General features: G+C 44.9%; 2 protein-coding genes, 1 long non-coding RNA gene and 1 pseudogene across 9 annotated transcripts; 2 read left to right on the top strand and 2 right to left on the bottom strand.

The window, feature by feature from the left end:
• Positions 1 to 13,103: 13,103 nt before the first annotated feature.
• On the top strand, positions 13,104 to 44,982 carry Spats1 (spermatogenesis associated, serine-rich 1). 5 transcript variants are annotated; one of them, NM_001357831.1, is made up of 8 exons: positions 13,274 to 13,413; positions 23,632 to 23,785; positions 26,902 to 27,050; positions 30,893 to 31,054; positions 34,001 to 34,121; positions 35,472 to 35,534; positions 38,662 to 38,777; positions 42,129 to 42,332. In NM_001357831.1, the coding sequence occupies exons 1-8, from the start codon at positions 13,398 to 13,400 to the stop codon at positions 42,329 to 42,331; spliced, it is 984 nt and encodes a 327-aa protein (NP_001344760.1). In that variant the 5' UTR covers positions 13,274 to 13,397; the 3' UTR covers position 42,332. The 5 variants fall into 5 exon arrangements, with proteins under 5 accessions (XP_006524981.1, NP_001344760.1, NP_081925.2 ...); NM_027649.3 differs by lacking the exon at positions 42,129 to 42,332 and adding an exon at positions 39,021 to 39,275; NM_001357832.1 differs by lacking the exon at positions 35,472 to 35,534.
• Positions 21,908 to 22,467, bottom strand: Gm9104 (predicted gene 9104; annotated as a pseudogene).
• Positions 44,983 to 45,667: 685 nt separating the features above from the next.
• B230354K17Rik (RIKEN cDNA B230354K17 gene) lies at positions 45,668 to 54,381 on the bottom strand. 2 transcript variants are annotated; one of them, NR_130960.1, is made up of 3 exons: positions 53,985 to 54,381; positions 51,023 to 52,129; positions 45,668 to 49,081 (listed from the first exon to the last, which is right to left on the bottom strand). It is a non-coding gene; the product is annotated as an RIKEN cDNA B230354K17 gene (long non-coding RNA). The 2 variants fall into 2 exon arrangements; NR_130961.1 differs by having other exon boundaries at positions 51,988 to 52,129.
• Positions 54,382 to 54,504: 123 nt separating this feature from the next.
• Positions 54,505 to 96,325, top strand: Cdc5l (cell division cycle 5-like (S. pombe)). 2 transcript variants are annotated; one of them, NM_152810.2, is made up of 16 exons: positions 54,505 to 54,821; positions 60,170 to 60,273; positions 61,531 to 61,692; positions 62,233 to 62,360; positions 63,612 to 63,711; positions 68,393 to 68,611; positions 71,123 to 71,267; positions 72,471 to 72,659; positions 74,942 to 75,090; positions 76,222 to 76,384; positions 77,274 to 77,438; positions 79,796 to 79,876; positions 80,174 to 80,416; positions 83,421 to 83,618; positions 95,007 to 95,219; positions 95,908 to 96,325. In NM_152810.2, the coding sequence occupies exons 1-16, from the start codon at positions 54,777 to 54,779 to the stop codon at positions 96,010 to 96,012; spliced, it is 2,409 nt and encodes an 802-aa protein (NP_690023.1). In that variant the 5' UTR covers positions 54,505 to 54,776; the 3' UTR covers positions 96,013 to 96,325. The 2 variants fall into 2 exon arrangements, with proteins under 2 accessions (NP_690023.1, XP_017173132.1); XM_017317643.2 differs by lacking the exons at positions 76,222 to 76,384; positions 77,274 to 77,438; positions 79,796 to 79,876; ... (2 more) ...; positions 95,007 to 95,219; positions 95,908 to 96,325 and adding an exon at positions 75,578 to 76,206 and having other exon boundaries at positions 54,513 to 54,821.
• The last annotated feature ends 32,677 nt before the right edge of the window (positions 96,326 to 129,002 follow it).

The following is a 129,002-nucleotide window of genomic DNA, read 5'->3' as shown; positions in this document are numbered from 1 at the left end:
GTGAGAGAGAGAGAGAGAGAGAGAGAGAGAGAGAGAGAAATAGAGAGAAAGATCACAACCATTCAGAACTCCAGCTCCTTATGATCTGGTACTCTCTTCTGGCATAACCACATAACACACACACACACACACATACACACACACACACACATACACACACACACACATACACACACACACACACACATACACACACACACACACATACACACACACACACACACATACATACACACACACACACACACACACATACACACACACACACACACACACACACACACACACACACACCTTATCTTAAAAATACACTTCGAGAGCCGGGCGTGGTGGTACACATGAGGCCAGCCTGGTCTACAAAGTGAGTTCCAGGACAGCCAGGGCTATGCAGAGAAACCCTGTCTCGAACCCCCTCCCCCACAAAATTCACTTCGAGCAGGTAGACCTGTTTCTTTTCTGTCATCACCTTTACCTGAAATCTGAAGTGCGTTTTGCTGGCCAGAATGAACACCGGGCTGTTTATGGGCTCATTTCATCTTCTGGAGAAAGATACTGAAAGGTCCTGAGCTTTTCTGGAAAATGAAGAAGCAGAATAAAGTTTGAGAGGACTGCAGTCTTTTAGCAGAATATGTCCCAGTCTATTCCAGGGCACAGGAATCGTGAAGACATTTTCTCTGATTCCCCCCTCCCCAAAGGTGGTGGAGGGAGCTGTCCAGCAGCCGTGACTGTGCACCACAAGATCTTTCTTGGGAGCTGGAGAAGACAGAAGAGGAACAAGGGATGTGTTGGGGGCACTGTTGAGAAAGGGTAAATCTCACTGGGTTATACAGCTGGAAACTCAGCACCGTTAGAGCTGAACAGCTGCGCCCTCTACCCTTGTGTGGGTGTGCCCCAGCCATGGAGACAGAGATGCTGACCCAATTGTTGCCCTCAGCAACCTGAAGAGTTCCCTTTAGAGATCCACGGAGGGAAAGCTGGATCCTTTGCAGAATGAATTTCAAGGCGAGCCAATATGACTCAGGATTAGACTTTATTAAGAGACCTCTGGAAACAGATTTAAGCCCAGGGCTTAATAGAGAGAGGCCCTTGGGGACAGAGGGAGCACGCCTGAGCGGCTGGGGGAGGGGGCGGGTGAGCCCCCACAGTCTTCACAGTAACTGTATATACAGTTTTGGTGAAATCTAGTTATTATTCCCAGAGGATTTCCTAGAAATTTGTGTACACGGGATGGTTCCTGTCAGGAGTATGATGGTTAAGGGGACACCCTAGATAGAGATGCAGGAAATGAAGATATTTTCACTCTGCTCCAAAGTTGATAGTCTTGTTTGTGAGATCTACAGAGAGTGTCTGGAGAGGAGGAAGGCCATATGTGAGATAGTATACACTTGCTTTAACTCCTGACTCATTGTTATTCTCTTTCTTTCTTTCTTTCTTTCTTTCTTTCTTTCTTTCTTTCTTTCTTTTTTCTCTTTTCTTTTTTCTTTTTCTTTTCTTTTTTTTCTTTCTTTCTTTCTTTCTTTCTTTCTTTCTTTTTTTTTTTTTTTTTTTTTTTTTTTTTGGTTTTCCGAGACAGGGTTTCTCTGTAGCCCTGGCTGTCCTGGAACTCACTCTGTAGACCAGGCTGGCTTTGAACTCAGAAATCTGCCTGCCTCTGCCTCCCAAGTGCTGTGTTATTCTTTTTCTTTTTTAAAAAATTATTTATTTCCTGTATATGAGTGCACTATAGCTGTCTTCAGACACACCAGAAGACACACATCATATCCCCATGGTGGTTGTGAGCCACCATGTGATGCTGGGAATTGAACTCAGGACCTCTGGAAGAGCAGTCAGTGCTCTAAACCTTTGAGCCATCTCTCCAGCTCCCTCAATGTTATTCTTATAGTCTTAAAAGAAATACTGTCTCTATGACTGGGAAGATGGCTCATTGGTTATAAGTGCTTGCTCTTCTTCTGGAAGACAGGAGTTCTATTCCCAGCATCCATGTGGAGATGGAGGGGTATGTGTTAAGAGATGGCTCACAACTGCCTGTAACTCCAGTTGCAGAGGATCTGCTATCCTCTCCTGATTACTAAGGGTGCAGGCACTCACATGTATGTGCATGCACAATAAATTGATAATGATGATGATGAAATACTATCTCTATGTCAGCGACCTTCACAGCAAATGTTTATTATATTGGAGTTGATTCTCAGCTTGTGAGAGGTCCCAGCCAGACTCCTTCCCTCTCCCTAAATTCCCTTAATTTTCTTCTTTCTACTTACCCTCAGATGGGACATATGTTCTCAACTCCCCAATTTGGGCTTTTCCCATGTGACTCTGAGTAACAGCACAGAGGGCGTGACAATGTGACATTTTCAGAAAGTTGAATCACTAGGCATCTTGTTCTCACTCACCTCCTGCCTTTGCCATCTGACATGAGAACACCCATTCTTGCTGTTTTCAGGAGAACGGAACAAATTGGGGGTGCGAGCCTGAGCCTGGCTGCATCCATCATCACCTTACCTGGAAGCTGATTGGGAGTCACCGACTCATCCAGACTCATGAACGAGAAAACAAGAACATCTCATGCTTGTTCTTGCAGGCAGCTGGTTTGGGGGCTGTTTGTTATGCAGCATTATTACGGCCAGCGTTGACTAATGCACAGAACAAATGACAGAAGCCAAAAGTAAAAGGATAAGGGAAGGAGAGGCTGGTGTGCGACACAAACAGCAAGTGGTGGTTGATGGTGCAGTTCACTCACAGGCTGGAAGAACAGCTGGAAAAGGAATCTCCCCCACATACAGACAGACACACAGACACATAAACACAGACATATACAGACACACATACACACAGACACATTCACAGACACACACAGATATACACATACACACACAGATACATAGACACAGACACACACATACACACAGAGACACAAACACACAGACATACAAACACAGATACACACACACACACACACACACACACACACACAGTCATACAGACACATACATACATACACACACACACACAGAGTGATGTTTGGCCCAGGAAGTGGCACTATTTGGAGGTATTGCCTTGTTGGACTAGGTGTGTCATGTGGGCATGGGCTTAAGACCTTTGTCCTAGCTGCCTGGAAACATGTCTTCACCTAGTGACCTTCAGTTGCAGATGTAGAACTCTCAGTTCCTCCTGCACTGTGCCTGCCTGGATGCTGTCATGCCCTCACCTTGATGATAATGGACTGAACCTCTGATACTGTAAGTCAGCCCCAATTAAATGTATAAGACTTGCCTTGGGGGCTGGAGAGATGGCTCAGAGGTTAAGAGCACCAACTGCTCTTCCAAAGGTCCTGAGTTCAAATCCCAGCAACCACATGGTGGCTCACAACCATCCGTAATGAGATCTGATGCCCTCTTCTGGTGTGTCTGAAGACAACTACAGTGTACTTAGATATATTAATAAATAAATCTAAAAAAAAAAAAAAGACTTGCCTTGGTCATGGTGTCAGTTCACAGCAGTAAAACCCTAACTAAGACACACACACACACACACACACACACACACACACACACACACTCATTTGTGAACACTGCCTGTCTGGTGTCTTTGACCAGTATTGCCAATGTCTGAGAGGTTTCCAAAGAGTGAAAGTTTGATTTCTTTTGTGCAGATTTCTCTTTAAAAAGAACAGAAAGAGCCAGAGGTGGTGGCGCACGCCTTTAATCCCAGCAGGTGGGAGGCAAAGGCGGGCGGATCTACCTGAGTTTGAGGCCAGTCTGGTCTACAGAGTGAGTTCCAGGACAGCCAGGGCTCTGTTACAGAGAAACCCTGTCTCAAAAAAAAAAAAAAAAAAAAAAAAAAACAAAAACAAAACAAAAAAAAAAAACCAAAACCAAAACAAAACAAAACAAAAAACACAAAAACAAGCAAACAAACAAACGAAAAACAAAAGCAACAAACAAAAAACCAGAAAGAGATGCAAAGTTTTTCTCTGCCTTTTTCCTTGCCTTGGCATTTAAGGAAAGCACAAGTCTGATCTAATAGAAGGCACCATGGTCTGAGCTCTCATTGGCTGAAGTCAGTGTCCCTTCAGCTTGTTTTCTCAGTTCTGTCAGCCAACCTGCTGGCCTTCCTTCTTCCTCTCTCAGGGGAATCTGCATATACTTCTGCTTGTTGTAGGAAGAGGTGGACAGGCCCTGGAGAAGCAGACAGCAGCGCTCAGCAGGCCATTCCATGCTACCACCAGCTTGGGCTGTGGACACACTCTCTTCTGGTCACTCTGTGGGTGGCTGGGTGACCACTCCGCTGCACCTTTAGTCACAGCATGAGCTGTATCATGTTTAGCTGGACAATGCCTTTACACTAATATATTGCTTTTCCCCTTCTGTTCTGGCTCAGCTTTGCACACGTGGTGAGGATATCCTACACTGGTGAGGTGGAGGATATCCTACACTGGTGAGGTGGAGGATATACCATGCTGGTGAGGTTGAGGATATCCTACACTGGTGAGGTGGAGGATATCCCACACTGGTGAAGTTGAGGATGTCCCACACTGGTGAGGTTGAGGATATCCCATGCTGGTGAGGTTGAGGATATCCCATGCTGGTGAGGTGGAGGATATCCCACACTGGTGAGGTCGAGGATATCCCATGCTGGTGAGGTGGAAGATATCCCACACTGGTGAGGTTGAGATTCTCCCATGCTGGTGAGGTTGAGGATATCCCATGCTGGTGAGGTTGAGGATATCCCATGCTGGTGAGGTGGAGGATATCCCACACTGGTGAGGTCGAGGATATCCCATGCTGGTGAGGTGGAAGATATCCCACACTGGTGAGGTTGAGATTCTCCCATGCTGGTGAGGTTGAGGATATCCCATGCTGGTGAGGTGGAGGATATCCCACACTGGTGAGGTGGAGGATATCCCACACTGGTGAAATTGAGGATATTCCACACTGGTGAGGTTGAAAATCTCCCATGCTGGTGAGGTTGAGGATATCCCATGCTGGTGAGGTTGAGGATATCCCACGCTGGTGAGGTTGAGGATATCCCACGCTGGTGAGGCCCTTGCCCAACCAGCTTTACAGTTTGTCTTAGTTTGTGTGGAGAACACTGTCTGTCCCAAGAAAGAATCTTTTCCCATCTCTTTCCTAAAGTCAACTCTTCTCAGGGGTTTTTGGTCCCTGGTTCTGGTTTGAAGGCCAGCAGAGAGGCAAACTGTTGCCCTGCTAATTAAGGTGAAGTCTACCATTGTCGGGACAGCCTTCTGAGCTCTGTGCAACATGGACGACTCCCTTCATTGGCAGGGCTTCTCCTTCTCTGACCTTGTCTGGGGAGTTCAATGCCCAGCCCCACCCCCCACCCCATGCCTCTACCTAAGGACTGTCACATAGCCTTGGCTAAGATTAAAGGTTCAGTTTTCCTTTTCCTGGTAAGAACCCGTCAACTAGCCCCTGAGATTCCCGAAATGCTTCCCCATGCTAATGATGCACGCTCAGATCCCAAACCTTCAGCCAAGGACCTTTGCCCAGCCTGGATGTTTCTACCCATGACTCTTCTCTTAGCTGTTACCAAATATCTGACAAGAAGTGAGATGACTTAAAGGAGATTTGTTTTAGAGTCAGGTTGAAGGGATGTCACCCGCTGTGGCAGAGGAAGCTGTGCTATCAGTGGGGGTGGGGGGCAAGACAGCACAGGTTCCTCCATCTTGGTCTTGCAGAGGCCATTTTAGGTTTAACTGGAGTTTGATTTCATCGTGTTAGTCCCACGTCTCACACTAATTAGATGGAACTACTGACCCAAATCATCGTGGCTAAATTAATTCAAGCAAGCAATTAACTAAAGCAAGTTTTAAAATTCATGTACATGGGTTTCAGACCTCAGCGTTGGATGTGAATAAGACAAGGTTTTTATAGCTCAGGGGTAGGGGCTGCCAAATGGGGGACCTGGAGGCTAAATAGGCGGGGTTAGAGGAGCCATCCATAAACATCACAAGTTCATCATAACAGCTTCCGGAAACAAAGATATGAAGGCAAGGTGGTCGTAACAGCAGGGAGTGAATGGTTTTGTAGGGGAAAGGGCATCTTGGTGACCAGCAGGCAAGGAACACCACAAGGTGACACCAAGCAGCAAACCTCACACAAGAGATTTACTGAGGATAAGGGGATACAAAATGGCCGGCTCTGAGCGAGGATGGAGAGTGGCAGGCCAGGTCAAGATGGCTGGCTTTATAGCCGGGTTACAGAGCATGCATGTAGGGGAACTACCGTGAGGGTGGCAATGGTGGAGACACGTTCCATTGGCTGTGAGTGATGGCAGGCTGTCCTCACTGAGCCAATGAAGGTCGTCTGGGGGGTGCTCTGAGGAACCTGGTTTTGGAATGTGGACCAACATATTAGACCATGTTACAACACAGTAGACCAATAGGAAGTCATACCAAGATAGCCATAACATCCATTTTGGAACAAAGGTAGGGTTGCAAAACTTGGCTATAAACAACTTTTTGAAACAAAGGCATGACTGCCATTCTTGAAACAGGCAGTCCAGTACCATTAGCAGTTATAGTTACAGGTAAGGTACAGCCCAGCTCTTGAAAAACAGGCTTAATCATAAAAGAAAGGAACCTAGTTTGTCTTTACTGTAAGCTGGCTTTTAAGCCTAAGATGGAGGCAGGGTTGTTCTTCACATGACGGGAAGCCCTGTGGAAAATTACCCAACCCCATTTTAGGAGCCGGCTAACTTATCTTAGTTTCTGTTAAACTGCCTGTGTGTGTGCAAACCTCCCTGCAGCTGCTGGCTTCTGTTAAACTGCCTGCTTGTGCAAACCTCCCTGCAGCTGCTGAGCGAGACACCAGGACGTTAATTTTGCCTTTAAAAAAAAAACACACCCCAAAACCTTATACTCAATACTCAATACTTGGGGCTACAGTTGGGTCCTCAATACCAGAGTATCGTCCCAGCTAGCTGAATTAAAGACTCTCATTTGGCTACAGACTGTGGTGTTCTCTGGTGGGCTTCCTGTAACAGCAGGAGGGTGGGGGAGTTAATTGTGTTACTTCTGAGTCTGAGAACAGAGAGGACAGGAGGGGTCTCGAAGCTTCAAGCCTCACCCTCAGTGACCCAGTTCCTCCAGTAGGGCTATATCTTCTGCATGTTCCACAACGTTCCCAAACAGCATTTCTACTTGGACGCCAACTGTTCCAACGCCCGTGCTTACTCAGGGCATGACAATGGGCGTGGGCATGGGGTGGAGGCGGATGTATGCTGACAGTTCATATGGCTTCCTCCAGAATGCCTGCTGAATGCCTGCTGAGCAGGGTTAGTGGGTAACCTGGGGTTGTGAGCCCTGCCACAGGCTCGAGCAAGTGGTGTTGGCTCTGCTCATATTCTGCCTCATAATTCAGGGGCCAGGCACATGGAAGGTTTTTTCTTTTTTCTTTTTTTCCCCTGGAGTCAGCATCTTGGTACCCATGTCACCATGTTAACTTTCAAAGGATTGGCTGGTTTGAAAGCCCCAATAACAGTTGTCTATATTTTCTTTTATATTTATTTATTTTATATGAGTACACTGCAGCTGTCAGACACACCAGAAGAGGGTATCAGATCCCGTTACTGATGGTTGTGCGCCACCATGTGGTTGCTGGGAATTGAACTCAGGACCTCTGGAAGAGCAGTCAGTGCTCATCTCTCCAGCCCTATACTTTCTTTTTTCTTTTTGGGAAAATGGATAAAGTCTTGCAGTGTTTGACTATTTATAGCTTCTTATTAGATCCCAGGAAGAGTCTGCCCCTGCTCTCTCTCTCTCCCTCCCCTCCCTCCCTCCCCTCCCCTCCCTCCTTCCTTCCTCTCTCTCTCTCTCTCTCTCTCTCTCTCTCTCTCCCTCTCTCTCTCCCTCCCTCTCTCTCTCCCTCCCTCCCTCCCCTCTCTCTCTCCCTCCCTTTCTCTCTCCCTCCCTCCCCTCTCTCCCTCCCTCCCCTCTCTCCCTCCCTCCCTCCCTCTCTCTCTCTCTGTTTTTCTTTTTTTTTTAATATTTATTTATTTGTTATATGTAAATACACTGTAGCTGTCTTCAGACACTCCAGAAGAGGACATCAGATTTTTGTTACGGATGGTTGTTAGCCACCATGTGGTTGCTGGGATTTGAACTCAGGACCTTTTTAAGAGCAGTCGGCACTCTTAACCTCTGAGCCATCTCACCAGCCCCTCTCTCTGTTTTTCGAGACAGAGTTTCTCTGTGTAGCCCTGGCTGTCCTGGAACTCACTCTGTAGACCAGGCTGGCCTTGAGCTCAGAAATCCGACTGCCTCTGCCTCCCAAGTGCTGGGACTAAAGGCGTGCGCCACCACTGCCACTGGACTGGATGTTCTCTTTAACACTGTGGGTCACTTCAGCACATCTGTCACCCCAGGACTTGGGAAGCAGAGACAGGAAGAACTTCTGCCTAAGTCTGAGATTAGCTTGCATTACACAGTCCCAGAGTCAAAACAAACTAAAACCAAGAACAATAATAAAACGCTATGGATTATGTGATACTTCTGTCCCGATCTGGAGGGTCAAGTACCAATTCCAGGCCACAGAGAAAGTCTCCTCTACTTTCCGTTAATATGTGATGTCAACTCTCGTCCTGCTTGAATCCAGCTTCGTGATCCCCCGTGATCTCTGCCCTTTCTAGCTTGCCCAGAGACGAACCTTCCTTTACATCTATTTTAAGGACATTTCCCCCAGTCACAGGTTTAGATGTTGTCTTTGTTGCCTATGGCTGGTTTCTCATATCCAGCACGTCCCTTCTGGCCCCATCTCCTCTTACCCGGCTTTTATCAGATTAATCTCCCTAGAGCTCTGGGGTCTGGTCTTAGGGTTTCTATTGCTGAGACGAGACACCGTGAGCAGGCAACTCTTATAAAGGAAAACTTTTAATTGGGGATGGCTTACAGTTTATAGGTTTAGTCCATTATCATCATGGAGGGAAACATGGCGGCATGCAGGCAGGCATGGTGCTGGAGAAGGAGCTGAGAGCTCTACATCTTGATCTGCAGGCAGCAGAAGGAGACTACTGTCTACAGACAGCCCGGAGAAGGTAATGAGGTGACAAACACAGCCCTCACTGCAAAGAGTGCTCATGTGAAGGCCTGGGACTGTGGGCTTGTAGTGAGGACCGAGGCTCACTACTAAAACGGTCTGTCTCCTGAAGTCAGAAGATAAACGCCTGCCTGGCTCTTTTATGGCGGTATGGTAAATTGAACTCGGGTTCTCATGCTTAGGGGACAGGCGCTTTACTTCCTGAGCCATCTTACCTGCTTCCAAGTCTGTTTTTTCTTCACCTTTGAGTCTTCCCTGAGCACTATTCTTGGAACACAAAAGGTCTCTCTAATTATGGATCCTGACCTAAGCTGACAGTAAGCTCCACTGTAGATCTGGGGCTGGCTGGCAGCGTTAGCTGGATCTGGGGTAACTTATAAGTTCTTACCCCACTGCAGGTTCAGCAGACTGTGTCATCCAGCACTGATTTCTCAGAGACTCCCAGGAGGCCTCAGCCTTCAGGTTGCGATAGAGGACGGGCATCTTCTTCCCCATGCCTGGGTTTACACTGCCCTCTGGTGGACACCGGTGGTATAGACAGGCCCAGCGATGAATGGCAGTGGGTTTCCTTTTTCTGATATTGAGGAGGGAAGGCTTGCTTTCCTGGAGGGGTTTTGGTGGAGCTGCGAGGCCTCCAACCCAATTTACCTTGCAGCTCTTTGGCGTTAACAAGCACACGGCCTTTTTACCAATGTATGACACTCCTCAGATAATGCCTGGCTCAACTTTCTTTTCCCAGCGTGCTTTGCTAAGACCCATGAGGGAAGAGGGAGAGTTTATCTGATATCTTTCTCCTCGGTGGCCCGGCCGGCTGCTTTTCTCTTATCCCCAGACACCTAATTCTTACTTCTGCCCCAGCTTCTCTCAAAAAGGGGATGGGATAGCAGGGGGTGTGGGAAAACAGAGAACACCATCTGTCTTGTGTTTTGTCTGTCTGTCTGTCCCTGTAGTCTCCCCCTCCCGCCCTGTTCTGTGACTGCCAGGGTCTCAGCTCTGCATGTGGTCCACAGCTCCTGCTTCTCTACCTCACCTGGAACCAAACTCCAGGTCACTGAACTGAGGAAAGCTGGGCCCCATAGAATAGAGGTCAGGGATGCAGGCTCAAGTCCAGTCTCTCTGTTTCTGATCAGATGGCAGGAGCTCCGTAGGAATCACTGAACAACGAGGCCAAGATCTTCCAGTCCTGGCAAACTGAGCCGAGTGGCCAAGCCCAGAGGTCTAGAGTTCTAAAGCTTTTAGAAGCCAGAGACTCACGGCTCTCGAGTTGGAGGTTTAACTTTAACATCAGCGGCTCTGACTGCAGTGGTGGCAGACCAGAGCAAGCAGCAGCAGATGGCTTGCTCCTTTTAGGGTTACAGTTCTTGTACAGGCCGCAGGTACTGGGACCCTTCCTCGTGCAGCAACCAGTGCCATGGGCATTGTTTAGGATGTTGTTATCTTAGCTCTTCATGGTGGGTTCTGTTACAGTTCTCTGGAAACTTGGCCCCTATGGCTTGGCAGCTCTCAGGAACTCTTGGGTTTTCTTTCTTGGTCTTTTGCTATAATCTCCAGTGCTGCTTGCGCCGCCATTGCAATCTTTCTGTTACTAGCTGAGTCTACTCTACTAAGGGAGTTAGGCGAGAAGACCTGGGAAGCTGGCTCAGTCTGTAAAGAGTGTGGAAGCCTGGGTTTGATCTTCAGAACCCATCTTTAAAAGCTAGGAGAAATGTACCTTTAATCCCAGCACTAGGGAGGCAGAGATAAATGGCTTCCTGGGGTCTGCTGACTAGATAGGTAAACTATTCAGTAAGAGACCCTCTATCAAAAAATAGGGCAGAGAGTGATTGAAGAAAATGTTTGCCTTTGACCACCGTCTCCACATGTATGCACACACACACACATGCACACATGCATACACACACATATGCACGCGCACACACAGAGTATGAAAAGATCATTTTCTATTGGCCCTACCAACCACTCCAATCCCAAGACGGTGCACAGAAGCATGTCTCGTACCTACTATGCTATACAAAGGGAGCTTTGTGAACTCTGCTTATATAGCCAGGGGTGCCTGCACCAATCACAGCAGACTCTCATGCAAATGAAGGACTATGTTTGCTCTAGTGGCAGGCTTTCTGCTGGGCTGCCAGGAAAGTGTTCCTCTTCCGATCAGGGGCAAGATCATTTAGAGTTCCCTAGAGCTTTTGAAGACAATGAGTGCCATGCAAGCGGCTGGAAGCAGTCATAGGTGGGGTTGCGCCTCCAAGAGCCAGAGAGCTGCGGTTGTTGGGTTGGTGTGTAACTTCCTCAGAGCGTTCCAGTGCCTGCCACCAGCATAAGGGCAGTCCCCTGGCTGTTTGGATGCCAGTCCTATCAGGGCACTCAGGGTGCCTGGGAAAGATGTAACACCTGTCAACTGGGGAGTCAAGCCACTTAATCTCAGCACTCAGGACACAGAGGCAGGGACAGGCAAATCTGTGAGGTTGAGGCCAGTGTGGTCTACATAGAGAGTTCCAGGCTAGCTGCAGCTACACAGAGAGACCCTGACTCAATAAAATAAAAGTCAAGCCACTCTGGCCCCAATGTCTTAGCTTTTTATAAAGGAAAAAAAATCACATTAAAAGGGATGCTTACAACAGGATTTATCACTATATAAAGGCACTTCAGCTGCAATTAACAGCACTTTAACAATGCTTTGCTCCTGCCCCAGAGAGAGATGGTGTCTTCTAATCTGTCAGTGCCTTTAACCTGTTGCAGTCCCTGATAGGAATACTACTATTTTACAATTAAAATTAATCCTGTGAAACTGACAATATTCAGCTGTTTGATCCCACCAGTGGCCATTCTGACATTACCACCTTCTCATTTTCTTTCTTCCTGAGACAGTTTCTGTGTATAGTTCTGGCTGTCCTAGAACTCGCTCTGTAGATCAGGCTGGCCTTAAACTCACAGAGACCCACCTGCCTTTGCCTCCAGAGTGCTGGGATTAAAAGTGTGTGCCACCACTGTCCAGCTCTGGCTTCTTTTTTATAACCCCAGTGGCCGTCTCCTATTGGATGACTCCTCAGTTAGGGCGTGGCCTGGAGAGGATCTACTCCGTCTAAGCAATATTTGGCTAGCTCAGTTTCAAGATTTCTATACTCCTTCTGTTGTTTCTTTTGCAATCAATGCAATTACTAACAACAGAACCACTCTGTGGAGAGGGTTCAGTGGGTAACGTGCTTTCTGCACAAGCCGAGGACCTGAGTTCAAACCCCAGGACCTACTAAAAGCCATATGGCACATCTATAAGCTGGTGGGACAGAGATAGGTAGTTCCCTGGGACTCCTTGCTGTAACAGTGAACTCCGGGTTCAGCAAGAACCTTATTTCAAAAATGTAAGGCAGAGAGCAACGGAGGAAGACACCTGACATATACAAATGCATGGGCAAGTGAGTCCCTGATACATGTGCACGCACATGCATACAGCACACAAGTAAATATGAATAATTATATTAATTACTCTCTCTCTTTTCCTCCTCCTCCTCCTCCTTCTTTTTTTGTTTTTTTTTTTTTTTTTGAGACAGGGTTTCTCTGTGTAGCCCTGGCTGTCCTGGAACTCACTCTGTAGACCAGGCTGGCCTCAAACTCAGAAATCTGCCTGCCTCAGCCAGCCTCCCAAGTGCTGGGATTAAAGGCGTGTGCCACCACTGCCCAGCCCCCAAACCAGGTCTCAATATAAATTTAGAGACTAAGCTTGGGATGGGGGGCGTTTCTATGTGAGATTTATTAGGGAAAGGGTTAGAAAGATAAATTTCAGTCTATACCATGGAGAGAAAGATAGCTTTGTAAGGGTGGAACTTGGGAGTGAATCTGTTTTCTGGATGACCTTGAACGAGCCTTTGTTCAAAGTCAGTTTTCTATTTTGAAAAACGCAGCTGGCTGCTGAGGCAAGACAGCATCCAGCAGGGCGCCTGGCCCAGAAAAAGGAGCGGTAAGTGGTGGGTGAATCCTGTCTAATCAGGATGCCAATTCTACACCGACATCTGCAAGCTCTGTAGAGGGTGCACCGCACACGGCCACCCGAGGTGACAGAAGTAGCAATGACAGTTGTTGGAAAAGAGCCGCAAACTAAAACAAAATCCTGAGGTTCTGCAGCTCTGAGGTCTGAGACCTCCATCCTCAACCCAGGCCGGAGCGCCGGGTGCAGGAAGATAGGTGCGTCAAGAGTAGCGCGCCAGCTCGCGGGAAGTGGCGCGTTGTCCTGGCAACCCTGGACCGAGCCTTGCAGGCGGTGGTAGACGCCCTTGCTTTCGCTTTGCATCCTGGTATTTGGCAGTTCCGCTGCCAGTTGGTGCGTTGATCTGGGCCACATCCTCCATGGAGTCTTCCAAGGGTAGATGAAGGGCTTCCCCCAGGGAAGTAGGGTGGGACTCAGAGGTGGAAAGGAGACCCAAGGACGGGGCGGGGCGAGTACTTTCGGGAGCCCTGAGTCAGGAGGAGGAGGAGTGGGCAGGACATTCAAACCCGTGAACACCGCTAGGAGGTCCAGTGAGATTTAGGTTTTTCCCTTGCGCTGCCTCTTGAATTTCAATGACTTATGGGGTCTGTTGGTTTTGAATGATAGCCTTTCTAACAAGCACCTTTTGGGTCCGATTGCTTTTCACTGTGTGAACTGGTGAGCCCATGAATACTGGATATGGCAATCCCGTCCGCCAACTTCCCTCTGTCTCAAGAGCGGCCTGTACTAGAGAGCGGCAGAAGGTTCCAGAGAAAAGCGACTTGGGCATGACTAAGGTGGAAAAGAAATACAATTGAGTTCTGGGAAATCAAAAGGTTGGATGGGTGTATAAGCTTATGGAGAGAAAAGGTTTATTGGACTCATAGCTTTATAGGTTTTTTTTTTTTTTTTTTTTTTAAAGACTAAGCACTGCTACCTCATATGTAGCCCAGAGTAGCCCGGAATTCTCCATCTTTTGCTTCACAGGCCCCCGACATTCCAGGTGTGGCTCATGGTCAAGGTCCTGTTGCTTTGGCCCTCTGGTGGCATATCATAGTGGCAATCATCAAAGCGTCTCCCTCTTAGTCAAGAAATAATGACGAGTAAAAGGGATGGCTGTGGTCCCACTCTTTCACTCAGAGGCACCCCAACGACCCAAGACTTCTTATTTTTTTAAAGTTGTCTTTATTTTATTTATGTATGTTTTGCCTGCCTGTTTGTATGTATGTATACTGAGTTTGCGTCTGGTGCCTGCAGAAGGTAGAAGAGGGCGTTGGATACCCGGGAACTGGAGTTATGGATGGCTGTGAACCACCACGTGGTGCTGGGGATAGAAGTCCCGCCCCCCCCTGCAAGAGCATCAAGGGTTCTAACTCTCTCCACCTCCATGCCCTCTGACTTTTAAAACAGTCCCATCATCCCAACAGTATGACAGACTGGGAGCTAAATCTTTAAAACATGGGTTTTTGGAGAGCATTGCAGATCCAAGCTAAGGCAGATAGTTAGGGGCTACACACAATGAGCTCATGTCTACATTTGAGATCTGATCAGTCAGAGACTTCCATCAAAAAGAGGAGCTAAGCTGGCGCTTGCACACGTGCAGTGCTTGTGCAGGACAGGCAGGCACGAGGATCGCAGTGTTCAAGGTCATTCTCATGGTATACAGCAACTTTGAGGCCAGTCTCGCCTGCGTGAGACCCTGTCCCAACAACAAGACAAGGCAGAGATCTGACTGTGTGGTTGCCTGGAGCTTCTAACAGCAGGGAAGTATATTGTAAACGAGTAAAGGGAGCCAGGGGTTTGAGCTGCCTCGTGCTTTGTTTAATAAGCACAGAGTCTGGGCTTTGCCCTAGGGTCTGTCCATATCCATGTTTTTGCTTGCTCAGATATTAGTAGAAATGCGGCATTACTTATGAGATTGGGGCACTTCAGGTGGAACTGAGCACTCCAAGGCAGGTTTGTGCAGGCCCATGCTCTTACTCCATAACTGGCTCTTAAGGAAGAGGAGAAAGAATGGGAGCATGTTTCTCTTGAGGGTACAGAGTCCAGACGATGGTACAGTTCCCCCAAACCCTTCGGGGTGAATCCAGGCTCAGGCTGTCATGACTGCAGGTCAGTAAGTAGCCAGTGTACTGCAAAAGGGGCTGGAGAAGTCTCAGCCTTGTTCCCAGTCTCCTAGGTCCCAGGTCTTCTTTTTCTTTCTTTTGTGTATATATATATATAATGTATTTTCCTCAATTACATTTCCAATGCTATCCCAAAAGTCCCCCATACCCTCCCCCCCCCCACTCCCCTACCCACCCATTCCCACTTTTTGGCCCTGGCGTTCCCCTGTACTGGGGCATATAAAGTTTGCCTGTCCAATGGGCATCTCTTTCCAGTGATGGCCGACTAGGCCATCTTTTGATACATATGCAGCTAGAGACAAGAGCTCCGGGGTACTGGTTAGTTCATATTGTTGTTGCACCTACAGGGTTGCAGATCCCTTTAGCTCCTTGGGTAATTTCTCTAGCTCCTCCATTGGGGGCCCTGTGATCCATCCAATAGCTGACTGTGAGCATCCACTTATGTGTTTGCTAGGCCCCGGCCTAGTCTCACAAGAGACAGCTATATCAGGGTACTTTCAGCAAACGCTTGCTAGTGTATGCAATGGTGTCATCGTTTGGAGGCTGATTATGGGATGGATCCCTGGATATGGCAGTCTCTAGATGGTCCATCCTTTTGTCTCAGCTCCAAACTTTGTCTCTGTAACTCCTGGTCCCAGGTCTTCTTATGTGATTCTCCTTAATAACAGATGTAGGAGCGGTTCCATCCTTGGCTGTAAACTGGGCTGGAAGTAGCTGGAGGACCTCAGCCCATTAACTGCCCATCATGGCCAAGATAGCAAGGAGATAGCGTGGGAATTCCAGCTGTCCTCAGCCGCCATTCCTTCCCCATCTCATGTGGTTCATTTTAACCTAAACCTGCCACGTAGCTAAGGATGACCTTGTATTCTGGTCCTTCTGCCCCCACCTCCCAGGTGTGCGCCATCATGTCTGGCCCCATGCATGGTGCATGCTCGGGCTTGAACCCCAGAGCCTCATGTATGTTAGGCAAATGCTCCACCAACTGAGCTGCATTTCCAGTCCTGGGAACCTAGCTTTAAGCTTCAGAACTTCCTGTTTCTCCAATCTGGTTTGGAGTAAGAAGGAAGCCACTTTAAGCTGGAGGGGTGGGGTGGGGAAATCCATGCTTTGTAATAGGGGATTCCTTTCAGGAGACATACTGAATGTTCAGTTTAACAGGGAGTCCAGGTCTTGGGGAACTGAGGAGCCTCACAAGCTAGCTCCTCGTACAATGTGTGGGTATCTGCCTTTTTTCAGCAGGGAGGGCCCATTACTTTCCTTACTGCTGTTGGGTTGATTTATCTTTTAAAAATCTTCTTCTTCTTCTTCTTCTTCTTCTTCTTCTTCTTCTTCTTCTTCTTTCACTTTACACCCCACTCATTAGCCCCCTCTCAATCATCCCGCACACACTGCTTCTCCCATTCCCTCTCCCTTTCTCCTTTGAGCAGGTGGACCCCCCCCCCACCCCGGTACCCCCTCACCCTGGAACATCAAGTCTCTTTGAGGCTAGACACATCCTCTCCTACTGAGGCCAGACAAGGCAGCCCAGCTAGTGGAACATATCCCACAGACAGGCAACAGCTTTTGGGATAGCCCCTACTCCACACGAAGACCAAGCTGCACATCTGCTACATATGTATGGGGAGGCCTAGGCTCAACCCGTGTATATTCTTTGGTTGTTGTTTCCGACTCTGAGAGCCCTGAGGGTCCAGGTAAGTTGACTCTTTTGGTCTTCCTGTGGAGTTCCTGTCCCCTTCTGGGGACTGTGATCCTTCCTCCTATTCTTTCATAAGAGTCCCCAAGCTCCATCCACTCTTTGGCTGTGGGGGTCAGCATCTGTCTGAGTCAGCTGCTGGGTGCAGCCTCTCAGAGGACAGCTATGCTAGACTTCTGAATGCAAGCATGGCAGTATCATTAATAGTGTCAGCGATTGGTGCTTGTCCATGGGATGGGTCTCAACTTGGGCTGGGGACTGATGTGTTTTAATAGTCACTCACCCTAGATCTTTAGCTTGCTTGTCGAGCAGATAAAGCAGGAAGTAGGTAAATGAGAGTTATTTAAAACTAAAAACACTCCATATTGAGCCAACATGGTTTGCTGCCTGCATTATTTTTCTCCCCGCCAGACAGAGGGTTTTGAGTTAGTCGAGGAGACAAGTATGAGAATGTACTGTTATGTAAGGCGTTGTTTCCACCCAAAGTAGTGCAGATCCTCTTGAGTATCACAGATGGCACCAAAGATACCGATTTCCTTCCAAATTCCATTTCCCTCGTGAATTCCTTTCTGATCTCTAGAATCTTCCATTGGCCTTAAAAAATGTTTACTAAAAAGTTAATATGGCAAGGCAGTAGTGGTGCACGCCTTTAATGCCAGCACTTGGGTGGCAGAAACAGGTGACTTTCTGACTTCAAGACCAGCATGGTCTAGAGAACAAATTCCAGGAGAGCCAAGGCTACACAGTGAGACCCTGTCTTGAAAAACAAACAAAAAATTGAATGTTATGTGTATGCATACATGAGTGCACTCAGCCACGGAGGCCAGAAGAGGGTGCTGGATCCCTTGGAGCTGGAGTTACAGGTGGTTCTGAGCCTGCAGAAGAGGGTACTGGAAAATGAACTCAGGTCCTCTGCAAGAGCAGCAAGGGCTCTTAACAGCTGGGCTATTTCTCCAGCCCCCTCTTTGTTTTTTAAGTTATCGTCATATTTTTTCATCTTACAGTGTTGTCGAGAGTCATAACTTACTTGGCATTTGTACCGGTTTCTGGAAAAATGGTGACCTTCTGGAGGCACATAGTCCTCCTCATCAGCCTTTGAGCTCAGCAGCAAAAGATGGCTGGGGCTGGGAGCTGGGAGAGCTGGGAGCTGGGAGAGCTGGGAGCTGGGAGCTGGGAGCTGGGAGCTGGGAGCTGGGAGCTGGGAGCTGGGAGCGTGGGAGGTGATTTGCTTCCCTAGAGCAAGGCCAACACCAGTGCCAGAAGGCATTCTTCCTCTGCCTGGGCAGTGGGAGGCATCTTGAGGCCATGTTTAATGCCTCCAGCCCTCGTTTGAGACAGGGGTATTCCTAGGGAGATCCTGTACTCAGCTTGAGATGGGGACTGTGACATTTAGCTTAGAGATGGCTCTGGCCACCCTTGCATTGGACAAGCTTTCCCATCCCAGAAGCCCTGGGCCACTATTTTATTAGAGTCTTGCTACTGTAAAACTTACTAAGAAAGCTAGTAAATATGCTAAAATCTTAGATATAACTCAGTGTTCACGGGTCAGGGTGATGTAGTACTTTAAAAATCTCCCAGAATCCCAACACAGACAAAATACTTATGAAGGGGCAAGACCCTCTGATACTATCCATAGGGGTCAACTACTGTGTGTGTGGTGAGTGTGTGTGTGTGTGTGTGTGTGATGTCCGCTGCACACATCTGGAGGTCAGAGAACAACTTTCAGAAGTTGATCCTCCTTCCAGGGTCTCTCATGTTTCTTTGTACTCCAGATTAACCTGGCCTGTGAGCTCACAGACAATTCCCTTGTCTCTATCTTCCATCTTACTGAATGGGTTCTACAATTACAAACGTACGTGCCACTACATCTGGCTTTGAAATATGTAGCTGTAGAATTGTTGTGTGTTTGCGTATGCAGGTGCATGCTTCTCCGTGCATATGTGGATGTTGGATGACAAGTCTGTGGTCTCAGTTCTTTCCTTCCAAGCTTATACGAGCTCTGGGGACGGGGCTCAGGTCACTTAGGCTTAAGGGACAAGTGCTTGTCCCTTGCTGAGCCACCTTGCAGTTGCGTTTTTGAAGTTAGAGCTGGTGTCACCAGCTCTCCAGGTATGGAGAGGAGTGCCACAGTCATGTCTTTGCTGTGTGAGCACTGAAGCATGTCAACTGCCTCCATGGCTTGGAGGAACATTCCGGAGACAGAGGAGAACAGTATGTGTTTTTAGTGCACGGAGTTCTCTATTGGTAGAAAATGCGGAGATCAGTGACTGGGCTGGAAAATGACTTAGTAGCCAGATTTTTGAACATAAATAAGGTGTAAGGATACCTTAATCAATTGTTCGTCCCTCCCTCCCTATTCCGTGTTGCCCTAGCTGTCCCGGAACTTGCTCTGTAGGGCAGGCTGGCCTCAAATTCACAAATATCCACCTGCCTCTGCCTCCAAGTGATGGGATTAAAGGTGTGTGCCATCACCAAACTTTTAATTTATTATTATTAATATTTTGAGACATAGTTTCTCTGTGTAACCCTGGCCATCCTGGAATTCACTCTTGAGACCAGGCTGGCCTCAAACTCATAGAGATCCATCTGCCTCTGCTTCTGGAATTCTGGTATTAAAGGCCTGTGCCACCACCACCCAGCCCCAATTATTATCTGTATGTGCATGTGTCAGTATGATTAAAACCTACACCCAGGTCTAAAAGACCTCTAAAATGCCTCAATGGGGACTAAAGTAAAAGTTCTAGGTCATCTGGACTGGAGAGATGGCTCGGTGGTCAAGAGTGTTTGCTGCTTTTGAAGAGGACCTGAATTAGATTCCTACACTGGGTGACTCACAACCACTTCTGTCTCGTTCCGGGGGATCTGATGCCCTCTCTGGCCTTCTCAGGAACTGCACTCACATGGTGCACATGAAATAAAACAAAATAAAGAATCCCAGGTCAGGAAGCATCATGTCGTCAACTGACAACCTTTGTTCTTTGTGGTGCATAAAACAATGTTGTTAAAATTGATAGTGTCTTCTACTCGGTGAAATACAGTATTTGCACTTAAGAATACCAGTTTCTAATTACTGTTTGGTTGAATCCCATAGGTTTGAGTGTTAATGTGATTTCCATCAAGATTTCTTTTTGGTGAATTATTCAGCAGTGTGGTTTGAGCTCCCAAGTTTATGGTGAGGTTTTGGCTTGGGACTGTCTTTTTTATTGATTTCTAATTGCATCCTGTTGAGTAGAGTCTGTATGCTTTTCTTTGGCTCTTTTGTGGCCGAGGAAAGATGGTTCATTCTCTGGATGCTGGAAACTGCCCTACCCTCCTCACACCTCTGTCCTTTTCCCATTCCTTTTGCTGGCTTTATCTCTGGTAACCACTTGGTTTCACTGTACCTATGGCTGCCCTGGGATCTGGCTCCCAAGGCTTTGGGAATCTGCCATGGTTACAAGTCTCCAGGTCTTGTGCCATATTCCAGAAACTCTGAAGGTGGAGTGGGGGATTTTGAAGACAGGATGCAGCTCAGCTGACCTTTGAAGTTTGTAATCACAAGCATACTCCTGTGAAGAGTATGATGTGTGTGTACCTCTTCTTTCCCTCCCCTCCCCTCCCCAACCCTCCCCTCCCCTCCCTCTCCTCCTCTCCATTTCCCTTTCCTCTTCCTCTTCTTTTCTTCTCATCCCTTTTTTCCTTCCTCCCCGTTCCCTCCCCCATTCTTATTCCCCCCCCCTCCTCCCTTAGTATCACTATGCTGCCCAGGCTAATCTTGAACTCGGGGCTCTTTCTGCCTCAGCTTCCATCCAAGTAGAACTGTGGGCGTGTGATACCACATCTGGCAGACATGAAGAGTTAGGCGATGGGTAAACACTTGATCAGAGTGGAGAGACGGAATCGCTCTGGGTATATGAATTTAAGAGGTGATGAAGACATTGTCTGCTCTGTAGTCCTGTTGACAGATAGTGGAGATTCATGGAGGAACTGTGTAGAGTGAGGTCCTGTGCAGGGGAACCAGGGCAGAGCCTAAGGATAGACTTCACACTCTGAGAGGATTCTTGATGTATGTAATTTTCTTACCACAATTACATTGTGTCTAGTGAGCTTTTGTGCTCTGTGAAGTTATTCACAAAGAAATACAGTAAAAAAAAGGGGGGGGGGCTGGAGAGATGGCTCAGTGGTTAAGAGCACCGACTGCTCTTCCGAAGGTCCTGAGTTCAAATCCCAGAAACCACATGGTGGCTCACAACCATCCGTAATGAGATCTGACGCCCTCTTCTGGTGCATCTGAAGACAGCTACAGTGTACTTAGATATAATAATAAATAAATCTTTTAAAAAAAAAGTAATTGGAGGGGTGGAGAGGAGGCTGGGCCAGTTAGAGCACTTGTTGCTCCTGCAGAGACTGGAGTTTGGTTCCCAGCACCCACATAAGGTGGCTCAACCATCTGTAACTCTAGTTCCAGGGGATCTGTCGCCCTCTTCTGGCCTCCATGAGCACTGCACACATGTAGTGCACATACAGGCATGCACACATACACATAATTTTAAAAAGCTCTTTAAAAAAAGTAACTGAACAGGCTAGAGAGATGGCTCCATGATTAAGAGCACTGACTGCTATTCCAGAGGTCCTGAGTTCAATTCCCAGCACCCACATGGTGGCTCACCACTATCTGTAATGGGATCCGGTGCCCTCTTCTGGTGTGTCTGAATTCAGCTACGGTGTACTCTTATACATAAAATAAATACATATTTTATTTTAAAAGTAACTGAACAGGGCACACACTGTTCTAAAATGATAAAGAACAGATCAACTTTTACAAAAACATAAATCATACAGCAAAATAAAAAAACAAACAACAGTTCATCTTTCCATGTGACAGTCTCAGACTTAAAGGACTCCTTTGTCATTAAGGGTGGCTGGGGGGGGTCTCCTTTTTTTTCCCCCTTTTTTTTCTCCTCCTTTTGATACAATGGCTGACCTTGAACACTTTATGTAGCTGAGGATGACCTTGAATTTCTGATTTTCCTGTCCCTACCTCCCAGGTGCTAGTATCACTGGCAAGGGCCACCATGACTTTTTTTTTTTCTTCCTGGTGCTGGTATTTTATTTCTTTGTGTACATTAGGCCATGAATTCGTATGGAATGGGCTCCAACAGCTCAGGCTCTTTTCCATTAGTCCTCACAAAGTGTGCTTCTCTGGGTGGCACAGGCTGGCGCTTCAGCTGCACCCAGGTGCCCTTCTCTTTGGCTTCCTTTTTCTTCTGGTAGTTCTCCTTCACCCGCTTTAGGAAGCTATCTCTGCTCTTTGAGTGCTTGATATGCTCAATCCGTACATTGATCCTCTTGGCCAGAATTTTGCCCTTAACCTGCTTGTTGACAATGATGCCCACGGCATGCTGGGTGACATTGTAGACTCTTCCGGTTTTGCCGTGGTAGCACTTATGGGGCATTCCTTTTTGAACAGTGCCCATTCCCTTGATGTCTACAATATCACCCTTCTTGTAGATTTGCATGTATGTGGCCAAAGGAACAACGCCGTGTTTCCTAAAAGGCCTAGAGAACATGTACCGGGTGCCTCTCCTCTTTCCCTTTGTGTTTGTCATTTTGGCGAGTTACTGGAAGATGGCTGTGGCGGCTGAAAGCCACCATGCCTTTTTTATGTCTGGGAATGGAACTCAGGGCTTCCTGCACACCAGGTGGGGAATTTCCAACTGACCTCCATCCCCAGCCCGTTGACCTCCATCCCCAGCCCACAGACCTCCACCCCCAGCCCACAGACCTCCCCCCCCCAGCACGCTGACCTCCACGCCCAGCCCGCTGACCTCCACCCCCAGCCTGCTGACTTCCATCCCCGGGCTGCTGACCTCTTTACATTTGTTCAAATACTGCTCGAGATCAGAGTCACGCCAGGCACTACTAGAGGTGCCACTGGAGGCAGTTATGTTTGCAAATGAGTGGCTTGGTTACGTTTGTGAATAATGGCTTGATAATTGGAGGTGACCTGTGGACACTTCTGAAGGCACTTCTTCAGGTCATGGCCACTGGTTGTGTTCATTTCATTCATTCTGACCTGAGCAAACATGCTGGAGAGTTGTACCAAGGTGTCCACACAGTGTACGGTGACACCTAGGTGCTCTGAGCGGTGTGGAGGCTCAAGCAGCCTGGCCTAGTGGCTGGGAGTCCAGACTCTGGCCTCGCAAGGCTTGTTGTTAAACTTGGAGTTAGATGTTTCCTTTCTGAGCCCAGGCAAGTGTATTGTATATATAACCTGAATCTGTTTCTGCACTGCGCTCAGTCTCTGTCTGTCGGTCTGTCTGTCTATCTGTCTGTCTGTCTGTCTCTGTCTCTGTCTCTGTCTCTCTCTCTCTCTCTCTCTCTCTCTCACACACACACACACACACACACACACACACACACACACACACACACACACAACTTATGAGAGCTGGATGGGATATTGGATATTGTGTGTGAGAGGCTAATATGATCCCCAGGACACAGTAAATACTAAATGCTAGCAGTTGTATGAACTTATTTATTGAGTGTGTGAGTACAGGCATGCTTGCGCCATGGTGCCATGGTGCCATGTAGAGATTAGAGGACAAACTCAGGGGTCAGCTCTTTCTTGCCACCTTGTGAGATCTGGGGATCGAACTCAGACTGTCAGGCTTGGCTCCAAGCACCTTTACCCACTAAGCCATCTCACCAGATCCCTGCCTTCCCCGACTTTTGATTATGATATAGGAAATAAAACAGACTGTCAAGTGATACCCCAGCAATATACTTAAGTGGTCGACATCTGTGTTGCAGATACCCAGCACGGTGATGCTCTAGAATCTAAAAGTTGCTTGGCTAACAGGACGTCCTCTCGTCAGAACAAAAGGACCAGCCTCTCGTCTTCTGACGGAACAGGTCCGAGAGTCACTGAGTCCCTAGGCCTTCCCAGGGTGTTGACTCCCTCTGAGTAAGTGTGTATGTCATGGTCGGGGGAGGAGACGACACTATTGGGTTGAACTGTGAGCCAGAAGCTGGTAGTGTGAGATCAGTGTGACCTGCTAGGCAAGAACATTAGAGCTAGGCTACACAGGTTCAAATCCCAAGTCTTCCACTAACAAACTGAGTGAATTCAGCAAATTGCATCGCTTCTCTTAGACTCTGGTGTTTTGCTTTTAAATATTTATTTATTTATTTATTTATTTATTTATTTCCCCTCCCACCCCCTGTGTGTTCATGCATATTGTTATGAATATATGGAGGTCAAAGGAGAACTTGAGAGAAACACACACACACACACACACACACACACACACAAAAGAAAAAGAAAGAAAAGTAAAGAGGGACTATTGTAAGAAATACAGTCAAGAGTATGATTACCTTTCTGGGTATGGGCTCACAGATGGTACCTGGGCATCGAGGGAGAGAAGGGGAAGAAAGATCTGGCATTGTTTTGTCTGTTGACCTGGAAATGTACTTAATTAAAAACCTCCATGACTTTGCAACATTGGTTTATTTATTTACTTGTTTTATGAGTGTGCCTGGCAGAGCAGCATGTGGCGGTCAGAAGATAACTTTTGGGAGTCATTTTTCTTCTTCCTCAACCCCAGGAACTGAACTCAGGTCCTCAGGCTTGGCAGCAAGCGCCTATACCTGATCTTGCCGTCCTGACACTGACATTGAATTTATAATTACGTAGAAAACTGTGTTTATATTTTAGGTACTTTTCTCCATTTGTATTTCTGCTAGCAGTAAAAACTTTTTCTAATTTTTTTGATATAATGAAAGTTTCTTATAGAAAAATTAAAAAGTATAAAACCACTTTTACAGCAAACAAAAGTCACAATTCCATACTGTAGAGAATAAATGTTAACATTTTGATGTTAGGTTTTGTTTTTCTTTGTTTTTGCTGTGAGGGGGGATCAAGCCCACAACACCATACCCAGGAGCCTCCGCCTGGCGCTGATGTCTGTAATACATCCAGCCCGATAAAAGCCCTTTCTTATGCATAAACACATTTTTATTTTATGTATCTTACTCTCCTATAAGACCTATTTTTTTTTTTTTTTTTTTTTTTTTTGGTTTTTCAAGACAGGGTTTCTCTGTATAGCCCTGGCTGTCCTGGAACTCACTCTGTAGACCAGGCTGTGCCTCGAACTCAGAAATCCACCTGCCTCTGCCTCCCAAGTGCTGGAATTAAAGGCTTGCGCCACCACGCCCAGCAAGACCTAATTTTAAATACTTCTTAAGTAGCTCAGGGTAGGACACTTACTTGTCAGAATGCCAAGGGGCTGGGTCTTTCTCGGTCCTGCATTATTAAAATGATGCAAGAAAAAAGATCAGAATTATAAAGAGGCATCCACATCCTCTTATGAAGACCACGAGCCTTCCAGTTTCACCTCCCTCCCCTTCTTCAGGCTCAGGCAACACAGGAAGATGGGAGAAAGTAAGAGAAGCAAGCCAGCCTGGGAGGGAACTGCCCTCACCTGCATGGACACTGGTTCGAGTCTCACAGCAGCTGAGAGGCTGGTGTGAATCGCAGCACAATAAAGCTGGAGAGGAGAGGTGGCTCAGTGGTTAAAAAATAAAGCGCGGGCTGCCCTTCTAGAGGACCCAGGTTTTGTTCCCAGCACCCACATGGAAGCCCACAGCTCACCAGGAGCCACCACAGCTCCAGTTCCAGGGGATTTTATGCCCTCTTCTGGCCTCCATGGGCACTGCATGTACATGGTACCCTTACAATGCAGGCAAACACACACACACACACACACACACACACACACACACTCACACACACATATACACACACACTCTCTCTCTCTCACACACACATGCACCCCCACACAACACACACACTCACATGAAATAAATCTTTAGGACACATATAATACGACAAAGGCATGTTGTCCCTTTGTAAGTGCACAGTAAAATGGCATTAAGTACATTCATGATGGCCTTAAGACCACCAGGGCTGCCTGTTTTCAAACCAATTCATCATCCCAAATGCAAACTCTGTATCCATTGAGCAGAGCAGTATTTTCCCTCTCCAGCTCTGGGAAACCTCTCATCTACTCTCTGCTCTCATAGTGATGGAGTCGTATTGATTTTTCCTTTTGTGGTTGGTTAATTTTTATTTCAAAGAATTCTTTCAAGGCTCACCTGAATTATAGCATGTTGCAAACTGCGCCCCTTTGTAGGCCGAGTTATACCCCTTTGTGTAAGTATACGCTGAACTTCACCTGATCACCTCCTGTTGGTGGATCGGCAGAGCTATTACTCTTCTGTATTGTCCATTCATACACAAGTGTCTGCCTGAGCTGCTGTTCTCTGTGCTTTGGGGCACACACCCAGGGGTAGGAGAGAACTGCTGGATCGTGTAGCAATTCTGTGATTGACTTCCGGAGGAGCTAGTGCCTTGTTTGTTTGTTTTTCTTATTTAATTTGTTTAAATATGGATGTATTTAAGTACCACATGCATGCCTGGTGCCCGTGGATGCCAGAAGAGGGCATCAGATTCCTTAGAGCCGTTGTTATAGGTGGTTGTGAGCTACCATGTAGGTGATGGGAATTGAACCAGGGCTCTCTGTAAGAATCGCAAGTGCTCCTAATTGATTAGCTATGTTTTCAGCTTGTTTTTAAAAAGATTTCTTTCTTTTTTTAAAATTATATGTATGAGTGCTCTATCTGCAGATACACCTACATGCCAGAAGAGGGCATCAGATCCCATTACCCACCCACCCACCCACCCATCCATCCATCCATCGTGTGACACAGTGTATGCCTGGAGGCTACAGGATATTCACAGGAGTTTGTTCTCTCCTTCTGCCACACATGTTACCAGGGATCAAACTCAGGTTCTCCGGCTGTGCAGCAAACACCTTTACCTGACTGTTTTAAAGTGCACATCTTTTGAATAGGAACCTCCAAGCTGTGAGTCAGTAAACCACACTCAGGGACTTTATAGAGAAGCGAGGCCAGTCCTGTTGGATGAGGACTCATGTACTATGAGTAGAAGATCAGAGTCTGGCTGGCACAGACTCTGGTTTGAGCACAGTGATGACTCTAACCCTTCCACTTGCCTTCCAGCACGGCTGCGGAGCTGGGTCAGAAGACCTCCTCCTCTTCGTCTTCCTCCTCTTCCTCTGCTCAGTCTAATCGTTCCTCAAAAGTTTCGCTGCCTGAAATCCCAAAGGAAAAATATCCCGAGGAATTCAGCCTGCTCAATTCACAGACAGGTGAGTGGCCCCGGGCCTTCTTTCACAGGTCTCTGCCCCCGGGACCTTTCAAGAAATCTGCCCTGATGTGGGACGAGTCACAGAAGACCTCCTCTGCCCAGTGCTAAGCATTTAGCATGTTTCTTCTCCGGTTCTCATGACAGCTGGGTGGGAGGTGTGGTCCTACGGTTTTCAAACCTGAAGTGCCTTCATGTGAGAGCCATAAAAGGTTCTAAAGAAATATAAAAGTGTATAGAATGCAAACCCTCTTACTCAGTATTCCCCAACAATATTCTGCTCTATAGCTGTGAAGAACTGAATTTTGAAATGTATATATGACCTGTGTATATACACACACACACACACACACACACACACACACACACACACACACACACAAAAGCATTCATATGTTGCATATGACCTGCATACATGGCAGTGGTTCTACCAAAATATGATGAAAACTTCCTATTGCCTAGTGATGTCATAGCTTTCCTAATGTTGTAACGCATACGTGACTTATGTCTATGGTGCTACTGCTGGCCAGTTATATAAAAGCATAGCACACACATCATATCTGATAATGATAAATAACTACACTATTGGTTCAGATATTTAGTACACTACACAATTCCATCATTATAAAGTATACTCTTTCTACTTAGCACAAGAAGTTAAGGGGCTGGGCAAGGCAGCTCAGTGGGCTAAGGTCCTCGTGGCTAAGTCTGACCACCCGGAGTCTTGATCCCCAGAACACACATGGTGGAGAGAACTGACTCCTGGAAGCTGTGCTCTGGCCCCCACCATGATGATGCAACACAAGAGCATGCACACACATGTACACAGAACATAAAGCTAACTGTTTGACACTGTGCTTGGCTAGCTTGCTCCCTCATACGGTGTGCATAGGACTAATTACTACTTACTTTTCACACCTGTGAAGAAACAACTTAAAATAGTTAAGGGTTTGTTTTGACTCAAAAGACCACACAGCAGACGGGAAGACATAGAGACAACTCACACTGTGTGTCCACATTCAGGAAATGGAGAGGGAGAGAGAGACAAAGAGACAGAGAGAGATAGACAGAGACACACACACAGACAGACAGAAGGACAGAGAAACACAGAGAGAGACAGACAGAGAGACAGAGATAGGCAGAGAGAGATAGGGAGAAACAGAGACACACAGAGAGACAGATAGAGGGACAGACAGAGGGACAGAGACAGATACGTTGGAGTCACAGAGACAGATTGACAGACACACATAGAGGAGACAGAAAGAAAGCTACAGATAGTTAGGTAGATAGGTAGGTAGATATATAGGTAGATATATAGATAGATGGATGGATGGATGGATGGATAGATAAGTAGTTAGGTAGATATACAGATAGATAGATGGATGGATGGATAGATTGATAGATAGGATGGCTGATGTTCAGCTTGCTTCTCTTTATTCAACCCAGGATTCTGTCTACATACCAGCCTTTCTACCTCAGTAAACCTAATCTAGAAGCCCTCACTGGTATGCTCAGAGATGTGTCCTAGGTGAATTGAGATCCCCTCAGTTGAGCCCATTGACCTCTCTGTGTAGGTCTGTGTCAGCATACAGCAGCATTCAGAGAAGAGTGAAGCAACCCAGTGACGCATTTCTCAAGTCATCCAGTGACACGCTAGAACAGCCGAGTTGCAGTATGCAGAGCATGTCCTCTCTAGTTGCATGGGTCCCAGACCTTCCCCTGTAACAGTGCTTCAGGCCTGTGTGGCTGTTCGCATTTGCTGTTTTTCTCGTCCTAAAGGACTGATGGTTTTTATTTCATGTATGAGTGTTTGTTTGCATCAGGTTGCCCAGAACTGGAGTTACAGATGGAAATGAAGTTACAGAGAGACTCAAGTCCTCCACACAAGCACTCGCAGTCAGGAAGCGGAGTGCAGGGAGCACCCCAAGCCCCCAGGCCTCCCATCAGAACACACCCCAAGCCCCCGGGCCTCCCATCAGAACACACCCCAAGCCCCCAGGCCTCTCATCAGAACACACCCCAAGCCCCCGGGCTTCCCATCAGAACACACCCCAAGCCCCCGGGCTTCCCATCAGAACACACCCCAAGCCCCCGGGCCTCCCATCAGAACACACCCCAAGCCCCCGGGCTTCCTATCAGAACACACCCCAAGCCCCCGGGCCTCCCATCTGACCTCTGCTCTTCGCTGGCTACCCAGGGGCTTCTCCTGCAGCTCTAGAACGACTGGATTCTTTTGTTGTTTAGTCACTTTAACTAGTTTTATAAGGACAGTTTCAAATGAACTGGGCACCCAAAGGGCCAGTATCTAGCCTGAGGAAGCACAGTGGTTTCCCTTCTTTGGTGGCTGTGTGTCCACAGGTCGCTGTGGTGCACCACACATGTGGGGCCAGGACCATGCTGCACCCAGATAGGCTGCCAGAACTGATCTATAGTGCGCATCCCCCCTCTCCCCACAGCCACTGGAGGGACGGCTGATCACAGGGAGGATGTTAGGACCCTTCCCAGCCTCTGTAGCATGTGTGAGCCTGTAACTTTGGTGAGTTCTGAAAGGGAAGGAAAACTACAACTGAGCAGCTTCTTGAATAACTTTCCTCCTCTTCCTCCCGTGCCTAGTTTCCCTGAGTTTGATGCTACCCCTGATGCAGAACCAAGGGCTTTTATGCACGGAGAAAGTCTCCAGTTTAGCTGGGTGTGGTGGTGCATACCTACAGTTAGGAGGCTGAAGATCAAGAGATCGAGGCTGGGGGCTGGGAAGATGGCTCAGTAGGTAAAGCTTACCTCACAAGCATGAGCATCTGAGTATAGACCCCAGCACCATGTAAGAAACGGTAGGCACGAGAGTATGTGCCCATAATCCCAGTGACGTCAGGGGTAAGAAGATCCCAGCGATCAAGTCAAATGAGTGAGCTCTTGGTCCAGTGTGAGATCCTGTCTCAAAAAGTAAGATGGACAGGGATGCAGAGGTAGTATGGCTGTTAAGAGCACTGATTGCTCTTCCAGAGGGCACAGGTTTTATTCCCAGTACCCACATGGTGGCTAACAGCTTAACTCCAGTTCCAGGGGAGTCAGTGCCCTTCTCTGACTTCCATGGGCACCAGGCAGACACATGGTACACAGACATACAAGCAGGCAAAGCACCCAAACATACAGAAGCAAAAGTAATTGTTTTAAAATAGGTGAAAAAGCAATTGAAGAAGACATTGATGCTGATTTTTGCTACATAATCCTACACTCACACATATGTACCTACCTGAACATACATGTATATACAGACGTGCACACACCTCACAAAAGTTCAGTCTAGCCTGGACTACATAGTGAAACTGCATACATGGTCAGGAGCACTGGCTGTTTTCCTTGAGGACCTGGGTTTCGTTCCTGGCACTGACATGGTGGTTCATAACCACCTGTAACTCCATGTCCAGGAAGACCCAAGGCCCTCTTCCGGCCTCTGTGGGTACTGCATGCATGTGTGGCGGACATGTGTACTTGCAGACAAAGGCTCATACACATTTTTTAAAAAAGTTTATGTGGGTTGGTGAGATGACTCAGCGGTTAAGAGGGCTGACTGCTCTTCCAGAGGTCTTGAGTTCAATCCCCAGCAACCACATGGTGGCTCACAACCATCTGTAATGGGATCTGATGCCCTCTTCCGCTGTGTCTGAAGAGAGTGACACTGTACTCATATACATAAAATAAATAAAATAAATCTAAAGAAAAAAATGTGTGTATGTGAGAGGGCTGTAAGCCGATAGGGCCTGAGGAGGGGTGGGTTTAACAGCTTGTCATCTAATTGTCTTGAGGGCCTGGAGCAGCGCTAACAGAAGGGTTTCTGATGTCTTGCAGAAGATGGGCAGCGTCCTGAGTGGACATTTTATCCAAGGTTCAGCAGCAACATCCACACCTACCACATTGGAAAGCAGTGCTTCTTCAATGGGGTCTTCCGGGGCAACAGGAGGTCTGTGGCAGAGAGGACAGTGGACAACAGCCTCGGGAAGAAGAAATACGGTAGTGTGTTTCCTCCATCAAAGGTGGAAAAAAAAAGAAAAGAAAAGAAAGAAAGAAAGAAAGAAAGAAAGAAAGAAAGAAAGAAAGAAAGCAAGCAAGTCCCAGCTGTGGAGCCTGCTTTCTCTGGCTGGGAACAGCTCTGCAGGGCCATCCTGTTTTCCCACAGTGCAGCCAGGAAGACAGGAAGGCAGAGAGCCTCGTTCCAGGTGGCAGGTTTTGATAAAGGGCCCAGAATGCATGCTGGTCCACTTTTGTTTTTCTCCGACTCTCATGAAATGCTAATGTGGCATTTAAGTCGCCAGATGAGTCCCTTCAGATTGTTAATAGCAGCCTCATTGAAGTCCGAAGGAAATAATGCATGTTTCAGTTGGAGGGCACCTGTCACTCACATACATCTAAAGTAAGCCTTGGCATGAAGTATAAAGTGCTATTTTTAAATTTACTACAACGAAAATATCTATACGTACGCCGTATCTAAATCCATGCAGCACCTTAGTTCGTAACTTGGTGAGTTCTCCCTCTCAACTCACTCTGAATTGGCTTCTCAAAAGATCCTCAGAGGGCGCTTCTTACAGAAATACCCATGGAGGAGGAGGCTGCCAACGCCTCAGTGATGAATAAGGTCTTTGTAGAAGCTGTGCAAAAAGAAGGAGCAACTTCTCTTGTAAAAACTCACGTGAAGGACAAAGATTTTCAAACCCAGGCTTTGATTTGTCTGGATAAAGAACACACACACACACACACACACCCCACCACCACCACCACCAATAACTTAAGACCCAGAGTGTACACAACTTGCTTTTTTTGTCACTCCAATGTTTTACTCCTTGTGTTAATTTGGAGTTGAAGCCAGAATGCTATACACACACACAGACTTGATGAACTAGCGAATCCAGTATCTTATGATAATCACGTCTGCCACAGACCTTCTGGGTCCCTGTGTCTGCGTGGAACGGGGTCTCTCGACGCGGGTGGGCAAAGCGTGGATGAATGACAGACAGACACACACGAAGGAGAGTTCGTGTGGAATCTGAGTGTAATTTTACAACTCGAGCATCAGACTTTTTATGCAGAGGACAATAAGGAAGTTGGGTGACATATTCGCAAGGTACAATTGAGGTAACCGGAATCTTACATAAAACAGAGGAACATAAACACAAAAGGTCTAACGGGAACCACCCAGGATAGAATACATTGATAACAGCTGGGATCAACAAGGGCTCCACCTAAAATTCACTAATCCTAGAAGCCAGGGTCAAGGGCTTTGCGTCCTTGCCACAGTTCCTATTTTAGTCTCTTGTATAGTCCACCTTCCCCTTAGGCCATTGTAAATACGTGTGTATGGGTGTAACTCTGCTATAGTATCTATTCTGGTTTCTCCTTTGGTCTGAAACTTCCTTCTTTTTAAGTGATGGTAAATTCCTGTGTAAGGGAGTGACTTAGCTTTTACAATCTTGCTGAATTCTAAACCCTTGATCTTGGTCAAGGACACCCTTGGACTGTTGGAACACTGGCGGAAGACTTTAGCCATGTCAGAGCACTTATAGGAAAATACTGAAAGAGAGCACGTGGATCCATACTCTAGACTAGCGCGGTAATGGAACTCGGGAATGAAAAATTAATGTATGGGTAGAGAACACTAGACTCCAGGAGAGCTTCCTTGAAACTCTTTTGCCTCATGAGTGACTTTTAAGCCTTTCGGCTTGTCCAGTTGACTCGACCGGAGAGCGTAGCACACGTCTCTGTTTTTAGTTTTTAAAATATCAATCATAGAATAAAATGGCACTCAGTTGGTAGTGTGCTTGCCTAGCATGCATGATGCCCTGGCACTCTCCCTTCCTTCTTGATTCAGAGTCTCTCACTGAACTCCCGTGGCTGTAGAGGCTGGCCAGCAAGCTCTAAGGATCTGCCCATCTCAGCCTGATGAGTTTTGGGGTTACAGAGGATACACTGCACCTGGCTTTTGCATGAGAACTGCGGATCTGACCTCAGGTCTTTATGCTTGTGCCATACCCTTCTTCCCACCCTGCATTTCCTCTTCATTTTTTTAAAAACATTTTTTATGTGTCTAAGTATTTTACCTACAGGTATGCCTACATGTGTAACTACATGTGTGCCTAGTGGAGGCCAGGAGCAGGTATCAGATCCCCTGGGGCTAGAATTATGGAGAGTTGTGAGTTTTCTTTGTGTAGCCCTGACTGCCCTGGAACTCAACTCTGTAGGCCAGGCTGGCCTTGAACAGAGATCTGCCTGCCTCTGCTTTCTGAATGCTGGGATTAAAGGCATACACCATTACCACTTGGTCACGTTTTTATTTCTTTTAACTTATATTTTTATTATTTGAAAATTTTATACATGTGCCCAGTGTACCTTGATTGTATCTGCACGTTGCTCCCCACCTCTGATCCTCTTGGAACCTTCACCCCTATCTCCTTCCCAACCTTAATCTTTCCTTTTTAAAAAAAAATTAGTGAATTTTTAACCTTCTACTGGGGCTGTCCATATGTGTATTGGTGTGAGGTGGTGTGGGGACCCTACCAGTGGCCATACTCTTAAATAAAAGTGACTGTCCCTCTCCTCGAGGGTATCAACTGCCAACAGATCCCCAGGGCCTCAGAAGCTACTCCCAACCAACCTATGCTGAAAAATGTAATTGGCAAATCTTGCACAGCCGCTGTGAGCCTGTGTGAGCAACAGCCACGCCTCATCCAGGGGATGGCTCTCCACAGCTGCTCTTCTGCGGCCCTCCATGTTTTTAAGTAATCATATCTGAGAACACAGCATGGGGAAAAAAGTCCCATGAACTTTAACTTCCTAAGGCGGGATAACAAATTTATCTTGCGATAAACATGAAGGGACCGGATTGTTCACTGTCAGGTTGTTGCTCACAGCAGACAGGGCATTGGCTTCAGCCTGATGTGTGATGTTTTCTGACATTTCCCACAGATATTGATCCCAGAAATGGAATCCCCAAATTGACACCAGGGGATAATCCGTACATGTTCCCAGAACAGAGTAAAGAGTTCTTCAAAGCGGGAGCAACTTTGCCTCCGGTGAACTTCTCACTGTGAGTCCATGCTCATTCCCCAGTTTTATTAACCGTCTCTGCTGAGTGTAAATTAACAGTACTTAGGTATTTTGTTACGTATCTTGGTGTGTCTGTGTGTGTTAAAAGCACCTATTTATGCAGGAGTGTATACTCACACACGTGTATGTGGAGGCCACAGGAGGATACACAGTGTTTTTCTCTATTGCTTTCTGCACTTATGTTTTTAGACTGGATTTCTCTGAACCTAGAGCTTGACATTTTGACCAGGTCAGTTGGCCTGTGAGTATCTAGGATCTGCCTGTCTCTGCCCCTATCGCTGGGGTCACAAGCATACCCAGTTGTGCCTGGCTTTTATGTGGGTGCTGGGAATTTGAAATCCAGATCCTGTTGGCTTCACAGCATCTCATACTCACTGAACCTTTTCCATAGTCTCTGTATAGGAACGATTTTTAAAGGGGTGGGTAGCAGTGAGATAGGATGCAAAAATCCCTTAAAGAGTTCATATTTACTTACTTTGTGCCTATAAGATGCAAGGAAGGCTGAGGATATAATTCATTGGTGGTGAACTTGCTTTGATGTGCAAGGTTTTAGTATTAACTCCCAGTACCACAAAAAAGGCACCATACTTTAAACACACACACACCACACACACATATATATACACATATACACATCACACACTCATACACACACACACACATATATATATACACACACACATCACATATATATACACACACACATATACACATCACACACTCATATACACACATCACACACATATATATTTATACACACACACACACACATACACACAAATATATACAGACACACATAATGTCACTGGGAGGGAGACTCTTTGGGGAAGAATTGCAATAGTTAGGAGGGCAGTGGGGGGATGCATATGAGTTAACTCCATTAATATACACGTATGGGAATGTCACAAAACCCATTACATTATCCTTTTAAAACCTGATAAAGCCAGAAATAGTAGTTACTCATTTTGCTTGATGTCTATTACCACACACTCGTGGACTTCGGAGCTTTCGCACCAAGTCTGATTGCTAGTGACTAGTTTGTGGGTTGACTTTAAAGGTGGGGGCAAACTTAGAACAATATGATTAGAGAGAAGAGTCATCAACTGAAAGAACAAACAGTGGTTGTATTATATTGAAAATATCTAGAAAACCCGTCTGGTGGGAGTCAATGATTTTGATGAAACATTGTTCTCTGTAGTCTTGAAGCTCATGTTTGAGAACTGATACCAGAAAATAGGACACATTCTGGACGTGATCATGTGTTGCTCTCTGTGCTTTTAGAAGCCATAGCAATTTTATGATTGTTTTTACTGTTTTGTTTTCCCCCCAGGGGACCTTACGAGAAAAAATTCGACACATTTATCCCACTTGAGCCACTTCCAAAAATTCCCAAGTGAGTTTTTCACCAGGTTGTTTATGATCCCTCTGTGGAAATGAAACACTTTTCTCCCATGGAGGGGCCTTCAGTCAGTGAAACCATGGGGACCTTTTGTGTCCCGCAACAGGGTCAGTGCAGAATATATATGGTGGACAGTTGGAGAGACCCATGGAAGTCAAAGGGTCTGTGGCATCTGGCCATGGGAGGGGGCCAAATTCTACATATGACACTGGCCAACTGCCAGATGCCATGGTGTGCTTGGGTATGCATGAGAAAGTAGTTTACATGGAGCAAAATCAATGATACCCTGTTTCCAGAATATTAGAGTGTTCTGGAAAAGAAACACACATTTAATGATTCCAACTGGGGGAACTTGGTTAGTGTTTCAAAACCAAACAGAAGGCCAATAGAATATCCTTGTACTTGAGGGAAATACTAGTCCTCTGTTTTTATACTAAAATTAAGAAAAAAGGGTGTGCATGTATAGAGGCACATATGCCTCGCCTTAGGAAGTTGGTTCTCTTTTCACTATGTGGGTCTCAAGGCTTGAACTCACGCTGTCATACTTGGCAGCAAGCCCTATTATCCACAGAGCCATCTCACTGGCCCCAATTCCATGCTTATAGAATTTTATTTTTTTTAATTAAAATTTATGTGTAGAGGTGTTTTGCTTGTACCATGTGTGTGCCAGTGCCCAGATATCCAGATAGTTTTAGATTCCCTGAAACTGAAGCTACAAATGGTTTCAAGCCATAGTGTAGGTGCTGGCAAGGCATTAAACCAGGGTCTTCTGGGAGAGCAGCCAATGCCCCTAACTACTGAGCTATATTCCCAGCCCCCTGATTTCAAACTTCTGCTCTGCCCATGAATTTATGTATTTATTTACCTCTTTTCCCTCTCAATTTTTGAATACAAATAGTCTCATGTAATATGGTGAGGTAGGCATGTATGCTCCCGAGTCTCACACACCAGGATTCAGAGCAGGGTGGGAATAAAAGCCTTTTATTTTAAACTTGGCACCTCTAATGCCTTCATTATGCCTCATTATTCCTTACAACACATAATTAAGCTTCTCGTGTCTGCACTTTCTTTTCAAATAAACATTATTCTAGAATATTCAAAATATTAGCCACTGCCTAATTTTACCATCCTACCCATTTTAGTTTTTGTAAACTGCCTCTTATAAATATATGAAAATAGTATGTATAAATCATAAAATGCCAAGCAGGATGGTTTTCCTATTGTGTTATGCTATACTGTATTATATATGTGTGTGTATGTATGTATATATACACATACATACATATATACACATACATACACATATATGAGTTTCTCTGTGTAGCCCTGGCTGTTTTGGAACTTGATTTGTAGACCAGGCTGGCCTTGAACTCAGTAATTTACTTACCTCTGCCTCCTGATTGCTAGGATTGAAAGTGTGTGTTACCACTGCCCAGCTTGGTCTTTAGTTTTTAAAGGTGTGATGCTTTTGAGTATATTTTGACTGTTGTTAGGACTTCTCTAAGGATAGTTTTATAGAGTACCTAACTACCCCCTTTGGAGTCTTTACCAAATGCTTGTAGTAATCAATGACGTTTTCCGCTTTGTTGGTGGGATTTAGAAGGATTTTTCAGTTTTCTGTGAGAGCCAGGAACAATGCAGCTCATACCTTAGGGCTTATTTGGTGTACACTTCCATATCACAGTTCATCAAGTCAGGACAAGAATTCAACAGGGCAGGAACCTGGAGACCTAAAGGCAGGAGCTGATGCAGACGTGGTGCTGCTTACTGGCTTGCTTCTCACAGCTTGCTCTCTTATAGAACCTAGGCCCACCAGCCCAAGGATGGTGCTACCCAGAATGGGCTAGGCTCTCTCACATCAGTTACCAACTAAGAAAATGTCTTACAGACCTGCCAACAACCTCCATTTTATGGAGGCATTTTCTTTTCTCTCTTTTTTTTTTCTTTTTTTTTTTTTTTTTTGGTTTTTTGAGACAGGGTTTCCTGCTGTTCTGGAACTCACTCTGTAGACAAGGCTGGCCTCGAATTCAGAAATCCGCCTGCCTCTGCCTCCCGAGTGCTGGGATTAAAGGCCTGCACCACCACTGCCCAGCATGGAGGCATTTTCTTGAGGTTCCCTGCTCAGATGGTGTTAGCTTGTGTCAAAATGACATAAAACTATCCAGCGCAGCCCATGATAGACTACATTATTGTCCTGTGGCACCCCACCCTATAATAAACGTCTTAACGTTCAGCAATACTCAAGGGAACTGGTATACAAATTTCGGAAGTTCATTTTCTGTGTAGCTCCCCGCCCCCAATTTTGCCCCGCCTTTTCTGTGCATCTAAGGTTTCCTGATGACATATCTCTGGCTCTTCAGACTTGTTGAGAACACTGTGCTCTGTCACTTGGACTGCCCACTTCCTCAATTATGAAGCCAAATATGCAGGTGGCCTTTTATTTCCCATGTTATTGGATGGGTAGGCTTTATACAATTGCATTACTCTCATCCATATCTATAAATCTTAAGATTACAACTCTCTGGGGCTGAAGAGAAGGGTCAGTGGTTAAAAGATTACAAATCTTGCTCTATTCCATTTGCATTTAGCTAAAATATCATAGGTCATTCTATTGCTTTGGAATCACTCTGTGTTTAGGTCTGTTTTTTAAAATCTACTTTTTTTTTTTTTCTTTTTCAAGATAGGGTTTCTCTGTATAGCCCTGGCTGTCCTGGAACTCACTTTGTAGACCAGGCTGGCCTTGAATTCAGAAATCCGCCTGCCTCTGCCTCCCAAGTTCTGGGATTATAGGCCTGCGCCACCACACCCGGCGTTAAATCCACATTTTTATGTTTACTTAGTGTGTTGGAATGTGTACGTGTCAAGGTCAGAGGTCAACCTTAGGTGCTATTCTTAGGTGCTGACCACACCCTGCCTTGTTGTGTGGGTTCTGGGGTTTGAACTCAGGTCCTTGGGGTTAACCGTACTCATTTTACTCACTGAGCAATCTCCCCAGCTCCTTAATGTGGAGGCCTCGTTCACTTTATGGTCATGTGGTCATGCAGTGCCTTTCCCATAGATGGTGTTTGTAAATTTAACACGGCATACGTTCAAACTCAGTGGGACTGTGTTCTTCCTGCAGTCTGCCTTTCTGGGAGAAGGAAAAAGCCAACAATTTGAAGAACGAGATAAAAGAAGTCGAGGAGCTTGACAACTGGCAGGTGCCGATGCCCTTCCTACATGGTTTCTTCTCCACTGGTAGGTTCACAAAATCTCACAAACCACCTACAGAAACTGGAGGAGTTCAGAAGAGCAGTCCTTTGGGAGGCTTCACGTGGAGCTCAGAGGTGGCAGGGCGTCTCCTAGAGTGGGTGTGCCTTCTGCCTCCAGAAGGTCCTCTGGGCAGAGGTCCTCACCGTGCTCTGAGGGTTGAATGTGTTGCTTGAGAGCTGTTGGGCTTGTGAGGGAACGCGCTCTTTAATGCTGTACCTCTATCCACAGGTGCTTCCAACTTTTCAAGACAACAATGAGCAGAGACATTGAGCCCCCAAGCATTCGCTGACTGCCCTCCCAGCCAGCCTCTGCCATTGCTGGGTGTTTTTATTCTTTGCTTTTGACATTGTCTCTGTCCTAAACCATTTGTTTGACTCGAATGAGGAATCACTATGTTTGGCCTTGTTGAACACTCAACTGTGAAAACTTTCAAGATGTGTAGAAAAGTTGCACTGATTATAAAGCAGACACCTGGGTGCCCTCATCTAGCCTCTCCCATGGTAGCATGTATGCCCGTGCTTTTGTTCCTCTCCCTCTATTTGCTGACCCACTTGCCAGCCAGTGACACACATCAGACTCCTTTACACCTTCAGACCTACTACCTTAAACATGTGTCTCTTGAAGTGGGGGATATTTTCTAACCACATGTAAACTTCCAATGCAAGCTTGGTATTTGCACTGACACTAATATACAGCTCATGTTTGGTTTTACTCAGACACTGCAGGTTAATGGTAGCAGGCAGGCATTATGGAAGTGTTTCTGTTTCCTCAGACTGCTATTACGGAATATTAGAGACCAGGTAGCTTATAAACAAGAAGAATTTCCTTCTTCTAGTTCTAGAGCCTGGAAATTCCAAGCCCAAGATGCTGGCAGATTTGGTATCTGGTGAGACACTGCCTTCCTGCTCTGCACTCATATAGGGGGAGGGGCAAAGTTGGATCTCTGAGGTCTTTTTCCTTTTGATATGGGGATTATGTTTGTGTGGTGTATGTGTGTGTGTTTTGCTGTGAAAAATACTCTAACAAAAGCAACTTAAAGAAGGAAAGGTTTAATTTGCCTCCCATTACCAGAGGGATGCAGTCGACCATGGTAGCGAAGACATGGCAGCAGGCATGAAAGGAATTGTGGTAGTAGGAGGTTGACTGCTCACATTGTATCTACAGTCCAAATATGAACAGGGAGAAGTACCAGGCTGTAGAGCCACAAGGCCTGCTCCCAGTAACCCACTTCCTACCCCAAAAGATCTAATTCACTCCTGAAAGACTCCTTGAAACCAGCATTACCTCTCATAGGGACAGTAAACACCAGATCACCTCTCATCAGGCTCTTCCTAATCAAAAGCCTATCAATTTTCTTCATTTTCTCCCACTCGTCCTACAGGATTTCTCCATGTAGTCCTATCCGCCCTGGAATTCACTCTGGAGACCAGGCTGGCCTTGAACTCAAGAGATCTGCCTGGCTCTGCCTTTCAAGTGCTGGGATTAGAGGCGCGTGCCATCAGCTAGTCAGTCCTATCAGTTTTCAATGTCACTGTATTGGGGACAGTATTTTTTTTTTTCCACTTCTCATTGCTGTATCAGATGAGAAGCAATTTCAGGGCTATTTTGGCTCTCCGTTTTAGGGTACATGGTCTATCACAGTCAGGGAAGGTACAACAGTAGCAATATGAAGCCTCTGGTCCCACTGGGTGCTCAGCTGGATTTCTCATTTTTATTTCATTTGTGACCCATGGGAAGAGTCTGTCCATATTGAGGGTGGGTCTTTCCTCCTCCATTACATGTCTCTGAGGAAAACACCCTCAGATACACAGAGTATGTTTCTTCTAAATCTAGTCAAGGTAACAGTAAAGGTCAATCACCAGAGGGACCAAGCCATATCCAAACTATAGCAATAGGAAACTTAACAATTCCCTAAGAGATGCATCCCACAGTTTTATTTTGAGAGATTTACTTTGGTTGGACTGTTTCCTTTTGATCTTGAGCAATTGGCTCCCAAAACTTAGCTCAGTGGTGGCACTGACTGACAAGGCAAAGTACTATCCAGTTTTACTCTCAAGGTCACGCAGCAGGTCTGTGAGGCTTTTCTTGCTTGGTCTGACAATCAAAGACAGTGTATCTGCACTTCCACTTTGACTGGGGAATGTGCCAGACAGGGGTGGTGCACTTTTTAGTGACCCTATGGGCCAAGTTCCCAGTGGATTTGGAACGGGACAGGGAACTCAGAGAGATGGCTGGTGTCCTTCCAATGCAGGATGATCCCACAGTAAGCATCCAGGAGGCTACCACTGCCTTGAGAACCTCAACACTGAGGTTCCTCTACTTGAACTCTGTAAGAATCTGTATGTGAAAGGCAAACATTTCTGCGTGTGTACAAAGGAACCCAGCCTATGAATCTCTTAAACTATCAGCCAAATAGCCCAATGCCTAAAAGTGCCTATCTCTAACAAACTTAAGAGTGTGTTCAGGGGGCAACAGATAGTTCTATCCCAATAGTAAAGGCAGTAGTGTGGCATGGTTATTTGGCTACAAATATGAATGATAGTAATTCTGCTATGGATAGTCAGAGCACAGCTACACTAAAATGAGTTCTTCAATGGGATTTCAAATAAACTCAGAATTCTACATTTGAGCCAGACTCAGAAACTTACAGTGACCATAAGGGAGAGAACATAAGGAGATGCAGAGACTAAGTGAGCCTTCAGGATGATGTAGCTCTTCGTGAAGGAAATACAAGTGGTCCCAGAGAGATGTTGGTGCTGTCTATAGGACTCCTTAAAGCCCACATGGCATTATCACATAATTAGAAAACAAAACAAACCTCCCTCTAATGGATATAGCTGAGGGATGTACAAGTGAGCTGTTTGTCAGGCAGATTTCAACCCCTATTTACCTATGTTCAGTAAACTTCCTATACATCCATACAGATCAACCTGTACTATTTCCTGGAAAAAGAAATTCACATGAAACTACAGGTTTTACAGATGCTGATGAAAAGGCCTATGATGTAATTGGCATAAAAGTCTGGGGCATAAATATATTCATGTGACAAAAGAAAACCTCTCTGAGACATAACATGAGACCTGTGCATTCAGGGTCTGGGGGATACTGGTCCCAAACAGAGCAGTGAACTTATATGACTCTTGAACCCTGGGGCCTGAGGAAAAGCAGATTCTCTTTGGGAACAGTGTCCCACCTCAGGGCACAGGAGACTCTCGAGAAAGGAGACCCACAAAGATGAATTCCTGAGGAAAAAAGATTAAAAACCACAATTGGATCCACCACAAAGAGCTGGTAGTTGGACTCCAGCCACATTAGGTGACTAAGACTGTTTTGCAGGGACTGGGGAGATGGCTCCACGGTTAAAGGTGCTCGCTGCTCTTCCAGAAGGAACAAGTTCAGTTCTCAGCACCCAAGGGAGGCTCACAACCCCCTGTAGTTCCAGCATCAGAGGGTCTCAAACCCTCTTCCTGCCTCACCGGACATCCTCTCATGTGTTGCGTACATATACACGAACGTTACATATAAATAAAAAGCCTTAAAGAATGTTTTTGTAATATGGTATTGATTACTGTGGTAGGGTGCATGCAATTCATTTTGAAGTAAAGATGCTAGGTCATCAGTTTTCTCAGTGCTGGCAAGTGTGTAAATGAGAGGGGTGTTGGGGGTGGAGCTAGAGGGCTTGTCTTTAATTGAGTACATTTATTTGGGGAACATTATAAGGAATGACTAACACTCTTCCCACCCATGTCCTGATGTTGCTGTTGACTTTCATCCCTAATCTTGGGATTAAGTTTTTTTTGTGGAGTCTCTTGGTGTTAAAAGATAGGTGAGGGCTGGCAACACCAGGTAAAAGCACTTAGTGAGCAAGCCCAGTGATGTGGGTTTGATCTCTATAGCCCTCTGTGGAAGGGAAGAACTGACTCCTGAAAGCTGTCTTCTGACCTCCATGTGTATGCTGTGGTTTTCAGCGCTCCCTCTCCAGGAATAAATAAAACGAGAAGGTACAAAAACAAAACCAGTGAGCTAGAAGTTGATATTTAAGTATTTTCCTCAGGTAAGTAAATGTCAGCTCAGTCAGATCCAGTTCCAGAAGGTGATTATGGTGGCAAAATGGAGAATGGCACAGCTTAAAGTTCCCTTCGTAAGCTAGATAGACCACTGCTGTCCTTCTGGAGCCAGATTCCCCGAGACTGTGCTTCTTGCATACCAATAGCTACTATGTGAAAAAGGGTCTCTGTGTCAGATCAACTTGGAATTTTTAAAAAAGATCTTTTATATATTTTAGGGCTTTATTTGCATGGATGTCTGCACACCAGAAGAGGGCATCAGATCCCTTAATAGATAGATGGTTGTTAGCTGCCGTGTGGGTGCTGGGAATTGAACTCAGAACCTCTGGAAGGACAGGCAGTGTTCATTACCACTGAGTCATCTCTCCAGACCCCAATTTAGAAATTCTTTAAAACAAAACAAACAAGGACGGGTGGGGGAGATGGTTCAGTACTTAAGAGTATGTACCACTCCTGTAGAGGGTGGTGGGCTTGGTTCCCAGCTCCCATCTGGTGGCTCCCAACCATCTGTAATTCCAGTTCAAAGGCATCCAACATACATACAGGCAAGACACTCATATGCATCAAAAAAAAAAAAAAAATCTAAAAAGGAAAAGAAAAATGTATTAGCTTCTAGAGCTACCATGGTGTAGGAAATAGAAATGGGGTCTGGGCTGGAGAGGTGGCACAGTCAGTATAATCACTGGTGGAGCTAGAGGATACAGGTTTGCTTCCCAGAACCTGCAGAGTAGCTCCTAACTGCATGTTACTTCAGTTCAAAGGGTCTAAAACTGCCATCTGGCCTCCTCAGGCACCATACAAATGTGCACAGACATACACGCAAGCAGAACACCCATACATAGTAAAGAAAAAAAAAGTAAACGTCTTTGATAAGAGAAGTGGGTTCTCTTCTGACTTCAGAAGCAGAGGTAGGAGGACAAGTTGCTCCCAGGGTCGGGTCCTTGGAGGTTCAGGGGAAAGAGTGCACCTCATGTCTTTCTTTACCTCTAGCACAGCAGTTCTCAGCCTGTGAGTTGCAACTCCTTTGGGGTTACTGAATGACCCTTTCACAGGGGTGACTCACCTGTGACCATCGGAAAACACAGATATTTATAGTATGCTTTCATTAACAGTAGCAAAATTATAGTCATGAAGTAGCAATGAAATAATTGTATGATTGGGGGGGGGGTCACCATAACCTGAGGAACTATATTAAAGGGTTGAAGAATGAGAACTACAGCTCTAGATCTGTCTGCGAACCATCACCCCCCCACCATGCCTCATTCTGTGTACACACTGTTCATACTGTGTATCCATGTCACTTCACTCTGCCCCTTTTAAAGACCAGATTTCAGGCTATTCGCTGTTTCCAGCAAATGATTATCATAACATATGTATAAGCACACATGCATCACTCTTGGGTCAGAGGCATGGAAGAGTAGATAACTCAAGATTATAGCTATGGGAATAGATAACTCAAGATTATAGCTATGCATTAGTCGAATCTGAAAAAGCTGATCATATGGGCTGGGCATGGTGGTACACACTTTTTTTTTTTTTTTTTTTCGAGACAGGTTTTCTCTGTATAGCCCTGGCTGTCTTGGAACTCACTCTGTAGACCAGTCTAGCCTCAAACTCAGAAATCCGCCTGCCTCTGCCTCCCGAATGCTGGGATTAAAGGCGTGCGCCGCCACCACCTGGCGTGGTTCACACTTTTAATCCCACACTTGTGAGGCAGGAGTAGGAGGATTTCTGTGAGTTGGAGGCCAGTCTGGTCTACATACCAAGTTCCAGGTCAGCCAGGACCACAAAGACCTAGTCTCAAAAACAGTAACAACAGCAGCAGCAGCAACAACAACAATAGCAGCAACAACCACCCAAACCCAAAACAAACAAAAACCCCAACAAAACAAAACAATCCCAAAAGTTGACCCAAGGCAGGTAAAGCTGGTTTTAATATTGTTCTCTTAAAGGCAGATTAAAAAACAGGCAGAGTACATAGTAGCATAGCAATAGTAAGTGACCTCAGGGTGTATTATTAACTCTGCCCGTGAGAGCTAGTCAAAAGTTCCAGCCTCCTAGGATGTAAGAGATATTTTTATCACAATGCATTGCCACAGTTCCTCCTTTTTTGTTTTATCAAAGGAAAAAAAAATCCATGTGGATGGAGGTGGTCACTGGTGAAGACATGGTATACTACAGCGATAGCCTGAATGCACCACTTCATTCTAGGAGGTCCTTTTGAAAAGTTGGCAAAGACATACCAGGACTTTGAGAAGGAAAACAGAATGGTGTTATCTGTAAAAGACCATACCTTAAGAGTTAGTCCTGTACTAGTCAGTGTTCTCTAGAGTCAGAGAACCTAAAGAATGAATTAATCTCCCCCCAACAGTCCCCTCTCAAGATGATTTGTTGGAATGATTTACAGGCCACAGTCTAGCTGATCCAACAATGGCTAGCTGTGAACAGAGAGAGTCCAAGAATGTAGTAGTTGCTCAGTCCCACTAAGGTGCAAGTCTCAGCTGGTCTTCAGTATATGCTGCAATGCAGAAGTAGGCTTTAATGCCAGTGAGGGAATGGATGTGCTAGCAAGGCAAGAGCAAGTAGACAAAGAGCAAAAGCTTCCTTCTTCTACGTCCTTATATAGATGTCCAGCTGAAGTTATGGCCCAGATTAAACGGATTGAGTCTTACTACCTCAAGATTTGGATTAAATGCCTGTGTCTTCCTACCTTAAAATTCAGATCAAAGATGTATGCCTTCTACCTTAGAGGTCTAGACTGGAAGTAGATTCACCCACTTCAAATGAAGCAGAAAAACAATCACAAATGTGGTCTCCATTACTGGATTGTAGTTTATTCCAGATATAGTCAAGTTGACAACCAAGAATAGCCATCACAAGTCCACCTCTTTTCAACTTGATACACAATCATAGCTTCTTATGTCATAATTTCCAAATGAAAACAATTATCAGGTCATGATAATGCTTGAACATAATATAACCATTCCATGTAAAATCACAGATGCGTTATATATTTAACCAGGTCATAATTACACCTAACATGATATAACTCGTACAACCCTGGTCCAACTAAAAACAAATTATAAATTTAGACTAAGTGGCAATGTCCTTTAGGGGACATCCTTTTAGTATCTTAAACTTAAATAATGATAATTACTGTTATTCTCTCTCTTTTTTCTTTCCAGATAGTGTTTCTCTGTGTGTCATCCTGGCTATCCTGGAACTTACTCTGTAGACTAGGCTGGCCTCGAACTCAGAAATCCGCCTGCTGCCTCTGCCTCCCGAGTGCTGGGATTAAAGGCGTGTGCCACCACCACCCGGCATTTTTTTTTTTTTTTCCTTTTTTGCAACTGCAACTGGTCACATCACCTTGGCTGGTATTTGTAACTACCATCCTCTACTACCTATTAAGTATTTTGTCCATCCTCAGCAAGCACCTCAGCAGGTCTTGGCTCTTTCCCTGGAGAAGTGACCCATACCTTCATTCCTGAAGGGTCTGTGCCCTTTGTCATCTTGCCTGGATTAGGTTGTTGTAGTTTCCCATTGACTTTAATTCATGTTATAATAGTACGTTGAGACATCCTAAAGAATCTCCTGCATTCCAGACATAGTCTTTTGTACCTCTGTGGGAGAAGCAATCCAATATCCCCATAGTAATCTGGATCAATTACTCCTCCTAACACTGCTATTCCTTTGTTAACCTGTAGGTTTAAGGGCACTAGAAGCCCAAAGTTGCCAGGGGTTAAGTCTGAGCTTCTAGTTCAATGGATTTTTTTTTTTTTTTTTTGTTGCAGCTCCTGGCAGGAGACTTCTCCCTCTGGAACCAAAGAACTTAGGGTTGCAGGAACAGAAAGCATTTTTTCCCTAGGGTTCATTAGGGGTGATGGCGTGTGAAAATATTCCCTTTTCCAGCCCTTGATTCCTGGACCCATGGATCCTAGCTATGGGAGAAATTGTACCTTACACTGGATGCTGACTCAAAGTATATACTGTCTTCTGAAGAACCCTACCTCAGCCCTCTAGGCTGCTGCTACTTAACTGGCACTGTAACTGTGTCTTTAAAAGGCCATTCCATATTTCTATCTGGCCAGCTGCTTTAGGATGGTGGAGAACATGGTAAGACCAGTGGATTCCATGATCATGGGTCCACTGTCACACTTCTCTCTGGCTGTGAAGTGAGTACCTTGGTCAGAAGCAATACTTTGTGGAATACTATGATGATGGATAAGGCAATCTGTAAGTTCATAAATTGTGGTTTTGGCAGAAGCATTATGGTGCAGGAAATGCAAATCTGTAACCAGACTATTTACTCCAGTAAAGATAAAGCACTGTCCTTTCCGTGGAGGAAATGGTCCAATGTGGTCAGCCTCCCACCAGGTTGCTGGATGATCACCCCAGGTAATGGCATCATATCTGGGTTTCAATGTTGGTCTCTGATGTTGGCATGGCAGATTTGGCACTCAGAACAGCTGTAGCCAGGTCAGTCTTGATGAGTGAAAGTCTGTATCATTGAGCCCATGCATAACCCCCACCTATGCCACCATGGCCATTTTGTTCATGTGGACATTGGGCAATGACAGGAATGGCTAGGGAAAGAGGTTGACTGTCCCCAGAATAGGTCATCCTATCTACTTGATTAATGAACTCCTTAGCTGAAGTCACCTTTTGAAGAGCATTTACTTGGGACACAAATATCTTCACATCCTCTGTACATCTACATATGTCTTCCTCAGATGTTTTTCTCACCAATTTTCCAATCATGATCTTTCCATGTCCGTGACTATTCAGCCAATCCATTTTACAGCACGTGAATCAGTGAACAATCATTCATTTGGCCAAGTTCTGCCCACTGTGAAGAATTCCCTTTGTCAGCATCTTTTAGAGTTGTCCCAAAAAGGGTTTTTAATGCTCCAGCTGTCTACTTCTGGGCGGTGACTGTATAAAGTGCACAACCATCAGTAAACCAGGCCCTAGCTGTCTCCTTCTCAGTACGCTGATTGTAGGGAACACCCCATGAAACTATAGGTGTATGCTTGGCAGTAAGACTGCACTGTAACAAGAGCAGAAATCATAGGCATTTGGGCAACTTCTTCATGTGACTCACTTGTGCCATCAGGACCTGGTCAGGTTCAATCATGCATATACCACTTCCATTTTAAAAAAGATTTATTTGTTTTGTGTATACGAGTATACTATAGCTGTCTTCAGACACATCAGAAATGGGCATCAGATCCCATTGCAGATGGTTGTGAGCCACCATGTAGTTGCTGGGAATTGAACTTAGGACCTCTGGAAGAGCAGTCAGTGCTCTTAACTGCTGAGCTTTCTCTCCAGCTCTATACCACTTCCATTTGATAATGGATTGCTGCTGTGCATGTCCTACTTTATGATTTGGTGGTCCAATAATACTTAGCTCATGATGGGCAGCTCTGGTCGCATGGTAACTTGCTGGCTCATTGTCAAATGTTCAGTTTCCACTGAGGCCCAATAGCAGGCCAAGAGCTGTCTTTAAAGGGAGAATAGTTGTCTGCAGATGACGGTAGAGCCTTGTTCCAAAATCTCAAAGGTCTTTTCTGTGATTCACCTATTGGTATGCCAAAGCTCCAAACAGCATTCCCGTTCTGTCACTGACACCTCAAGTACCATTGGGTCTGCTGGATCATGTCATCCAAGTGGTAGAACAGCCTGCACAGTAGCCTGGATCTGTTGAGCCTTCTCCTGTCCCAGGCCCCACACAAAACTAACAGCTTTCCAAGTCACTTAGTATATGGCCTGGAGTAACAAACCCATGTGAGAGTTGTAATGCTTCCAGAAGCCAAATAGGCCCACTAAACATTATGCTTCTTTCTTGGTGGGGGGTGGGGTCAACTGCAATTATTTATTCTTCACCTTACAAGGAATATCTCTGCATTCCCCACACCACTGGACTCCTAAGGATTTCACTGTTGTAGACAGTTCTTGAATTTTTCCTATCTTCTGATTCATATCTGTTGTTACCAATGAGTAGCTACATCCAGTTCACTTGGTCCAGTCAGCATAATATCGTCAATATAGTGCACCAATGTGATATTTTGTGGAAGAGTCAGACAATCAAGTTCCCTTCTAACTAAGTTATGACACAGAACAGGAGAGTCTATATATCCTTGAGGTAAAACTGTAAAGGTATACTGCTGGCCTTCCATCTGAAAGGGAACTGCATCTGGTAGTCCTTACGAACAGGTTCTGAGAAAAAGGCATTTGCATGATCAGTAGCTGAAGACCATGTACCAGATGTGTTAATTTGCTCAAGTAAGGACACTACATCTGGTACAGAAGCTGCAATTGGAGTTAATACTTGATTGAGGTTTTGATGGTCAACTGTCACTTAACTGGGCAGATAGCATAGTTAAATGGAGATGTAGTAGAAACCACCACCCTTGCATCTTTCAAGAACTTGATGGTGGCACTAATTTCTGCAGTTCCTCTAGGGATATGATACTGTTTTTGATTCACTATTTTCTTTGGCAGAGGCAACTCTAAAGGCTTCCATTTAGCCTTTCCAGCCATAATAGCTCTACTCCACAGGTCAGGGAATCAATGTGAGAATTCTGCCTTCTAAATATATGTATCTCAATTAAAAACTCTGGAACTGGGGGAATAACCACAGGATGAGTTTAGGGACCTACTTTGAGTAGGACTTCAGCCAAAACTCCAATAATTACCTGGCCTACAGAAGTCCCACCTCTAACTGGAGGGTTACAGTGTTACTTGGGATCTCCCAGATTCAGTGTCAATTCAGAACCAATATCCAATAGACCCTGGAAAGTCTAATTGTTTCCTTTCCTCCAGTGTACAGTTCCCCTTGTAAAAAGCCCTATCTCCCTCTGGGGAAAGACTGGAGAATGATTAACAGTAAAACTTTAAGGTATTTTATTAAGGTCCTTCCTCAGGGGAACTTGGTTACTCCTTTATTCAAGGGGGTTCTGGGTCTGCAAACTGGCTCACATCTGAAAATTGATTCAGTGACTGAGATTGCCTTGTGCCATGATTCAAAGTAGCCTTTCTTTCATTTGTTTGAGAATTTTTCCACTTATATAGATCAAATATTCAGTAGGCTTCTTATCCACTTCATGCCTGGAAACACCATGACTGATGAGCCAGTACCAAAGGTCCATACAAGTCATGCCATTATGAACATTGTGTTGTCTATGCTGCTCATACAATAGTTATGATCGCCTTACTTTTGTCAATTCAGTGCTGCCACTGGGCTCCTGCTACCCCGGGGCCCAATTAAGCCCATTGCATTTAATTCATCCAATTGAGTAGCAGCATCTCCAACCCTAAGGTTTGGCACAAGCAAAAGGGAGAGAACAAAACTCTTCAAATGTGCTGGTGCCCCTCTCACCATTTTGCGTCTTATTGGATTAGTGAAGGGCATGTCTTCTGGGCCTTCCCATTGTTGAGCACTAGGTTTTACACAATATATCCACTCTAGCATTGCAATTTCCCTGAGCCTTAAAATCCCTTCATCAACACTAAGCCAAGGGATATCAGGCATCTCCAATTCCTTCTCAGTAGGCCATCTTTTGACAAACACTTCAGCCAACCATTCAAACAAACTTTTGACACCTTTTTGAACTGTGCGAGCTTCCATATTGAACCTAGAATCTCCACTCAGAGGGCCCATGTCAATAAACTTAGCCGAATCCAGTTTTATGTTCCTTCCACCATTATCCCACACCCTTAAAATCCATTCCCACACATATTCCCCAGACTTCTGCTTGAATGAATTAGTAAACTCATTAAGCTCCTTAGTAGTATAGCACACTTCCTCATGCACCACACTCTCTATGTCCCCTCTAGGAGCCTGCTTTGCCTTAAGTCTGGTTGTAGGTCTAAAGGCAACTATTTTGAGGCTCTCAGGGACATCAGTATTGTCTTGCTTGGCATTTCCTTTAGAGATAGCCACTGCTGGTTTAATAGATAACAAAGGATTAATTTCCTCAGTGAAAGGTGAAAAAGGCAGTATTTCAAGGGGTGGGGCTGAGGGTACTACTTCCTCAGGTGAGATAAACACTTGAGAATCTGAAGATTCAAAGTTCTCAGATTCAATAGGGTCCTCCCACACATCTCCATCCCAAGTTATAGGATCCCATTCTTTACCAATTAATGCTCTTACTTTACCTGCTGACACTTTCCGAGGCTGGGACTTGAATTTTCCCTGTAACTCGGCTAACCGAATAATGAGAGCTTCAGTTTGGTTTTCCATAAACTGAGCTTTGTGGCTGCTGGAGAGAAGATTCTTTTCCAGGGCACACTTAGAAACCTTTAGATTGTTTATGAGCATCTGAAGATGGTCAATTTTATCATTAAGTTCTTTGTTGTCCTTCACCATATTCTGCAGTTGGTTAATTTTATCCCGGAGCTCATTCCTATCCTTTATCAGTTTATCCAGAGATGCTAAAAGCAACCAACCAGCAGCATCATTTTCCTTATTTTCCCCCAAACTGTCAAAAGTTTCATATACAGGGTCACCTAATCCATTGTCGCTCACAATTGGTGAGCCAGGATAATCAAATTCATTTATCTCTTTAAGTTTGTAATACAGTTCATACCATGGGCCTTCAGTACTCTCCAAGCTCCCAGGAGAGGGGGTGACTGGAGAGACTTCAGTAGCTGAAGGTGCCGGCGAATTGAAATGCCTATTCCAGATACTTAAAAGATTCATCCTTATACTTCTGCTTCTCTAGAACCACTTCTGGTACCAAAATCTGTATTAGTCAGGGTTCTTTAGAGTCACAGAACTTATGGAATCAATCTCTCTCTCCTTCCTCTGTAGTCCAGCTAATCCAACAATAAAAAGTCTAAAAATCTAGTGGTTGCTCAGTCCCACAAGGCTGCATGTCTCAGGTGGTCTTCAGTATATGCTGCAATCCAGAAGTAGGTTGTAATACCAGTGAGGGAATGGATGTGCTAGCAAGGCAAGAGCAGATAGACAAAGAGTAAAAGCTTCCTTCTTTTACGTCCTTATACAGACATCCAGCTGAAAGTATGGCTCATATGTTCACAAAAGACATCTCTTAAGATTTGGATTAAAGACTTGTGTCTTCCCACCTCGAGATTGAGATTAAAAATGTGTGTCTTCCTACCTCAAAGGTCTGGACTAGAAGTGGATTCATCCACTTTAAGCAGACAATCTCTCACAGGTGTGCTCTTCTCCATTTCTGGGTTGTAGGTGATTCCAGATATAGTCAAGTTGACAACGAAGAATAGTCATCACAGTCCTGAAAACTATAGAAGGGAGTTATCAAACATCATTTTCAAGTGTTTATTTTGAATAGTGTAACTGTGTGTGACAACTATGACAGCTCCAAAATCATTCCAATGAATCCTTTTGTATATGTGTATTCTGGAGCATAACTAACTTGTTTTAAAGCAGATCCCCACGCCACGGATCAGTCAGATATACAGGAATCCAGGCATGATCAGCGCAGTAAGAGGAACTGTGGTGAATGGCTCAGAATTAAAAGTACACACCACTTTCCTTAGATAGCTGGCTGGAGAGTTCACACTAGTATGGTCTCATCTTAACCCAATCACATCTGTGAAGACTCCACAATATTTCCAAATGAGTTCACATGTATAGGTACCAAGAGTTAGGATGGGAATGTATCCACTTGGAGATGTATTTCAACTCACAACAGGGAAAAAGAGACTTCCTCATTTTACAAGTTCTTATTGGCTTTCATTTTGGTAAAGTAGAGGATGGGAAATGTGGGGTCTTTTTTTGTTTGTTTGAAGTGAAGTAATCATGAAACATGTATTTATAGAGTTTCCCATGCAACTGACTTTCTGAGGGACATTTGGGAAAATGTATGTTGGCTGAGTGAGGAAGATGTGGAACCTATCTCTTTGTTTCTGGATATGGGGCGCTAATCTCAGATACTGCATCCTAAGGACACACCACCTATGTTCAAAGACAGTTGCCAGGGCTGCTGTGCAGAGAGGGGCCTACATGGCACTTGGAGGACTAATTCACATAATAAAAGGGGCAATATTGGAGCATCTGACTTGAATCCACACCACAGACAAGGATAGATCTCAATAGGTTGATGAAGTATGTTCTGTTGTCAAAATACCAATCCTTTGTAACAATTTTCTAGCAGGTGACATTAACATGTTTTAAGGAAGAGATACCTTTTTTAAAGTTAGCATAAAGATGACAGAATGTTGAGTGGAAGAAGTCACTGTCATGATCCTTTGGAATAGCCTATGTGAAAGAGGACTGGTTCAACTGTGGATTTATTAGGCCTCTCGATTACAAATAATGGAAAGCTAACTTCAATGACTAAATCCAAAAGGGGGATATGGAAGTAGTTACGACTTGGGAATGTTCTAGATCCAGGGACCATGTAGTTCAAAATACAATTGTTAGGTGCCACACAATTGGTAGGTTAGAGGCTTATCAGCTAGCAGAAACACTGACCTCTTTTGGATCCTAGCGTTAAGATCCCCAGAGAGGAGTGTTCAGATTTGCTTTGATCTGGTCAACCAAATGGTGTGTGACCTGGGTGTGTGGGATAAAAACCATACAACTAAGTGATGTTGGCAGGAGGTAATGGTTACACATCTTTACAAGAGAGCATTGCAAAGAGTACCAGAGGCAGAAAATGGCTTGTTAACCTGTCATCCTGTCAGATGACAGGAGTGAAATGAGATTGTAGGTCACTAAACCCAAGTGTTCTTCATAACACTACACTACCTCCCTCTCAACTGAAAGCAGTGATATTTTGATACAATTTCCTATTTCAAGGAAAAAAATCGTAACAAAAATCGAATCGGAAAATCCGTCATGTCTTCTAGAAGGGGCAAACGGAAGCATGAACAGTGACAACAAACCAGAGCCGCTATGCACGGAATAAAATCTTTCCCTAGGGACCTGGGGTGACACCAAGTAATTAATTGCTCTGGAATAGTGGAGAAATCTGCGTGGGAAAAGAGAGAGGAGATGGCAGAGAGTCTGACAATTTCCACTTCACCGAGACTTTGTGGACTCGCAGCCGCCCTCTGATTTGATGAACAAGTTGTTTGTTCCACTCTTCAGAGGACGACCCCGGATTCCAGGGGCGAGACTCCCGCAACTCACCGAGTTTGTTCCACAGACACCCAACAGCGAGGGATGAGGGAAAGCGGCTGACGTGACGCTTCCCAAGGGTCCCTAGGGCGTCGCCTCGAACCCCTTGTGGCTCTTCCAGGAAGGAGAGCGAACACTTTGGGGCGAGCAGTCGCTCAGTCCCTCAGGTTAGAGTTAGGATCTTGAGTCCGTCCGGCATCCTCGGCGCTTGGCGCTGCGAGTTGGAGCTCCTAGAAAGAGAACGGACTCGTTTGCATCTCCCCGAGGACTCAGCGAAGTCCTCGTCGGTCGCCGGGATGCCCAGCGCAGCGCTCCGTTAAACAAACAGACAAACAAACAAGCAAACAAACAAACAAACAGCGCTCCCTGGGGACCAAGCGTGCTGAGGAACGCCACACCCCTCACATTTATTCCCCACCCCCGGCACTGCCCTCCGCGTGACGTCAGGACCAATCCCTTCACTGCGTTCCCGGTCAAGTTCCAACTCTGGCATCTCGCGAGAGTTTTGTTTTCCTTCACCCTAGTCTCGGACCTGCGCGCGACACGTCGGGCGCCTTGGCACCTGCGGTTTGATTAGTCTCCATCAGTCTTAAGGTTGCAGCCTGGCCGCCCGCGTCTTTTGCCTTCGGCCGCTAAGATCTCGCGAGATTTCCCGGGGCTGCCCACGCCGCGCCTGCGCAGAGCTCTTCAAAGCAGAAGGTCGCTCTTGGGAGGAAGTGGCCTTTTGCGTCCCGTGCCCGGAGCGCCGTTACTACTTTCTCGAAGCTCTCCTCGGCTCCCTTGCCGGGACACTCTGCCGCTAAGATGCCCCGGATTATGATCAAAGGGGGAGTGTGGAGGAACACGGAGGTGAGGCAGCTTTTCCCGCCGTCCGCAGCCCTCCGCCGGCTCTGGTAGCGTGTGCGCACGCGCGGGGAAGCTCCGGGAGCCGTGGCTGTCCCGCGGGGGTCTGCGGTGCGGGGCGGCGACTGCGCGGACCCCGGGGACCCTCGCGGTGCATGGGTGCGGGCTCGGGTCACCTGGCTCACCCCGGGGGCGAGGTCGCGACTTGTCGCCCGGCGCTCCTCGCTTGGCATTTGCTAGGCCCTTGATCACTTATTTGATCAGTTAGGGACGCGCCCCCTCGGTGTCTTCTGCAGCCCGGTGGCCGCCGACCGGACCTCCCCCGGAGCCTGGTGTTTCTCCAGCTCCTTTCGATCTCAGCTCGTGCACAGCGCTTCGCTCTGTTAGAAGCCGTTGTGGCTGCAACTTTGTTTTTTCCGTGACTTCTTTACAGCCGGACAGGCTGCCCGTTTACGTCTGCACCTCTCTGCTTATCTTAGGACCTGGGTCCTTTCTCTTACCTTTCCAGTCACGCCACCCTTGCCGGGATAGAAGCCAGTTAGGACAAACTTACCTACGGTGGTGTTTGCGTCCAGAAATGTTGTAGATTATGTCACGGTGAGCGGAACAGCAGAAGGAAGGAAGTAAAATAGAAATTAAGTTAACGTGCATTTAATCGAGTGCGCCGAATGTATGAGCACCTTTCCGTCTGTCTTGTGCGTTCTTGAGATAGCTCCTTATTGCTTTGGCATCTTTCTGAACATGCTCCAAACTTAGCTGAGAACACTTCTTAGAGTCCTCCTGGCCCATTCGTTGGTCGTCCCGTTGAGAGTTAGTTGTTTAGTGGTTTGGTGGCACCTATTTTTCATTTACTACAGCTTTGTTTTCACAAGCACTTTTGTGTGGCTCCGGCTGAGTTACTTCTGAGAGCCTCAGATTACTCATTTTTATAAGACAAATAAATAATTGTATTTAAGCTCTTGAAACGAGTTGCCAGTTTGGAACATTGTGAACGCAGCTGGGTACATTAGTAGGCTTTCAGTAAAAAAAATGAGTTGCTGTTGTCTTCATCAGACAGCAGTATAGTAGGACCAGGCTTTGGCATTCTAGTATGAAGCAGGTTTCTTGGTGATGTTTGGGAATGAATCTTGTAGGATAGGTACCTGTTGTATGTATTTGGTTGAAGATGCGTTGAAGTTTTGAAAAACTTTACCAAAGTTACAAATGGAGGCACTGAAAAGGGACTTGCATGCACTAAGACAATTTAAACTAGAAGAGTTGGCTTCTGAGGAAGAAGCAGAGTCACAAAATCAAGTAACATCAGGATTCCTCTATAATGGCCAAAACCCAGCAGAGTGTGTGTGTGTGTCTGTGTGTCGATGTCTGTCTGTCTGAGATAGGGTCTTATGTAGCTTAGATTGACTTTGAACTTGCTATGTAGATGAGAGTGACCCTTAACATCTGATCCTCCTGCTTCTACCTCTCCTGTTCTGGCATAAGAGGTGTGTACTGTCATGTGTAAAGTCTTATGGGAATCTAATCCAGGACTTAAAGTATGCTAGGTGGGTATGCTACCAGTTAGCAGTGGGAGAGAAGATGGAGTGGAGGGTTTTATGTAGAAGACAGGCAATTCAAGTTCATTGTAGAAAAAGCCTAAAAGTAAAGTGCTCAAGTGCATTCATCTATGACTCTTAGGTCTGTGAGCTCGCGTGGCAGGATGTCTGGGGATTGGGCTATACTTTGGGTACTCTGGTGAAATGGTTTTTAGAGATTGGAGTAGGTAGACAGGGCGCTGACTGATGAGGTAGAGGAGCTGTGGATCCTGGGCTGTTGTGAGTAGGATGCCTGCCAGAGAGGAACTGTGTTGAACCAGAGTCTCAAGTTTCTTCTTTGATTCTCTCTCCAGAAGTATAGAAGACCTGCTTCAAGGTAGATAGTCAGGAAATTTTTTGTTCTTGTTTTGAGAAAATATATAAATGTATGTGAACTTTGTGAGGAGAATGGCAGGTACATGCCAGTGAATAATTTTGTCTGTCATAAAGTAGTGTTTTTAACATTGACTTTTTCCACCTCCAGTTTGTTGAGGGCCAGGTAAGATGTCCTTTTTTTCTGTTTTTTTTTTTTTTTTTTTTTTTTCTGTGGCTGGTGAGCCAGCAGTTAAGAGCACTGACTGTTCTTCTGAAGGTCCTGAGTTAATATCTCAGCCAACCACATGATGGCTCAAAACCACCTGTAATGAGATCTGATGTCCTCTTCTGGTGTGTCTGAAGACAGCTACAGTATACTTATGTTTAATAATAAATAAATCTTTGGGCAGTAGCGAGTAGGGGCCTGAGTGAGCAGAGGTCCTGAGTTCAGTTCCCAGCAACCATATGATGGCTCACAACCATCTACAGCTACAGTGTATTCATATACGTAAAATAAATAAATAAATAAATAAATCCTTTTTTTATTACATATTTTCTTTATTTACATTTCAAATGCTATCCCAAAAGTTCCCTATACCCTCCCTCCCACCCTGCTCCCCTACCCACCCACTCCCATTTCTTGGCCCTGGCATTCCCCTGTACTGGGGCATATAAAGTTTGCAAGACCAAACTGGGTCTCTCTTCCCAATGATGGCCAACTAGGCCATTGCCGCAGACCCTCTGGGCCCCTTTGTCTGTGTGGAACGGGTCTCCAGTCTCGGGTGGGCAAAGCGTCGTATGGAATGACAGACAGATGCACACAGGAGACGTTGTGTAGAATCTGAATGTAATTTGTCAAATCGAGCATCAAACTTTTTATACAGAAGAAAATAGGGAAGTTGGGTGACACACCAGCAAGGGCCCTGTGTTCCATCCTATAGATGACTGTGAACATCCACTTCTGTATTTGCCAGACACTGGCATAGCCTCACCCGACACAGCTATATCAGGGTCTTTACAGCAAAATCTTGCTGGCATGTGCAATAGTGTCTGGGTTTGGTGGCTGATTATGGGATGAATCCCTGGGTTGGGTAGTCTCTGGATAGTCCATCCTTTCGTCTTAGCTCCAAACTTTGTCTCTGTAACACCTTCCATGGGTGTTTTGTTCCCTATTCTAAGGAGGAATGAAGTATCCACACTTTGGTCTTCGTTCTTTTTGATTTTCTTCTGTTTTGCACCTTGTATCTTGAGTATTCTAAGTTTCTGGGCTAATATCCACTTATCAGTGAGTGCATATCATGTGAGTTCTTTTGTGAGTGGGTTACCTCACTAAGGATCCATCCATTTGCCCAAGAATTTCATAAATTCATTGTTTTTAATAGCTGAGGAGTACTCCATTGTGTAAATGTACCACATTTTTTGTACCCATTCCTCTGTTGAGGGACATCTGGGTTCTTTCTAGCTTCTGGCTATTATAAATAAGGCTGCTATGAACATAGTGGAGCATGTGTCCTTCTTACCAATTGGAACATATGCCCAGGAGAGGTATTGCTGGATCTTCTGGTAGTACTATGTCCAATTTTCTAAGGAATCGCCAGACTGATTTCCAGAGTGGTTGTACAAGCTTGCAATCCCACCAGCAATGGAGGAGTGTTCCTCTTTCTCCACATCCTCGCCAGCATCTGCTGTCACCTGAATTTTTGATCTTAGCCATTCTGACTGGTGTGAGGTGGAATCTCAAGGTTGTTTTGATTTGCATTTCCCTGATGATTAAGGATGTTGAACATTTTTTCAGGTGCTTCTCAGCCCTTCGGTATTCCTCACTTGAGAATTCTTTGTTTAGCTATGTACCCCATTTCTTAATGGGGTTATTTGAATTTCTGGAGTCCAGCTTCTTGAGCTCTTTGTATATATTGGATATTAGTCCCCTATCAGATTTAGGATTGGTAAAAATCCTTTCCCAGTCTGTTGGTGGCCTTTTTGTGTTTGACAGTGTCTTTTGCCTTATAGAAGTTTTGCAATTTCATGAGGTCCCATTTGTCAATTCTTGATCTTATAGCACAAGCCATTGCTGTTCTGTTTAGGAATTTTTCCCCAGTGTCCATATCTTCAAGACTTTTCCCCACTTTCTCCTCTATAAATTTCAGTGTCTCTGGTTTTATGTGGAGTTCTTTGATCCATTTAGACTTGAGCTTTGTACAAGGAGATAAGAATGGATCAATTCATCTGGATGTGGTGGTGGCACATGCCTTTAATCCCAGCACTCAGGAGGCAGAGGCAGGCAGATTTCTGAGTTTGAGGCCAGCCTGGTCTACAGAGTGAGTTCCAGGACAACCAAGACTACACAGAGACACCCTGTCTCAAAAAACAAACAAGCAAACAAAAAAAGGAATGGATCAATTCGCATTTTTCTATATGATAACCGCCAGTTGTGCCAGCACCATTTGTTGAAAATGCTGTCTTTTTTCCAGTGGGTGGTTTTAGCTCCCTTGTCAAAGATCAAGTGACCATAGGTGTGTGGATTCATTTCTGGGTCTTCAATTCTATTCCATTGATTTACCTGTTCTTCTCTGTACCAGTACCATGCAGTTTTTATCACAATTGCTCTGTAGTACACCTTGAGGTCAGGGATGGTGATTCCACCAGAGGTTCTTTTATTGTTGAGAATAGTTTTTGCTATCCTAGGTTTTTTATTATTCCAGATGAATTTGCAAATTGCCCTTTCTAACTCAGTGAAGAATTGAGTTGGAATTTTGATGGGGATTGCATTGAATCTGTAGATTGCTTTCGGAAGGATAGCCATTTTGACTATATTAATCCTGCTAATCCATGAGCATGGGAGATCTTTCTATCTTCTGAGATCTTCAATTTCTTTCTTCAGAGACTTTAAGTTCTTATCATACAGATCTTTCACTTCCTTAGTTAGAGTCACACCAAGGTATTTTATATTATTTGTGCCTATTGTGATGGGTGTTGTTTCCCTAATTTCTTTCTCAGCCCGTTTATCTTTTGTGTAGAGAAAGGCCATTGATTTGTTTGAGTTAATTTTATATCCAGCTACTGCACTGAAGCTGTTTATCAGGAAATAAATCTTTTTTAAAAATATATTTTTACTTTTAAAATTATGCATCTGTACATGAGTACGGGCGCCTTCTGTGACTAGAGGCTTTGGACCCCCCCTAGGGCTGGAGTTATAGGTGAGCTGCCTGATGAGGGTACTGGGAATTGAACTCAGATTGTCTGCAAAGAACAGTACACGCTCTTTAACCACTGAGCTGCCTCCCAGTCATCTCCTTCTGCTTCTTCTATGCTAGTTATCATTAACTGTTAATAAGTTTCCATCTCTCTCTCTTTTTTTAAATGATCGTGTGTGTCTCTTATAGGAACTCTGCAGGTACTAACTTAAGATTTGCTTTTCTTCATTTGGAGGTGTGTGACTGAATGTATTCTCTTTGGTAACTCTTCTAGGATGAAATTCTGAAAGCAGCGGTAATGAAATATGGGAAAAACCAGTGGTCTAGGATTGCCTCATTGCTGCATAGGAAATCGGCAAAGCAGTGCAAAGCCAGATGGTATGTACCTGTCAGTAAGTGGAAACCAACATGATCCCGATTCCCACTGTGATGAGTGAGATGGCTCATTTCATCTCCCCCACCCCCAAGAGCATGAACTGTGATATGGAGGGAAGTATGGAGAGAGCTGCCTTTAAATAAATGTACTTACCACTTGCTTCCTGTGTCTTGAGCAAACCATTTTTCCTTCTCTTTACCCTGCCTGTTTTCTCACAGCTTAGCACTGATTGATCAGTTGTGAATCCTTGTCCAGGTGAGTTAGTATTTTTATTTGAGAGTACCTTGTGAGACAATGCAGAATCTTAGGTAGATGGTGGAAAGGGTCAGATACAGAGCAGAAGGAAGTGGCTCCTAGGCTGCAGTAGTTTGATTCCCTTCCTCTTAGCGGCCTTAAGCCATTAAGCTTCAGCCTAGCTTGAGCACCCGTGGCAGTGTGGACAGATTCTCACTCAGCTAAATACCTGATAGACAAGGCAGATTGGGCAGACCTTAGAAGATGGCGGATGCCCTAGGAGTTCTACTTTAAATTTAAAGCACAGCAGATGGAAGCACACAGCTCTGGAACACTTAGTGGGTTTAAGCGGATGCTTAGAGAAGTAATTGAAGACGCTGTGGGACTCAAACATAAGGAAGTGCAGTGAAATTGTAATATAAATAATATAAGGTGCTATTTTTTCCTAGATACTTTTAGAACTTCAGAAAAAATAAGAACAAGTGCTAGGTGTGGTGATGTACGCCTTTGATCCCAGCATGGAAGGCGGAGGCAGGCAGATCTCTGAGTACCAGGCCAGCCTGGTCTACAGGTGGATTTCTGAGTTCAAGGCCAGCCTGGTCTACAGGTGGATTTCTGAGTTCAAGGCCAGCCTGGTCTACAGGTGGAGTTCCAGGACAGCCAGGGCTACACAGAGAAACCCTGCCTCACCACCACCCCCCCCCCCAAAAAAAAAAACCCAAAAGAAAACAACACAGTTACCAACAAAAACCAAACCAAATGACAACAAAAAAAGATTAAACAAATAAATACTAGTTAAAGAAGTCACATGATTGCATTTTGCACTTCAGTCTATTAGGTTTTTAAGTATTACCAATCTTACGTACTTAAAATACATTGTAATGTGAAGAGGGGAAGAAGAGTAAGTTTAACTTCACAATGAATTCTCTTGTCAGAGATAGTATTGGTGATTGAGGGGTGAGAGCATGTGATCTTAGAGTCAGAACATGGTAATTGACTAACGTTTGCGATGTTGCCTTTAATAGGTACGAATGGCTGGATCCAAGTATTAAAAAAACTGAATGGTCCAGAGAAGAGGAAGAAAAACTCTTGCACCTGGCCAAGCTGATGCCAACGCAGTGGAGGACCATTGCTCCGATCATAGGAAGAACAGCAGCCCAGTGCTTGGAACACTATGAGTTCCTCCTGTGAGTGAAAACTGTGCATTTGTTAATGTGCTGAACAAACTTAGAGCATTTCCAGCTTGTGACTAAAGCCATAGAAACTAAAGTCCCCGAATTCTGTATTCCAGATGTCACATGGTTGAATAAAATTATGTCTTCTGCCTCTCCTTTAGAAGTGTGCAAGTCACACTCATCTTAGGGGGCAGAGAGAGAGAGAGAGTGTGTGAGTGTGTGTGTTTGTGCACGAGGCCCCATCGCCTGGGCTGCTGAGAGTTTATTAGGACCTTCTTGTTCTGTTCCAGCAGTGTGTTTGTCTGGATGTTCTGCATTTGTGAGGAAGGGCTGCTTGTCATTGGGTTTCACCATGCGTGGAAATACCGAAATTAGAGAATTTTAATGCCGTTTTATTCACGGGAAGCAATTGTAAAGATGCTGTTTTCCATAGTGCTCATCTGTTGTTTATTTTGGGAAGGAGAGAGTGCCAGAGCTAGAACTTCGGTAATTCTCATACTAAATGGTGTGATACGGGACTAACTCATCTGTGATTTTTTTTTTCCCTTCAAGGGACAAAACTGCCCAAAGGGACAATGAAGAAGAAACAACAGATGACCCCCGAAAGCTTAAGCCTGGAGAGATAGATCCAAACCCAGAGACCAAGCCAGCCCGGCCTGACCCGATAGACATGGATGAGGGTGAGTGGATGCTGGGGAGTGCTCAGCTCACTGTACAGGACTCAGGCCTTCTTGGTTCTCCTGTCCTGACTGTTAGAGACCCAGTTCTGTCAGTGGTTATTCGAGGAGGCGTCTCCCCGAGTGTGTCTGTCAGTGGTTATTCCATCTCCCCGAGTGTGTCTGGTCCTGTTTTTATTAGACTGTTTTTTTGAGGATGCCCCTTATTTTCTGCTTCTTCATTTCATTTAATGAATCGAGCAGTGAAGTAGGCAGATGTCCTAGAGGCGTGAGCCTCGAAGGATCCTGTCTCATTCCCTTTGTAGAAGGAGAGGCGACAAGCTAGCATGTCGGGCCTTGCTGTTTCTTTGACTTTAGGGTGATTTCCTTTCCAGGAAAGAGCTGTGCTACAAGAGCTGTGCTGGAGGCTCCCAGTGAGTCTGTGACACATGGAGTCAAGAGTTGGGGATTGGGCTTTGGCTCCATCTCTGCTATTTATTAGCTATTTGACCTTAGCTAAGTCATATATGCTTTCTGACCTTGAGTTTTCCCTGCTGAGGGTGGAGAATAAAATCTACTTTACCTTTTTGTGGGTACTTGGTAGTTTTTTTCAGATTTAAAGTTTGAATGCAGCGGTTCCCAAGAGTGACTAGTCTGTGAAGATGCTTTCTACATCCTTTCCACTTGGGGAACTTTTAAAGTTACAGGCACCAGGTCCTCCCCTGGAGATACTAAGTTGGTAATTCTTACTGAGGGAAGAGAGAGGACTGTGATCTGAGTGAAATCTAAGTCTTGTCCATCATTATGACACTTATGTTGTTGTTCTATTCGGGAGAGCTGTAGAAATGTCTTAGAGAAGAGACAGTTTTGAGGGAAGGAATGTCTTTGAAGGTTGTCTGTTCCCCGGGATGAGTTGTTGCTTTCTTTCTCTGCTGCTGCTGTGTTGGTGATTCGGATGTTCCTGTAGTAGAGCTTTCTGTGAGTGAATACTTGCTGCTTGCTTGAGATACGTCATTTTTCTTAGCATCTCTGAAGTAGACATTCTTACTCTGATTTTAATGGGAAACGTTCGCAGAGATAAATGTGGGACCAGGCTTACAAACTAGTAAGTTAGTGATGGGATGACTTGTAACCTGACTTGCTCTGACTCCAGGTTTTCTGTGCCCTGTACAGTAGTTAGTGCATGGATGCTTTTGTCATTGTGAGCCCTAGGATTTGCCTGACTGCTGATGTCAGAGAGGAGCTTACTTTTTTTTTTTTGTCTTTATTTTGCAGATGAACTTGAGATGCTCTCCGAGGCTCGAGCCCGTCTGGCCAATACTCAAGGAAAGAAGGCTAAAAGGAAAGCAAGAGAAAAGCAGTTGGAAGAAGCCAGGCACGTTTTTTCATTCTGTGTGCAATAATTAGTTGTGCATCCTTAGGCTCAGGAAATTGTATAGCTGTCTGTTCCAGTTGGTGACTAGTCTGAGCTGATCAATTCTCATTTTGCTATTACTCCTTAGTGTCTTTATTGATCTGGAACAAAAACAACTTCTGTATTTTCTCCCTATTTCAGAATAGTTATAGGAAAAGTACACTTAAAAGTTTACAAAGTATGGCAGAAATTATGGGCACATATTTGACCCAGCGTGCTCTGTTTAATCTCTTGTAGCATTTTGGCATCAGGTGGCTTTCACATGACTGTCAGTTCTTCATTCTCCTTGATTAGTTGGGCAGGTACTGGCTGTGAGGCTGATCATAGAGGCAATTAATGAGCCTTGAGCCAAATTCTAGGCTGTCAGAGAAGTCTTCATTTAAAAAGTGAGCGACCTTTATTAGGCATGGTTCTTTGCTCAGGCTTTCCCCCACCTTCTCCTTGCTTCCTTTTGGTTGAATTTATATCGTTCTGATGCCCAGAAGCCAATATAAAGTTGGTAAAGATACCATCTGAACTGTGTGGCAGCCTGTGGGATTCAGGTATTGGACAAACTCCCCATCCCACAGTCTACTTAGAACCTTTTTTTGACTCCTGCGCTGTCTAGAACTTGCTCTTGACCTGGTGGGTAGCTAGCACTGTGTTGTATTCCCAGTGCTGGATCCTGGGATAAAGGATGCTTTTTGGCATAGCTGGCCATTCATCAATGTAAGAGTAGTCAGAATTGATGGGCGTGTGATACACAAGAGATAGAGAACTATCCTATCTAAGAGAAGGTGCTATGGTTTCTTCTTATCTAGCTACTTTTCTGTTCGGTAATGTAAAATTGGAAAAATATTTTTACCTCTTTTGTCTAGAGCTATTTGGGAACCCAGCTTCCTGAAAGCCATTTAATCATGTGACCCGACAAGGAATACAGTAGTCAATCTGGGACAGGTTTGGTTAGGATTGATTGATTAAAGTACATCTGTGCAGATTTTAATTTACCCTACCATTTCTTGTAGCATCTCTGTGTTTATTTGTAAGGTGTGTGCTGCATACATACGTCTTGCAACAGGTAGGACTGACCTGTGTGAAGTACAAGACTACTCCAGATGTTAAATTACTTATCTTTTTCTTATAACTTAAAATCACTTTTATTGATTATAAATGAGTATGCTTCTCCTTCCACTTCTGTTCCTATTGTTTTAGGGCGTGGTTGATACACTAGCATGTGCTTTAGTTAGAGTCACTTAGCGTGATGATGGGATGTTCTCTGATGTCTTAGTCTTTGTTCCTGTTATTTAAAGAATGAAATTTACTTTTGGAATACATCTTTCAAGGCTTCTCTTTCATTGTAGATGTTTATGTCTGTGAACTTATTAACGTGAGACTTAGTTGGGTCATTCCATATATACTTACATCTCATACACAGTCATTGTTAATCTTACTAGGGTTCCCTTGTAACCAACTGATTTCTTCACAAGTCTCATTTTTTTCTTGAAAACTGCATTTTTGTCTATGGTAACATTGTAATAGTTGTGGGTACTGTACCCCTGTCCCATTCATTATTTTTAATTGTTTTTTTTTGAGACCAACTTTATTACTTTAGTGAAGTCTGTTCTATTGCTGTCCTCCTAAAGATGAGCAGCCTCTGGTGCTGCTGCTCTGGGAGGGGGAGTCTTGGATACCACAGTCATTGTGAGATGGTACAGTTGGGGCAGGGTTCTTGTTGATACTTTTTCCTGATTGTACCCAGTTGTTTATTATAGTGATTTCAGCAGTGTTCTGGGGTTATAAATTGCTGTGTAGACAGATCTGATCCAGTTTGAGTTCCTTTGAAGAGATAGTTCTGAGATCAGCTTTTAAGATTTATTCTGATTCCAGGAAACTCCATCTTTCAGTCTCTATCAAGCCAGTTGGCTCACAGGTTGCCCGCAGTCTCCACTGAACCTGCCCTCTCTTCCCACTTGCCATTGACCACGGCTTTCACTGCTTTTGAAAGTGCTGGCTGGCTGGAGTTCATGTTGTAGATGAGCATCAAGGCTTTTAGGTCTTCTTCTCCAGGGCTTGGACTGCATTTCTGATTTAGACTCCTGGTTAAAGAGCTCAGTGTTTTGGGGAGCAGGTATGGTGGGCAGTTCTCAAATCTCTCCCAGGATAGAGTCTTCAGTCTAGAAGCTGGAGCAGAGAGAGCTTTCAGGGTTGTATTCCCAGGGGTATGTGCCCGGGGAGACCCAGTGTTTGGGTGGAAGAAGGGAGCCTGTGTAGCTGGGTAAGAAGTGCTGATGCCTGGCTCTCCTGGACTGAAAGCCTGAGACTGCTAGCTGGCAGGGAGAGGGAGCTCGTGTTCTTGGCTGTACCTGTGGAGTTTCCTCCTCTAGGAGCGGGTGGGTAGAGGGAGAGGGTCTCTGAAGCTCTTAACTGCTTTCCTACCAAGCTTAGCTAGATTTTCTTGAATGTTTGTTTATTTGCCATGCCTTTCCATTTTCATGTTTTCTGGGGAGTGTTTCTTGTTTCTTGGACTTTCATACTGGCTGTCACTCTGTGTATACTGGTGTTTGACTTGTTTTCTGTCTTCAATACTGTGAATAACTTTACTCATTAACTCACTAAAAGTACAGCATCATTAAGAAATATAAAGGAAAAATGGAATTAAATGGAATTTTACACTCTGCTGATTGTTACTGTTAAACATTGCTGCCCTTGACTCTGGCTGATAGATATGCATGTAACATTTGCATGCTTTTTCTATTTGTGAGTTGTACTCAGCTCTACCTTAGACCTTTTTCTATGTAAGGGTAGATTTATAGCTTTTCTCAGGATTATATAGAAGTTACATATTTCAGAAGTTACATAAAGCCTGCCTAATACCTTGTTGTATATCTTTTGTTTATTTATTTTATGTATGTTAGTACACTGTAGCTGTCTTCAGACACACCAGAAGAGGGTGTCAGATCCCATTATAGATGGTTGTGAGCCACCATGTGGTTGCTGGGAGTTGAACTCAGGATCTTTGGAAGAGCAGTCAGTGCTCCCAACCGCAGAGCTTTCTCTCCAGCCCTGTATCTTTTGTAAATTCATTCAGTAAATTCTTAGTGGTAAATTAGATTGTGGCCATTGATTAGCAAAACAGTCTTTGATTAAATTAATTCTTGTTTGTTGGTTTATTTATTTATTTTGGTTGAAGCCAGAGAAATGAATTGGTGACTTTAAAAATATGAAAAACATGGGCTTTTAATGTGTGTTTCTAAATTTGTTTTGAGAAAGTCATCCAGTTGATTTTTCTATTCCCTTTGCTGGAGACAGTCAGCTTTTATACCTTTTTTTGAGATGGACTCACTAGGTAGTTTTGGCTGGCCTAGAGCTTGGCGTATAAACTAGGCTGACCTCAAACTCTGAGATCCAGCTGCCTCCTGCTTTGTCCCAGGTGCTAGAATTAAAGGTCCACACCTGCCCAGCCTTACTTTTCACACTTTTGCCATTAAGATAAAGTTCAGAAAGATAGTAACTAGAGATGTGGAAATAGTACATGCTGATTTGTAAAACTTAGTTGCTAGTTAAGTAAAACTTCCACTATTTCTGTTTACTCTTTTTTTTTCCACATTAGAGTTTTAAAAAAATTCTACTTAGAAGGCTGGAGATGTGGCTTAGTAGTTAAATGCTCTTGAAGAGACCACAGTGTGTTCTAGCTCACAACTAGATTTCAGTTCCAAGAATTCTAATGCCCTTTTCTGGTCTCCTCAGGTACTGCATGCATATGGAATTCACTCACATAGATATACATACACATAAATAAAAATAATAAATCTTTAAAAGCTTACATAAACTTTAAAAATAGTATTTATTATTTCTTTGAGACTTTATGTATTATTTCATACATATTTTGCTCATACTCACCTCCTACTCCTCCCAGGTCCACTTTGTACATAAAATGTATTTAACCTTTTCTGATTAGTAGCAAGTGTATTTTTATTTTGTTTTATGATTTGTTTTTGCTGCAATTTGTGTTGCAAAATATTTAAATCTCAACATTATTCATCTTTTTTGCTACTTTATTTAGTAACTATATTCTTTTGTTTGTCTTTTTGTTGTCAAGATGGGGTTTCTTTGTGTAGTCCTGGCTGTCCTGGAACTCACTTTGTAGACCAGGTTGGCCTCAAACTGTGCTGTGATTAAAGTCTACTCATTACTGCCCAGCTAGTGACCAATTATTATTTTTTAAATTTTTTTATTGATGCTTTGTAAGTTTTATGTCATGCAGCCAATCCTACTCATCTCCCAGTCCCTTTATATCCACCTTCCACCCTTGCAACCTCCCCCTTAAAATGAAAACAAAAAAGCCCCCCCCCAAAACCAAAACCACCACCGCCACCCAACCAAAGAAACCCATCTTGTTGTGGAAACTATACCGCCTCACTGCGTCTCACAGGTCTAGTCTTATTCAGAGAGGGAAGCACACTTCCTTACACTTTCTCTACTTTCCCTTTTGCCTTACTGTGTTTTTAAATCAGAATTGGAATTTGGCAAATGGTCTGAGGTAAGGGCTTGAGGAAATACTTCTTTTCCAGATAACCAGATAGTTTTCTTAGTGATGTTGGATTAACCCGTCTCTGCCTGGCAGTGTTAATTTTCAAGGTGACTTTGTATTTTTTTCCTCCAGGCGCCTTGCTGCCCTCCAGAAAAGACGAGAGCTTCGAGCAGCTGGCATAGAGATTCAGAAGAAAAGGAAAAAGAAGAGAGGCGTTGATTATAATGCTGAAATCCCATTTGAAAAAAAGCCTGCTCTTGGTTTTTATGATACTTCTGAGGAGAATTACCAGGCCCTTGATGCAGATTTCAGGAAACTGCGGCAGCAGGATCTTGATGGAGAGCTAAGATCGTGAGTCCCTTTGAGTTAGGAACGCCTTTGCAGCTTGCCAGGTTCTTCGGGTTTAGGGTGATGGAGTGAGCCTCCTTATGCTTTTACGTGTTTAATGGGTTATCTTTGTGTGAAGATCAGTGAACCTGGCTGTATTGTTGTTGGTATACAGGCACATCTTACCTACTTACTGTGTAAGCGTGTAAGTATTTTGTATATATTTGTGTCGCATGTATATTACGTCACCCACGTGGATGTCAGACGAGAGGCTGTTTATTTCCTACCATGTGGGTCATGGGTTGTCAGGTTTGGGAGTCACTGACCTGATGTGTGTTTCTTAATTAGTGCTTATGTTTCAGTAGGCTGTTTACTCACTGATGACATCTTTCTTTTTTTGAGCCTGTACCAGCGTTTTGTCTGTGTGTACCTCATGTGTGCCTGGTGCTTATGGAGGGAAGAAAGAGGACATTGAATTCCCTGGAACTAGAATTACAGGTGGTTGGGAGCTACTATATGGGTACTGGAAATCAAACTAGGGTCCTCTGGAAGAGTAGCCACACAGTGCCTAATCACTGAGCCATCTCTCCAGCCCAGTTACTATTAGTAATGACATATTTTTTATTTGCTTGTTTATATATTCCTTTTTTTTTTTTCTTTTTTTTTCTTTTTTGGAAACAGTATCTCATTATGTAGCCCTAGCTGTCCTGGAACTCACTATGTCGACCAGGCTGTTCTCAAACTTACAGAGATCTACCTGCCTCTGCTTTCCTAGTGTTGGATTAAACACCACTATGCCATACATACATACATACATACATACATACATTTATTTTCGAGACAGGGTTTCTCTGTGTAGTCCTGGCTGTCCTGGAACTCACTCTGTAGACCAGGCTGGCCTAGAACTCAGAAATCCTCTGAGGCCTCTGCCTCCCAAGTGCTGGGATCAAAGGCGTGCCCTACCACTGCCCAGCTTATTTATTTTTTTAGCCAATGACATCTTTATATTTTTGTACATTTGTAACAAGTTGGATCTTATGCTAATATCTTAAAATTTTATCAAAATCTAGTCTAGCTTATTCTCATTTGCTTGTATGTGTTCCCTCTGTGTGTGTGTGTGTGTGTGTGTGCTTGTGTTGGTGTGTGTGTCTGTGTGTGTTGGTGTGTCTGTGTGTGTGTGTTTGTGTTGGTGTGTGTGCGTGTGCGCACGCACGCGTGTATATTTGGGAGGAGAGACCAACTCTGCATGCTGCTCTTTAGGATCTGTTCACCGCGTATCCTCCCTCGCTCCCACCCCATACTAGACAAGCGCTCTGTCAGAGCTGTGATCCCAGCCCCACTCTGCTGAGATGAAGTTTATCATTGGCGTGGAGCACCCATGCTGTTGTGTGGGCTCCAGGAATTCATCTGATTCCGTTTCTCTGGCTCTTTTCCCCCTGAGTGTGTGTGGTGGGCACAGATACCCTGATGAAGTTGGTTCTCTCATCCCACCAGTTTCAGAGTCAGTTCATGTCATTGAGTTTATGTGGCAAATGCCTTTGTGTGCTGAGCCATCTCATTGGCCTAACCTGCTCTAGTTTTAAAGTGAAAAAATTTGCCTTTTTTTTTCTTACAAAGAAAGAAGTATTTGCTGTATTCTATAATCTTTATACTTGATGCATTTATGTTTCTATCTCTCTTTGCTCATTTGAGAGACATCTAGGAGATTCTGTGAGTCTATTGGTAGGACTTTTTACTTAGAACAGAATTTTCGTTTAGGGCCTTCATTAAGATAGGCTCTTCAAATAGATTAAAGAAGAAAGCTAAGCATTTGGAAGGAGTAGACTTGTCTGTGGTAGGGAAGAAAACAGATCTTTACCACACTGCCTGGGGCTGGTTTAAGTGCCTAACAACCCTTGGGTGTCATTATGAACATACCCTTTTTCTTTATGGGCAGCAAGATGGCCCGGCAGGTAGAGGAACCCACTGTCAAACCTTGTGATCTGAGTTTGATATCTGAAACCCTGGTGGTGAAGGAGAGCAGGCTCCTGCCGGTTATCTCTGGATGTCACATGCACACCATTGCACATGTTGCACTCCCAACTCCTAAAATAGAAGATAAATGTGAAAATTTGCTTGTATGAATTTAGAAATTATAACAGTGATGGGGAGGTTTAAACATTTAATGTATGTTAAGTTTGCCTCCATTTATCTTTTTCTGCATACACATCATTTTCTTATGCTCACATATGTTTCTATGTGAATATAAATATAGTAAACTTCTTGTGTGTTTTGACATACATGTTTTACTACTTTTATAGTTTTAGGCTTTAACTTTTAGTACTTAAATTAGTGTCTCCCTTTTAAAAATAATTCTGTAACTATTTCAAGTTTATTTTTCTCAAATATACTAGATTAGTCATGTAGGAATAGCTTAACATACTACTTTTGTATTTTAAAAAGTTCCTTAGAAATGAAGTTGTTTAAAGTCTTAATAGTTAGATAGCTTGATATTATTGCCTGTGTGTAATCTTTTTCTGTCCTGATCTATTACAGTGAAAAAGAAGGAAGAGATAGGAAAAAAGACAAACAGCATTTAAAAAGGAAAAAGGAGTCTGATTTACCATCAGCTATCCTCCAAACCAGTGGTGTCTCTGAGTTCACTAAAAAGAGAAGCAAACTTGTGTTGCCTGCGCCTCAGGTACTCGGAGCATCTGTCATCCTGTGAATTTACATGCTTATATCATATCTAGCAAATATTGTGGGCTGCTGTCTCAGGCATGTGCTTATTAATGTGCAAGAAACCACAGTCTAAAGGAGAGCCACATAGAAACAGTCCACTGATGAGGGCACTAAACACGGTTTTGATATGTGCTTCTCCTTCAAGTGGTGGCAGTTCTTGGTAGTTAATTGAATTTTTCCTTAATATTTCTAAACCTATTTCTTTTGGTAAAATTATAGAAGTAACACTTTTAGATTTTCCTAGAGATCTTGTGGTTTAGTGGAGTGATATTTAGTTGATTTTCAATAGTATTTTCTTCTCATTAATAGCTTTGTACAAGCACTTAACGTTCTTGGTGCAATCAGTCTATTAATATATTGATTTAAAACATTTTTAACTATGCCTAGCACGTATAAACCATTGGAACAATACAAAGATTAGCATAGTTCCTGTGTAAGGGTAGCATGCATGTGTATGATTCATTCTATATTTAAAAAGAGAAGGGACTGGAGAGATGGCTCAGAGGTTAAGAGCACTGACTGTTTTTCCAGAGGTCCTGAGATCAAATCTCAGCAACCACATGGTGGCTCACAACCATCTGTGATAAGATCTGATGCCCTTTTCTGGTGTGTGTCTGAAGATAGCTACAGTGTACTTAAATAAATCTTGAAAGAAAGAAAGAGAGAACGAGAGAAAGGAAGGGAGGGAGGGAGGGAGGGAGGGAGGGAGAAGGAAGGAAGGAAGGAAGGAAGGAAGGAAGGAAGGAAGGAAGAAAGAAAGAAAGAAAGAAAGAAAGAAAGAAAGAAAGAAAGAAAGAAAGAAAACAAACAAACATGAAGCTGAGTGGGTAGGGAGGGTGGAATAGATTGGAAGGAACCCGGGGTGTTAAATACGATCAGTAAACATTGTATGGAATTCTGTAAGAATTAATAAAAATACCAAAACACTTGTAAGTACAGAAATACAGCCGTTACAGCCAGTTGTAATTTATAATGTGATTTTTTTTTTCCCCCATAGTAAAAGGAAGACTTAAAATTTTATATTGGAAATTTTAATGCCCGGCAAGTTAAGTGGTACAGAGAGGTCTTTCTGTCCTTGACCCAGCTTCAGCAAGTCATTCTCTAAAACGTGGGATTGCACTGTTACTGTTAAATGGTTTACAGGGCTGGTCTTGTCCTTTAGATTTCAGATGCTGAACTCCAGGAAGTTGTCAAGGTAGGCCAGGCCAGTGAAGTCGCACGGCAGACGGCGGAGGAGTCAGGAATAACAAACTCTGCTTCTAGCACTCTCCTGTCTGAGTACAATGTCACAAACAACAGCATCGCTCTGAGAACACCACGGACACCAGCCTCTCAAGACAGGATTCTACAGGTACGCTCGCACTGCTGATCATCTTTGTGTCACCATGGAGGACACCACGTGGTTTGGTTGTAGGGCCAACAATTTGAACTTGATGGCCATGATCCCAGAGCATTTCTTACAGCATAGAAGCTGAATTAGCAGGCTCAGTGGTGACCGGCTGTTCATTCACAGCTTTTTGGAGTGGACCTGCCCCTCTGCTTTCATTTTGTACTTGTCAGGCAGGTGCAGGTCTTACAGTTTCATGCTTATAAGTTTTGTATGTGTGGATGGTTTCTCTCATGTATATATGTGCACCATTTGTGTGCAGTATCTGCATGGTCAAAAGAGGCTGTTGGAGCCGTTGGAACTTGATTTACAGACAGTTGTGAGCTGCCTTTCAGGTGCTGGGAGTTGTGCCTGGATCTTCTTCAAGAGCAGCCAGTGCTTTTTATCTTCTGAGCCATCTATCCAGCCCTCCCTTCCAGTTGTTGGTGCTTAGTAGCTACTGTGCCTGAAAGGTTGTGCTGCTGGTGGTCCCAGGGCTGCCTCAGAACACTGGGCATGGAGCAGAGCAGTGCAAGGACACTGCATGTGCCAGCACCTCCCACAAACAGCAGCTGCCTCCACCTGGTGGCATCCTTACCTTCATTTTGCTTTTGAAGAACTATAGGGGAGGGAGAGTGTGGGAGCATTTCAGGAGGAGACAGCTCTCAGAAGAACCTGTATTCTACTGGGTCATTTGGTTATATGTTTTGGGGTGTTTTTAAGGTTAGTATATTTTCTACTTCTGTGTGTTTATTATCACAGTACATAAAGTGAGTCATGTTACCTGTGCTTCTCTGGATGCGTTGTCATTTGGTCCTTCCTTCTCCTCTTATGCAGACATTGTAAGCCCGTCTCTTTCCAAGAGACACTTTGTATTTTGAAGAGCAAAGCATGCTCGGGACTTTTGATAGTATGAAATTATAGATTCCTCATGAGAAAAGATACTCAAAGTCATGGAGCAAGTCTTGCTCCAGTTGTCTGCATTTTGCCTCTTAGTAGTTTAGCCCACTTACTATTCTCATGATTGCTGTGGGTTAGGAATTTAAACAGGGCACATAAAAAGTGACTTTCCCCTGCCTTAAGATGTCTAGTACCTTAACTGGGAACACTCAGCATTTAAGGGTGATTTGACAGGTAGTGGCCAGAACACATGGGGTGTCATCCTCCATGTGTGGTAGTGATGCTGGATATAGGTTGGCGGCTTAGCATGGTGCATGACATGAATCTACATCTGCATCTGCATGTGTTTATGCAGTATTCAGCATGGCAGTTGAATTTCTCTCCTGGTGATGTAAGAGGTGTGAGTGTGGAGAGAAGCCATATCATGGTTCTAAGCTAACCTTGGAATCAAGCCATGCTACTCTTGCTGTGTCTCTGTCAAGAGGAAGCACAAGCCCACCTTCATTTAAGGGGAGTGGGAGGAGAGGAACATTGAAGACACACAAATGAGTATGAGAGAGATGCCTGATTTTGAAAGGTAAAGTCTGCCTTAGACACTGAGTTGGGAACTAAGATTAAGGCAAAGATAGTTACAGGAGGGTGAGAATTAAAAAGAGCCCAATCATATAAGTCTTAGACAAAAGGTTGGGAAGGCTGAGACATGATCAAGCCTTCAAAGAGTCTGGGTGAGACTTCTTAAAGAAACCAGATCCTGTGAGTCTTGTGGCATGCATTGGCAGCTTAGGTATGTCTTAACTTCCCAACAGAGAAGCAGAGACTGAGTTGCTTATGAACATTAGATAAAGAATTAGTGATAAAGTCAGACTAAAACCTGGGTGTTGTGACATTTGGCCTCAGCTCATATCAGGAACTTTGATTTCTTAGTACCTTATGGTACAGAGATCTGGCATGGATAATGGGAGTAGCTCTTGGGTAATGGCAGTTTCATAAGGAACCCACAGCACTGTTTTCCCCTTAACACAGTCTCAGGTGGCTTCAAACTCACTGTGTAACTGAAGGTAGCCTTGAACTGCTGATTGCCCTGCCTCTCCATCCTAGGTGCCAGGATTGTAGGCATGTTGCATTCACACCCAGTGACAGTAGCATATCTTAACACATGAACTTTATTCAGAACTCCTGATGTGATGTGTTAGGTGGACAAAGGACTGAAAGTGCCGAGATCTGTTCTGGGGCAGTTCACAACTCTCTTGTTTTTTTTCTGAAAGATTGTGTATACAAATCCTGTCTGTATCAAGATTTCTGTAACAGGGCCAGAGGGAGGATTCCACTAGCCTTTCTGACTGCTATGCACTCTCTTGTATCTCCAGGAAGCTCAGAACCTCATGGCCTTGACCAATGTGGACACTCCATTGAAAGGTGGGCTTAATACCCCACTGCATGAGAGTGACTTCTCTGGTGTGACCCCACAGCGGCAAGTTGTGCAGACTCCAAATACAGTTCTGTCTACCCCTTTCAGGTATTGTAAAAATCAGCATGGTCTGTAGTTTAGAAAAACTTCACTTAAGAACCTGAGCAGCATGATTTTTTTTGAGTAATGTTGACAGAGATTAGAATAACTATTAACTTGGGTTTGCCTTTTTGATGTCTTCTAATTGGGTTGCCTGGTGTCTTTGGAGGTTAGATGAGGGTATTGGCTCCCAAAGAACTGGAGTTAAGGTTGTGAGCCGCCATGTGGGTGTTAGAAATTGAACCTGGGTCTTCTGCAAGAGCAGTCTGCACTCTTAACTTGAGCCATCTTTCTAGCCCTGTTATTTATTTTTAGTTGTTAGCTCTGCCCTCTATGGGTTATTTAGGCTAGAAATCCCCACAGTCCATTATACTTGTGGATGAGAGCAGAATCAAGAATCATCGGAAGCTAGTCTTTGTATAGTAGTTATTGCTTCCTGTGAGGCTAAAGAGAGCCTAATTTCTATTTTCCTGTGTATATCTTGTCTCTTAAATAGATTGTAAGCTCCTTGGGGGCAGGGACCATGTCTTAAATGATAACACCGCACCTGTTGGGAACAGATGTCTGGCAGTACCATCAGTCTGGAACACAGCCAAGATACAGGAAGTAAGCAACCAAAACCAGAAAGGCTTTGACTAATTAAAGTATAAGTTGCTGCTGGACTTTATTGTTGAGAGCCTAAACTCAGAACCTGTTCATCATTAGATGTGAATCTGAAAATGTGGTGTTTGCTTTCCAAACAAAATATAAAAGCATAAACCATGTAAAGTGCACCTTTGATGGGAATGAGTGACATGAAAGGTAAAGACTTAAGAAGGGAGACAATAAATGATGAGCACACTGAGCTCAGCATGTCACCTGGGGCCCCCGAGTGAGTGTGGTGGCCAGCCTCTCTGCCAGCTGCTTGTTCTTAGTTACCCTACTGCCTCAAAGGTTCAAAAAATGTCTGGTGAACCTGGCATGGGAAGGCAAAACATCAGATGTAAGGGCTGGAAGCCAGTACAGTACATATAAATACTGTGCTCACCAAACTGAACTTCAGTCTTAATCAACATAACACAGTGAAAGCAAGAGAAAGGTTTTGGTGTCTTTATTCCTTACTTTATGCATTTACCATGACTTAGATTTCTGTTTGTATAGGACTCCTTCTAATGGAGCTGAAGGGCTGACTCCCCGAAGTGGAACAACTCCTAAACCAGTCACTAATGCCACCCCAGGTAGAACACCACTTAGAGACAAGTTAAACATTAATCCAGAGGATGGAATGGCAGACTACAGTGACCCCTCTTACGTGAAGCAGATGGTAAGTATCAGCTCTTTTTTATGTTTATATATTCAGTGCATTGAACCCAGGGACCTTCAACCTGCTAAGCAGGTGCTCTATACTGAGAGATACCTCCAGCTCTAAATTTTTAAATTAAATTCAAGTTTTTCTTGTGTTTTGCCTGCATGTGTGTCTGTGTGAGGGTGTTGGATCCCCTGGAGCTGAAGTTAGAGACAATTGTGAGCTGCCTTGTGGGTGTTGGGAATTGAATCTAGTTCCTCTGGAAGAGCTGCTAGTGCTCTTAGTAACGGAGCCATCTCTCCTCGCTTGCTCTCTCTCTCTCTACCAAAATCAAGTACAGATCCTAATGAGCTCTTTTCTCTGTCCTTGAAGACATAGTTTTGAGATTTTTAACACCACAATACACTGGTTTATTACAAGTCAAGGTTTTGTTTGATATTAGTGAAGGAAGGTAAGAGAATAAGAAAGTTGAGGATCACTTTACAAGAGTCACTACTAAGTTAATTGTTTGATTTTTACATATATCTAAACATTTAAATTATACTTTATTTCTTATTTAGTGTATATTCCTGTGTCCCGTGTGGGTGCACATTTACCGTGGTGTGTGTGTTTGGGTCAGAGCACACCTTACAGGACTTGGTTCTCTCCTTCTGCCCTGTGAATGAGACCTAGGTGGTCAGTCTTGGAGGCAAGCGCTTGTACTGGCCCCAAGCCAGGTGTTTCAGAAACTTTTGTTTGTTTTGTTTAGACGGAAGCTGGTTTTAAGTTTGTGGTAACCCTGCATCAGCCACCTAAGTTTTGTAATTACAGGCATGTGTCACTATGCTCTGCTGTTTTAGAAGTTTTTAGAGACTTTATTAGTTAGTACTGACAGTGTGAATTGACAAGGACCAATTCTTCTCTACAGGAAAGAGAATCTCGTGAACATCTCCGTTTAGGGTTGTTAGGCCTCCCCGCACCTAAGAATGATTTTGAAATTGTTCTGCCTGAAAATGCCGAGAAGGAACTAGAAGAACGTGAAATAGATGATACCTACATTGAAGATGCTGCTGATGTGGATGCTCGAAAGCAGGTGAGAATCATTAAAAAGCATCATCAGTATGGTCAGTATGGTCATGCGGCTGTTGAGCAGTGGTTCTCAACCCACGGGTTGCAACCCCTTTGGGGTTACATATCAGACATCCTGTAGAGCAAATACCTGCATTGCAGTTTCTAACAGTAGCAAAGCTACAGGTAGGAAATAGCTGTGAAATAAGGTTATGGTTGGGGGTCACCACAACATGAAGAACTGTATTAAAGGGTTGCAGCATTAGGAAGGTTGAGAGCCTTTAGAGGGAGGCATGGCTGTCAGTGTTTCTAGGTTGCTACTTTGAGTTTTTCTAATATTTTAACAAAATTCCTCAAATTATATTATTAACAATAATATACTCACATAAATGAATGATCTTATGCTTAGAATATCTTAATTGGTTTTTTTAGATGTTTGTATACATATGTTTGTTTAAACACTGAAATTTACTATGCTCTTCTAAACACAAGAATGTGTTTTATTTATAGAAGTGAAGAAAGGATTGCTTTAATCTAGTGAAGAAAGGATGTTAAAAGCAAAAATTGGATTAGTTTTGAATAATCTTAGATCTGTACAGACCGACAAAAACTAGATTTGGAAGTTGGGAAATATTAGCAACCTCTTATACTGATGCAGTAGTTGTCCAGTGATATATAGGTTTTAGCTCCATTTGGAAGAAGAAAATTGGGTCACATTAGTTTTTCTCATACTGCATAGCCCCTTTCTGTCATATTGTCTCAGGATGGTTGTGAGAACAAAATCACACTATAGATCATTGCTATATTTGTTTTCTCTGTAACGTGCTGCAGTTTTTCTTGCAATTGGGCAGATGTGAGGATACAGAGTTTGAGGTCTAAACTGTTGGATAAAGTTTTAATAAGTTACTGACATGATGAATGAATTGACACTGTTGTTAGTGTTTCTGTGCAGTAAAGGTTAGGCTTCGATCCTATGTCAGTATGGAACTTGTGAAATGCACGAGCTCCCACAGCCGCTTCTGTGCAGCTGAGAGACACCGAGACATTGCCATCAGTTGATTGCATGATTAGCCACATTTAATTGGCATTGCTTGAATTCATTCATTACAAAACAAAGTGCTTTTAACACATAGTGTTTTGTCTGGACTGCTATGTCAGAAATAGGATAGTCAAGGCAGGTGGCACCTAGGTGCTCTGGCATTTCACAGAACTGTAGCCAAGGGTTCCTCTGAAGAATACTGAAAATTCAGACTCTGGCCGGTGGCTAATACTTCCAGGATATTAAGTTAGTTCGCCTTTTGTATTGTTCTAAGCCATTTACATTGACAGTCACATTAATTGTAGTATGTACTTTGAGCAAAACATATTATTAATTTTGTAAGTTTAATGACAGCCATTGCCAGGCTGCTTGGAGAGATGAAATTTCCTTAAGGTCCACATGGCACTTGACATTTTCCTTCAAGTAGAATTGCTCCGTTGTTGCCTGGTTTGACCCAAGTTTTACTCAGCCTGCAAACTTCCTGTAAATGTCATCTTTAGAGGTAGCCTAATCCTACTTTCTGGTGCTGTGCTTTCAGAAGCCTAGAATATAAATAATTCTCTCTTATTAGACTCTTTGGTGTTCATATGGCATTATACAGAGTAGGCTGGTGGTTAGGGGTGAAACTTTCGAAAAAGAGAGGTAGTGGCCGTCTACAGTGTCACAGATAGCATCCATCAGGGTTTGCATTGCTGCTTCTGTGAGTTTTTGCTTTTTATATCATCTCTTATAAGGAAGAGAACAACTTTTTTTGATTTCTTGTGTTGATTTCTTTCTTTCTTTGAAACTTTGATGATGTCATCACTGATGCCTCAGTGCCTGTGGGCTGTAGCGGAGGAGGCTGCTGTGGAGATGAACTTACCCTGGAGATAAATCATCTTGCAGGGAAAGAAGTGAATGTGGGGGCAGAGGTGGATACTTTGTGTTTTCTGTTGTTTTGATCTTGCAGATACTTCCAGTTACACTCACTTGACTTTCAGAAGTGGCCTGGAGTTTTTATGTGTTGCCACAGAGGGTCAAGGAATATTGGCTGACTTTAGCTTTGGGTGAAAGCAAAGAGTTCTGTTGTGGGAGTCTCTTCTATGTTTATGATTGCCATTTAGACAAGAAGGGTGGTTATTTGGTGAGCAGAGCCATTTAAGTCTGGAGATCTCGCTAGTACACTTCCATTGTCCTTAACTAACGTCTTTTGTTAGTGAGAATGAATAGATTGATTCCTGGAGCCTCGGCATTACCTCTACACCCCTACACAAAGTTCTATAGAGTCTAAGGTTTTGAATATAGCTGATGAGAAATGTCAGTTGCTATATAACTACAGTAATGGTCATAAATCCCCTTCTTAGGCCATCCGAGATGCTGAGCGTGTAAAGGAAATGAAACGAATGCATAAAGCTGTTCAGAAGGATCTGCCCAGGCCGTCTGAAGTAAGTGCTGCAATTTCTGATTTATGAAGTTTGCTTCTTTACCTGCTACTAGTGTATTTTTTAAAAATCTCATTCATAAAGACTAAAACAAACTTTGCTCTGCCATTTTATTTTGAATATAGTAAAGTAGTTCTCAGGTCGTCTTGAAAATATTGCACTAGTACCTACATTATGGATTTAGAAGAAGGGGGAGAAATTGCTTTTGAAAATATGGAAGTGCTATTTAGTTTATGCTGTAAGAGTAGGCACAGGATATTGCAGATGTGTCTGATCATTTTGCTTGTTTTAAAATTTTAGGTAAATGAAACTATTTTAAGACCTTTAAATGTAGAACCACCTCTAACAGATTTACAGAAGAGTGAAGAACTGATCAAAAAAGAAATGATTACGATGCTTCATTATGATCTTCTACATCATCCCTACGAACCATCTGGAAATAAAAAAGGAAAAAATGTTGGGTTTGCTACCAACAATTCAGAGCACATTACCTATCTTGAGCACAGCCCTTATGAGAAGTTCTCCAAAGAAGATCTGAAAAAGGTGGGATTGATAGGCGCCTCACCATTGTGACATTTCAGCTCTTGTTAGATGCTGTGTGTCAGAGTCAGAACTTAATGTGGCTACATTGCTACTCCGAACCAAAGGAAGCATGACTGGGAGATAAATGTCATGTGAAATGTTATGCAAAGAATATGTTCTTGTCTTTTAATTTGTATGTAGTATGTAGTAAGTAGTGTGTGTGCTTGAGCCCATGTACATGGTGCAGAGGCCAGAGGATGATGTCAGCTGTTGTCCTTTGTTGCTTTCTACCTTATTTTTGAGACAGTATCTCTCTTACCAAATTTGGGGCTTGCTATCTGCCATTTTTGCTAGAATGGCTGGTACAAGCTGCAGGGTCCTCTTGGACTACTCTGCCATCTCCTGTTGAGGTTACAGGCGTAGACACTGTACCCAGCTTTTTTTATGTGGGTGCTGGAGTTCTAAACTCAGGACCTTAAGCAAGCACTTTACCCACTGGGCTGCTTTCTTAGCCTCCCTCCAGGATATGCTTTAATACTCACTATATGTTATTAGTTACAGAGGCTTTGGTAGCAAGATAGTTTTCATTTGTGGGCGTGGTTGGCATGGTTGAGAATTTCGTTGATTGCTATTTTCCTCTGCTAAAGTCTGCATTTGAATGCCTTTAGTAGTTAAGTGTTATTTAGACTAATATAAAAGGTATGAGTTTACTTAGTATAAATACTAAGTTAGCAGTTTCTAGTTGTGAGCTCTAATGGTTTGATTATCTCTTCTAGGACTCATTATTGAAATTCATTACCATTGTAGCAGTATTGAGATGTGGGCTCTCAAGAAGTCCTTAGTTCTTGAGGGCTCTGTCCTCCTCAGTGGGCTAGTTGCTTTGTGAGTGAAGCTCTCTGCCACTTTGTGATTCAGTCAGGAGGTCCTCACCAGATGTGAGGTTTGAATTGATTGATGGGATTATTTGAAACAAATGTTCCATGGTTTATCTGTTTATATTCATTTTTGTTCTAAAAGCTGTTTAAAGCAGCTATTTGCCTAGCAGAATCTTTCGTTTATTTTATTTTTTTTAAGATTTACTTTTTTTTTTTTTTTTTTTTTTTTTGGTTTTCAAGACAGGGTTTCTCTGTTTCTCTGTGCAGCCCTGGCTGTCCTGGAACTCACTTTGTAGACCAGGCTGGCCTCGAACTCAGAAATCCGCCTGCCTCTGCCTCCCGAGTGCTGGTATTAAAGGCGTGCGCCACCACCGCCCGCCTAAGATTTACTTTTTATGTGTATGAGTGTTTTGTGTGAATGTGTGTCTGTATGCCACTTGTGTGTAGTGCCCGTGGAGTCCACAAGAGGGCATGGAATCCTCTGGAACTAGAGTTGAAGATGGTATATGAGCCACTCGGTGCGTGTGGGGAACTAAACCTAGGTCTTCTGCAAGAGCAGAAAGTGCTCCCTAACACTGAGCCATCTTTCCAGCCCCTGAAAGAAAGGTCTTGTTAAACATTTTTTACTCAGTTTTTTAAAACTGCATTTTTAAAAAACATTGTATGTATGTTTGAGTGGGATGTGCTGTTGTTAATGTGTAGAGGTAAGAGGACAACTTGGTATGAGTCATTTCCACTTTGTTGGATTAAGGTTTTTGAACTCAGGGTGTCATGTTTCGTGGTCAGTGCCTTTACCTGCTGAGCTGTCTTGTAACCCAGAGCCCATTTTACAGTTGAGAATTGGGCTCAGAGGAGTTAAGTATTGCAGGCAGCCACTTAAACAGGGAAGCAGTGATTGAACCCTAGCCTGCTCAGTTCCTTCTCTCTCATTCTGCCATCTAAAAGTGTTTCTTTAGTAGAGAGCCTTTCACCCTTTCACCTTGTGACATGAGGAGACGGTGGGGTGGAGCACCCCTAAGCCAGCAGTGGTGCCTCTGGCTTAGGAGCCTGCCTCAGTTGATTACTACTGGTATGGTTCTGGACAAGTTGTTTAATTTCAGTAGTTTCACTAGCTTTAAAATGAAGTCAATATTGGCTAGTTTGTAAAGTGGTTATATGTTTTTTTTCTTTTTTAAGAGAAAGTCTTACAGCAGGGCGTGGTGGCACACGCCTTTAATCCCAGCACTCAGGAGGCAGAGGCAGGTGGATTTCTGAGTTCGAGGCCAGCCTGGTCTACAAAGTGAGTTCCAGGACAGCCAGGGCTATACAGAGAAACCCTCTCTCAAAAAAACCAACCAATCAAACAAACAAAAAAAGAGAAAGTCTTACTATGTCACCCTGGTTCTGGAATTTGCTCTGTAGACTAGGCTGGCTTTGGACTCTCATGCTTTATATCTGCCATGGTTAAAGTTTTTGGAGGTAATGAGAGTTGTCCAGTTTCTGACCTTTAGTGACTGGTATGTACTTGAGAGATGTTGCTGTATAATGAATAATAGCGGTGTTGGTGCTCTTGGGAAACCACGAATACTTGACTTTTTAAAATCAGTTTATCTTGGAGCCCTTAGATCTTTCTTTCTCTGTGTATCCTTGTATGTGTGTGTTGTATGTGTATGTGTGTGTTGTATGTGTGTGTTGTATGTGTATGTATGTGTTGTATGTGTATGTGTGTGTTGTATGTGTATATGCCCATGTGCATGCTAGAGGACATAGGTTATATTTATCACCCTCAGCTCTGTGTCCTTGAGACATAGGATATAGTCTGTATTGTTTTTTTTTTCACCGAACCAAAAGCTTGCTGTTGCTGAGTTGGCTGGCTGAACTATAGGCACATGGTCATGTCTGTGGTTTTCTCCCTGCCCCCCCCCCCCCTTTTAAATGGGTTCTGGGGATTCAAACTCAGGTCTTCAAGTTTGCAAAGTAGCTACTCTTACCCATGGAGTCATCTCCCTAGCCCCTACTTAGAGGCTATTTAGCTCAGGTATTGTCCATCCCCTTCTAGAGAACAACCAACCAAACCTTACCATTGGTTTAAGGAAGGAGGAAATAAGCTAGTCTTGAGCTTTATGGTGGTAGAAAGTGTATGCTTCAACTTAAATTATTACTGTAAACAGGCCCAGGATGCTCTGGTACAAGAGATGGAAGTGGTCAAACAAGGAATGAGCCATGGCGAACTCTCCAGTGAAGCTTACAACCAGGTGTGGGAGGAATGCTACAGTCAAGTCCTCTATCTTCCTGCTCAGAGCCGCTACACTCGTGCTAATCTTGCTAGCAAAAAGGACAGAATTGAATCACTTGAAAAGAGACTTGAGGTTGGTATCCATTTGCTTATATGTTTAAAAATCGATTATTATTGTGTGTATGATGTGTATGTAAGTGCTCGAGGAAAGCTTTGTGGAGGCAGTTCTTTCATTTCCTTCTAAGTGGGGTTTGCCTTGAATTCCTGCTGCTAGGCTTGCGCTGCATTCACTTTTACCTGCTATCTTCATTGCCCTTGGTATCCTTTTAAAATTCCAATTCAGTTGAAATTGTGAGCCAGTTAATACGTCTGGTGACTTAAGTACTAGGGCTGGACAGCTGATTGCTTTGTAGTTCTTGAACACTTTGCTGGGTACTCTTCCCTCAATCAGAACCTTTATTTACGTGAGGGAGGGAGAAGGAGTTACTAAAGTCAAGATGGGTCAGTGAGATCACAGCAGTGGGAGTTTTGATCTATAGCTCACAGAGCACCGACATTTACAGAAACTCAGTACATTTTTGTGTATCCTGCAGTTGAGTTAGAGTGGAGTTGCTATGCAGACAGTGGCTCTGTGATTTCCTATGTCTGTGATGCATTGAAGCCTATTAACAGCAGTGGTTTCTTAATAGAATGTTCATGTTCTGAATTCCAGAATCTCTGTAGACATTTTGCAGTGGCATGTAAATAACACAGACTGCCAGGCTGCCTTGTGGGTTCTGGTTGTTGTTGTTGTTTTTGACAGGGTCTTACTGTGTCACTATGCCTATCACTGGAACTTACTGTGTAGATCAGGTTGGTCTCAAGCTCAGACATCTGCCTACCTCTGCCTCTCCAGTGTGAATAAAGATGTGAGCCACCACACACAGCATGCTTTCTAGACTCTTACTCGTGGTCTTTAGGGATGTGTCTGAGGCCAAGATGGAATAGAGAAGGGAAAAGGGATTCTTCAGGACACTGGATGCAGAAAATGACCTAAGCTTCCTCTTTCATGTGATTGTTAGTTTTTCTTTATAGAAAGTAAATTTGAGAGTATTTTTGTTTAGGGTTAAATCTAGATATTAGAATTAATTGTGGTAGTTGGGGCTGTGTGGAACTAGAGAAATGAACAGGAAAAAACAGTGTCTTCTAATATGAATCTTTATGACCACTTATTGTCATACCTTTGTGCTTGTAGAGTTAGGAAATTAGTCTTTGTAATGTAATTCTTGCAGTGCCAGGGCCATGAGTGTTGTAGTTTTATGACTTCCAGCAGGTGGCACTGTTGCTCTGTTTTAATTCATAATGAAAGCTCTCGGAGACAGAACACGAGTGGTTAAATTGTAGGTTATACTTTGTGTCGTGCAGGCTTCTTTTCTTACAAATGACAGTTATAGATCTAAGGCCAACTTTGTAATTGATTGGTAGGCTGTTTGGAATGCTTTCTTGTAACATTTATATATAAATACTTCAATCTCTCACTTTGTTTGAAAAATCTCAGTTTGAGGTGGGTAAACTCTCTCTGCTGCAGATCAAGGACATCTTAATGTTGTTTAAAATGAAGAGGATAATCCCCCTGAATCTCACTTACTCTGCTGAGGCTCTAACTTGAATCTCACTTACTCTGCTGAGGCTCTAACTTTCATGACAGCAAACAAATGTCACAGCGTGAGTGCTGCTGTGAAGTCCAGTGACTCTTCTCTGTTGGATCAGCCCTGAGAATTCTGAAGGGAATAGCACAGCGAGCCTCCGCTGTTCTGTTCTGTTCTGTTGGAGAGGTACTTGGGTTGTTGTGAGCAGTCATTAAAAACATGTGGTTCTCTTTGTTCACTTCATACCAGGACTGAAGTCTTCTGTTGAACTGTTTTTGTTGAGGGATTGCTGATGTTGGAAGAATATTCATAAAACAGTCTAAAGTACTTTTTTTTCTCTTTTTGACTCTTGGGTAACTTGGCTTATTGTTAACCCAGCTAGTTAATTTTAAGGAATATTTAATCAAATCTTTCAATTAGTAAACTCTTATTCCAAAAGAACGTTTATTAAGTCTTCAGGAAGAAGAGAAGCAATTCAGAGATCCAAATAAACAAAGCTTCCATTTAGTGTGTATCCATCCATAAATCACAGCTAGATTTCTCAGAGCTCCTGAAGACAACAGTTTACTGGTTTGAAATATATAAATACTTTATTTCAACTGTGTGGTGATTCTTTCATCATCTCAGTTGATTGCTAAATTATAAACATCATTCAGAGTTCACTGTGAGGAGGAACTGTAGTTAGATGGTGTAGCTAACTGCTAATCCTCTACTTGAGGCTCAGGAAGGTGGGCTTTCTGGGCAAGCACAGTGCACCATGGCTGCCAGTGTTTGACCTTTGCTGCCATGAACTTTGGAATAGTGAATCCAAATTGTGGCTCCATCTCAAGCCCATCAGGCAAGAAAACACGCAGAGTTGTCATGGCTGGTGTTTCCTAAGCATACTTAAAAATATCCTCTGGAGTTTATACTGTGGGTCATTTTTTTTTTTTTGAGCCACCACTTATGTTTAATATTTGTAACTTGGCACTTAAAAAAAAATGTTCTTAAGATTCTTAAAACTGGGACTCAGTAGTTACAAGCACCAGCTGCTCTTATAGAGGACCCAGGTTCAAGTTCCAGCACCTACATGGCAGCTCACAACTGTCTGTATATAACTCCATTTTTAGGGGCTTAATATCCTCACACAGACTTACATGCAGGCAAAACACAGTGCTCATAAAAATAACAGTAAATAAATAAATCATTAAAAAAGAGATACTTAAGACTAATAGAACCATTTCTTTGATGCAGCACATGGTTGGATGTGCTTCTGAGCCTGTTAAGCATTGTAGTCACAGATCAGAAGTAAGTGGGAACCAGTCTGCATTGTAACTGAATTCGGGGATTCTATTTTGCAATGGAGGCAGAATTAACTGGAACCTTGTCAGACATTTGTTTGTAAAGGGGCAAGCAGAAATAAGAGCTCAGGAAAGTTGTGCAAGTACAGCGTACAGAGGCATTTTAACATGCAGCAGAAAGTCCCAGCCTTGGAGTAACTTCTGGGGCTGTTATGAGCTCCTGTGGGAGGTTAGAGCTTTTATTGTTTCTAGTATTTCTCCCAGAGTAACAGAGAGGCTCAATTTCTGTTCCCTGCCATGACTCTAAGAAAATGAGGGATGGCTGTAATTCATTGTAGAAAAACTTTCACCAAATTGTTAAAGATAAAGTGCTTTCCCCTTACTTACTCACACATTTAGGGAACACTGCTAGATAACTGCTGTGTTCCAGACACTGCTCTAGCCTGGACACATGACAGGGAACAAGACTGACATGTGCTTCGCTCTTGTGGACTTGGGTTCTCTGGAAGCATTAGCGGAGGGCCTCATTTTCGGATGATGCTAGCATTAGTCATTTCTGTGTTTGGGAAGTGCAGAGAGAATTTGAAGTGTTCTAAGTTGTTTCCACTTTGAGTGGAAATAGGAAATCATCTGAAGACATAATTAGTTTGAGTGAAGCAGTTTCCATTAGGAGCACAAGTGAAATAAAAAGCCAGAATTTAGGCCCTGCCATTAAGTTTAATAATATTTGAAATTGTAACTACACTGCTGTGTTGAGGAAGCATGACTAGAAAGTGGGTTTTGTCATGTTAGCTATAAAAATGGAAAGGCTGTCCTCAGAGGTAGAAACCAGGCCCAGTGGGGACACTGTTCTCCATATGTTACTTGCACAGTCAATATAGTCAAGAAATATTATGTAATGTTGACTTCTTGCAAACAAGTGGCTTACAGAACAGAGGTAGCAATTTAAAGGCCTTCTTGGTATATTTCTTAAAGCTCTGCCAAGGACCCTGACTTTGTGAGAGTTACATTATAGCATAATTGGCTGTACTGCAGATCCCATTTTTCAGTGCTTTTCATTATAGAGGCAGATATTTTAACACAGGAAAAGATGCACTTGTTACTCCACAGTGAAAACTTAGGCTAAGGATTAAGTTGGTCGGCATTGCTGGCTAGAGAAGTCTGTGCTGGAAATACGTCTATAGCTGTCCATCTGTTTTCCTGAGGCTGGGATGGCTGGAATAGGTGGCACGGGGTACATAGGAGGACTCTTTAGTCCTTGATAATTCTCTTTCCCCAGTTCTGCTGTCTGTCATCTGTCATGCCTCTTCAGGCTCCTGGCAGATTTCTTAGTTGTCTCCAGCAAGAACTCAGATAGGAGCTGACACTGGGGTCAGAGATCGAGCAGCACAGCCGTGTTGCTCAGTCCTCCTCTGCATGAGTTGAATTTGTGTTTTATCTCCTAGTCTGAGGATGCAACTTGCTCTGTGGTGCTGTCAGGTGCCTGGCTGCCTTGCTTGTTATCTAATGCTTACTAAGTCTCATAGATCACTTGAACCTGCATCTTATCAGTAGAGGGAAGGGTCATGAGAAAAACTTGATGCGAATAAGGAGTGCGGAGTGCGGTGATGGAAGGCGAGGTACTGGTGACCGGTCTGAGCGTGTTGTGGTGATTGAACTCCATCTTGCTTTGACAGGATCCTGTAGCTGAGTGATGGACTGGCAGTGAGCTGCCGTCTGCTGTGTGTTTATTTTGGGTGTCCCTAAACCTCTTTTTATATAAGGTTATATTCTGGCCCTTAAGCAAGTTTCAGTGAGGGATGCTCTGAATGTTTCTGAACCTCACTGGAATGGGCTTAAACTGTAGACAGTATAGGAGACCCAAGGAGAATGTGTTTATTTTGGAATTACTTAAGCTTAGTAACCTTAACAAACGCAGTGAGCTTGAAAGTAACAATTAGACTTTTATAAGCCCCATACAGCTCCCTTTGTAATGACCCGAGGAAACACTTACGGGTCCGCTGATTCATCTCCTGGGGACCATCAGTTTTCCACTGGTCTCTGGCCAGTCTGTTTTAGACAGTTTCTCTTCTATGCACTTAAAAATAACATTTCTAGACGTTTTTCTAAAAATAATACCTGTGCTTTGTAGAAAATGTAAGAAAAATAGAGAAACTGCAGAAGAAAAGAAGCTTACTGTTCATAAGCCGCCTCTGTAGATACAGTCACCCCAGTACACGTGTGGGCACACATATACTTTTAAATTTTTTCATTTAATTTTATGGTGTGTGTGTGTGTGCTACCTGATTTTATATATAAGCGTGTCATGTATGTGTCTAGTAGACATGGAGGGTATTAGATCTCCTGGAGCTGGAGTTACAGATGATCGTGAGCCTCCATGTGGATTCTAGGAATGTAACCCAGGTCCTCTAGGAAGCAGAGAAAGTGCTCTTAATCACTGAGCCATCCTTCCAGCCCTCTTTTTGTTTTTTCTTTGTTTTTAAAAAACTGCTTATTTAATTTGTTGGTGAGTGCTAGTGTGAATGTGTCAGAGGAGGGGGTTGGAGCCCCTGGAACTGGAGGGACAGATGGCTGTGAGCTGCCCTGTGGGTGCTGGGATCCAAACCCAGGTCCTCTGCAAAAGCAGTAAACATCTCTCCATCCACACTCTGAACCTTTCAGTGTGTAAGCTCACTGCATAAAGAAAGGAAAGTTTTAAAACTGAACTGAAATGATTTTGAACCATGTTTTCCATCTAATAGCATAATAGTGTAAATAGTAGTATTAAGAAAAAAAGAACATTTACTTCCACTTAAACTCTACAGGAAAGTGTAGCTTGTAAAATCTCTGAAGTACCAGTCTTGTTTATGTGTGCTACTGCTTGCAAGGTTGTGAAATGCCACCTTTGAATCTTGTGAACCGTCTCCGCTGTGTATTTCTATACTTTTATAGCTTCTTTAGAATAAACAATTAGAAACCTTAAAAAAAAAAAAAGATTTATTTATTTATTTTACGTATATGAGTAAACTGTCATTGTCTTCAGACACACCAGAAGAGGGCATCAGATCCCATCACAGATGGTTGTGAGCCTCCATGTAGTGGCTGGGAATTGAACTCAGGACCTCTGAAACAGCAGCCAGCACTCTTAACCTCTCCCTAGCCTCACAATTAAAAACCTTTTTTAAAAAAAATATTTATTTATTTATTTATTATATGTAAGTACACTATAGCGGTCTTCAGACACTCCAGAAGTGGGCATCAGATATCATTACAGATGGTTGTGAGCCACCATGTGGTTGCTGGGATTGAACTCAGGACCTTTGGAAGAGCAGTCAGCGCTCTTAACCGCTGAGCCATCTCTCCAGCCCACAATTAAAAATCTTAATAGCTTCATTCAAGCTTTGAAATTCTTGTTATGTGGAGACATACAAGTTAATGTTTTGATTTTGTGTCTATTTTGTTTGTTTTTTAAGGGAGTTGTCTGGTGGCATCAAGCCACTCACTTCCCCTGTTCCTTTCCTTTCAGCCCAGGGAGGACATTGCTTATTCTCATTGTGCTCCAGTCCAGGCTGCTTCCATGGGTGAGGATGCCAAGGAAGCAGGCTGACTGAAGGCTAGCCTGTTGTTCAGAGTTCACCTTGTCTTGGTGGCGTGGTTCTGGGAATTGAGTAAACCTAGAGCCCTATGCATGCTAGGCAGGCGCTCTGCCTCATAAATACATCTGCAACTTGCTTTTTATTTTTTGAGACATGGTCTCACTGGGTTACCCAGGCTGACTTTAGACTCAAACCCCCTTCCTGAACAGAGACAGGCCTGCACTTGGAAACCCTGATGGATGTTTATCTTGCTAGGGAGCCTGAGTGGTGGTTTGTGTAGAGGTTGATGCTCCTGTTGGTGGGTACATTCTCACAGGTAGAAGCCTCAACTGCCTACACATGTCATCCTAATTGACTATACAAGATCCTTTTAGTTCTGCACATCTCAAGGACAAAGATCATTACTTCCTTGGGGTTTTCTTTCCTTGTCTTTTTTTTTTTAAGATTTATTTATTATTATTAATAAGTATACTGTAGCTGTTTTCAGATGCACCAGAAGAGGGCGCCAAATCTCATTATGGGTGGTAGTGAACCACCATGTGGTTGCTGGGATTTGAACTCAGGTCCTTTGGAAGAGCAGTCAGTGCTCTTACCCATTGAGCCATCTCACCAGCCCCCTTTCTTGTCTTAAGTAGTTTGTACACATGCAGTTTCTGACATATACAACAGACAGACTGGATAGCCGCCGAAAAGCTTTCCACCAAATTCAGTGTACCAAAGTTCACCTGACTGTGGTGGAGGTGGGCATGAGGTTAAAAAGGGAGGAAAAGGAGGGTGCTTCTCTGTTCAGCCTGCTGCTCGGCTGAGCTCCCCTTGCCCACATGTTTGGAACTCAGTGTTTTGTGTTGCAGAGTGTGGAGTCTTCACATACGCATAGTGAGAAGCCTTGGGATGGAAATTCTTTGTTTCTTATGCAAATAGCCTGAAAAATTAAATAATTTTACTTTTTAAACTTTTACAGTACGACATTTTAAATAATTTTGAGGCCTGGTAAATGAGGGTAAATATAAAGTTTCCCCTTGGGGTACATGCCAGTGCTCACAACATGTTAGACTTTAGAACATTTTATATTTCATATTTTCAGATAGATGTTCATCCTTTAAAAATAACTGAATAGCATTAAAAATAATTTTGTTTTTTTTAATGAGTGTGTCAGTTTGTGTGTGCGTGTATGCACAAAGCCAGAAGAGAATCAACAGATAGACATGAGACTCCAAGTGTGTGCTCGGACCCAAGCTCAGGTGATCTGAAACAGCAGCGTGGTCTCTGTAGCTGGTGAGCCATCTCTCTGGCCCCTGGAGTAGTAGTTTTTGAATGTTGTTGATAAGTGTAGATGGTGTAAGTGCTTTTTGTTGTTGTTTGGTTGTTTGTTTGTTTGATTTTTGTAAAGTGTCTTACTTAGTTGTCCTGGCTGGCCTGGAACACTCACTATGGCCTTAAACTCACTAACATTAGTCTGCTTCTCAGTGCCAACACATTTGACTGTGTAAGTGATCTTTAAAATGTGGTGGTTTGAGAGGTGCTGTAGTCCCTCCCCCAGCCCCCTTGTTTTTAGAAGAGCACTTGGAAATCAGATGGAGGAGGCTGTATCATTTCCTTACGTCAGGATTGCACTTTCTGTTGTTGTTTTGTTTTGTTTCTGTTTTTTTTTCTTCAAAATAAGTTTCAATGGGACAGCTGCTGATGCTTAATTTAAAAAAAAAAAATTAAGTTAGCATCCCGAGTAGTGGGCTTCATCCTGACAGCTAGACGCGCGTGTCAGTGCACTCTCCTGCTTCCCTTCTCCCCCCCCCCCCCCCCCCCCCCCGGCTTACTTATTTTCTAGAAGACTAGGATATGAATTTGATAACAGCCTGATTTTTATCAGTTTTAGCTTTTGAACCACCAGCTTTTAGCTCCTGACACCTCAGGTCTTAGAGTTACAGGCTTTGTTTCCCAGTTTGCTCAGCAGTCAGTAGGCTGTGTTTTTAAAACTTACTGATATCCCCCCCCCCCCCATTTTAACAATTAGATAGCAGATGTCAAAAAGCTAAAAATACTAAAAGCTACTTTTTAATTTTTTATGTCTGATGACTGACTATACACACATAGACCCACACAGATAGACATAATATATTTACTTATTGAAATTTTTTTATTGTGTTTCAATTTATTTTATCTAAAGCTGTAGTTGAGCCAGAAGATTTTTATGAAGTTTGAGGTGATTGAAATGTAATTGTTGGCAATAAGTAGAAACTAACAACTTTGAAGTTTTAAAACCTCTGGTGGTTTGGGAATAATAAACAGCTGAACTATATGAGTGAGGTAATTACCAGAGACAGGGGACTCAGTGCTAAATGTACCACGATGACTAATTAAATGGTTTCTGCACATAGGTATTAAGCTGTTAACCAGGCTGGAAATTGAATATCTATGGAGTGTGGTCAATGTAAAGCTAATTGAGATATCTTAACCAATGAAAATGTTAATTTGTATAACTAATTTTTAAGACACACCATATTAACTTGAAATTCTATGCTTTTAAGGGTTTTTGGATGTGTATTGAAACCCACATGTGAGTGAAGTCTAGTACTGGTTGAGTTACACACAGCACAGACCTTGATGTAGCTCTGTGGAATTTGCTACTTGCCTCTGGTGGAGGGAAGACTGATGTAGTGACAATTGATAACCAGGTCTCTGCTGATCCCAAATGGATCCATTCCTCCTCTTGGCTGCTCATTAGAACTTAGTGGGGACTTGGGAGACAGTGTTCTGAAACCATTGAATCAGAAACTGGGGTTGGTCATTTTGAAAAGCTTCACAAATAATTATAAGTTTAGACATGGTCTAAATCACTAGTTAAAAAAGACGTGCTCCAAAAATGTTTGACATGGAAGAGAGTAAATGTAAAATACTGTCTTCACTCCTTGACTGCATTGTGAGACAAAATTAAAATATTTTGCAAAATAAAATAAATATTTTTATTTATTTTTAGTTATGTGTGCATAGTGTGTGGGCATGTGCACTTCAGTCCAGGTGCCCAAAAGGGCCAGAGGCCTTGGGTCCCTGGAGCTGGGACTTAGAGAAGGTTGTGTGCTGCCTGGCTTGGGTGCTGAGTCCTTTGCTGAGCTATTGCTTGAGCCCGATAGGAGAGCCATTTAGTTTTCTCCATACTACCTTTCTAGAACCTAGATCCAGAACACTCTGCTTTTGATCTCAGGGACAAGGAAGAGAGAACTCTTGTCTTATATCCAGAGGAACTGCGGAGTGTTTCTCTCTCAGAAGTGCTCTTTCCTCTGTGCAGACTCTTCTCTGAGATGTAGATCACATAGCTCCGACAGCTGCTTTCAGGGAGAGAGATAGCTGCTTCTCCTGCACTCACAGCGCTGTGCAGATGCTGCTACGCCTTAAGGACATTTTCTTCACCCTGGGAAGAAGCCCTATGCCTGTGGCATTCACTTCCTCTTCTCGACCTGTGTGGCTTTGGCTGCACTAGTCCCGTTCTCAGTGCTTCACAGAAGTTAAGCCATGTCTCGTGTGGCACTTGTGATTGGCAGCTTTAATTAAACATTGTGTTTGCAAAGTTCACAAGTAGCATGTGTTAGTACTTCCCTGCTCTTTATGGCTGTGTGCTGCTCTCGTGTAGGTATCGCTCACTTTGTTTACACACACACACACACACACACATATATATACTGTGGGTGGATGATGGGGTTGTAATAGTGTAGCTGTGAGCAGGGTGTATGTCTCTGCCACTGCTTGTCTTCACTTAGGTAGACGCTGGGAAGAACCGAGTACTCAGGGATCCTTCACCTCATTTGAACTTCATGGTTAAAAAAAAAATCTTCTCATCAAGTCAAAGAGTATTAATATTCTTATGTTCTGATAACGTTGCGTTGTAGAACAGAGGTCCAGTGTATGTCATTTGATATGGTGGTTTACAGAAGGCACACTGCCCATCTAAAAGAAAGCACAGCTGTTCTCTGATCTTTCCCCCAAGAGGTCCTTTGTTGAAGTTGGAATTTAAAGATTTTCAAGTCTCAGTCCTTTACTGAGAGGAGTGAAATGGTTGGCCTCTTCATATCTATAACACAATCATTGTAATCAGCTCATAACTGTTCATTGCTTATTCTATGCCACATTCTGGGTGTTTGGGAGTGTTTGTATACATGATCTCCTTCCAGTTTCATGTTTGACTGTCAGTGATGACCATTTTATTACTGCTGGAGAAATGGAGGCACAGAGTTCGGAGAACAACAGCTCCATCAGAACAGCTGTGTAGTCCCACGGCTCTCACCAACTGTTTGCGCTGCCTGCCTGCCTGCCTGCCTGCCTGCCTGCCTGCCTGCCTGACCAGTAGTTGTTGGTTCTCTTGGCAGCTGTATTATGCTGGGAACTTACTGATTTACTACCCATGAGAGAAAAATAAGGAACAGTAGCATTATACTTGGGTTTAAGTCAATTGCAGAAGCATAAAACCTTAACCTGTATAAATGTTGAAAGAATGATGGGTTTGAAGGAGCTTTATCTAAAGTAACTTTAGCTCCATCCCATATTCCAAGACATGCACATGCAGTATTCTTCCCCACCCCTGGTAGCTTACTTGACTTTGACCTCCAGTAAAGCAAGCTGGCGGTGGTTGGGTACAATACCATTTTTCAAGTGGCCTGCTGTACTTGAGTGGAATATCGTTCGGTATAAGAGGGGGAACACGTGTGTGATACCGAAGTGAATTTTATTACGTAAAAGAAGATGACTAGGTGGCAGTCTAGAATGACCGATGAATGATCACAGAAACCATTTGCACAAGGTAGAGAGCAGTTTTCCCATGCTCTGAAACTCAAGCCTGCTTTGGGATTGAATTTTGGGCGAAGTTATGGAATAGTTGGGTATAAGGTAATTCCATGTTGAGGCCAATTTTGTGTTACATATGGGATCAGTGAAGGTGAGAGGAACCTGGTGTATTTTGCTTTAGGTACTTAGTTTAGCCCTGTTATATAATAATCTGTTTTTCTCATGTATATTCATGTGATTCTCCACTCCTTCCCCAATTCCCCAGATAAACAGGGGTCACATGACAACAGAAGCCAAGAGAGCTGCAAAGATGGAAAAGAAGATGAAGATTTTGCTTGGTGGTTACCAGTCTCGTGCTATGGGGCTCATGAAGCAGTTGAATGACTTATGGGACCAGATTGAGCAGGCTCACTTGGAGCTACGCACTTTTGAAGAACTCAAGAAACATGAAGACTCTGCTATTCCCCGTAGGCTAGAGGTAACAGCATGTGTTGCCTGATGGCTCAGAGGACTGTGAAGAGTCACCCAGTCCTTTCTTTCTCCTCCTCCTGGCAGTTATCTCTGAAGTCAGTATTGAAGTGGGTTTCTGACTTTCTGATCTAGACCTGGCTATGCTTAGATGGCTATCAAGCCAACGATTGCTGCTCTGAAGACTCTTCTCAGTGTCTTTTGTATTAAAGGATGGACTGTGTAAGAGAATATAAGTCAATTTTGTGGCTAGTTTCCTTGAAACTTAGTGGCTTGCCATTTATGTGGCTCTGGGAACCAGCATCTTTTAGTTTTGTGATTGAAGATGCTGCACATCACAGAACACCAGCTCCTTTGCTAAATTGGGTTTAGATTTATCTTCTTAGTGTGCACTCTAGCCCCTGCCCAGCCTCAGGGCAGTCAGGGCTTTTTGCAATGTGTTGTGGGTATTGATAAGATTGCAGAGGTTTGTTTATTGAGAGCAGCAGAGGCTTTACAGGGTGCTGATCACAGGACCAGAGCAAAGAATGGTTGTGGTATTAGTGTTTTAGCAAAGACATTGGTTGGTGGTTTCTCTGTAAAATGTATCGGTGTTCCTGAGAACTGTGAAAGCCTGAGAACTTACACAGCTCTTTGTAAGGTAGGCTGCCGTAAGTGGACTTAAGTTTGAAGTAACTGGAATATTTTTCTCTCTTCAGTGTCTAAAAGAAGATGTGCAGCGGCAACAGGAACGAGAGAAAGAGCTTCAGCAGAGATACGCGGATTTGCTGATGGAGAAAGAGACTTTACAGGCAAAGTTCTGAAGCACAGTGGATGCTCTGCCACAGGAGATCGAGTTGCTGGTTTCCTACTCAGCAAGGCTGAACTGAGCTTCCTCTTCATTGACAAGTTACCCAGCACCGTGGTTTCTCAGTTGTTTGTTTTGAATGATACTGATCTTTGCGTTCCGTGTTACAGACTTGGACTCCAGGATAATGAGGGTTTAAATTATCCAGATGCTCATTCTTTGCCAGTGTCATATTTACAAAATTTCGTAGTTTAGGCCTTTAATTTAAAAAGCCTGACTTTAAATACTGCCTGTGAGTAAACCCTTGAATAAAAAGAACATGTGAAAAATTGAGTGTAGCCTTTTGTTTGAAGTAATTAGATACTTAGGGTGCCCACAAACCTGCCACCGTGCTTGCTGCGTGCCACACTTAATGAGCACTCTGGAATGAGGTGATGCCTGACTCAGTGTAAGTCCTTAGGAGGCAGTCCTTGGTGCTCATTTCTCTACACTGGCAAGATGGATAGACTTGCTAACACCTAACATTATTCCCCCAGTATCTCCTTAGAGAAGTTTCTTCTGGCTACTGGCACGAAAACTTGTAGATTATAACTCAAAAGATTTGCTTTTTTTTTTTTTTACTTTTAATATTTTACATGAATTTTGAAAAATAGACATTTAAAGATTCATTTAATAAGGACATCAAACTTTGTGTAAAGCTTTGCATTTAGCTTAATATACTTGGATATGTTTGGAAATTGGAGGATGACCTATAGTAAGGTGACTTAGTAGCAGAGTGTGGTGGTCCAGGCTTGTGACCACAGCACTTGGGAAGCTGAGGCTTCAGCGACAGTGACAACAAAATGAACACAACAGTGTCGGCCAACAGTGGGTTGGACCTAGCAGAAATGTTTGCCTGACTATAGCCTACTAGGGACTAAAGGAAGGAGGAAGCATTCATTCATTCATTCATTCATTCATTCACCAGGTATTTGTCAAATGAGTATCCTGTGCCAGAAGCTTGGAGCTAGAACAATGGATAAAATAGGCTCTATTTCTGTTTTCTTGAGCATAACTCTCTTGAGGATGACAGATACCTTTTTGCTTTTTTGTGACAAGGCCTAGCTCTGAATTCCAGGCTGGTTTAGAACATACAGTCCTGAGTCTGGCTTGGAATGTGAAGTGATCCTCCCGCCTCACCTCCTGAGTGCTGGGATTACAGGTATGAGTTGCTGTATGACGTCTGGTGAAAATCCAAATATGTATCAAGTGTCGGAGATGCGTGATAGTTACAGCAGAGCTCTTGCTGTTGACATTCGTTAGGGCATACTAGACGTGCACAGGGAAAGAAGTGTCATGAATTTTAGATTCTATTAAAGAGGGCAACATCAGTGTGGCTAAAAAGATCACTCTGAAGAGGTGTAGCACCAGGTAGCACTTGGTTGCTATTTTAGAAAGCCAGGGCCTAGTCAGATCCAGGAAAGGCCATCCCACCAGGATGGATTGCCAGCCCCATGCTGCTACTGTATGTTTGGAGGAGCAAGCAGAGGACAGTGTGGCTTCGGTGTCAGGAGTGGCGTTAGCACAGGCCTGACCATATGGACCCACATGGGAGGGAATTGGGCTTTTATTTTAAATTGTGGAAGTCATGAGAATACTCTTAAGAAGAGGAGTGACAGGTCAGCCATGGGAGTAGGTTCATTGCTGTGGCCATACTGTGGAATGTCTTGCCTGGGTGGAGGACAGGAAGCCAGTTCCTCTAGGAGCCTTGATGCAGTAGTGGAAACTTGAGGGTCCTTTGGAAAGTCGGTTGGATAGTGTTTTGCTGGGGCAAACACATGAAGGAACGTTTCGTTAAAGTGGGCACAGGTGTGAAAGTCTAAGGCAGACTCAGGAAGGAACGTTTCGCTGTAGCAGACACAGGGGAGGATGCTTTGCTAAAGCAAGGACAGGTGATGAAGGACTCTTTGCTAAGGACACTGTGTATTGGCTCGGCTTATATTGCGTGGTTGAGCTGCATGTCTCAGGACTCCATAGAGAGCAACACTCCAAAAACCTTGTGGTGTGCTGCAGTTGGTTGCCGCTTCCAAGGACTAGGGCTGATTGCACTCACATGCTGAGGCAAGGCACATGAAGGATGTGATGTTTGGAGGGTATAAATAGGACTCCACGGAGTGATAGAGACAGAGCTTGGCTTGCTGGTACAGCTAGCTGTGCAATGATTGTGGGCCTCACGTCTTCCCTGATGAGAAATGCACAGCCAAGAACTCCTGGTATTTCTGTTGGTCCCTCCTGCTGACTTGAGCTGAGGCTGGGGCCTGGCTGTCTCTGCCAGGTTGTGTCACTTACTGTTGCTAACCCAACTCTACTGAACTGGACTGCTGGTGTATCTGTGAAGTGTTTGTGAGTGGAACGAGCTGCCGCTGCCTGCTAACCTGTGAACTGAACTGCCAATTTCCAGACAACACAGGAGTTGGCTCCAAAGAACCTTTCTAAACAGGTCCCATTTCCCTTGTATCCTTTCTTTTCCACTACCTCTGGTGGGTGATGGGTTACAAGGAAGGTTAAAGTGTTTAATAACCATCATTAAAAATAGGAATGGAAAAAATTAAAGTTACAAGCTGCCTGGGTGAGGACATGGATGCAGACCCATTGGGGCCTTAATGGTTAGCGCAGGAATGGACCATAAGTAAGCCTCTATTTTTCTGTTATCTAGTCATTTAGCTTTCCCATTTCTGGTAAGTTCTTATGGGCTTTTAAGGAAATATTTGATATCTTTGTATAGTGATGATTTTTAAATTTTGTTGCAGGTTGGTTCAGATGTCTAGAACTCTGTTAAATGATAACAGACAGTCTTGTTCTATTACTGTTTTTTTTTTTTTTAAAGATTTATTTATTTATTACATGTAAGTACACTGTAGCTGTCTTCAGACACACCAGAAGAGGGCGTCAGATTTCGTTACAGATGGTTGTGAGCCACCATGTGGTTGCTGGGATTTGAACTCTGGACCTTTGGAAGAACAGTCGGGTGCTCTTACCCACTGAGCCATCTCACCAGCCCTCTATTACTGTTTTTTAAGTTGGCTTTTTGACATAGACCTCTAGAAAGGTAGTCTTCATCGTTTCTGAGTTTTATAGGAGGTTGAGTTAGGAGTCTGTTGGAGTCTTTCCTAAGGCTGTTTGAAACCATCTCTCTTGGAACCAGTTACATTCATTTAAAACATTCATAGTTCATTTGTGTTTTATGTAGACTTTAAAGTATACGGGCTAAATAGTTGTTTAATAAAGACTCATTGTCATTACAATGTAGGCAGATGCACTCACAGCCTAAAAGAATCGCCAAGACTTGCAGCTTCAACACCAGCATGCAGAACCACTTTCGCTGGTCAGTAGGTCTGCCGTCATCCTTCCTCAGTATCCTGGCAAGATGGAGGCTTCTGACATCCAATGCAGGCATGTGTCAAGTGGTAGAGTTTCTTAGAAACCTGGTATCTGGGGCAGAAATTAAATGTGTGTGAGCCAGTGTACCAGCATGCATAAGAGTCTCTTCAAAGCATTAGGAGTCACAGTGGGTTAGTGCCTATCAAGGCAATCCACAATGTCCAGATGGCAGGCATGTGGCTTGGGACTACCTTCCTAGGATGCTTTTCTCCCAAGGTGCAGTTGCCCTGTTGGTGGTTTAGAGAATGCCTTTCTTCTGTTATTTGAGAGCTTTGCATCTGTACAAGAGCACACTAGGTCTTAGGCCTGTTTGACCACCGATAGCTTGTGGGCTTTTGGTAGCTGAGCTGAGTGTGAGCCAGCTGTGTAAAGCAGGGATCTGATTTGTCCCTGGAGCAGCAGAAAGACTGCCTGTGAGATCTAGTTCAGAGCCTTGTGTAGAAGTCCTTCTGTTATTCACACACACACACACTCACTCTCTCTCTCTCTCTCTCTCTCTCTCTGAAAAGTTCTTTGCTTCTGGAAATGTACACAGTTGCTAACAGAAATCTCTTCAGTCAGTGTTGCTCCTTGGAAGAGGTTTACTCGGCTCTGCGTCATGTGTCTGGTATCCGATGGGCCTGTTTTCTTCAGAAAACTTGTGTTTTGGTTTATTGTGGCTTTGTTTTAAAATGTTTCTCTCATTTAATGTTATTCCCCCCAACCCCCAACATTCAGAGTAAGGGATTCAGTTTGTTTGAATGAAATGCAGTGTTGAAGGCGTTGGTTTTCTCTGAATGGTGTGACTATTCCGGCCATTTGCGTGTGTGCCGTAGCCTTGTTTCATAAATACTATATCACAGTTTCAAAATGTGGTTCAACAATTAATACTATTTAAATAGTTCTATGTTGCTAGCTTTAAAAATGTTATGTTGTTATTTGTGTGACTTTGCATTCTGTAAAGAAAGTATGACTTGTGTAATTTTTGCTTTAGAATGTATTGAGAGTTTGGGACCTATAATCTTTAAGAAGTGTTCTGGGGCCCTTTATTTCTTCAAGACCTTTTTCTTGTTTTTACATTATTGTGTGTGTATTTGTTTCTCAGATGCCTTAAGGCTTCAAAATCTATATATCCAGCAAGGAGTATTATGTCTTGAGGAATTATCTCCCAACCATTATATATTTAGCTGCTGATATTCTTTTTTTTCTGAAATCTTCGGTTATTTTATGATTAGCATTTGTGCAGTCCCCTAGTAGCGCACCACAAAAGCCACTGTGTCACAAAAACTGCCAAGAGCGGCACCAGGCACCTCCTTCTCTCCCAAGCCCGTGGCCGCTTCAGTCAAATGTCCCACAGGAGCTGACCAAAATGGCGGCTCCTGTCAAAGTGGCAGTATCACCGCATCTCAGCCCACAGCTGTCTCAGGAACTGCAGGAGCTGGCCACTCCTTTCCTGCCTCGACCTCCTGCCAGCGAGAGGAGCTATAGCCTTGTGCTGTAGGAGCTGTGCACAGTGGCAGCCCCACAGAGAGCACCTCAGTAAAAGCCAGCTGCACCCAGGAAGGACTTCCCACCCTAACCTGAGGGCCTGATGCGGGAAGCGGGCCAAAAAAAAGCCTGTATTTTCAGCTAGAGTTCTTAAATTGGTCTACCACATAACCGAGGGTGCTTGTTGGCCACTCTGGTCTCCAGTGGAGCAGGAAGGGCAGCGGGGTGCTTTCTCTGCCTCTCTCAGCTAGCAGGCTTTCACCACAGCGTCTGGCTCCTGAGTCTTCATTTGGTAAATGGGAAGTTGGGATTTTGTTTTTAAAACAAGTTTAAAAAAATTTTTTTTTAGAACAAACCCTAGTGATCTGCCTGCAGGATACATACTTAAGCCAACTTCAACTTTTTAAAAACTTTTAAATCTTTAAGAAGTGTATTAGTTCTTTAAGAGTTTCCTATACTTTCCATCCACTGCCTCTGCCTCTTACAGTCTTCACCCAGTCTTCTGTAATGGTCCCCGAGCCTTGGGAGGAGGGATCATGGTCTATGTGTTCCATTCAGTGCTGAGCCTTCTCCATTCTTTCTGTCCACCTTGGCCCAGCTGTAGGTCTCTGCTAATCAATCACCCTCTATTGCAATTAGACAAGGGATGAGAAGAGAATGCCAGGTGCATAACCCCTTTCCACATCTTTAAAAGGATGAAAGGATTGAGACAGGGAAGTGTTTCTGCTCTGATGGGAAGATATCTGGGGACTTAGAAGCCCAGGAAGCATACAGCTCTGAGAGGAGAAGGTACTCAGTGGAAGGGCATCCTGAGACATGGGCGCTCAGGAACCACACAGCTCTGAGAGGAAGCCTCCTCAGCAGTGGTGTTGTGGCTCCCAGGGGAGGGGATCCCCAGCTGAGCTGAGGTGCTCAGGACCCTCTGCCCTGCTTTGTCTCCCCTCCCCTCCCCTCCCCTCCCCTCCCCTCCCCTCGTCATTGCTTCTTTCTTTCTTGACTTCTGAGTCACACCATACATAAAATCTTTTTTTTTTTAAAGATTTATTTCTTATTATATGTAAGTACACTGTAGCTGTCTTCAGACACTCCAGAAGAGGGCATCAGATCTCATTACAGATGGTTGTGAGCCACCATGTGGTTGCTGGGATTTGAACTCAGGACCTCAGGACCTTTGGAAGAGCAGTTGGCGCTCTTAACCACTGAGCCATCTCGCCAGCCCACATAAAATCTTTTGAAAGAGATTATTTGTTGGTAAGTCCCAGGTGTGGAGGGACAAGTCCAGGGATGGCTGCCCTCTGCTCCCAGGAGCTGACAGCAGCAGATTGGACAGAGGGGCAGTGCTTGTTCAGGATTTCTGAGGGGGCGGGGCTTCTCAGGACAGTGATTTCCTGAGTGAGGATTGGTGGGGTTTTGTGGGAAGTTCAGGGGTTGGTGGGTTTTCCACTCTCCTGCAGCAGAGCTGTGCACTCTCACAGAGGCTGCTATGTCCTACAGATGAGTTCATCTCACTCTGCTCTACTGTTTATTGTTTTTATTATTATTTTTAAAAATGGCTTGGTGAAGATTGCATGCTGCTCTTGCAGAGAACCCAAGTTCCGTTCCCAGTATGCATTTGGGTGGCTCACGACGGCCTGCTGTAACTTGTGCTCCAGGGTATCAGCTCCTCTGGTTTCTACTGGCACCAACCAACACGCATGTGCAAACACCCACACATACATAATTTAAAACAATCAGGATAAATCTTTTAAATAAATGGTAGCTAAGGAGTCTTATTTTCTCAAGTTTAACTTCTGCTACAGTAAATAACAATAGGTATGACTCCAGAAACAGAAGTGGGTAAGTTTTCATCTCTTAAACTTGCCGGCTGGAGAGAACTGTCTCTGCCCAAGCAATCCATGGCTGTCGGTCCTCTTGATCAGCGGCATTTTGCGTTCCCACTCTCCTCATTCCACTCAGGGCTGTCTGCTGTGCCAGGGAAGGATGGCACTGGCTGAACCTTCTGCATCCAATGAGTCACTGTGCCCCCAACCTCCTGTGTGTGCCAAGTGTGTAGATACGTGTGTGCACATGCAGGTGGAGGCCGGAGACTGAAGTTGGATGTCTTCCTCAATCACCTCACCTTACTTTTTGAGACAGTCTAACTATGGGGGTTGTTAGGAACGGGGCAGCATTGAGTTTGACATCTTGGGGTGTCTACAACATGGGAAATCGAGAAGACCGCACAGTGGGGGTGTGTCTGCTTCGTGTACTTGGAAGTTGTGACTTGAACAGGAATGGTCTTCATAGGCTCATAGGTTTCAATTCTTGATCACCAGGGAATAGTACTATTTGAAAGGATTAGGAGGGGTGGCCTTGTTGGTGGAAGTGTGTCACTGTGGGTAGGCTTTGAGGGTTTCAGAAACCCAAGACAGGTCCAGTGGTTTTCTCTCTTCCTGTCCTCTGTAGATCTGGATGTAGAGCTCTCAGCTTCTTCTCCAGCCCCATGCCTGCCGGCATGCCGCCATGTTTCTGCCATGATGATAATGGACTAAATGTCTGAAACTGTAAGCCAGCTCCAATTAAATGCTTTCTTTTGTAAGAGTTAGTTGGTGATGGTGTCTCTTCACAGCAATAGAACACTGACTAAGGTGGAAGACTTTGCGGGTTCTGACCACTTCCTGGAGATCTGCTGATCACTAGTTGGAGTGGGAGAGTTTGTTAAGCAACGTGAATACCTTGAAGGAGACGGGTTTCCAGACGTTCATTTCAGGAGGGTCAAGCTCTCTACTTGCCGAGGTGGATCTGAGACTCAGTCTGGAGGCTGTCACTTGCTCTGTGTGATGATTCTCACTGGCTTCTGCCTGTGGACTTAGAGCTTCCTAAGGCTTCCAGGCCCTGCTCCAACCCAGCTGAGACTAGTGATTCCAGCTCCCACCCAGTGTCTACCTATATGCTTGCAGGTGTCCTTAGAGGCCAGGAGAGCATGTCAGGTCCTCTGGAATGGTGGGTGATGGTGAGAAGCCAGATGTGGGTGCTGGGAACCAAACTTTGGCCCTCTGCAAGAGCAGCTGGTGTTCTTAACCACAGAGCTGTCCCCCCAGCCTTGGGGCCTCCATTTTAACACGAGTCCCCATGAGTGTGCAAATTTGAGGTACATATTAAAATTGCGGAAATGCTCCTGGGCCTCACCTAGGAATTGTGGCGTCTGTAAAAAGGCAGTTTGGGTTGGTTTTGGTTGCCCCACGCTCTTGAGAAGTCGTCTTTAATATTCTGTTCCCTGTGGTGGCCTTCCTGTTCCTGCTCTGCCCTCTCTCCCAGCACACCTATTAACAATTTGTCCATTCTTTAGAACCAGGGAAAAAAAGCCATTTGCAAATCTGCCCTGCAGCTCATGGGCAGATGTGATAACTTACTCAAACCAACTTGATACTTATTTAATTTCCCTGCATCATCCACTCCAAAGCATTTTTATAAAGCCATTTCTGAAACCTTTGGATAGGCCATTTGTTGGCCTATAAGACCTTCTCCCCAGAGAGGCTGTTAGTTATACCTGGAACAAGAAAGCTCTGTTATTAGAAATAATATTTGGCCTTGAAAAAACTCTAGATAAGTCGGGGGGAAGAGGACTAAGAGCAGGAGACAAGCTGTGTCCGCAGTCCCCACGATTGTGCTTTGACAAAGGAGCAAAGAGAGCCAGTGGGAAAGACAGGCCCAAGAAGCTGCTGGCTCTTTGGAAAATGTGCTCTTCCATGTGTTAGCCACTAGCTACATGCAGCTTAAAGGACATCTGAATTTACATAAAATCAAACATTCAGTTTCCCCAGTTACCCTAGCTGCCTCTCCACCATCACAGGAAGTTGTCTTGGGTTGTGCTATTCTGGGAAGTCATTTAGTAGCCACTTTCCTATTGTGACAGTACAGTTTAAAGCTAGAACAATTTAAAGTGAGGAGTGATTTATTTCAGCTCATATAGTCTCTGAGGTTTTATAGTCTGTCATTGTTGGCTCTGTTGCTTATCGGCCCATGGTGAGGTGGAGTATAATGGAGGAGGCCACAGAAGCGATGTGGTAGAAGGAGGGAGAGAAAGGAGACCAGGAAAAGACAAAATTCCCAAGGGCATGTCCCCAGTTGCCAGCTTCCTCTAGCTAGGCCATTTCCCAAGGTCTCTATTACCTTCCTCCAATAGTACCCTTATTCTGGGGACCAAGCTTTCAATATTGTATTCGTACTGGGTTGTGATACAGGCTACTGGATTGTGATGGTTTATTGGATCAGAGTTGCCCTGCCTATGCTCAGAGGGCTCCTCACAGTCTGAGAAAGCTTCCCCCAGCACAAGCAGGAATCCATGCCTCTTAGTCCTGTGATGCTCCGAGGAGAGTTAATATGGAGCAGCCCCTGCCTGCAGCCTCTATTGACTGACAGGAAGCTTGTGTGTGCATGTGTGCACGCATGTACACTCACATGTGAGTGTGTGTGTCTGCTTCTGTGCATGTTTCTGTGTGTGTGCATGCATGTTTTTTGTGCATGTGTCTGTGTGTGCATGCTTGTTTGTGTGTCAGGGTTAGGGGTGTGTGTGTGTGTGTGTGCGCGCGCATGCATGCATGCATATGTGCTTGCATGTGTGTGCACGTGTGCTGAGCTCCCAGGCAGCAGAGCTGGTCTCATTATCTCCTTGAGCTACTGGATACTCAGCACCACACTTAGCTTTCCTCAGCTTGGTGTGCAGGTGTGCGTGGAACTCAGAGGACAGCCTAAGTTGTCAGTCCTTAGGAACTGTCTGTCCACCTTGTTTCTTGAGACAGGGTCTCTCATTGGCCTGAGGCTCACAAAGTAGGCTAGCCCTGTTTCCATCTCCCAGTGCTGGATGACAAGCATACACCTCACATGCGAATCCTGGGGCTCTAACTCAGGTCTTCATGCTTGCAGAGCAAGCATTTTACCAACCGAGCTATCTATCTCTCCTGTCCTGACACTTGGTCTCTTTATGACCAGACACTGCCACTGACTAGCAGGGTACGACTGGTGAACAAGTTATATGTGAGGTTTAGCAGATGAAAACCTTTAGGAATTCTCATTCACTAAAAATAATAAAACAGCAACTAAAATTAAACAACTGCAAGCTGTTCCCACCTGTCTCTGTGCTCATCTGATGATAGATGTGTTTCCATGTCTTAGAGAATTCTGCTCAGGTGAACAGTATTAGATCATGAGGTGGTACAAGGCCCTTTGTTTTAATTGCTTTGGAGTCGGATGCGGGCTGTTTTCCATAAATTAAGTCATAGTTTGGTAGCTGTGCAAATGGTATTTGACTATTTTTGACTATTTTTTGAAATTATTATATTTAGTATGTGTGTGTCCTTGCATGCTGTGGTGCACAAATGAAAGTCAGGGAACAACTTGCAGGAGTCACTTTTCACCTTCTACCTGTGGGTCTTGGGGATCAAACTCATGTCATGGCTTGTCAGCAAACATCTTTATCTTCTGAGCCACCATGCCTCCTCACTTTAAAATGATACCTTAAATACAAAGGTGTTTGCATACTTGTCTTAGTGTTACTAGCAACACTAAGGGGAGGAAAGAGATTATTTGACTTACATGTCCATATTGGTGTTCATTATCAAAGGAAGTCAGAACAGGAACTCAAACAAGCCCAGACCTGGAGGCAGGAACTGATGCAGAGGCCATGAAGAGTGTACTTACTGGCTTGCTCATCATGGCTTTCTCAGTCTGCTTTCTTATAGGACGCAGGACCACCTGCTCAGGGGATGGCACCGCCCACAGTGGACTGGATCCTTCTCTATTGATCAGATTAAGAAAATTATCAATCAATTAAGAAAATGTTCTACAGGATTGCCTACACCCAATGGAAGCATTTTCTTAAATGAGGTTCCCTCTTCTCAGATGACTTTAGTTTGTATCAAGTTGACATAAAACTATGGCTATACAACCCCTCATGTTACACAAAGAAGGTTGTACACAGAGAACATAGAGTTTCCTGCCTGAAAGTCAATACTCATGTTCCTAGTAGCTTTCCTCTGTGTCAACAGGAACGGGATCTTAATCTGTTTATGCAAGCGTCAATGCTGCGGCTGCAACTGTCTATGTTCAGGTAGCAGTGTCCTGGTGCTGGTTCAGTGTTTTTTGCATTGGTCTTTGTAAGTGGGTTTCAACGTCCATTAGCCTCAGTGGATCTCACGCCCTGTAGCTACTATGCCAAAGCAGGGACATAGTTCTCAGGGATGGGCCGTGAGAAATGCCCATCAGAGCTACAGTTGAGGAAGAGATTAGAAGAACTGTAGTTCCAATCAGCTCTGTGTCTGACACCACAAGCTCTCAGTATTGTATTTCTTTTGCTGTCACAGTCTGGGGACAAGCAGTTTCCTGTTAAGAGTAGAGTGTCCTCTTTTGATGGCTAATCTTCGTTGTTGATGTGGCCCCCATCTGGAATCAACTAAAACCCAAGGTGCTGGGGAGTCCTGGGAGGGATTTTCTTCATCAGTTTATCGGAGTAGTTGAAGCAGCAAGACCTATTCTGAATCTGCCACCTTCTAGTGGCAGCCACTTGGAAGGACATGGAAGAAAGACGCCTTTGCTGTCTACCTGCTTGCTCCTACTCTTGCTGGCAAGTTCATCTGTCCTGCTTCTGTGGTTGGTATTAAATCCAGCTTTTTCAGGATTCTGATGGAGACTGAAGACGAGTATCTCTCCAGGAACCATCTAGGGCGACAGAAGCAGAGTGGGACTGTCATTCTGAGATCTGTTACAGTGAGATCCAGCCTCACCGACTGAACAACTACCAGATTCTTGACTTTCCCCCTTCCCCTGGGGAGGCAGCCAGTTTTGGACCAGCGGGGACCACATCCTGCAAGGCAGTCTAATAAATTCCCTTTTAATATACATACTCACCCATCAGTTCTGGTCCTTTTGAAGATGACTAATACATCTTGTCACACCATTTTAAGCCAGCCCTAGAAATGGAACCTGCACAACCCCACCCCCACCCCCCAATTCTCATGGCAGGTGGGGAGGAGGGAAGAAGAGATTGTTCACTTGTCCAGAAGCCCATGGTAGGAACTTGTTAACCTTCCTTGTTCCCCATAGATGAACCAACAAGGGCAATCCACATGGTGCTGTTAGTGAAGGTAGGGAGGAGCCTACATGTCCACAGTGCACCCTTAGCAGCACCTACAGATATGGAGCACTGTGGTCTTCCACCCAGGGCCTGCTCCAGCTGCTGTGCTCCGTGCTGTCTTGCTAGGTCCTCTCCACTGTTTTCCTGGCACTCATGTCCCTGGCTCACTCACAGCTACAGTGCTGTGTGAGTCAGGCACAATGGTACACTTAGATGGGAGACTGAGGCAGGAGGATTACCATGAGTTTGAAGCCATTCTGAATTATAGTGGGAGACCATCACAGCAGAGTGACAACCAGAAAGAGGAAGAAATAGCTGGGCCCAGGGGTGGTGGAGCATGCCTGGAATCCCAGCACTCAGGAGGTAGAGGCAGGAGGATCAAGAGTTCCCGGCTAGCCTGGCTACATAGTGAGACTCTATCACACTCAGACATATTTTCGTAACTTTTGTGCACTTTTCTCTCAAATACTTATTTTCAACTGTCTTCTAAAGTCTCCTTTTTTTTTCTGTTTATCTTCCTATATACACGCTACACAATAACACATTCCAGTTGTTTTAAAGACTTAACATGAAAAACAAGTCCTGAAACCATTAGAAAAAAACCCCAGCAGGCTATTTTTAAGGTCTCAGGCAGAGAGGTGTACTTAAAATGGATCACCACTCCACACCCCTTGACCACAAAGGACGAGAGCCATCCGACTGACTTCGTTTTCAGGATGGTAAATGGTAGCATCTGAAAAAGGACAGGCAGATGGCCCAGTAGAAAAAAAGATGAACAGGAAGTTCGCAGAGGAGCATATCTCAGTGGCTAACACACACGAGGAAAGATGTCAGCCTTGTCATTCACTGGGGAAAGAAACATTAAAACAAGTTGGGTGTGGTAATTCCGGCACTTGGGAGGCTGAAGCAGGCGGATCACTATGGTTTAGAGAGTAACAGTGATTCCAAGACTGCCTAAGTTAAAGAATGAACTGTGTCTCAAAAACCAGTCAACCAACCAACTACCCAATCAACCAACCAACCATTCATCATCCACCCATCGATCTATCCATCCATCAGCTAACCAACCAGCCAATCAGTCAGCAAGCCAGCCAGCCAACCAACCAACAAGCCAACCAGTGAACTAATGAACCAACCAACTAGCCAGCTAACCAACTAGTCAATCAGCCAGCAGTATTTGTCTTTCTGTATCTCGGATACTTCACTTAAGAATAATTTCTGGGGGGCCGGAGAGACAGATTATGTCTTAAGAATGCTGGCTGCTCTTCCAGAGGTCCAAAGTTCAATTCCCATCTACATGATGTTTCACAATCATCTATAATGGGATGTGATGCCCTCCTTCTGGTGTGCAGGCATATATGCAGACAGAGTACTCACACACATAAAATACATAAATAAAGAATCTATTTTACAGATAATAACCTTCAGTTCCTCCCATTTTCCTGCAGATGTCGTGACTTCACTCTTCTTTCTGGCTGAGTAAGGTCCCATCGCGTGTTTCTTTATCTGTTCATTGGCTGATGGGTGTCTAGGCTGCTTCTGCCTTCTGTGTATTCAGGAGCAGTATAGCAGTATGGTAAGCCCCACAGTCTAGTATGTAATTAACAATTAAAATATAATCTCCTTGATCCTCCAAGTTACAGTAGACGCAGTTCATCAGACAAACCTCACTGCCTTGTCTGTCGTGTCTGACTCTAGCAAGGCTGCCCTGTAAATGCTTTGGTTTGAATTTTTAAAAATTCCTCCGAGAAAATATGGATTAGCCAAATTATTTTTTTGAAAGACTCAACTGCTGTATGACATTTTCTTAATTCATTAATTTTTGAGATGAGGACTGGCTACATAACTTGCTTCATAATTCAGGCTGACTTCAAGCCTTCTGCCTCAGCTTCTCAAGTTCTGGGTTCACTGGGCTTGGCTGTGCAGCATTTTGGGGGAAAAAAAAACATAGACACCAAAAAGTCATCTAAGGTGTTATTTGTCCTTAGCAACTTGAACAAGTTTATTTAATTCTTACTTATGTTATATGTGTGTGTGTGTGTCTGCATGCATTTATGCCATGAAGCCCTGGAGTGTTGGATCCCCTGGAACTATAGTTGCTGGGAACTGTACACCCCCTTCCCCACCCCTGTCCCTCTAGTTCCTGCTTTTCTGCTCATCTCCATTCTAATCTGCTTTCGTCAATGCCTTGGGCATTCCTTACTTAACTTTCTCCGAAACTTCCTTTCATCCCTGTCAATCTCTACTCTGGCTTCACTCAGACAGCACGGCCTTTTTTCTCCCTCTTCTCCATCTTCCAGCTGTGGACTAAGAACCTCAAAGAGGGAACCTGAATCTCCCAAGTAATGCATCGACTCTGGTGGGACTCCCCAGAATTTCCACTAACAAGTTTCCAGCAGGAAGCAGAGATCCTGTCTCCACAACTACCGTGTGTCAGGAGTTTGCACCGATCACCTTTCTCAACCACCCAGCAGAATTCTGTTTCTCTGTACAGACCAGGAGGTGGTGGGTTGGGCTTTGGGTTCAGGCCCTGGGTCAAGTTCCCAGAGCTGGAGGGTCTGTTTGACAAGTAGGGCCTTCTCCAGGCAAGCACCCCTTCTGGCCTGGGGGTTGGCCCTGGCCCTGGAGCCCACCCGGCAGCCAGTCCACTGGCGCTGGCTGCTGTGGGTGGTGGAGGAAGGGCTCGCTGGTCCCACTGCCTTTCTGTGGCTTGAACAGGAAAGAGACAAAGGTTCCATTTTAGGGCTGAGGAAAAGCATTTGAGGTATTTCCATGGGAAGTGGCAGCCAACAAAAGCTGTGCTGGGTGGTGTTCTAGTTAATTGCAGGAAGGCAGGCAGGCCTCTAGGATATTACCTTTCTCGACTGGAAAGTGTTTCTTTGAAAAACGTTTTGGTTTAGCCTAGGCCTCCTAAGTTTTAGCAGATCTGCTAGTTCATAACTATGAAGAGAGTCACCAAGTTGGTCCTCAGGGGCTGGGAGGGAGGGAGGTGGAGGCAGCATAGGGCTTGAACAAACCACCCAGACGACAGCTCTCTGCTAAATGATGGCTGCAAAACACTGGATTAGATTTCTCAACCCATGGAAAGTCCTAAAGGGGGCTGTTCCCTGGGGGGCCTGCCTCCCCCAAACGGAAACAGAACCTGCGCCACTGAAGGAAACCTCTCCTGCCCCTGCGATCGGGAGAGGGCAGGAAATGAAGCCAGCGCTCTTCTTAAGCTGTTTCCACCCCCCCCTTTTTAATAATGAAAAAAAAAATTAAAAGAAGAAGAAGAAGAAGAAGAAGCATTTACAAAGTTATGAATTCCAGGGTGTTGGGTTCGACATGTTGCTTTCCCGGGTGACTGACAGAATGTCTGCCATTCGAAGCTCTGGTCCACCAGAGTGAATGAGGCCAGCTCCCCAGGGAAACCTCACCTAACTTACACCTCAGGTTTCCTTGCCTAGGAAGGGATCAGTTTGCTGTGATCACAAATCCTGACCATGTCTTCTATGCCTACGTGAAGTGTGTGTATGCACGCATGTGTGCGCGCGTGTTTACATGCATGTGGTGAAGACCGGAGGTCACATCAGGTATCTTCTATGGCTCTCCCCTTTACTGTTTCAAGGCAAGGTTTCTCACTGAACCCGGTGCTGATTCAGCTAGACTGGGGAGTGGGGCGGCGGGAACAAGCCCCAGAGATCTGCCTCCCCACCTCCCCAGTGCCGGGATCACGTGTCCACCACGTGCTCAGCTTTTTAACATAGGTTCTGGAGACTGAACTCAGGTCCTTATGTTTGCCCGACAGATACTTTGAGCATCTCCCTTGTGCCTTCAGGTTTTTTTTTTTTTTTATGCTGGGGATGGAACCTAAGCCCTTTACTTGCTAGGTAAGTGCTCTGTCATTTAGCTATCCCACTGGTTCTGAGGCAGGGCTTCTTGAAGGAGGTGAGAACAAGCATTCAGACCACCGAGCACTGCATGGGGCTCTTCCCACAGGACTGCTCCCCAAACAGAACACTGCTGTTGGCGAGGGTGGATTTCCATCTGACTGATAGACACGTGGACACAGAAGTCTATGAATAAAAACCCAGTGCATTCCCTTCTCCTGGCGTCCCATGATCCCCAACCTCCAATGTGAACACTGTCACAGTTGAGCTCCGTGGGGTCCGCCCCAAGAGTCCTCGAATCACCACTGCCTGGGCTGCCCTAGTTCCTGCTCCTGTTTCTGGGCCCTGAGGCTGGCTCCTTCGCTGCTTGGCCTGTGTTGGTGGGAAATGTTACTGGGACATTCATTCCTCTTTCTGGCTCCTGCTGGACCAGCTGCTAGCCATAGCCCTCTGCTGGGGTCTCTTCCTGTTAGTGACCCTCCTACACAGCCCTCTTCCCTTTCTCTTTCAGGGCTAGAGATGGTTGGGGGCTCTGGGTGCTTTGTCTTCCCTGGCTAGCTTCCTTCCCTTCAGTCTTATGAAGAAACAATTTATTAAACTCTCCTTAAGCCATCCCAGAAGATTTTTCAGTTCTTGGACTAGGAAGACATATTTTGTAAAATGAAAAATGGTGTTAGATATCTATGTAGACTCTATCTATCTATCATTTTTCAATCATCTTCTCTATCTACCTATCTATTATCTATCTATCTATCTATCTATCTATCTATCATTTTTCAATCATCTCTATCTACCTATCTATTATCTATCTAGATATCTATCTATCATCTATTTATCAAATTATCTATCTATCCATTTCTGTCTATCTATCCATTTCTATCTATCCATTCATTTTTATCTATCCCTATCTATCTTTCTCTCTTTCTCTTTCTTTCTTTCTTTCTTTCTTTCTTTCTTTCTTTCTTCCTTTCTTATCTATCTATCATCTAGTGTGTTTGTGTGTGTGTGTGTGTGTGTGTGCGTGCCTATGACAAGGTCAGAGGACAACTTTCAGGAGTCAGTTCTCTCTCTCCTCTCATTTTCAGTGACTGAACTCGGGTCAGCAGGCTGAGTGGCCAGCACCCTCTGCCACTAAGCCATTTCTCTTGCCTCATCTGCTGTTTTTTAGGACCATGGAGAATATCAGGATTACTTGTCATCAGCGAGCCTAATGACATCTATTTAAATTTGTGTTCAGTGTCTGTTCTAATGGTATTTTCGAACCTTCTGGAATGCTTGCTGTGAGCCCGTGTCCCCTCCACTTTTTTTTTTATTATTATTATATCTAAGTACACTACAGCTGTCTTCAGATACACCAGAAGAGGGTGTCAGATCTCATTATGGATGGTTGTGTGCCACCATGTGGTTGGTGGGATTTGAACTCGGGACCTTCAGAAGCGCAGTCCGTGCTCTTAACCACTGAGCCATCTCTCCAGCCCCCTCCACTCTCTTAATCTCACTTCCAGCCTCCCCTGCACAACTGCACACCGGTGTAGCCGCTGGCCTTGGGAACTGACAGCCACGGGCGACAAGGAAGCCTCACTATAGAGTGGGCTCTGCTGTGAGCCTATAATATGAACAGCTGGCTTTCAGGGAGGCAACCAATGTCCTCCAGGCACATCCCATTATGTCTATGAGCTGCAAAAATACTGACTTATGGAGGGAGAAAAACCCTATCCGACTGAAGCAGAGAAAAATCACAGTTTTAAGAGAGCCTTTGCATGATATTTTGTGGGATCCGTTCTTGGGGCTTTGTGTGTTCCCTGAAAAAAACAAAACATGGAGAAGGCTCTCACTGGTCTGGAGCAGTGGCCACATGTCTGAGGGTAGAGAGACATGGCTGTCCGATGGTCCCCTCTCCTCCTTCAGCTCCCTCAGGGCTTCCACACTTATAGCCAGCAGGGGTCGCTGCTGCCCAAGACACGGTGCCCAGGCTGCGGGGGACCATGGCGCCCAGAAGGCAGGCCACTCCAAATATATTGGGAGATTTTTCTTTCCAGCAGGTTAGAAACCTGCCCACTCTGCACTTCTGTCTAAGAGAATGAGCGAGCCCCATTTCTTCTTCTCCCCAAGACCCCATAGAGGTCCGCGGGGCTGTGTCCTCACACAGCGTGTGCAGCTGGGAGGTCTCCCAGCACCATGTCTGCCAGGTCAAGCGGTCTGGGCATCAACAACTTTCAGTCCCTCTCCTGTAAGTTAGACTGGTGGTAGCCTTGCCAGCCACACTGGTCAGGAGAAACTGGGGGCGGGAGAGGGGCGGAGGTGTCAGAGAGCTGCTAAGCAAGTTGTCTAACACAGATGGGGAAGGAAAGAGGATCCATTTTGGATCCAGGACACTGTGTGTACTTGGACTGACACTCAGATACCGAAGTCCAAAATGAAGACTCATCAGGCCCTACACTCTGTAAAATCAGCCCTGGGCACTTGGTGAGATGCCTAGACTGAGTGTTGTGTCCTGTGGCTTGTTGACACACACATCCCTCCAGTTTGTTGTTCCCTGATTTAAGAACGATGACACGTCACTTCAATCAGGACAAGTGACACATTTATTAAGATGGCTAGTCAGAGTGCCAGCTCTTCTCCTGTGTCCATGTGCTCTGGGTGTGGCCACTGTTGCTTTCGTAGGTGAGAATTAATTCTTTACAGAAAAAAATGCCCTCTCTGGATGGGCATGGCTCTTGTGGCCCAAGTCTGCACAGGAGCCATGCTTGCCCTGATCTCCTTAGTTTGACACATGGATGCAGTGGCACAATGGCACAGGGCGCTCCTGCTGACAGTTGCCTGTTTCTATAAAGGACCTTTGGAGAGGACTGGTCAGGAAGGAGAGTGAGCTGAAGAGATATCTCTGACTTGGAGATATCTCCTTGGCTGGTTCCTCTGCACAGAGCTGTCAGCACCACCTGGGAGCACCCAGACATCTTACTCAGGAGAACAAGGACAGGGAAAGTCCCGGGGGGGGGGGAGGGCGTGTTGAGGGGATATATACACCCATGCACAAGTGTATCTAACCCTTGAGGCTGATGGAGAGTAGGAAGGTGATGCAGACTACAGGGGACAGGGAAGTGTAGCCAAGAGAGGCCTGGCTTTGAGCTTCAGGGCCAGGCCAGAATGAGCCAGGACACCCAGAGGTTGGGGAGGAGAGGGAGAAGAGCGAAGTCGCTGAGGAGTCCAGGTGAGGAGGTAACTCCTTCCTCTCACAGGTGTTCCTGGAGGTTTATTCCCATGCCACACCAACGATCTTTCTGGAAACTTCCATCAGCAGCTCTGAGCTGTCTTCTGCCTGTTGTTCCAGCTCCTGTTTAGAGTCGTGGGAACTAAAGAGAAAGTCACAGCTCCTCTGTGCATGCGCCGAGAGAGGACGCCTTGGGACAGAGGACCATGCCCAGAAAGGCTGGGAAGGAACAAGCCCCCTCAGTGGATGAGGGTGGCCCGGGAGGATGTGGGCCTTACACGGGGTCTTTATAGCTCTGCTATGTGTTCACATTGGCTCTGACCGGGGCCTGGGCCAAGCTCCCCATCCCTTAGCCCTCCCCCCACCTGCAGGAGGGCACAGCAGCCCCCAACCGGGGACTTTGGGTGCAGATCACTGGTTTTCTTCCACCTGGTGGCTGTTGTCTTCTCAAAGGCCAAATTCTGCCTTTTACTCATGCGCCAGGGTGGGGACCCTGTTTTCTTTTCCTCTCAAGTTCCCGCTTCTTTCAGAAGGTGCTGAGAAGGCTGAGAAGGGCCAATCAGGCAGGGAGGGCAGTGTGAGGACTGTCCCGGGAGGTCATCCTGCACTGGGCTGTCCCAACAAGAGCTTGAACTCAACCGAACCATGACCCCGAATTGGAAAGCACTGCTCCAACTCACCAAACTAAACCCAAATATTATTACTTTTTGACTGCACTCTGAATCTCATGACTGTTCTCTCTTTAATACCTTCCAAGCCAGTCTGAGCTAGACACAAACTTATGTGTTTTCTAAAACCGGACCCGAACTTGAAAATAATATCCTATGCGAGGTGACATGAAATGTTATCGACTTGGGCTGTCTTGGTTGTAGCAGCCATAAAGCCCCTTTTATGGCCCGTGTCCTTCTTGTTCTCTTAGCACTTAAACTTCCCTTCCTAGCGTTACAAACAGAAGTAGAATTTGCATACAGTAGAGTATCCTTCAGTGCACAGCTTGGATGCATGCCGAAGGATACGTGTGTGGAGGAGCTTGGCTCCTTCTCGTCAAGATGCTAGCACATGGCTGTCAGTTGGGGAAATTCTCTTTACCCTTTCCCTGACCAGCTTGCTCCCACCACACAGTCCTGTTCTGACTTCCATCTCCTTTTGCTTCTCACCCGAAGCATTCTGATCATCCCGACCCCTGTCTTAGAAAAACAGAGGACATGGAGATACCCATTTTATTGCTAGGACAACAGAGGTTCACTTATTTCTTTGGAGGCCACGGAGCTGGGGCGTGGCAGAGAAGGAGCCCACCAGGGTTCTGGCTGCTATTCCATGCCAACCTTTTAAGTTAGAGATTTATCCTGGGACGGATGCTTGCAGCATCTTCCTAGGGAGTGCAGCTCATATTTGTCTCTAGGACGCCATGGGACACACTCACCCCCACGGCGCCCGCCCCACTGCCCCAAGCTTTTTTTTTTTTAAACCTGCTCACTTTTAGAGACTTGTCAGCAGAGAGTGGATGTTCCTGCATATTGCTATCTGGGTTGCACCGCTCAGCACACAGGGACTTTTAGGGTTCCTACACATCCGGGGGTGATCACGTCCTGCCCTGGGCCGGGTCCCCTGACTTCAGTCTGCCTGTGTGTGGTGTCTGTTGGGGGCTCTAGCTGCTTGTTCTGTACAGACAAACTACATGTGACCCCCTGAGAGCAGCGCCTGTCTCCCTGAGCCACTGGGCAGGGAACATTGAGCAGGCTCCCAGGCCTGACTTCCTGGGGAGACATTTTCCAGGTCTATAACAATGTTGAGTTTGATTTGATTTCCCCCTTTGCAGGCGATTGTGTGGTTTGGGGTGTTTTGCTACTAGTTATAATCCCATAAAGCACAGCTGCTGAGATTTTTCCAAGAGGGCTGCTTTCAACCGCCCTCGTTGAAAAGGCTCTAATTTATTTCAGTCGCTTGTGGGAACCCGGCCTGAGCGCAAGACAAAGGCGTCCCTGTGTTGATATAATTGCCCTTCGAGAGTCTCCTTGGGGAGGTTCTACCATCCAGAGCCACCTTGCTGTCTTCCATGCCTCTTAGAGGGACATGGTAGTCCCTGGGCCTCCTGGGGCTTAGGAGCCAGGACAGGCTTCCCGGCTGGCTCATGTCCTGTGCTCACAGGCTTTGCCCCTCGGCCAGTCACATTAGTGTGAATTAATCTGGTTGTTCCTCCTGGTTTTATATGGAGCCAAGACCTGCCCACTGAGGGTGACACTCTGGGTGAAAAGATTGATGAAGAGGGAATCTCAGCGAAACAGAACTTCAGCAGGGGCAGACGTGTTGGCTCCATGCAGGGACTGCAGATTTAACTTGTCTAGATGGTCAGCCTTGGGCATGCCTCTCTCTGCCAACCCCAGCACTGGGACACTGACAGGCTGCTATGCCTGCCTATTGTGCTGGGATGGGGATTGCAGTCGGGAAGCAGGTGCTTCGGGATGCTGAGATCTCCCCCCCCCCCCCCGCCCCTTCCCTGCACTGAACTCAGTCAGCAGCCCAGCCCTGGAGAGGCCAGTGAGTTTTTGCTGCTTATCAGATCTTAGGTACATCTTAGCAGAGTTTTTCTTGAATGTAACTGCTTCCCAGTGGGAATCCGGGGAGTGCTATAAAGGCGGCTATGCTCAAGACCCTGCTTTCTCTGACACATGGAAGGTGCTTTCCACAGAGCCACAGGGAATACCTATTTCTTTCCAAGTAAGAGGAAGTCACACGGTGGGGAACGTTAGCCTAGACGGTTCCTCTCAGCTCCATGGGGCTCCCCCCTTTTATAGCCTTCTCTTACAGCCACCTAGTGAGGCCCACAGAGTCCGGTGAGCCCTAAGTTGTGCAGTGTGGCTGGCCAGTGTGAGTGTGAGTGTGTGTGTGTTTTGTGTATGTGTGTGTGTGTGTGTGTGTGTGTGTGTGCATGAGCATGCGCTTGCTTGTGCACATGCACGTGTTAGTGTTCACACGCTCATGCACAGGTAAAGGTCAACCCCAGGGCTTATTCCTCAGGGGGCTACCCACCACGAGAGGCAGGGATCTTCCCAAGGTGACATCAAACCCTTTCTTGCTCTAACTAGGATGCTGTTTCAGCCTTTACTGGACTCTGTGGCATTTTAGCAGAGGTGGATGTGCCCAAGGGAATGGTGACATTCGAAGATGTCCCCTCTCCGGCAGTTATTTCCCATAAGCAACTGCTCCCTTTCTTTTGGGATTTGAGTTGGAGAAGCTCCTGGGACCATGAGTTGTCCTGGAGATGTCCTGGTTGAGGGGTGTTGAACACATAAAGAGCAAGGCACCCCCTTCGGATGTGTTCTTCTCCTGGCTGTTCTCAGAAACACCTCAGCTATGTAGCCTGCTAATTCCTTCAAGGTTAGTAAGACTTAAGACCATTTGAGGGAGGAATAGTCTCTGCTCCCTGTTCATCCCTCCATGCCTCCTTTTGCCACCATTCGTAGTTAGGGTCTAGGCTTCTAACATTGCCATGCGTTTACAAACATGCATGAACGCTTTCATTTTTACATGGCTGGTACTGTGAATTCCAGCCTTGCTGCTCTCAATCTTTTGTGTAATTCCTGGCTCCCATGGCCTTCTCCAAATTCACAGTGTTTGTGTATAATTTTTCCCTGTCACAAACAACTCTTCAGAAAACAGCCTCTCTGTGAACTCTGAGAGATGTTTTCTTATCTGTTCTCTCTCTCTCTCTCTTGCGTGTGGTGTGTATAGGCATGGATGGATGCTTTTTGCATGTGTATGAAGGTGCATGTGTGTGTGCATACATGTAGAAATCACAATTGCTCTTCTGCCTTATCTTTTGAGGTCGGGTCTCTCAGTCAGGCCCACATCTTGCAGATATGGCTGGTCTTGCTAGCCAGCTTATACTGGCAGTCCTCTGTCTCTGCCTTTAGAGACATGAGTCCGTATGCCCACCCAGCCTTTACACAGGTTCCAGAGATCTGAACTCCATGAGAAACACTTTAATCACTGGGCCTTCTCTTCAGCCCTCTGCCCCATTTTGACATGGGGAGGTCAAGTTCAGTATATACACAGAGCTCTGCTTGGCAAGAGAGCTGACTGGCTGGGCCATGCGGCTCCTAAGGAAGGGCCGGGTCCTGGGCTGATGCATTTCCACATACCTCAGTGTAGGGGTCTTGTCTCTGGGGATCAGGCCCAGCTGCAGAGTCTGAGGTGGATCTGAGAGTCTGCCCTTCTGAGGGAGCCCAGGCTGCTGGTTGGCATCATGCTTTGAGTAGTGAGGCTTTAGTTTGGTTAAAAGCAAGCATCCCAAGGCCTTTTAAGGGCAGAGAGGGGGAAAGTAAGAGGACAGTGCCTTTGTCTCTGACCTGGTGGGCATTTTGATCATAGATGTAGCAAGCACTTTGGTTAGATAAGCTCCTAGCCCTTCTTTGTCCTGGATGGAGAAAGATTCCCCACAAGATTGGCTAGTTGAGAAGTCTGGGACCCTGAGAGAGGCTGGCTTGTCCATGGTCCTCATGAGCCAGGGCTGGCCAGACAATAGCATCCTGGATCCCATACTGGTGGCCACAGAGAGACATTTCTGGGTCCTTGCCTAGAGACCTTCTCCTTGGACTCACAATTAAGGCAGTAAATGGAGAAGATGGTGGGCTTTGCAGAGTGACGATGCCAGGCATGGTCCTTCTGCGGGAAGAGCCTTCTCTGGGTTTTAACATTTTTGGTTGTGTCCCCTTGCCAGGGCCCACCATAGTGTGTGGGAGAACGTGAAGAGGGGATGGTCACTGGGCTCCGCAGTCAACTCCTCCACCCTTGTCTGCTAGCATATCCCTGCAGTGTCGCAGCCCCTCCTTCCCCCCCCCCCCATTCATCCACCCCAAAACCATCTCCCGTCAGGTCAGGAGATGTGGTCCCTGTGCCACATGAGGCGTGGCGAGCTTTAAAACCCTTTTTCTTTCCCCCACTGGAAATAGGTTTTTACTGTTCATGTTAACAAGAAGAGGTTTAGTCAAAAAGACCAAAGCCCATATCTCAGGCTGACTCTTCAGACTCATTCTCCTCTGCTTCTGCCTTCTTCTCCTCAGCTGGGAGAGCAGCGGTGGAGGGGATAGGATGGGCTGCTGGCTTGGCTCCAGCTCCTGGGGGGCTCCCGATGTTGACAGGGGTCAGAGTCTTTGCAAACAGGCTAGGCCAGAAAGGTTCAACAGTGACACTAGCTGCTTTAATGAGGTCATCGCTCTTACCCTCCGAGATATCACACCTCATCATCGTTCAGGATGAGGGCAGAGTAGATGCTGGGGAGCTCAGAGATGGAGGGGGACCACCAGCATGGTGCTAGTCTCCAGATGTGGCGAGGGCCTTGCCGCACTCCAGCCTTACTTTCTTTGGAAGGACCGAGCACTTGGAGGCAGCTGAGAGAGGTACAGCTTTACATCCTTAGAGTCGCGGTCACCCGTGGTCGTAGGCACATGGCCCTGGGGACAGCTGTGAGGGCAGCCTGACACGAAATTGTGATTGAACTTAAAAACACTGTGAGAGTTAAAAAATAAAGATTTATTTGTATTATTTTAATATTTTCTGCCTGTATGTGTGCCTGTGTGAAGGTATACACATGTGATTGCAGGTGCCAGAGGAGGTCAGAGGCGTTAGATCCCCTAGAGCTAGAGTCACAGGTGGCAGCTTGATAAGGGTGCTGGGAACGGAACTTGGGTCCTCTGGAAGAACAGGGTGTGTTCTTTTTTTTTTCCAAAGATTTATTTATTATTATATGTAAGTATACTGTAGCTGTCTTCAGACACTCCAGAAGAGGGTGTCAGATCTCAATATGGATGGTTGTGAGCCATCATGTGGTTGCTGGGATTTGAACTCAGGACCTTTGGAAGAGAAGTCAGTGCTCTTAACCACTGAGCCATCTCTCCAACCTGCAGCATGTGATCTCTTAATCGCTGTGACATATCCCCTGCCCCTCCGTTTTTGTAACGGCATGGTTTTCAGACATGAATTTTGTAGATGACGGCATCGTGCACTGAAGCCAGAAGGTGGGGCGTGCCTGCCGGAACCTCCCTGAGAGACCTTGCACCATGTACAGCCTTGACTACGGAGGCTGGAAAATAAAAGCTGTGTTTGAAGACAGAGCCGTGACCTGGTTCCACAGGTGGGTCGCACGCACGTACGCGCGCGCAAGTACACATGCACACACATCAGGAGCACGCGTCAGGAGACAGGAGGCAGAGAGACGAGGAGAAAACACATCGAGGAACGCTGAGAAGTGGGAAGGGGAAGGGGAAGGGGAAGGGAGGCCTCCATGGGACAGAGGGACAAGAAGACAGAAGAAGGAAGGCAGGTGCTGGGGTGGTGGGGGATGGGAAGGGTAACGGGAGGAGCAGAGGAGGCTCCTGGATATGCCTCAGCTAAGGGTGGGCGTGGGGACCTTGGTTCTTCTCCCTCAGGAGGTGTCCTTGTCCCCAGCTTTCAATGGTGTGCCTCATGTTCACATTTGAAGATAAGCCCTGTTCCTCTATCACTAGGCTCCGGCTACCAAGAAGCCAAGAGTGGAGGGTAAAAGTCCTTCCGGCTCATCAGAGTATAGCGGGGCTGAGTGAGGGTGCTGGGTACTGACTTAGTCTTGCCACATGTCGCATTTCCTAATGAGAAAATGATTCAAAACTGTCTCTACAGATGGTTGTGATTAAACTATTTGCCTTTACTTCCTCTGTTACATCGAAAAAGCACATGGGTGTGCTTGCATGAGCACACACATACACACTCATACACAGTCACACACACACTCTTACATGCTTACACACACACACACACACACACACACACACACACAAGGAGCGGGTGTGGCAGCAGTCCCAAGATGGTGCCCGGGACTGCAGGTAAGTCTTATGACTTGCACCTGACTTCCTCATACACCTGAAAATAAGCCACGACCATCCTGAGAGCTGCACAGGTGCACCATGATGCTGGCGGTTTAAACAAGTCCATATTTGGTGGAGACATGCCCCTGCCGCCCTGATTGGCTGAAGCTGCGTGCCTGGTGAGGTGATGTGGCCTGCTGTGAGTGGATGGGGACTGAGAGTATATAAGAGTGAGAGGCCCGGGGTTCGGGGGAGAAAGATGAGATAAAGATGAAGCGAGAGGGATGAAGACTGAAGTTTGCTGAATAAACTGCTGTTAGAAGGACTGGTGGTCCTGTCGTTCTTGCTGGTCAAGAGCGGACGCGACACAGACACACAGGCACACAGACACAGACACAGACACAGACACACACACACACACACACACACACACACACACACACACACACATTATTAACCTCCTCCTCTCCCCATTACTCACTGCAGGCATTGCAACAGCCTCTATTTGGGACAGCTCTGGGTTCTGGAGTGTTTAGCTCCAGTGTGTCTGCCTGCTTTTCTCCCTGTAGCTCAGCAGTGGCTGTCCGGAGAAGGGAGAGGGAATCCTGGAGGAGGTGGGCATAGTAAGTCTGTCAATCAGACCTTTCTCCTGAGGTGGCCTCATAGCCCACCTTTGGTAGGGAGCTGGATTTAAATGACAGATTTAGTCCATCAGATGTCTGCCTCTTAAAGTGAAATGTGTTTCTACACAGGCAAGAATCTGGAATTTTTTCCAGATCCTTCTATACTGTCTGCTGAGAAATTCCAATTTTATTTGGATGTCCTTTGCATGAGGTGGTCCAAGCCATTAAGATGCAGTCCCCTCCCTTTTTTTTTAAACCAGGACAGGACTTCAAAGCATGTTCCAAAACAGCATATTACTAGTTTTTAGGAACTAGGAAGTTCTTATGCAGAATTCAAACATGCAAAGGGCCCTAAGAGTACATGATCTTGATTATGAGGACATTAAAATACTGCCTCCCTCCCAAATTAGCTTCTCTCTAAATCAGGTCTAGTGCAAATGGTCCCTTCCCTGGGTCTCCCTCTTGGCCACTATCTCAGTCATCATTCACCCTCGGAATTCTGCCTCCATCCCTTTCTCTCTAGTCCCTGCAATTCCGGTCGTCAACCTTTGCTCTGTTGTGTTAAGAAACAGCTCAAGACAACTAAATGGCTGGGCCACTGCGTGCTCTTTCTGGATGCCTGCCTGAGGAAGCTCTCATCTCTCATCTGGGACATACTGTTCCCAAAAAGCAGAGGGGAAGAGAGTGATTGTGGACACATACCGGGCTCTCAGTCTCTGCTCAGATGTGACACACGTGACTACCCATCACTGCATCCAGATACCCAAAGCGGCTCACAGGATGAAGGCAGTGTGGGAGCAGTAACGTTCTTACCAACAGCTCTACCACAAGCACCCCACAGCGTGCATGCTGTCCATGTGTCTTGAGTATCCAGGTTTAAATTCTACTTCCTCCTGGGGTGTCCTCATGACCCACCTTTGGCAGGGAGCTAGGTTTAAATGACTGAGATTTTTATTCAGATTAAATTTGGGATCACTGGGTTCTCCATTTAGAGCAGTTCTGGGTCTGCTCTTATCCTGGACCGAAATCCTCTTCTGTTACCATTAGGAGATTTTGATTACCATTTCTATGTCTTCTCCCTCCCCACTTCCTTCCTCCCTCTCTCCCTCCCTTCCCTCTCTCCCTCCCCTCCATCTCTCCCTCCCTTCCTCCTTCCCATCTGTCTGTCTGTCTGTCTTTCTTTGTGTGACAGGATTCTTCTGGTTCATCTGCTTCTGCCTCCCCAGGGCAGGATTAAAGGCTTGCACCCCAGGATTAAAGGCTTGCACCCCCACAGCCCAAGCCTGCCCCCTTTCTTTGTTGACCCAGTCTCATGGATCCAAGGCTGACCTCAGACTTGCCAATGAAGACGCCCTTGAGCGACTCATTCCCCTGTTGACACCACAGGGTTGGGGTTACATTGCGCCTCAGTTTATATGGTGTTAGGGATTGAACTCTGGGCTCCTGAGTTCTAGGCCAAGCATTTTACCAACTGACACACACACCCGCACATTTTGCCTTTATGTCCACCCCAACATATTGATTTATCAGCAGCATGCACCCTAGTTGTCCATACTCTTCTTCCATGAGTTAGCGTTCCCAGGTGTCTTTCCAGCCCCTTGGCTTCTCTGACACCATCCCACTCTTCTTGTCCTCTTGCCCCGTAAGAGACTCTCTGCATCACAGTCTGCCTTGGGTTAGGGAAATTGCTTTTGCTGAGTGTATTTCTTTTTTGTTGTTGTCATATCTGTGCATGCACACATGTGTGCAGTCAGTTTGTATGAGTAGCAGGCATTCACACACCACAGAACACGTGTGAAGCCAGAGCACATCTCCCCAGAGTGGGTTCTCCTTCTGCCTTGGGTTCTGGCCACTGGGCTTAATGGATGACTTCAGGCAGAGACAGCAGAAGTCCCTCTAGCTGGTGGGAGATCATGAGCATTGAAAAATCTCATTTGTCTTAAGTCACAGAGTTTTGGAGTGGATTTATGATATGAAATAGATAAACAAGGTCCTCCCTGTCCCCCAAACTGGTTTATTGATCACTACTGAATTCATTTCCAACCCTTAAATCAACCCTTAAAACTCTCTCCCTCCTCTACCTCTGCTTCACATGCCACAGAGGAGGGTGCATGGGGGACTAGAGCACTCAGTTACACCTAGCGAGATGAATATTGGAGACAGGCTTCACGGCCATGTGAGTACGCTTCATGTGACTGATGGTGCCCATATACACGGTTAGAATTCCAAGTTCTACAGAGTATATTTCTCACCTCTTGACAACCTCCAACAGTTTCTCTTCGCTCTTAGAGGAAAATCTAACTCTTCACTGTGGCTCTCTAGAACGTCCACAGTGTCCTGTGATCACCTCTCCAGTCCTCCTTGCTAGCTTGCCCATTGTTCATTCTCATCTTAGGCTCTTTACATTTCTACCTGGGTATTAAAATTACTTACATATTTATTACTGTGTGTGTGCATGGTGTATATGTGGTAGCATGTGTGTGTCATGCTGTGCATATCTAAGACAGAGGAGATGGCGTGTATGTGGTAGCATGTGTGTGTCATGTGGTAGCATGTGTGTGTCATGCTGTGCATATCTAAGACAGAAGAGCTGGTGTGTATGTGGTAGCATGTGTATGTCATGTGGTAGCATGTGTGTGTCATGCTGTGCATATCTAAGACAGAGGACATGGAGTGTATGTGGTAGCATTTGTGTGTCATGTGGTAGCATGTGTGTGCCATGCTGTGCATATCTAAGACAGAAGAGCTGGTGTATATGTGGTAGCATGTGTATGTCATGTGGTAGCATGTGTGTGCCATGCTGTGCATATCTAAGGCACAGGGCATCTTTGAGGAGTCAGCTCTCTCCAGGCTTGCTCAGCAAGTGCCATCTCATCTGTCCTGCGACAGTATTATTATTATTATTATTATTATTATTGTTATTATTTTGACACAATTAAAGAGATTGACTAAAATCTCTGGAGTGTGCCCTTCCTTTAGTCCCACCCTCAAAACTGTGTTCTTTCTGAGAAGCAACTCTGGCCCTGACAGTTCTTTTAAACTTCCAGAGTCCACTTCCAGGGTAACATCAGTTCTGGAGACACGGGGGCCCCCGTTCAGCCCTACTTCTGCTTGTTCACTTTCTCCGACTCATGTGCTTGTGTGCTCTCTAAGCCTTTCTTTGTTCCCACAATTCCAGATGTTTGTCTCCATAGAACGTCCTCACTGTGTCTTAGCAACATCTGGATTATTAAGGGCCCCCCCCCCCGTTTCTCCAACATAATACTTTTATTATTTGGAAATTTCATGCAATGCCCCACAATCACACTCAAGAATCTCCTATTCTTCCCAAGTCAACCCTCCCACCCCTCCATTCCCCACTCCCCAAGAAAAAGAAAAGAAAAGAGAAGAAAAGCCCATGTCTAAATTGTGTTGTACATATATACTCACTGCAGCACGGTCAAACTTCAAGTGGCCAGCCCTTTAAAGCAGTGTGCATTGTGGTGTCCGTGTCGCGGTGTCTGTGCTGGCTTGTCAAGTCTTCCCGCCCCGCCAGAAGCCGTCATCTGTGACAAGCAACACTTGAGCATGGACATTTGCATCTTATCGGACTCCCTTCCACAGCCGCATGTCTGCAACGTGTCTCTTTCTCTTCTCTTTGTCTGTGGAAGTCTTGAGTGTCTCCCATTCACACTTATGAGTCCGCAGTCATCAGCAGTACTGCAAAAGAGGCTTCCCTGCTTCCCTACAGCAGCCCAAGGCAGCGTGGCCCGGACATCGACCCAGTTTCCAGTGTCAGCTCGGATCTTGGACACCAACATGGTCTCTGGTGGCGGCATAGAACATGGAAGTCTTCTGAGGAGTCTTAACCCAGAAAATGGAGCATTTGTCACCTTGAATATCTTGCTGTTGCTCAGAATCAGGGTGATGGGGCCATTCGACAGCATGCCTGGGGTGGGACATGCATGAGTACCAGGCTTCTGTCCCCCTCTTGCCCTCGGCTCTGGCTGTCCTGTTGGTAACCCAGGCATGACCATCATGTCTGCACTGTGGGCAGTGTCCATATTAGCTCATTTAAGTTTTTTCCCTTTTTATTTTATTATTTTATTATTTATTTATTTATGTACTTTCTTCATTCACATCTCCAGTGCTATCCCAAAAGTCCCCCACACCCTCCCCCATCATTTAAAATTTTTTAAATTAAAAAAATAAAAATAAAAAATGATTATTTACTTGTTTATTTTGAGATTGTAGCTTTTGATAGCCTGGAACTCATTATTTAGCGCAGACCAGCCTCAAACGCAAAGATCTGCCTGCCTTTGCCTCTCAAGTGTGTCATGAAGGGCTTTTTTTTTTTTTAAATGCAATGATATCTACTAAGATATCCAAGTCTTTCTCTTTTTTGTTTGACCTAGTCTTTCTGAAATTCTAGCACATAATAACATTTAAAATGTGCACAAGGCACAGACCAGGATGTGTTGGCTAGAAGAGAAGAGATGGCAGGGAAGCAGAAACTACTTGCTTCCTGTCATAAAGGATGTCAGCATGCAAATGTGTTTGTCACATGCAGCCTCCGCAGGTGCCGGAGTCTACTTACTGTGTGCTCATTAGGTATTTGCTACTAACTTTGTTTAACCAGTGAAGAAACTGAGGCTCAGATAAAAAAGGAGACACGTGTGTGTGTGTGTGTGGGTGGGTGGGTGGGGGGTTGGGGATTGAGCCTTGCATATGACAGGCAAGTACCTATTTATTACTACTGAGCTATATCTTCAGCCATTTAAAAAATCTATCTATCTATCTATCTATCTATCTACCACCTATCTAGTTAAGTAATTTGAGAGTTTCATGTGGCCTAGGCTAGTCTTGAACTCTCTACATAACCAAAGGTGATCTTGAACTTCCGATCCTCTTGCTTCCACCTCATCATGCCTGGTTTTATGTGGTGCTGGCACTCTAACCCAGGCCTTGTGCTTGCTAGGCTAGCTCTCTACCAACTAAACGACACTCCCCATTCATTCTTTGAATTTCATAAGTTTTGAGACTAAGTCTCACTAAGTGTCTCAGGCAGGCTTGTGATCTTCCTGCCTTAACCTCCTGAGTAGCTGGAATTATAATAGTTCTGTGCATCCAGGCCCCCGGTGAAAAGGTAATGCTAAAAAGATAAATGTCTGTTGAAATCTTACAGACCTATCGAGAGCTCTACCCATCATCTCATGGGGAAAGTCATGTCCTCAATGCTGAGAGGCAGGGTTGGCTGACATAATCAGGTGCCGCCATGATGCTCAACAACTTACAGCCTACCACAGAACAAAGAAGGACCATTCCACTTGATGAATGGCACTATGCTGGATCATCACAAAGAAAACACCATTCATTACCATTGGAGTCCCCCACCCCCGAAGTAGAATTACTTCCTAGGCTGCCCCTCCTCATTCTCTTTTTCAAAGAGCTCCAACATCGGTGCTTGTATGGATTGGTGATGCTGTTAGCCTGAAGTTGGGCTGGGAGGACACAGACTGTGGGGTCTTTTCTTCTGCTCTATTTTGTCACATGAGTCTAAAGGTGGACAGGGCACCTAAGGGGCCAGTGACAGGAGAGCAACTGACTGATGTCCTGAGTCCATTGCACAGTTGCACTGGCTTCGCTGGGCAGAGGCCTTTCTGTGGGTGTGAGGAGCAGGTTGTGTGTACCTCAGCGGGCTTGCTGGTGGTGCGAGATGTCACTCTTTGTCTGCCTGAGTCAGGGATTGACTATTACAGCAGCGTGTGCGTGTGTGAGCTGTCCCACACAGAGCCTCCTCTGACCTCTGAAAGGTTGCTTCGCTGCGTATCTTCCTAATAAATTCCTGCTCTTTCCCAGAAAGCTGCTGTGAACACTGTTGCAAGGAGAGCTTGTTAAGTGACCCTACGTTTAAGGCCTGAGTCAAAGCCTTGTGTGTTTTCGTAACTAGAAGGCTATGTGTTTCTTAGCTACTGGTCAGACTGGATGAGCCTGCCAAAGAGCCTTCAGGGAATTTCCTCACCGTGTAACAAATTTATGAGTCATATGAAAAGCTGGGAAGCGCTTCAACCAGCTGCCTCTCATTGACTCAGAAGCCGTTTTACAACACCTTGGTGCTGGGGCCTTGGATGGAGCCAGTTGAAAGGTTTATTATATCTACAAATGGCCTGCCACAGCCAGGGAGAAAACCAGGAGCCTCCCTTCTCCTGTTCCCTCTGCAGACACTGTAAGAGTTCTCTAGAGCTGTTCAGCCAACACAAGGGCAGCGTCTGCAGAGTTGTGCTGTTCCCTTACGGGGTTGCCCTTGGGCCGATGGAGGAAGGTGGTTTTTGGCGTGATTTTCCATGTCTATTCAATTAAGCAGTAGTGGTGATGCTGAGTGTGTGTGTGTGTGTGTGTGTGTGTGTGTGTGTGTGTGTATAGATGGCTCCTAGGTTAAGAACACAGGCTGCTCTTCCAGAGGACCTGGGTTTGACTCCCAACA

The sequence above is a fragment of the Mus musculus genome, chromosome 17, assembly GCF_000001635.26.
Source record: "Mus musculus strain C57BL/6J chromosome 17, GRCm38.p6 C57BL/6J".
In the NCBI taxonomy this organism is placed as follows: domain Eukaryota; kingdom Metazoa; phylum Chordata; class Mammalia; order Rodentia; family Muridae; genus Mus; species Mus musculus.
Note: the sequence above shows the minus strand (reverse complement) of the source record. Positions and strands in the feature narration are given on the sequence as shown.

What these genes read in the sequence shown, in the direction of transcription:
- Cdc5l (NM_152810.2), top strand. Translation starts at nt 54,777, where the DNA reads ATGCCCCGGATTATGATCAAAGGGGGAGTGTGGAGGAACACGGAG. An exon ending in AAGCAGTGCAAAGCCAGATG is followed by an intron (nt 60,274 to 61,530) that starts GTATGTACCTGT and finishes TGCCTTTAATAG; the next exon opens with GTACGAATGGCTGGATCCAA. An exon ending in CCCGATAGACATGGATGAGG is followed by an intron (nt 62,361 to 63,611) that starts GTGAGTGGATGC and finishes TTTATTTTGCAG; the next exon opens with ATGAACTTGAGATGCTCTCC.
- Spats1 (NM_001357831.1), top strand. An exon ending in AGGGTGTTGACTCCCTCTGA is followed by an intron (nt 23,786 to 26,901) that starts GTAAGTGTGTAT and finishes CTTGCCTTCCAG; the next exon opens with CACGGCTGCGGAGCTGGGTC. An exon ending in CCTCCGGTGAACTTCTCACT is followed by an intron (nt 34,122 to 35,471) that starts GTGAGTCCATGC and finishes TTTTCCCCCCAG; the next exon opens with GGGACCTTACGAGAAAAAAT.